This window comes from Pongo abelii, chromosome 6 (assembly GCF_028885655.2).
Source record: "Pongo abelii isolate AG06213 chromosome 6, NHGRI_mPonAbe1-v2.0_pri, whole genome shotgun sequence".
Taxonomy (NCBI): Eukaryota; Metazoa; Chordata; class Mammalia; order Primates; family Hominidae; genus Pongo; species Pongo abelii.
This window is the reverse complement of record NC_071991.2, coordinates 122,689,039-122,833,217: the sequence shown is the minus strand read 5'-3', so window position 1 is coordinate 122,833,217 and position 144,179 is coordinate 122,689,039.

Here is a 144,179-nt window from a genome sequence, read left to right as displayed (position 1 = left end):
TTCTTATAAAGCACATGTGTAAAAACACCATACACAATGAAAACACTATCTAGAGCAAAAGGAACACTAAATTTTGTATTTAGTATTCTGTTTCAAATACCTAATAACACACTGGTAGATCCCTTTTAAGATCTGTGATACAATATTATTCTTACTTGTAATTTTAATTGCCTTGTCTTGTTTTATATCTTGTGATTTTTAAAAGCATTTATGCAACAGTATTAAGATAGTATATTAACATTTAATTTTATATTATAAGCGTAACCAAAGAGTAAATAAATTAGTTTTTCTGCCAAGATCTTATAAATAATACTCACATTAGGAGAGTAAAGTAACATATGTTTGTTTCTGACATATGGTAGGCTTTCAAATAATATATTTAAATTAAATTTTATTTTCTGTAATAAAAGTAAAACTTGCAATGCTTGGAAGAATAGCAGAGTTATACTTTTTCCCCCAAAGACTCGCTCATTACCCTCCTAAAACCACTTCTTGATATCCCCTTTGTTTGGGAGTTTTGTTGTTCAATAACACAAATTGCCTCACTCTGAATCTTAGTCCTACTAAGAAGCCAATCACGAAGTGACAGTGTCACTCATGAAGTTGACATTTTTGATGCAGCTGCCAGTATTTTCTAAAGAAAAGTAATTCTGAAACCTTTTTGTCTATGAACAACATTTCCTTAGGTAAAAGCAATAGAATAGTCCCTTTAGAATTCCACTACTACATTTTTTTATACAAGGCAGCATCACATTCATTCCTTATTTAAATTATTTACTCATCTTTATTTTAATTAATTTACTCACTGTCTTTTTCCATTCTTTTTTCTTGTGATAGTTCACCAAGACAAACATATTTAGGGCATTCCACTCCATCAGCCTTCCACTATACAGTGGGCTGACTTGTCACTTCTCAGATGCTTGGGTACCAGGCAGGGGACCAAAAAGGCTGAATAACTATCAAGTACTAAGATTATGTTAATGTCCTGAATATTTCTTAGATGTGTTGTCGCCTTGAGTGTGTACAACACAACAGAAAGTAAGACCTAGACTAGTAAATGTTACTTTTTTTTCAAAATATATATTCTAAGTGGATTAATACTGAGAGTGTTCTAGAGCTCTACAAAATATGACTAATAATAGTATGTAAAAATGAGAATGAACAAATACTAGCCATATTAAAATAATTTAGATTAATCTAACTGTAATGTTTGAATAAAAAAGCATTTTAAGAGATAATGCTGTATATATGCATTTATGGAAAAGTAAAGCAAACAAATAAACAAATGAAAACGAAAAACTAACATGATCTTCAGTATTAAAAATGAGGAAACTGCCAAGGGAGGGGGTAAAACGGTAATGACCAAGAGAACGCATAAGGTAGTCTTTTAGGAAGCAGGTCATATTCTATTTCTTGATCTGGGTGCTGATTATATCATTGTATTTTCTTTGTGATTTAACCCATTGTAAAAGAATATAAGTCTCCGCTTACAACACAGAAAGCCTTCCGAACAAAGTTTCTTGGAAAGAAAATATTCAGACACAGTAAACATTAGATGGCAAATTTGAAAAGATTAATAAAAATGACGTAAAAATCTCTAAGATTTTTAAAAAAATACAAATTAGCACTAGCAGTAAAAAAAGTATATAACATATACCTTATATGGATTGAAAAATGACAAAAAACTTGATATATATAATTTTAACATTCTAATGAGATTATTAGCTTCTTTGTAAAACACTAAAACTTAAAGAAAAAATATAGAAAAATCTGAATAGTATCTATAAAATAAATCTGTGATTAAAATTTCACAAAGAATTAGTGTTTCTTTTGGCATTTATATTAACTAGAATGAGGCCAAAGGAAGGATTTGAAATGTTGGCATTACTTGACATGTTGTTCTGAGATGTGTATTTGCAAAAAATTAAAAAATTATGAAGAACTTTGCACTTTAATGTATGGTAATAGTATTTCACTACTATGTTTGCATTTAAAAAGTTACAGAGAGCTTATAGTCAAATTGTCTTTAAACATATGAACTACTAATTTTGAGACAAAAATAGGTTTGCTAGAGAAAAAATGAGTTACAAAAGTGGAAGAGGGAAGAAGAAGGACCTTAAAAAGACAGTGCCATAATAGAGATATTTGAAAGATTTGACAGATAGATAAGTAGAATTCAAAGAAATATAGGAAACAGAAAGAAAGGAAGGAAAGAAAGAAAGAAAGAAAGAAAGAAAGAAAGGAAGAAAGAAAGAAAGAAAGAAAGAAAGAAAGAAAGAAAGAAAAAAGAAAGAAAGAGAAAGAAAGAAAAGAAGGAAGAAAGGAAGGAAGAAAAAGAAAATAAATGAAAAGAAAGGAAAGGAAAAGAAAAGAGCGGGGAAGGGAGGGAGGGAAGGAAGGAAGGAAAGGAGGGAGGGAAAAAAGAAAAGAAAGAAGAGAAAAGAGGAGAAAACCAGTGAGAGGGTAGAAATAGATAGAGAATATAATGGAATTAAGTTATACATCTAGAGAAATAAATATGGTAAATTGCTATGAAAACAACACTGGACTAAAATAAAAAATAAAAAGCCATGTTGGATGGAGGAAAACAGGAAGCTTCAAATGCCAAAAACTTGACATGTTGTTCTGGGTTGTGATTATGGAGATGTGTGTTTGCAAAAAAATTAAAAACTTACAAAATGCTTTGCACTTTAATGTATGGTAACAGTATTTCACTACTATGTTTGCATTTAAAAAGTTACAAAGAGCTTATAGTATTTCACTAATATGTTTAAATTTAAAAAGTTACAGAGAGCTTATAGTCAAATTAGCTTTAAATATGTGAACCACTAATTTTGAGACAAAAATAGGAGCTTTAGCTCCCTGTTTGTTTTGTTTTGTTGTTAGTATTATTATTGCTATTCTGTCACTATTGCTTATTCAAAATAAAGTTAATGAAAGTATCGGTGACAGTGATACAGAAAACAACACCATAGGGTCTGCATACACATACAAGGGAATATGAGAGGATTTTACTCAATGATCCAGATGGAATGATTGACAGGAAATGACAAAGACTCTCAGAAAGCATGCTAACCTCCCAAATGGGGAAATGAAAATGTATTAGATTTATAATGCTTGGTAATACAATCTTATATCTAGGAATTATTTCTTCAAAACTATAAACATGATGTAAACATTTAGTATTACTTTCAAATGGCATTTATTTAAAGAAAGACTGTTTATGTTTTTAAACTTAGTTTCCAAGTTTCAGAGAGCATCTAGAGAAACATTCAGTATGCAATTACGCATTTCAGAAAGCTAAATTTATTTTTACAACATTAATTTTACAAAATTTAGTTTTACAACATTTATTTTTTATGAAAGATGTTATCATTTTGCAAAAGTTCCCAAATTCCTAAGAGCCAAATACTTAATTTGGGCTATTATTTAATTCTTGTATAAAAATGGTACATTCTCGGGTTATTATAAACGCTATGGCTCATAATTAAGAACACAAACCAGGACAACTTAAGCAAAGAAAAGTAATTGCATTTCCTCCATAGTCATTGATATTGGAATGACTATTTCTTGCTAAAATCTCTCAGTTTCTGTTACTTTAGTTGTCCTAATGGTTTTTATTCAGCAGTTGAATAGTTAGGTTGTTAACAGGAAAAGTACTAACAGAGGCTTTACATCTGAAAAGAAATAAGAGTAAATGACTAAGTTACACCAATTACAACTAATTCTAGATTTACAATAGAAAAAATATAATACAGACCACATTGTTATCAGTAATGGACAGAAATAGCTTGTGTATTTAGCTACACTTTTTCCTACTAAGAAAAGGCAGAAAAAGCATTTCTAATGTTTTCTATTTAACATAATAGGAATGCATTTAACATCAATTTTCTGTTCCTTACTGTAGGTGTCATTTTAACAGTGTAAGACATTACCTCTTACACAAAAAGGTAGGTAACGATTTACTCTTTGCAGAAAGCCAGAAGATTTTTTTTAAAGATACATTACTGCCAGAATGATATAGTCTTAGTGGTGGCAACTTGTGTTTAGTCCTTCTGTCTTAGGAAATAGAACTTTCCAGTGCCATTTACTCAAGGCTTTGTTACTAAACATTGCTTTGAACCTCTCCAATCCTTCTTTGAAGAATTGAGAGCCCTGAACATAAAAGTACCCTGCTGAATTCTTTATTAGAATCTTGTGTTCCATTTTATGGGATTACTCAGCTTTGACTCAGATTCACAGACTTTCTCCAGAGTCTTTGGTATCTTTCTGCTTCACTAACTGGAGCTCCTCTCCGTCTTTCCTACAGGACCTGAAATGTCCCTCTGCTTTTAAAACATGACTTAATGACAGATAACTAGCATCTACAATCTTTTTGAGAAAGTTTATTCTAGGGATGTCACTTCTGAAATGGTGGTGTGAGGATCTTCACGGACCCTTTCCCTAGTAAAACTACCATAACCAGTGAAAATTACAAAAATGCTCATTTGAAACTGCTAAAAATTGTCATAAAGGCACACAGAAAATGAATAAACATTTATTTAAGAAAATCTACCAAATCTCAGTAAGAACAGCAAAGGTACATGGTATTTCAGCTAGACTCATCCACCCTCTCCGTGTTCACCATGATAAAAGTTCTACTCTAAATTGATTCAGCCAAGAACATGGGGCTTCTTCTTTCCCAGCTCCTAACCTAAGGCTATGTCAGGATAAACAACCCTCCAACATTTCTCATCCCCTCAGCTCTATGTTGTAGATGATCTATTCTAGGCAAGTGGTCAGAAACTTCCTTAGTCTACTCAGCCCCCAATTATAGGGTAGTTGTAACTCAGACTTGGCAGCCTAAGAATACTGGGCCTCAATTATTCTCACACTACCTCAGTCACAGGGTGGATATTCCATGCCGAGAGAGGGAGACTGCAAATAGTAGAAATTACTACTCTTTCCTAGAACCCTGACTGTAGAGCTGGAATGTCACTTCAAGAGAAGCAGTTGACTCTTGTCTCCCAGCCCCAGAGCAATGACTCAGAGGCTCTGCCCAAAGGGAAAAGAAGTCCACAAGCAAACAAAACTCCAAAGTACGTACTAAGGTAAATAAACTTATTTAAAAGAGACTGTAGGAGAATTCAACCTAAAAGGCACATTGGAAAGCAATGAGACTTTGATCATGAACAATTAAGAGAAGAATGATAGCTAAATGGTGCAACAAATAAAATGGTGGATCAGTTGAAAGTTTAACACAGAAACCAGAAAATAAACAGCTAAAGAGAGCTCTCCCAAGGTCTGAATAACCCTCAAATACTGGTTTCATATGATACCGTTGCAAAAGATTCCAAATTTATGCTCAGAGCATGCTTGAAGGCAATAGTAGCAAGCAATGAGTAGAGTCTAACATCTAGGCATAATACCATAAAGGCAGACCAGCTAGAAACACAGCAAGGAAATCAGGAAAGGACAGTCAAATATAACTCATTGAAATCCACTCTAATTCCCATGGGATGAGGGAGAGGGAGAACTCTACTTAAGCTCACACTTAAGCATCAGAGGAGCAGTCTGTCACTGAAATAGTCAAACAAGTTAGGATGCAAATAAAGAAGCAAACAACAAGACTAGGGAGGGGGTGAAAATCAGTTTCCAGAGTTGCTACACTTTGTTATTTACAATATCTAGTTTCAAACAATAAATAAAAACCATGCAAAAAAGCAAGAAATTGTGATTCATGTACCTGAAAAAAAGCAGGTAAACAGAAATTGCCTTTAGGAAGCCCACATGACAGTCTTAGCAGACAAAGACTTCAAAACAGCTATTGTGAATATGTTCAAAGAAATTTAAAAGTGCTGAAAAATAAGAAACTTATGAGGATTATGACTCGAATAGAGAAAGTTAATAGAGAGACACAAATTATAAAGAAAAAAAAAATGACAGAAAATTCTGGAGTTGAAAGGTACAACAACCAAAATGAAAAGTTTACTAGGGGATCCCAGCAGACTTGAGCTGCAAGAGTAAAAAATTACTGACCTTTTAAATAAATCAATATAGATTGTGCAATCTAAAAAACAGAGAAAAATAAGAAAGGAGAGCAATAAACTGACACTCAGAGAAATGTGGACCACCATTAAGTTCATGAATAAATAGATAATAGTAGTTTCAGATCAAGGAAAGTAAAAAGCAGAACAATATTTGAAATATAGTGGCTGAAAACTTCCCAATTTTGCTGAAAAACATCAACCTATTCACCCAACAAGTTTAATAAACTCCAAATAGAATAAATGCAAAGAGAATCATACCCAGATATAGTATAGTCAAAATGTGGAAATACAATGAAAAAAAAAAGTCTTTAACTCATATTAAGCCATGAGGCAAATATTACTTCAACTTCTATTAATGTAACATACCATTTTTTTATGACCACTATGAACAAAGTAACTTATATATATACATTTTAATTCAGATGTTTAAAGAGTTTAAATAGTAATGATCAATACTCAATAATACTAAGAATTAATATTATACTTAAAAATGATAAAATTACTCAATATTGTGCTAAATAGTGTAACACATTATTTCACTAAGCTTAAAACAGCCATGAAGTGTGTCGTTATCTACAATTGTTATAATGCGTCCACAGAGCATTAGACAAGTTACTTTCCTCATGTTAACACAGCTGGTAGAATCAGAGCTAAATAAAGAACCAGAACTAAAAACAAGGTCCAAATTCCTGCAAATAATCATGGGTTTTTTGCCATAACAATCACCATTCAGTATCAGTAGATAGATAATACAAGTGTTAAAGCAAACTAAATATGGCCTGAGAAGGACTCCGTCCTTCTATACTTGAGTCCTTGTGGATGAACTGTAACCTAACTTAATAGACAGAAAAAATTCAAAAACTAACTTTGTAGTATACACCTGTAACAATAGCCAAGTCTTGGCCAATTCCAGTGGCCATACTTCAACCATTCATACATTGCTGAGTGTTCAGACTGTGTTCAAATAAAGCATACGCCAAGCTGTAACCAATTCAGCTGTACTGTACCTTAATTCCAATTTATGTATGTCATGACATTTTTTTTTCTATAAATCTTCTTCCACTACATGGCTATGCTGGATTCTCTGTGAATCTGCTGTGATTCTAGGGGCTGCCCAATTTGCAAGTCATTCATTGCTCAATTAAACTCCTTTAAATTTAATTCAGCTGAAGTTTTTCTTTTATCAGATGGTGTCAGAAGTGGGATCATAAGTGAAGCTTCTAGTGACCTCCAGGAGTGCTGAGTGAACATGCAAAGTACCTGCAGGACCCACTTGTGTATATTGACTTCTCAGAGTGGCTGGGGATTGTGGATAAGCTCCCTCTTTGATTTCGGAGCTACACAGAGTAGTGTTTTGAGCTCTCTGAGTTTCTGATCCAAATTGGGTTTGGAAGTCATGACAGAAACTGGGCTGGGTCCAGGAATGAAATTGATCTGGGAATTAACTGGTTTGGAAACAGTAAGAGGCCTCTTACATCTGACTGGGTCAGAAAGGAACTGGTGGGAAGCAGTAATATTGCAGTGGTTTTACAGTTTGGCTTTTAAAAATTCACAGGCATTTTTGTGGTTCTACCCCTTTGTTTTATTTTTCTTGCACTCCTGGGTAAGAAAAAAAATCATTGGCTAAGTTAATCAAGAGAACCTAAGAGTAAAGCCAATATTTTAGGTAAAAATGGAATCCTTAATTTCTGAAAAACTGAGTTCCTTCTTGCTTATACATTAGGCCTAGGAGGCAGCAAAGTCTTACAGAAATGGTGAAATCTTACTAAAGATAACTTACAGTATAAAGTTCTAAATGAACAACAACACACTGAAGTGCAATTAAAAAAAAAATTTCTTTTGTGTTGAAGCTTGGCCCCCAGGGTGATGGTGCAGCAAGTCAAGTCACTAGGGCCACTCAGGAAAAGGGAACCCAGGAGGCTGGCATGTTGGCAAAAGGGTAAGAATTTCTTACTGTCAGATTTCTAGTTTCTTTCTTGGTGTGCAAATTGGTTGCATGAATGGTAAAAATCACTGTTTATCTCCTCTGTAAAGTTTTAATTAATGCAAAAAGAATTCTGAGGCTAGTGGTAAGCTGTAGTCAATCTGGTGTATTTTGTGCTATGAATTCGTTTTTCTGCGTCGAGGGTACCTTAGGATAAAACATGGGCTCAGGCGCACATAAGCTCGCTGCTGAAGACAGCCCAGCAAGCTGATCAGTAACAAACTTTGTTGCAGGTCCCTGAAACAAACAAAAACCTGGATGAGGTCTTTGTTTATGGTTTATGGTTATGTGGCACAACTTTCTCTTGGTCTCCGCCTTCCAGGGAACAGGAATTTAGGTTTCATGTCATAGTTAGCTCTAAAAATTATCTTCACTAGTTAAAAGCCTCTGCAAGCTCAAAATTAACTACTTTAGACTTCTTGGAAGAGCACTGGAGATTTTCTTGTGCTGTAGCTCAGTAGTTAATGTTTTGCCATTTTGCAGTGTTGGTCCAAGTTTGATTCCCAGCTTAGGAAATAAGTCCTTTCTGGTTTAATATCTGTATGTCCTTGTCTATTCTCTTCTCCTCCAAAGACTAAGTTTTCCTTTCTCTGAGCACCTGGGAGGTTACCTTTGGTAAAGTTCAAAAGCCAGAAATATTGGCCATTTGGCCTGGCTAAAGTCAGGAAATAAGAAATTTTAAAAGGACTTTATTAAAGAGTGCTGTAGTTAAGTCACAAACCACTGCTCAATGAAATAAAAGAGGATACAAACAAATGGAAGAACATTCCGTGCTCAAGGGTAGGAAGAATCAATATCATGAAAATGGCCATACTGCCCAAGGTAATTTATAGATTCAATGCCATCCCCATCAAGCTACCAATGACTTTCTTCACAGAATTGGAAAAAACTACCTTAAACTTCATGTGGAATGAAAAAAGAGCCCGCATCACCAAGTCAATCCTAAGCCAAAGAACAAAGCTGGAGGCATCATGCTACCTGACTTCAAAGTATACTACAAGGCTACAGTAACCAAAACAGCATGGTACTGGTACCAAAACAGAGATATAGATCAATGGAACAGAACAGAGCCCTCAGAAATAACGCCGCATATCTACAACTATCTGATCTTTGACAAACTTGAGAGAAACAAGCAATGGGGAAAGGATCCCCTATTTAACAAATGGTGCTGGGAAAACTGGCTAGCCATATGGAGAAAGCTGAAACTGGATCCCTTCTTTACACCTTATACAAAAATTAATTCAAGGTGGATTAAAGACTTAAACGTTAGACCTAAAACCATAAAAACCCTAGAAGAAAACCTAAACATTACCATTCAGGACATAAGCATGGGCAAAGATTTCATGTCTAAAACACCAAAAGCAATGGCAACAAAAGCCAAAATTGACAAATGGGATCTAATTAAACTCAAGAGCTTCTGCACAGCAAAGGAAACTACCATCAGAGTGAACAGGCAATCTACAAAATGGGAGAAAATTTTTGCAACCTACTCATCTGACAAAGGGCTAGTATCCAGAATCTACAATGAACTCTAACAAATTTACAAGAAAAAAACAAACAACCCCATCAAAACGTGGGCGAAGGACATAAACAGACACTTCTCAAAAGAAGACATTTATACAGCCAAAAAACACATGAAAAAATGCTCACCATCACTGGCCATCAGAGACATGCAAATCAAAACCACAATGAGATACCATCTGACACCAGTTAGAATGGCAATCATTAAAAAGTCAGGAAACAACAGGTGCTGGAGAGGATGTGGAGAAATAGGAACACTTTTACACTGTCGGTGGGACTGTAAACTAGTTCAACCATTGTAGAAGTCAGTGTGGCGACTCCTCAGGGATCTAGAACTAGAAATACCATTTGACCCAGCCATCCCATTACTGGATATATACCCAAAGGACTATAAGTCATGCTGCTATAAAGACACATGCACATGTATGTTTATTGCAGCACTATTCACAATAGCAAAGACTTGGAACCAACCCAAATGTCCAACAATGATAGACTGGATTAAGAAAATGTGGCACATATACACCATGGAATACTATGCAGCCATAAAAAATGATGAGTTCATATCCTTTGTAGGGACATGGATGAAATTGGAAATCATCATCCTCAGTAAACTATCGCAAGAACAAAAAAACAAACACCGCATATTCTCACTCAGACGTGGGAACTGAACAATGAGAACACATGGACACAGGAAGGGGAACATCACACTCTGGGGACTGTTGTGGGGTGGGGGGAGGGGGGAGGGATAGCATTAGGAGATATACCTAATGCTAAATAACAAGTTAATGGGTGCAGCACACCAGCATGGCACATGTATACATCTGTAACTAACCCGCACATTGTGCACATGTACCCTAAAACTTAAAGTATAATAATAATAAAATTAAAAAAAGAAATAAAATAATTCTAAAAAATAAAATAAATTAAAAAAATAAAAGTCAGCTTAATTAAAAGTGGATATTCAAGCTTTAACAGCCTGGACTTCTTGGCAAAAACAGGAGGAACCAGAGACCTTTTTCTAGCCCTGTTCTTCTAAGGACGCCACCCTAAAGCCAAAAACCAATTAATAAACTTAAAAACTGTCAAATGAAAAATCTTGCAACTGAGAGACGCGAGTAGCTGGATTTCCTAGGCTGACTAAGAATCCCTAAGACTACCTGGGAAGGTGACTGCATCCACCTTTAAACACGGGGTTTGCAACTTAGCTCACACCTGACAATCACATAGTAAAGAGAGCTCGCTAACAAGCTAATTAGGCAAAAACAGGAGGTAAAGAAATAGCCAATCATCTATTGCCTAAGAGCATAGCAGGAGGGACAATGATCGGGATATAAACCCAGGCATTTGAGCTGGCAACGGCTACCCTCTTTGAGTCCCCTCCCTTTGTATGGGAGCTCTGTTTTCACTCTATTAAATCTTGCAACTGCACTCTCTTCTGGTCCGTGTTTATTAGGGCTCCAGCTGAGCTTTCCCTTGCCGTCCACCGCTGCTGTTTGCTGCCCTCATAGACCTGCTGATGACTTCCATCCCTCTGGATCTGGCAGGGTGTCCCCTGTGCTCCTGATCCAGCGAGACGCCCATTGCCGCTCCCGATCAGGCTAAAGGCTTGCCATTGTTTCTGCACGGCTAAGTGCCCAGGTTCATCTTAATTGAACTGAACACTAGTGACTGGGTTCCATGGTTCTCTTCCATGACCCATGGCTTCTAATAGAGCTATAACACTCACTGCATGGCCCAAGATTCCATTCTTTGGAATCTGTGAGGCCAAGAACCCCAGGTCAGAGAACAGGAGGCTTGCTACCATCTTGGAAGCAGCCCGCCACCATTTTGTAAGCTGCCCACCACCATTTTGTAAGCTGCCCACCACCATCTTGGGAGCTCTAGGAGCAAGGACCCCCCGGTAACACAACTACTATAGTAATCTTCTGTCTGTCTGTGTAGTTATATATGTGTTGTGTGTAATATTTACATAAAAGAGCTCTAATTAATTGGCTTAAACAAAAGTAAGCACTTAAGTCAAATGTTTAGAAAGAAAAAATAAAACTGTAATGCCTTTTAGTTCATGTAACTTTAGTAATCTTTGGAAAATAAAAACAACTTTAAAGATTATTGGCAAAATAAAACATTTGGTCTAAATTATGCAGGTCAGATATTAGGTTTGCTAAATGCTTTAAGGTCATAAACTGATTTGACTTTTAAAAATTGTTTAATTTATTTGGGAGCATTAGACAAGGCCTGGGGACATATGGAATTAGCCATGCTCCCTGTACAACTTCCCTGCTTTAGAGTTAGGTAAGGCCTGAGACACGTGGAGTGAGATACTGGAAAGAGTCAGACCTTATCTGCATTTCTGTCTGGGTCCTAGTGTAGCAGGACAAGCTGCAGACAAAACCTCTCAGACACCGAGTTGTAGAAGGAAGGGCTTTATTCAGCTGGGAGCATCAGCCAGCTACTGTCTCAAAATCCGAACTCCCCGAGTGCACAATTTCTGTCCCTTATAAGGGCTCACAACACTAAAGATTTCACATGAAAGGGTCGTGATTGATTTGAGCAAACAAGGGGTATGTGACAGGGGCTGCATGCACCGGTGGTCAGGGAGGAACAGAACAGGGCAGGGAGTTTCACAGTGTTCCTCTATACAATGTAAGGAATCTATGAATAACATCGGCTTCTAAATCATAAGTTGATTTTTAACTACTGGGTTTAGGCCAGGCGGGCCTAGGCCTGGTTTCGGGCCTGGCACCAGGCTCCCTGTCTTTGATTTTACTTCCTTGTTGTTTTTACTGAATATGAAACAATATAAAACAATGTGAGAGGGTCTTTCTCTCCTCTCACTAGGCTCCACACCTAGTAAATAATTAAAATCCAAAACTTGCCAAGGTGTTCACCAAAAGTAAAAGTCGCTAAAAGTTAACATTGTAACAAGTGGTATTATTTGGTTTTTCTGTAAATCGAACATCAAAATAAAAGCACAACAGATTTTCTTAGAGCCCTAATCTGCTCTTTAACAAAAATTGTAAAGGGTTATAAAAGTTTATAAAATTCTTACCTTATGATCAAAATGATTAAGATCATATACATTTGTCTATAAGGTTTTATTAAAATTGGGCTTAACATCAATAACGCTCTAATGGATCAGTGAAATTTGACTTATTTCGTTTAAAAATCATGGGAAGTACTGTAAAAATAAAAATAATGTTTAATCTTCAGGTTATATTTTAGTGAATGATATTAATATATGTTCCAAAATTGTGTGGGATTTCTAAAATTCTAATATGTTTCAGTATATGCTATCAAACATAATTAAGGTTATGATGTTACTTTATTGTAGCCCACAGAAATAACCAAATTTCCTTGTTAATTGTGTTTGTAACTATAAGTATTTAAAGTCATCTCCACAGTTAATTGCTTAATGCTAATGCAGTTTCTGAAAACTTTGCAAGCATGGAAAATCCTAGAATATGTTGTCTTTTAAAAGGTTCATGAAAGGATGGAAAGGACCCTGAAAAACACTCTTGAATACAATTTTCTAATAACTTTAAAATCATACAATGAGTAAAATTTCCCATGAATTCCCCAATTCCCCAAGAGTCGGACTGGGTAAAAATTCCTGAAGCTCTAATAAAAAGATTGGTTTATAAAACTGCTAACCCAAGTATGCCAGATTATCATGCCAAATCAGCCAACAATAAAATCATTTAGATATACAATTTAAATGTACTCCATGGTCTAAGTCAAGTTACCTATGATAACCCATCAGTTATCAGTGCTAAAGCATCTAAATTGGAGAAACATCTGGTATTCAAGAAGGACATAAGTCCAATATTAAGCATGGACTCATGGAGAACCAGAAAGTCCGCTTGTCCTTCCTGAGTCCTTAAAGCTTTTGTTATTAAAGGTTCTGCATTTCATGACTCATCATGAAAAAGATAAAATAATCCAAATTGAATATATTGATGTGGTGACTTATAAATTGTGGAAATAGTTTAAAACCAATGTTTGGTTCCATATTCCTGGGAAGACAATCAAATCCTCATGTACATTTGGCTACCTGATGGGCCATTTAAACATTTATAAAAAATTTTCATTCAATTGTCATTTTCAATGCATGTTTTCTGGTTGTATAAAAGCTTTCCCATGCAAAAGAACTGATGTTGTAACAGTAGATTATTATGCTACAGTGTATTTTCACCAGGTAAAGAAAGCTTTCTATGGTTCATTGAGGATCACCCCTTCACAGTCTAGAACCTGAAGATTGGATCTTCTGAGAACATCAGAGAAAGACTGTCTTTGCCGTCCACATTGCAGCAAAACTTTCGAAGCTTGAACTTCGGGTTCATAATCTTACAACTGGGAAGGGTTCCTCCACACTCTTGAAACTGTACACCCATGGAAACCCTTAAGGTAAAACTAACCAGGGAAGTCTCTCCCCAGAAGAAGATGGCATCCTTGATGTGAACAGCTTTTCCCAATATCACGGATCAAGACTTTTCTACTATCACAGGAGTCTTATCTTTGAATATTGCTTATGCCTCTATGAACAATAGAAGTGGAAAGGGGGTCTGTTATATATACTTATGGGTTATACTTTTATTTGTGAAGTTTTCAGCCAGCCTTACACATGGATAACCTTATACTTTGATAGATAAAAGAAGGTGGCCCAATGTAGGTGAAAAACTTTAATGGTTCATATGTTGCCTCATAATCAGTCAGAAACAGAACATTGGTTCACTCCTCTTAACACACATTACGGGTTAAAGAAAACATTGCCAGGAGGCCTTCACCCTTCTAGGAGGACACCATTTGTTAGGTCCTTTTTTCCATGATTTAGAGTAAAAGAGGCAATAATTAGAAATGTATCCCTCATAATGGCCTCTATGGTAGACTCTACTGTAAAGGCTATGGTTACACAACTGACTTCAAATTCTCCTGTGACAGTTATGCTAAATAATAGAATTAGTTAAAGAGAAAAGTACCTGTGCGGCTGCTGGCACTTGTGGCCTATGGAGAAATACATTAAATGTAGATTACGAAAGTTTAGTTGTAGGGGATTAATGAAAAGACTACTTAGTCAAGCAAGTAGACTCTTCATCTAGCTCCTTTTTTAATCTATTTAACATTAGGTAGTTTGGTTTACAGGGACCCTGTGTATGGGTAAGAAGCATACTCCAAATTCTTATTATCCTCCTAATAATCATCATAATAGTCTCCCTGGTGCATTGTGTCCTCTCAAAGGTTTTAAATGTTTGCATGCAGCCATCTCTAGAATGTCAATGGTCTCTCTTCAAATGGAATGACAAAAGCTGAAAGAAATTTGCGACCATGAGGACACTGTAACCTATGAATGACACGGTGAGACAGGAAACCCAAAATGATGGTAATTGAGAGTGGTGCTAGGGCCTTAAGTTTTGGTCACTCTCTCACCTAAGTGAGAACCTGGCCAAAAAGGAGGAATTTTTTAAACAAAATTATGGGAGGCCACTGTTTTGGACTGAGCTCTTGCACTAGGTCCCAACAGGCTAAACCAAACAAAATGGAGTCACTCTTGCTAAATATGACAATCAAACTAAGACTTTAAGGAAACACATAGATCCTAGAACAGACCAGGATTTATTTTTCTCCTGTAAACAGAACATTCCAGCATAAAGAGGTATCCTCTACTCAGTCCTCGTTCCCTCCTTACAAAACCCACTGTTCTACTGTTTCCCAGTGGGTTTCAAGACCATATAGGTACATTTACGATGGTGACAGTAACATCAATGACTAAGGTTTTGGTCAATCTCTCAAAATTGAGAAAATGACCAAAAAGGGGGAACTGTTCAAGCAAACTAAATATGGCTTGAGAAGAACTCTATACTTCTATATTTGAGTTCTTGAGGATGAACCTAGCTTAATAGACAGACAAAATTCAAAACCTAACTTAGAAGTATGCACTTGTAACAATAGCTAAGTCTTGGCCAATCCCAGCTGCCATATTTCAACCATTCATACACTGCTGAGTGTTCAGACTGTGTTCAAATAAGGTGTACGCTTAGCTGGTACCAATCCAGCCATTCTGCACCTCACTTCCAACTTCTATACATCATTCCTTATTTTTTTTTCTATAAATCTTCCACCACATGGCTCTGCTGGAGGCTCTGTGAATCTGCTGTGATTCTGGGGCTCCCCAATTTGCAAATCGTTCATTGCTCAATTAAACTCCTTTAAATGTAATTCAGCTGAAGTTTTTATTTTATCACAAGGCTTAGTGTTTCCCAATCCACAGATGTGTCTGTTGTTGTACTGCTGAAATTGCAGTTAAAGTTGAGAAAATTTGTTACTTTGTTCATAATGAACATGTTGGTGATCCCTGAAACAAAACAGACTCAGGTGTTTCCTCTTTCTTTGCTCCACCCTCCTCCATTTTAAAGTAGTTTTCTTCTTAAGGCAGATTCTTAAAAATCTACTAGTAGATATTCATCCCAGTATTATTCAGTTCCTTTCACTAAACCATTGTTAGTGAATGTTTGTCCTAACCACTAACATTAGTCACCAACTTCTCATATAGTTATTTACTTTATTCAAGTACCAATAAAACACCAATTTCTATTTCTCAATAAAGCGCAAAAAACACTAGGTCATAGTCTTGCTTCTCCCATACAAACAGGTATGGAAAAATCTATGCTTCTTTAACTTATACTGATCTTCCATATATTCCTTCCAGATCTAACATCTCTAATACTTTCTTAATTCACTAATTTTTTTATGCCTTCTTTTTATTATAAACTGAGAAACAGAGGAAATGACTTAAAAGTACCCAGTAAATCATAGAGCTGAATAGAGTATGATTCGTTTTCTTGAAATTTATAATTTTGATGCCTTTTCTCCCCTCTGAACTCACAAAAATATATGTGAATGTGAGTGAGTTGTTTATTTCATAAGTAGCAGTAGATTCCTCATCTTCCCTGAGAAGTTATGGATTCTAACTTTCATGATTCATTTTTATATCTGATCAGAAGCAACCTACATTTGACAGCAGTCCACTCAGGCCTAGAGAAAGAAAAACTGAAGAGGTTTGTAATCATTACCATGTAAAGAAATATTATGGAGGTAACTTATGCCATCTCAGTTTATAAACAGTGACTACATTTAAGGATTGAGTAAAATTTCATGATTGCTTACTCATCAGAAAACTTGCTTGGAGGAAGTTTCTTTCTAGTTGGCAGCTATTATGAGCTAGGATAAAACAACAATAAAACTGCAACAAATCTTGTCTCTGAGAGGTTTGGAGATTGACATAAAGATTATACAAATGAAATGGTTACACAGACATTTTCATCCATTGCATTTGAGCAAATTAAAAAATGACTGGAGTGTAACTCAAAGATTCCATTTGGAAACTCAAAACTTCATATACATGTTGAAGAATTTTAGAAAATCATGATATATTGGTGATAGAAATAAAGTATAAAAATTTAATTGTTACCATAAGATAATTGGGTGAGCAAAGATTCTTGAGTGAAAAAAACAATGTTTTGCAAAAGTCACAAGAAAACAGTAACTTCACAGCATTGGTTAAAAATGTTTATGTGCTCCAGTAAAACAGAGCATTACTTTTCTCTCCACTCTTTTTATTTCTCATCTTTTATAACATTATATTTCCATTTTTTGTTTGATTAATTTAACCATTCATTCATTTATTGATAATTATAGAACTATAAAAATCCAAGAGGCTACTAGTATTGTCTGTCACTGTATACCCAACAAAATGTCCTTCTAATAGGGTGTGCATGATTAGTATTTGATAAATGTGTCTATTACTTAACCAAATTGTACACTTCCAAGAAGTAGACATCTGTGTGACAATAAGAAATTTATATTAAATATAAGACAAAATGATTTCTATTATACATGTATTTCTAAGTAAGTGAATAATGTTCTAAGCCTGTAGTTTGTGTCCATTCATAAAAATACATCGTGAGTAGAGATAGTCATCCCCATATAAGAGGTAATTTTCTAATTATTCAGAAAGAATAATTAGCTATTTTTGGGTTGTTGAAAAAAATTCAGATTGGGATTACTGAAAACTCCACTCTATGTCAAAACAGACTTCTAGTCAAAACAATCAGATGGCAAAACAGATTACAAATAAATTAATACAATCTACAGCTGTAAAGGTAAACAATAATAAAGTAAGTCGATACGTTTGAAGTAAGTCAATACTACAGAATAGAAGAGTATACATATTTTTATATGAAATAGCATTCCAGCTCTAACAACTGACTTCTTGTTTATAGAGAGTTTCTCTAATGTATTTAATCACACAATGGAGGCAAGGAAATATTTTTATTTAATCCATTGGTTTTTAACATGAATAAAGTCATTTTAAAATTATTTCTTTAACATCTAAAAAAGCAAGAGATTAGTATGTCTTTTCACAAAAATGTCAGCAAGACAAAAATACTATTGATTCTCTAATTATTGACTGAATAATCCTTAAATTTTGAATGAAATCAAGAATTATAGTTGCAAGATCAGAGGCACTGCAATGCAATAGATTGTAAAAATGCGTTATTTTGGAGAAGACTTAATTCAAAGTTAAGTAAATCCCTGGATGAAAATGCTAGGATGAGGTATTTCCATGAGTTTAGTGAGGATACCAATTGCCAGGCTTAATTCTCTTATTATTTTTATAAGTCCCTATTCCTTTCTGCTGATAGACAATAAATTTCCTATTCTATAATCTTCTTATCTACAACATTAAAACCTATCTAATTCTCATTTGTTTTATTATCCCTATAGTAGCCATGCAAAAAGGGACTAAAGTCAATTTCTGTTTAATATAGCCTGCTGTAAAAAAAAAAAACCCTTGCTTGACAAGCAACCTAGACTGATATCTCTTGCAGACACTATAAAATCCCCATACTTAGCAGCTTGCAGGGACCAGAATAGAAATATCATACAAAAAATTACATGTTTATAGGAAGATGAAGTTCGATTACACTAAATGTAATGTCTACCACCTAAGACACAGCATATTAACAGAAAACTATGACTCAAGGGAACAATACATAGGAATCAGAGCATAACAACAGCCATAAAATATAATAAATATTGTTATGAAAAAGAACAAAGTGGCATCTTTTAAATTAAGGCTTTTACAATGCTATCAAATCAAGATATTCAGTTCTTGTTTTAGTTCTATGGTAGAGGAATTCCTTATTCTAACTGTTATAAATAATATTTAATGATAATTACTTACAAACAACAATTCTGCTTTATATGTATTTGTGTAATTATACATTAAGTGATTAGTAAATGTAATTATTAATTAAGTGATGAGTCACTTCTCTGATGAGGGCAATAAACAGACCACAACTGCCAAACTGTAGAACTATGAAATAGTATATATTTTCTTTAATGCCTTAATAACCAAGACTAGCTCATTTTTGGTGAGTTGTTTTCCTTCCAGTATGTTTTTATTTCCAATAATGCCTCATGGAACTCATGGGGGCAAAGGTAGGGGATGGGAAATAAAACTCTTGACCTAATAACAAAGTCTTAAATTAAGGAATAAACTACTAATTTGCTCATCAGACATGGCTGTGGGCATCAGACAGAAAGACCCTGGTTGCAACACATAGGTGAAATATTCATCCCCCTCGGTGACTCAAAAGCATGGTTTCAGAGGTTCTAGACAAAAAAATAAATCATCATGCATCACGAGATTTTGAAATTAAAAAGTGAAAGATATGTGCACTATTTCTTTTTTTTTTGTATTATACTTTAAGTTTTAGGGTACATGTGCACAACGCGCAGGTTAGTTACATATGTATACATGTGCCATGTTGGTGTGCTGCACCCAGTAACTCGTTATTTAACATTAGGTATATCTCCAAATGCTATCCCTCCCCCCAGCCCCAACCCCACAACAGGCCCTGGTGTGTGATGTTCCCCTTCCTGTTTAAAATGTTCACAGCTTCTTTGAGATTAAATTCTTATTACATTCATTATTAACATATCTAATAATGTATGAGAGTTGAATGCTTGTCCTTAGCTAAGTTATAATAAAAGGACATTTTAAAATTGTACATCAGACATGCTTTCTCTATACCATGTAAGTTAGTAAAGTTCATCTTAACTATATAAGGATAATATAATTTAAAGAGCTGAACTTTTGTTCTTCATGATCATTTCATTGATTTAGAAAAAATAGCTTACAACAAAACTGGGGATTCTATGATACACTGATGACTATGTGAAATTTAATGTTCTATATGGATTCCTTTGGGTGAAATTATCAATTAGATTATTTTAACAATTTAAGAAGCATTGATATTTCCCTAATATAATCTTTAGGAATTATGATTTTCTTATAATTAAATCCTACTTACAAAAGCATTTCCATCTTTCTCTGTTTCAGAGAGAGATATAAAATCAGCTATTTCTTACACACGTTTGTGTATGTCTGTGCATGTGTGCAAATAGGGAGGGATGAGGGAGGGAAGGATAGGGAGAGAGAGAGAGAGAAAAAAAAACATTGTATCACTCATGACATTTTGTTTTTACTCACTCTAAAGGGAATTCTTCATCTGTTCTAGTATTTGGACTCAATTGATGCTAAATAAGTGTTTGGTATATTATATATAATGTTATTTGACACTCAAATATACAACATGTATATGACACACACAGCTCTCTCACATCAGGTAACACTGGACTAATTAGTACTGGCTCCTCAATATTTCCTGAATGCAGCAGACATGCTTCCTTGGAGTTCTTGAGCTTTTGTGCCCATCCCTGTCTTTGTCATGCTCTTCCCCAGGTTCCCTACTTCGCTCTTTTACTCTTATTACTGACAATTGTCTCTGAAGAAATGTCATCTTATCAGTAAGACCTTGCCTGACTACCGTTTCAATGCACCTTCCCCAACCCTTTATTCACTAGCTCCTTCATTTGTTTTGTCTTTTTCTACAGAACTTTCATCACTACAACTGTTCATCAAGGATTTATGTGCTATCTTCTTCCTACTGCAACACTAGTGTGTAAGCTCCATAAAGGCAATGTTTTTTCAATGAAATATCTTCACAACTCACACTGAATTTTGCAAACTACATAAGTATGTTTGAATGAATGACTGAATAGTATTCAACTTATGCAATCAGTTTTATTATTTTATCATCTCAGTTCATATGTGAAGAGTTACTATAACCTTCTCTTTGTACCCTACATTTTACAAAACTCTTTATGCTTCAGCTTCAGCACATTTGTGTCATTTGCCTATTATCTCAATTACAGTCCTCTTCTTCATGGGCTCATTTCAGCAGTAGCATTTTCCTTTGAGCTTTCTTCTATTTTCCATGAGCTATAAGGCTTCATTTGCAGCTCTCTGCAAGCATTTCTGTTCTGTTTTCCTTGAAATGCTATCCTTTTCAACATCAATAAATTTACACTCAATTGTTGTCACAGTTCATTTGCTGCTGTCTCCCTGACATTTCAGCTATATTTCAAACTGCTTTGCTAATTTTCACTTTACACTGTTTTTGCAATCATATGTAGATGAGGTGAGAGAAGATAAAGTGGTAAGTACATGGCTCAAGTGAAATCCTAGGGAAGCAGCAATTTGAATTCACATTACCATTTGACCATGTCTGTCGTATTAGAGAACATTGGTTTCTAGAATTTTCATTCAATATTACAATCAATTTGGTTTTTCAGAAGCCAGTCTAGAACACTCCAAATGTATTTTTTAATGTTACAATATATTGTGCACAAGGTCAAGCTGAGCAAAACTCAATAAATTCAATGATCCTTTTTGTTTCTTCTCTTTCCCATTACATTCTGTTCAATAAACTCTTTTTCGACTTTAACTCTGAAACCTCCTCTAAAGAACAGCACATGATGTTTGGAGTAGTTTCAATACATTCTTTTGGTTAATTTTAGATTATTCTGTTTTCCTTAGCTTCTGGAATTTAGATTCAACTTTGACTAACATTGAAGATGACTGACAAGCTGGACCACATCCCAAAAGATTTCAAGACATTGCTTCAGAAATATCACCATTTGATGCTAGGATATTTTCATTTCACATTTTTCTCTTATTCAATTATTTTTCAAAGAGTTATTAAGTGGGTACCATGAGTCTACATCTACATATTTTTTAAAAGAGCAATATACCTGTAGCTCTCTCTTGTGCTATTAAGCAGTGGCCTTTAGCTTTGTAGCTGGCTGCTAACTTTAAACGTTACTACATTTTCAAGATGTTTCTAAGTCAATTACTCCCTCACATACGACAAGCAAAACATTGTCCAAGATTTGTAAAAATATCTTCTTGAGCAGTCCTTATTTTTACATTTCTTCCAACAACTTTTAAGTGAGAATCACCGTGAGTCTCAGGTATTTATTTTATGACTAACAGAATTATGACTATGAGTATTTGTTCAGTTCACTTGCAAGTATTTCAAGGGTCTCCCCAATGTAAAGCAATATGTTTAAACTGTAAGGATATAAAGAATTATTATACAGAATTTATGTTCCCAAAGAGCTTAAGGAATAATTGGGAAGATAAGAGATTTTCAAAGAAAGGAAAAAAAAAAACAGGAAAAATTAAAGGTAGAGTATGCAGAAGGTCCAATAATTGATAGTACTAATAAGTGCTTCAGGAGTTCACAGAGAGGGATCACAAAATGACTGAGAACTCAAAATAATTTTCAAGTTACACGAGGGGCCAAGCAGAGTGAGAAGGACATCTTCAGGAAAGGGAATGGCCTGGCATAATTGTAAGAGCCAAGCTAAGTGAGTAGACTTGAAGGAGAGTCTCATTTGAATAAGCAGAAAGTAGTGAAGCAAGCATTGCAGGCAGACTGGGGGAAATGCAGTAGGAAGACTGTTTATAGTTTATTCAGAGGGTAATAGTTAGAATAGAAGGTTTCTATTAAGATAGCCAAGGAGATAAATCTGTAGAGATAGCTAGAACTACACGTTTCTAGATTCTTATTGATTCTGTTTTACACCACCTGAAGTCTTTTTTAAATAGAAATTAAGCCATATATAATCACTGTTCCACAGTTTTAGAGTACTTATGAAACATACAAGGAGGATGTCTGTGTGAAGGGGCAGCCAGGCAATAGTGCCAATGCCCATTAGTATGAGAAGGATGTTCACAATGAGGGGTGACCTGATGTGAGATGTAAGAGCTTAAACAGGGTGAGGAGGGTGTCAGTGCTGTAAAGGCAGCACATTAAACAGTAAAGGGAGATTGTTTATATAGGATAGAATTCAAATAAATAACAATATATTAAGAGAATTAAAAGGCAAGATTTGTATGGTCAGAGAAGGGAGTTATAATTATGGAAATTTTTTCAATGAAATATTTATTGCAGGAAATTGATGCAAACTCATGGATTTCTTTTTCAGTCTTTCTTCCTCCTTTCCTCCCTTCCTCTTTCTCTCCCATCTTTTCTTTCTCTCTCATCCAACAGTAATGAGACACAGCTAATATATAGACCGGTCATTAAATATTATTTTCCACTAAAAGAAGATAACCTGTATGGATATATGGCTGATTTGATGGCCGGGGCAGTATAAGACGTATAAGAAGAGCTTGCATTGGGTTTGATCAGAATGCAAAAAAGTGCTCAAAAAACTGATGGAGGCATGCCAAAAGGTCATGGTAGCTGGACTGAAAGGATTTTCACTGGCCAAATTTGGTGCAATTTGAGTATTAATATATATAATGGTAGGAACATTATAAACCACTGAATAAAATAGAAAAACAAGTGTTTTCATAAAATTAATTAACTAGTTAAAAATTGATGAGCAATAGTCAGCTCTCCATATCCGTGGATTTCACATCCGTGGATTCAACAAACCAGTGATCAAAAATATTTGAAAAAAATGTTTTTCACCTGTATTGAATATGTACTGACTTTTGTTTGGCATTATTTTCTAAACAATATGGTATCACTACTATTTAAGTAGCATTTATATTGTATCAGGTATTATAAGTAGTATATTAATTGATATGATTTAAAGTATACAGTAGGAAGTTTGTAGATTATATGCAAATACTATGCCATTTTATATCAGGGACTTGTGCATCCATGGATTTTGGTGTCTGCAGGAGGTCCTGGAACCATTTTTCTTAGATATTGAGTGATGGTTTTATTTATATAGTTTCTAATACTGATTGATCACCAGGGCAAAATTAGTAACTTCACAGGAAAAGACCTGAAACATAACACCTTAATTAAATGATGAAAGTGGCCACCATCAGTAATGGAACATGTCAAATTCATGTGCCGATTGGATGCAATAAGAAGAAAACATCGCTTCTGTAATAATATTCCCTAGGATGCATAACTTGAATCTAATTATAAAGAACATCACATAAACCAAAAGTAAGTAAGGGACAGTCTATAAAATAACAGGCATATAACTCTCAAATGTGTCAAAGCCATGAATGTCAAAGAAATACTGAGTTCAAGAGAAAATCAGCCTAAAGACACATGACAACAAAAGACAACACAAAATTCTGAACTAGATTCTTTCCTTATACAATACATTATTGGAGAATCTGGCAAAACTTCAATGAGAGATGAAATTTAGGTGATAGTAATGTGTCAATGTTAATTTTCTTATTTCTATGCTTTGTATCGTGGTTATGTAGGAGAATGTCCTTGTGTGTGTGTGTGAAATGCATGCTAATGTGTCTGTGGTGAGAGGTCTTTGTGCTGCTACAGCAGAGTACCACAGACTGGGTAATTTATAAAGAACAGAAATTTAGGGCCGGGCGCGGTGGCTCATGCCTGTAATCCCAGCATGTTGGGAGGCCAAGATGGGTGGATCATGAAGTCAGGAGATCGAGACCATCCTGACTAACATGGCGAAATCCTGTCTCTATTAAAAATACGAAAAAAAATTAGCTGGGCATGGTGGTGGACACCTGTAGTCCCAGCTACTCGGGAGGCTGAGGCAGGAGAATGGAACCTGGGAGGCAGAGCTTGCAGTGAGCCGAGATCACACCACTGCACTCCAGCCTGGGCAAAAGCGCGAGATTCCGTCCGCCCACAAAAAAAACAAACAGAAATTTATTTTCTGACACTTCTGAAGACTAGGAAGTCCAAGATTAAGGTCCTAGCAGGTTTAGTTTTCTGGTGAGAACTGTTCTCTTCTTCCAAGATAGTTCCTGGATGCTGTGTCCTCTGGTGAGGAGAACACTGTGTCCTCGCATAGCAGAGAGTGAAAAAGCAACCAAGCCAAAAAGGGCCTGAAGTCTCTTTTGTGTGGGCTTTAACTACTCTCCATAATTCATGTGTTGCAATGTGATACTATTAAGAGATGAGGCCTTTAAATGATGGTTAGCCCATGAGGGTACCTAGATTTTGGAGAAGACATGTTTGAATCATAGCAAGTCGTAATAAGGTATCAGGACATAGGTAACAGCTAATCTTGAAAGTTGAGTCCCAGAACAATAAGCTCTATGATATCTAGTGATGTACCTGAATAGAATCATCTATTCATAGTATACAAGCATTTACGGGATTTTTTCTTTGTACAGTTTTTTACATTGTTTTTAGAAACTGCACTGAACTTCGTTCCCATACCTTTACAGTTTGGGCATGCATAAAATAAAACTTGTAGATTTTATTTTGGAACTAGAATGAGTTACTACTGTTATTTAGGCTGGTTGTGAATTGTTTAGACTAGACAAATTGACTGATACCAACGAAGTTTACCCTTTACTGATAGTTACACAAAAATCTGTAGTGGGATTACATGTACAGACTGTGTATATCCCATTTATTTCAGTGTATTGAGGAAGAGAGAAGATTATTCAATCAGGGCATTATTATGTGCAAGCCATTAACATTAAGAAATTTTAACACTTATCTTTGAGAGAATTTAAAGAGCTGGTTTTTCACAAACTGTTTGAAGAAGGGGTAATGTTATTTTGTTATTGGCTGTCACAAATCTAAGGTTTTCTGACTCACTACTCCTTCATAAGTCATGTTCTACCACAAATCAGGTGTCAATGAGTCTCATCATTGTATTTACCAAGCTGTTATGGTTTTGCATAATGGAGATTTGGAGAATATCATATATAGTAATGCATGGAGAAAAAAGAAAGTTCAGGAAGTTTAATGGCCCCTTCTTGTCTCAGTAGCTGCAGAGCCAATACAACTCAGCTGTCAGAATTCAGGCATTGATTCTCTATTGCTTATAATATGACTTTTCTCTCTTTCCCCATGAGTTTTTCTATTGATACACAAAAATCCATTTTTATATTTATTGAATGCTTACAAAATAAAAAATACTCTGTAATGAACTATAATGATGTAAAGTCCATCAGATAAATATAGATCTTGTTCTAAATACTTCGAGAGGAACAAAGTAGTTTTGTGAGTTTCAGCTAAGAATATATTATTTTCAAATGATAGAATTAACAATAGTTACATGGTATATAGGATGGATCTTAAAGAATAGCTAAGATATTAAATGTAGATTGACAGAGATTGTCATACTAAGAGATGAAAATGATAAGAATAAGAAAATCAATTTGAAAAAAAAAAATTGGTCAACCACCAAAATGTGGGAAGAGTTTGTATTTCACTTTGGTCGGTAGGGTTCCTGAGACACCAATAGGAACTATGTACAGAAAGCCATATTCTGAGCACTGTCTGGAAGGGATTGAATGCTAAATTGGGGAGTTTGAACTTATTCTAAAGACTTCTGGAATCTATTGATGTGACACAATCTATGTTCTATTTCAGAAGGATCAATTTGGCATCTATAAAATACTCAGGAAAAGGAATACAGTCAATGAGGAAAATGATTGGGATGCTATTGCAATAGTTTAAGTGTGAGACACTGAGGCTGAATTAAGTTATCAACACTGTCAATAAAGAGGATGGGTCAGCTAAAATGCATCAAAAATATAACATTGGCAGGACTTGGCAACAGCCTTGAGGTAAAACAGAAATATGAGGGACTCGTCAAAACCATACAATACTCTCGTAACCAAATGCCTGGGAAAATGGTGACACTACTAAAGAAAATTTGCTTTAAAGTAGAAAAATTTGGGGAAAGAAGACAGTGAATTCAGTTTTGAATATTAATACTGATTTAGTAGTCCTAAAATATAATGTTCTGACTGCTCTTCATATCTAACAATGATATTTTACAGCTACAACCCCTCTGCCCCTCCCAAGTTTGGAAAGATGTGAGTTTCAAGCTGATTTCCCTAAGAGATGATGGATTGCCCTGGACTAATCCAAACTTCTCAGTAAGTAAAGCTGATAGTGAGAATGCTAGCTGCAACTCAGGCATTCTCACTTTGGAACTGAGGAGAGCTACTGAAAATGCACATTTTTAAGCTACTGTATTGTATAACGATGTTATTTTAGATATTATGTAAAATACGCTGTCTCTCGAAAAAAAGTTAGCTTTTGGGATTAGAACTTAAAATTTTTCCATTAGCAGTATTAGTTTTTGCACTGGACTTTCATTATTAAGAGGCTTGCAGGAAAATTTTCACATTACTCATGACTTTTAATAATATTAGAGGTCAGTGAGGGTTTGCCTTTGGATTATAGGTATATATACAACTTTAATTGGAAAATATGGAAACACAGTAGTATATTTTATCATCCAATTAAAGACTATCCTATCATTTCACTAAATGAAAAATTAAATCAGTTTTGTTTCCAAGGCTATTTTCTCAGACATTGCTATTCAGTCTTAACTGCTGAATTTTCTGTTATGAAAACAGTCTTATTTTCTTCTTACCCATTGTTGTGGAGAGGAGGATACCCACTTTAAAAGAAAATCTAAGAAAATATTTAAAATTATTTCTCAAAACCTAAATATTTTCTTAATAGTTATTTTAGAATATATGAACATATCAAAACATAATAGAACAATAAAATTTTGTAATTGTAAGCTTCTTATAATAGCAGGTTAATTTTTTTTTTTGTTTCTTCCCTGCTACACATATGTATACAGCATATAATTAAGAACTTTATCATATTGGAAGTTAGTCGTTCAACTCTGGCTTATTCAAATGCTGGGTAAGTGAATGATTACAACATTAACTTTGGAAAGTTAATCATTTTGCATTTGTTTCTTCATTTAAAAAATAGAAATAATAATAGTAAATATTACAACTCCTCATGGAGTTGTAATAATTAAATTAGATTGTATAACACATATAATAATGCTAGATAAATAGTAAATTAGATTGTATAACACATATGATAATGCTAGATAAATAGGAAGTATACAGTTAATTCTAATTGTTGCACCCAATATTGTTGTCGTTGTTGATGTTAACATCATGTATTATTCTGGTACCATATTTCTGAGTCTTTATAAATTACTTACTCTATTTTTTCCATCAACATCTATTAGGATTTGATCTATTATGACTTACCTCTTAAATAATACTTGAATGTATACTCTCCTTCCCATCAATACTCTTGCTGTTATCGTACAGTCTATAACCTTTTACAGGTATTATGGAAATAGCCTTCTAACTCTAAGTTGCAATTATCCAAACTTGACATAGAGTTTTATATTTCCACATCTTTATCCAAAAAGAATATTTAAATATCATCATTTAAACCCTATTGTATTATCCTCTACTGATTCTGCCCAATCCAGAAGAATACATATAAAAGCAGAAAATATAGATATATTTTAACTCTCTTGTATACAACATGAAAATATCATGTTATTTTAAAAACTCAGCCATTTTCTTTGAAATAAAATGTATCGTTGTGAAATTCTGATACCAATGTTGATATCCAAAAACTTAATTTCAAATATTTTAGAATAAAAATGGTGGAATAAAAACTTTGATTGTATCAAAATGATAATATCAAAACAACATATGCAAATCACTGTATTCCTATCTTTATTTAATGTGTTAAGTTACCCTTCTCCATTGAAGAAAATTCTATTTATTCATCCAAGATTCGACTTTAATAACACTTTCTGCACAGGCATTTTCTGACTAACCTATTGACTGCGCCCTCCTTTTTGTCCTTGCCCCAAATTTTAATTTACCATTAATGTATTAAACAGTACATTATATTTGTAATTAAATCTTACACATTTGAAGTAGAGATAATTTACTGTATTTTTGCATTTTGAGTAATACCTGCCACAACATATATGCCTGATGAAATGAATATTGAATTGATAAATAAACTTACCAATTCTGGAAAAGATTTTTTCCCATAGTAGAAGAATCAGAATAGGCAGATTGTAATCCTGACCCTCTGTGGCATTTCAGAAAGGCTTTGAAGTCATTTGTCTTAGTTTTTCTTTCCTGCCTTCAGTCTCTGGTAGTTGAAACTCCGGAGTGCCTAGGTAGAAGGGTTTTCTCTCAGCTTTCATGTCCTATCATACCAAGAATTCCCTGGAATAGAAAGAACCTCAAATACATCTTATGGGTTTTTCTAATTTCCTTTACCCGGTCCTTTGCCTTTGTGGTAAGGGGGTGTTGCACTTGGATTAGTTCCCACAAGTCTCCTGGCACATCTTTCTCAGCTTTCTTTTCTGTTCCCCTACGGACATACTTTCACCTAAGTTATATAAAGGCCCATGAGTAAGAGGTTGTTGAGTAAATGAAAACTGGTTCTGCCAGAGGAGCCCTTCTAATACCTTCTAATAGCCAATCTGGCTATCTGGCGCGTGTGTGCATGCACACACACACACACGAAACTATCACGAGTTTATTAAATGTTAGCTAGTTTCTACTCCCCCTTCACCACTCCCCTATCTGATTTAATGGGTGAAATTCCTCTGAAGTTCTGTTAGAGCTGAGAGCCCAGTCTTTTATGACAGTTGTGTCACTTTTTTGGAGTTCAGTTCATTTAGGAATATTTGTGGCTTCAGCTCTCTGATATGTTTTGTTTTTAAACTATATGTTAATACCAATGACATTCTTAAATAGAAAAAAAAATCCTAAAATTTATATGGAAACACAAAAGACCCAGAATAGCCACAGCTATCCTAAGCAAGAGGAATAAAGCTGGAGGCATCACATTGCCTGACTTAAAATTATGCAACAGAGCTATAGTAACCAAAAATGCATGGTACTGGCATAAAAATAGATACATACGCCAATGAAACAGAATAGAGAACCTAGAAACAAATCCACACACCTACAATAAACTTATTTTTGACAAAGATGCAAAGAACATATACTGGGGAGAAGATTATCTCTTCAATAGGTGTTGCTAGGAAAACTGGATATTTATATGCAGAAGAATGAAACGAGACCTCTACCCCTCACCGTATACAAAAAATCAAATCAAAATAGATTAAAGACTTAAATCTATGCCCTCAAACTATAAAACCACTCCAAGAAAACATTGGGGAAAACCTCCAAGATAATGATCTGGGCAAAAATTTCTTGAACAATACCCCACAAGCACAGGCAATCAAAGCGAAAATGGACAAATGGGATCAAATCAAGTTAAAAAGCTTCTACATATAATAATGGAGTATTATTCAGCCATAAAAAATAAAGAGATCTAGTCTTTTGCAACAACATGGATAGAACTGGAGATTATTACATTAAATTATATTAAATAAAATAAGCCAGGAACAGAAAGACAATTATTGCGTGTTCTCACTTATTTGTGGGATCTACAAATCAAAAAAATGGAACTCATGGACATAGAGAGTACAAGGATGGTTACCAGAGGCTGAGAAGGGTAGTAGGGTTATGGGGCAGTGAGGAGGTGGGGATGGTTAATGTGTCCAAAAATAGTTAGAAAAGCTGAATAAGACCTACTATTGATAGCAAAGTAGGGTGACGATAGTCAATAATAACTTAATTGTATATTTCAAAATAACTTAAAGAATGTAATTGGATTGTTTGTAACTCAAGAGATAAACACTTGAGGGAATGGATACCCCATTCCCCATGATGTGCTTATTTCACATTGCATGCCTGTTTCAAAACATCTCAGGTACCCCATAAATACACTCACTGTATACCCACAATTTTTTAAATAACTTGAAAATTAAAAAAATAAGAATAAATGCACTTAATATATAAAAAAACTAGATGCTGTAGTTTATTAATCTTTTATTAATCATTTGGTTAAGACAGATGGTCTCTTGTTTCTATTATTAAACTTAGAATAAAACTGTTTTTTAAATTATTTTAAACATCAAAATATTTATTCTTTTGGCAGGGACTTAGTATTAAACAACCCTTCAAATTCTTCAAAAGAAGGTCTTATAGATACCATCCCTTCCTTCATGCCATTTCCTGAGGCTCCACTCAAGTAGTTGTCTTTCACTGGTGTTTATTTTCTCATTGCTACATATTTGATTTTTGCTTATTGGTCCCAGCTTCCTCTGCGCATACTTTGGTTGGATTGTTCACTTGAAACTGGAAGTATCACAGTGCAGCCTTCAGGGTTTCTTTCAGCTAGTTAATGAATAGTGTGTGTGTCACACACAAGACCAATGTTTGCTCCTTGAAAATTAACTCAGTTTTATAACCCTGTTAGGAAAACTTACAAGTGACTCCATTTCTTGAATCAGACAATAATAGTGCCCACAAGGTATTGCAGGGCCCACACTGGGAGCGAGATCAGTGATAGTTTCTTCCCTCTTTTTATGAGTGACACCCAACTGTAAGCAATGGTTATAGGTAATGAAGAAATAATTAAATCTCAGAACCCAGCATTCTCATTTACCAACAGCCAACAAGACAGATGCATCATCTTTTGACCGTATTCACTAGAGATACTGATAACCCAATCCTCTTTCTTCTACAAGTATTTTTGTACCAGAGTGTTCTAATTTCCAAGTTTCTACTCGAGTGGAGAGAAGGAATGTATGCCTCTCCTATTCCTTTATATTCTCTAGCTAGATGATAATCTGGATTTTTCAACAGCACGAACTCATGCAACAAAATACCTACCATGAAATTCAGAGGGTTTGACAGATGACAGCGAGTAACCAGCTGTAATACAGGTTAGCTCATTTCCAAAGAGCTATTCTGGAATAATGACACTCTGTAGACATCATTCTGTGAATAACTCTTAGGAAGCTACATAGTGTCCTGGTCTAATCTTCTGCATATTCCAACATTAGAATACATTTTATATGTATGATAGTTATGGCTGGCATTTCTTCAACTTCTTGAGGCTACTACTACTTGGTTTCCTAACACCCCCCAGGATTATGCATATTCCAGGAGCTGGTAGTGTATATGTATTTTCCATTGACACTTACAGAAACAATTTTTCTTTCAATTTAATAAAAATCTATCATAGAATTTCACTCTATAGTGGCAACACTCTACATAGATTCTGTCATAGATTCTCACTCTATAGTGCTCCATTATAGGTACTCCATTGTGGACATTATTGATCCTTACTTATGCTGCAACGGTCACAGTCACAGAAATGTGTACTGTCTCCAAGTTAAATTTCAGCATCAGGGAACTTCTTCAAACTTGAGACAGTGACCAACCGGGATACAATATTCTGGTCCTGGCTTGCCCTAATATACTCTGATTCATAAAATCCTTATGGATAGAGGCCCTCTATTAAAGAGAGGCAGTGATCAGCGAGACCAATTCTGTTGAACTGCACAGGAAAAAAATATTAACCCAATGCTTAATATTACACATATGCATCTCTGTCTGACACTTGGATTTTTCTAGTTGTCTTCTCATAATCATATTTTTAAGACTTACAATGAAACTCTACTTCACATTTCTATAATCATAAATTTCAAATTTTCCTGCTGGTTCTCACCTCACTGGCCATACCTATTCCAGCAATTCTGAAAAAAATACAATGTGTAGGGGTCCTAATTTGAGACAAGGAGACAGGAAAACTCTGCCACCCACCTTTTAAAATCATGCGTTTAATACTTTTTGTTCTTGTCAAATGTGCCCTTCCTCCCTAAACATGAGGATTAGGCATTCTGCAAGTGATTAACAGATTACATCTCCTGTACCTTATTATATTATCTACATTGTTTCCTAATGGCCTAAATCAGCTTCATGATGCTCATGTCTTTAGTAAGTTAGATCTTAAATGTAGTCTGAAGTTTCATTATTAGGGAAGAATGTGCTGAAAAATACCCAGTAGTATTCGATATCACTAGTCTCTTCCAGCCTATGTTTATGCACCTAGTCAACGACATGAAACCCATTTACATTGCAGTAGGAATGAGTTATTTTTCAGGAGGTTTCTTTGTTCCCCAATTAAATATTAATTTCATGAAGACAACCATAAACTGACCTAAGCTTTGGCTTAAACTAGGCCTCCTACAATACATTTATTATAAGCTGCTTCATCTGTTAATTATTTTATCATTCTCACTTGAGATTAAAAGCATGAAGGGAAACCTTCACTCATCCTTGTATATCAAATTTAAGGCCAATTTGTTGCCTATGTAGCAATGAAGGGGAAAAATAGAAGGAGAAAGGAAAGAAAATTTGAGAAGGAAGGTAGGAGAAAAAGGAAAGAGGAGAAAAACAGGGCAGAAAATAAGAAAAAGTAAGGTGTAGTATAAGATATAGTGCAAACTTTTTCAGTTGTTTCAAAAATTTTCATCATGAGTGTTAAGACGTAAGAAAACAACGTTACTATTAATGCTTACAACATAGCCCAGAAAATAATGGAACATTTATATAAAAGTAAAACCATTCTATTTGTAAACTAAATGTCATTGCTGGTAGAAAGCAATAGAGCTTAGGAATTAGGGCAAAAGAAAAATCTTTAAAGAGAGAATCAATGAGAAAAAAAAAAATGCCATGGTCTGTCAGATTCACATCATCCATTAAGAGATAAGTGAACAAAATCCTGACTTCCAATTCCTTTATATCATCAGTCTGTTAATGTTTAATAATTTAAGCCAGAAAACAGAGAAATAGTGTTTTATCTAACAGTTATTAAAGGTTAAAATAAAACAGATAGAAGCATTTGTATGGGCATGTTATGATTCTAACACACAATTTAAATGATTCTTGACTTTCTATAGTATTTACAGAACTGATTTTTTGAGCACCTGGACATAAAGTGAAATCAACTAGATTACATACTTCCCTTTTACCCATATTCAGCATTTTGTTTTGCTTAGACACAGAGAAACCTTGTTGTTTTGGCAATATAAATGGTTAAGGGTCATCTTTGCAAATCAAAGTTTTTTTTTCTTTTATAAGGATGATATGCTTAGCAAACATTCCATTCCTCTTAGCTCTCTAGACCACCCATTACATCTTCATTAAAATGAATATTCTATCTCTCTCTTCCATTGAGTTCATAAAAATCTTTTGGACTGAGGATAGGGAATCTTTGACACATTTCCAAATGATTTGAGTGCAATTATCCTGGCTCTTGTCCTCAGACTGACATTTAGAATCACTCCTCAGAGTTCTGTATTTCCCATGTTAGTCACTATTCCAAAAGCTGATTTCTGGAATCCCATTTCTGGTGTGTTTAGGCATCCTTATTGTCTACCCTACTTCCAGTTTCAAAGAGTTCACATTTTGGTGAGGCCCAACAATGCCCAAATTTAGCAATCACTGAACTCCACTTTCAACATAGTAATCAGTGGATTATTTTGAATCATATCTGCAATATGTGAGAACTTAATTCTTCATCCCCAATCAAGTACCCAAATGTGTGAAATGGCGAATCTGAAATCCATGTTGTGATATCTTTGTGAGTTGATTTACCATGGTTTCTGCTTAATAAAATTCACCTCCTCCTGTAGCAAAGCCTTGTAGATGGAGTATAGTGCTGACACTCAGCACATCCAGAGTCTGGTGCATGGGACTGTACTGCACTTCCGCATAATGAAGTCAACATGGTCAGGGAAGAGAAGTGATTACCCTTTCTCAACCTACTTGCTGCATAGTATGGGATACCTTTTCCCTGTATTATAAACTATTCCTGTAATATTCACATCTAGCAGCCACCATAAATAAGGTAGCATAATAGAAAGAGAGGAAAATAGATGTGTCTACAATGTTTTATATTTATCACGTGCAAGATAATTATTACATGAAAGATAGTGAGAATTACCACAATGAATCATTATGATCATCTTAATAATTGTATAGAATCTTCTGGGTGAAGATTTCAAAGAGCTTGGAACATTTTTAAGATGTCTGAAAACCTTAGGCTTCTGTCAATAAACAGAACTCAGAGCTTAGTGCCAGCTATTTTAAAGAGGAAAGATAATTCAAGTTTGTAAGACATTTTTAGCTGAAAATCAGGACTGTTATTGTATTAAAGGGAAAATGTCCTTAACAAATTCAAAATTTTATCAACTGGAAAGGCCAAATGGAAGACATCAAAATATATGAGATCAAATTTTTTAGATTCCACGTTTAAATAAGATCATGCCATGTTTGTCTTTCCATGCTTGACTGATTTCATTAACATGATGTTCATTCATGTTGTCACAAATTGTAGGATTTCCTTCTTTTTATGGCCGAATAACATTCGGTTGTGTGTATATACCGTGAGATAATACATTTTTTAATTAGCTAAGTTTATGCATTTACCACATATGTGTACTTCAAAACATTACGTGGTACGTGATAAAAACAAACAATTGTATATGTCAATTTAAAAATAAATAAATAAATGTGAAAAAATACATATGAGAGCAATATAGAAAACATGTGTATTTTATTTTGGTTTTTAACTAGAAGTTTTAAGAAACTTAAAGAGCTTCTACAATGTTTTTTGCAAATAGGAACAAAATGTGGGAGAGTTGAGGAATATATCGAGTATATGGTAGAGATTGCAGAATACTATGAAACAGAAGGCCGAACAGGGACACACACATCTTTTTTTCAGATAAAACCCCTAAGTGATTTAGAAGTACAATTCGTTGATCAAGTAACTTTTAAAGATATTGCACTTTATGTGGCAAGAACTGGAGTTAGCATCCCGTCACTTGAAAACATAGAAGAAAACAAGAACAAGATAAACTATAATGACTGTGAACTCCTTTCTTCACTGCTATTAAGCATTAAAATGTTGTTACATAACCACATGGAACAATGTTAAAAGGACTCAATAGTGACGCTTATGTTAGAAATTTATATGTTATGCATAACAATAGAAAATAGAGAATAAAAACATATACATATATTTCATCCCATTAAACATACAATAGAACTAATTAATTGAAATGATAGGAGTGTATTAGGCAGGGTAAGTAAATTTCTGTAACATTCACTCCAAAATTACGTGGCTACATGTGTATTTCACACTCACCAAGAATTCAATTTATGTAATTGGCAGATGACTTCACACACAATGATTCAGAGAATCAAGCTCCTCCATCTTGTGGTATTAACCTCCTTTGGGTCCTTGAAGTCCATTTTGCTCAGTCAACGAATGGGGAAAGATAATTTTAGAGGTGATTTGTATGGATTAATCCTGAGGGACAAGTGCATCAGTTTTGCTCAAATTCCATGGAAACACAAAACTAATGGTGGCAGGCAAATATGCTCTAGCTCTGTAATCAGGAAGAAGAGGAAAACAATTTGGTATGAATGTATTCAATCTTAGCCATCAGGAGAGAATTAAATTAAAAGTTTCTTTCTTATTAAGTGTCTTTATGACATAAATCATAAATTTTAGGAGTTAATTCAACAGATGATACATTGAAAATCACATGTATCCAAGATAAATTACCTCATATGCACACATAATTTGTTCCACTATGTAGTTTTTGCACTCTCTGTTGATGCCTAGTCCATGGTTAGCAAATAATATTTTTTCCTTGAAAAGTTCATTACCAGTAAATCTTACTCTTCATATGCATGAAAGGCTAACAAATACAATTTCAACAAGTCAATAAATATGGCCTTTAATAACTTGCCAGTGTTCTGCAATGGATATTTGAGTCAAAGCAAAGGATTTACTTTTTTTTTTTTTTTTTTTAGCTAGTATAAGTATTTAAAAATATGGAAATATGCTTAAGGGATATGGTGTGACTGAAAACCAAATAAAATAAAAAAATATTATTTACATTTCATAAAAAGGTTATCCTAATTTTTAGTTATCTGCAATTGGTTAGAGTAGAAAATTTAATGTATTAATAATAGTAGCTGTATTAGTTCACTCTCACACTGCTATAAAGAAGTACCTAGGCCGGGCGTGGTGGCTTACACCTGTAATCCCAGCACTTTGGGAGGCCAAGGCAGGCAGACTGCCTGAGCTCAGGAGTTTGAGAACATCCTGGCTAACATGGCGAAACCCTGTCTCTACTAAAGTTACAAAAAATTAGCTGGGCGTGGTGGCATGCACCTGTAGTCCCAGTTACTTGGGAGGCTGAGACAGAAGAATCACTTGAACCTGGGAGGCAGAGGTTGCAGTGAGTGGAGATCATGTGACTGCACTCCAGCCTGGGCAACAGAGAGAGACTCTGTCTCAAAAAAAGAAATACCTAAAACTTGGTAATTTATAAAGAAAAGAGATTTAATTGGCCATGGTTTTGCAGGCTGTACAGGAAAGAGGCCTCAGGAAACTTAAAATCACGGCTGAAGGTGAAGGAGAAGAAGACATGTCTTAACATAGCCACAGCAGGAGGGAGAGAGAGAAGCGGAAGGTGCGAAACACTTTTAAACAACCAGGTATCTTGAGAACTCACTTACTATCATGAGAAGAGCAAGAGGTAAATCTGCCCCCTTGATCCAATCACCTCCCACCAGACCCCTCCTCCAAAACTGAGGATTACAATTCAGCATGAGATTTAAGTGGGGACACAAATCCAAACCATATCAGTAGCTAACAGTTGCTCACTGTGATAGAATGGTCCTTTTGGACAATGTTTTTAAAACCCTAGCTATCAATTTTTTTTTTCCAATCCAAAGATATAGAAGTAGGCAAAGCACAGTGACATGTTTTACTTCCTTTTCTTTAACGATGGAGAGTTAGGTTACTATTTTTTAAAAAAATTAAAGTTTGAAAGGCAAAAAAAATAAAATAAAATAATAAAATACCAGGAATTTAGAGAAAGTAGAAAATATATAATTATCTTATGCATAATGTAATTTTGCTCTTAATATTCCTATTTTGTAGCTTTATTCTGGTGTCAGAGTAAAGGTGTTTTTGTTACTATCAGTAGTACTTTGTGTGACATTAAAGAATAATGAAAAGGGTCCAGGATCTGAGAGATGCAGGGCTACGTGTAAATAGTCGCTCAGGCTTATTGACTGGGAAAATGATCTTCCCTCTCTGAGTCTCATTTTCTTCACATGTAAAGTACTGTAGGTGGCATTGCATTCATAGAGATGCTGAGCAGGTTAAGTATGAAAACATGGAAGTGGATGATCAAGTGCCTGGAATCAAGCAAGTTAAAATTATGTAGGTAAAGCAAATCTAGCTTATTTAATAAGTGTGTCTCACTTTCATAGTTTTTTCAAATGGATAAAACAAACTTTGCCCTATTTATTTTATAAGTGTAAGACAAAATAATGATTACGAAAGAATTTTATGGAGATAAGAATGCTAGAAAATCTAGGATGTTATCAATTGTGAAATGCCCCTGTATTTCCTCCGATGAAATCCAAAATGACCTCATATCTGGGTTCCAGCAAGATACACTACAAAATGAGGCCTTGGCGTTCTTTATGAAATCATCTACACCTTAGTAGAATCCCTGTACAACAGTGGATTCGAACTGAAATGCTTTCTAATCATTCTGGTTCAGCAGAGGGTTAATCAAATTTCAATTCCTGACTATCTCACAACCTAAAGGAAGGCATTTTTTTAAGAGATCAGATGCGTTTTTGCTGGGTTAAGTACAGCAGCAAAGCGATGAATGTTGTCACCTGGGAAATAAAGAAAAGCAAGAGGTAATCAATTTCTTCCAGTTTTTATTTTGCTCACCCACTTGATTTGGAGCTACATATTGCTGCTCCCAAAATTAACAGTGAAGGCATCTTGTTGCAATTCAACAAGCATTACAATGTGCACTCCATTTTGAGTGTATTGAAAACCTCATCATAGAAGATCTTCTGAGACATCTATGTTTAAAATAACAGCATCTTGTGGTTACAGCAGCAAATTTAAACACATAGAAATAAAGAGGTTTCTGGTGAATTAGCTGTATATTATAAGCTATAGTTAACTATGTACATATTTATTCATTCATTTTACACAGTCTGCTCAGTTTTTTCAAAAGCAGACAGTCCAGTTTTGGTGTTCATTGTAAACTCAATTTGGTTTTAATTCCTTACTATACTTTCCTGGCATCTGCTTTTATGGAAATATAGCTGCTCATTAACACAACTTTGCATGCCTTATAACTGTGTTGTTTTTCATGCAAAGTAGACATTTGTAGAATAATTACAGATGGGAAAGTATGCCCCATGGAATTTTTTCTTCATTACAAAATTATCCTGTTCTGATCATTTTATATCCACTTCATTATAAAAGGAGAGCATGGGGATAATCAAATATGTTAGTTATGATAGTAATCTTTAGAGCACTTGTTCTTACAAAGTAAGAAGTGATGAATTATATATAAAAGGAATCATTGTGGAAAAATTACTTAAGTAAATTCTTTCTGATCCCTGCTCCTTTTTACCACCTTCTCCAGTCTGTGAGAACAGCCTCTCTCAGCCACATACGAAGTTCCTGCTAAAGCTTACAGTCATGGTGAACTTGGCTGCTAACATCCAGAAGAGGAGGATTTGCCAGAAAATACCATCTACTCATCACCGTGTCCAGATTTCTCTTCCATCTTTTAGTAGGATAACCCTGAGCTGAATTTTCTTTGTAAGTTACTCCAAATCTACTCTCCACCCCACTCAATGCCCCACAAAATTGACCTGTACAGACTGTATCAACTGGAATGCCTTGCCTTCTAATTCCTTTTAAGTTTAACCAATAGGACGAACTGACAGGAAATTTCAAACTGGGAGGAAAGAGAGGTAAGGAGGTATTTCCTCAACTGGTCTTCAGTTGGCAGTATCTGCAAACTTCCACTGAAGCCCATAGCTCCTGCTGAGCAGCCCTCTCCAAAGCTCTTTCTTTGCAGGCTCTGATAACTGTTCTTTCTCTTTACCTTAGTCTTTATCATTAGTCAAGCCTAAGTGTGATAATGGCTTCAAATTGGAGTTAGTTCTAGAATGCATCAACATCATTTTTTGGTTTTCTTTGCTCACCTATTTGTAAGTAGCCCCTTGAGGCTGTCTCATTATCTTTTTTGAGAGTGCCATCTATTTCCTGAATGATTCAGGGCCCTGTCAACATTTTTTTCTTATGGAAACAGAGAGAGGAGGACTGAGATATTTTGAGCTACAGAATGATAGATTTAGAACTGGAAAGAAGATTTATAGACCAAACCATGATGAAATGGGATCCATAAATAAAAAGTGTTCTTCCCAAGTCAAAGAGCTAATTTCTTGAGGCAATGAGGCCATAATCAGTTTTCCAACTCCTGGTCAATTCCTTTTTTTAAAAAAAAAAAGTTAACAACATCTGGATTTAATCATCCAGAATCTAAATATTGAGATGAGTCAATAGGAATATGAGTCTTGCTTCATTTATTTACCTTTTTGCTTTTTTAATGCAATTGCTTTTTGAGGAAGATTAATAAGTGGACTGGAAAAGAAGGAGATCAATGGAAATGAAACAGGATAAATGAAGAAAGACTAGCACAGATAAGGACTGCATTGTAGGGACAGTGGTAGTTGACTTTCTAAATAGCAGTTATTGAAAATACTTGCTGTAGCATTCCTGGCCAATGTTTTCAGTTTATGTTGTGGATAAATAGGCCCTGTACCCAGAGTACATTTTGTGTCTGAAACAATAAATACACAGCTGCCAACCTCACATAAAAAAAGGGTCACAATTTCACAAAAGCTCAATTGGGGCTTTGAATCTGTATTTCAGTGCTGGAAAATACATATTTCCATTATACAATTAACCTTCCCAGTATAAGCATAAACCACCCCAGAACTTATACTAATATAAAAATTTTACTTTTTATGTGTACCTGATGTATTATTTTATGTCTTGTAGAGATCTACACATACCACAAACACTCAGAAATAGCTTCTAAGAAGAGCCCTTAGTACCTTTTCTTATTCCCTCATTTAAGCATTTTAAATAATATAATTAAGATATATTTATTTTGTTCCTTTCTATGAGTAAGATAGTATTGGAAAAACAAAAATAAAATATTTCACAAGCTGGTTAAAGAAACCTACACTTTAATTTGCAAAGATGATTGCACATATAAAACTTGGTAATTCAAAAAAATCCCAGAAAGGACAATTTATAGCACAAACACAAATCTATTCATGGTAAGCCCACATTTATGTAGTCACAGTTTACTTTTCAAAGGTTTATATTAGTGACAAAACCAAAAGCAACTAATATAAAACACTGTACTATTTTCATTCAAATGGGATAATTCAATTGCTAAATGTTGGTTTTGTCTAAATCCATCATGCATCTGCCTTATATACTGATTGAGAAATCCTAGATATTTGTGTATCACAGAAAATGTCTTTGCCCTAGGCTGTGAGTCAGGGGATGATTTGAATAAAGGTGTCAGTTTATTTTATATTTGAAGAGAGTATAGCGGTAAAATAACCAATATTTATGACAGTATTGAACAACATTAGGCCATGAGCCTCATTAAAGCTTCATAGGTTTCTGTCTGACTTAGGACATAATTTCAAACAGCTGACACTCACATACACAGCAAAAATCAATTAGGTGGGAAAGCTATACAAGCCAGTCAATCCATTAATAATAAAATAGCTCAAGAAAAAACACTTGAGATCTAGAGGGAAGGTAAAAATCATAAGAATCATTAATCCAGCTTGAGCAACATGGCAAAATCCCTTCTCTTAAAAAAAAAAAAAAAAAAAAAAAGTAGCCAGGTGTGGTGGCACATTCCTGTAATCCCTGCTACTTGGGAGGATGAGGTGGGAGGATGGCTTGAGCCCGGGAAGTGGAGACTGCAATGAACTGAGATCATGCTACTGCACTCCAGCCTGGGCAACAGAGTGAGACCCTGTCAAAAAAAAAAAAAAAAAGAATCATGAGTGACCTGACAAATTTCTTCTAATAGAATGAGAACCACTATAATGGAGGCATCAGGAATGACTGAGTGTGATGCACCCATCACATGCCTCAGGCTGGCTCCCCAGATCCAGGATCTCCTTGATCATCACATACTGTGGTCCAGAGAAACCACAGTGTGATAGCATCTTGTGTTTCACTGAACTGTTATTTCCCCAAATCATATTGTTTGATCATGACTGCTCAGTCCAAGAAGAAAAGCAATACACATATTTAAAAAAAAAAAAATACCAACTAAGATTACATGAGACTAGAAATTCCATCTTATTTATGTTTGTATTTCCAGTGCCTAGAATGGTGCTATTAAATGCTAATACATATGGTCAAGTCATTAAATATTAGATTGCAGTAAATAAATTAACTAGAGTCTCATCACTGCTATTAACCTGTTGTATGAAGTTGAACAAATTATTTCAACTTCCTGAGCTTCTGTTTCACATCTGAAAATTAGGGATTATTATAGTACCACCTCTGAGTTCACCCTGTTCCCCACCAAGAATGAAGTAAGATAATGCACATGAACAAGCTTTTTGGATTCCAACATACAATAATCTGAATACATGTGTTTGTGTTGCTATTTCATATTTTATGGGTTAAAAAGGGGCACCAACTTTGTCATCGGTATTCTTCTGTTCAATACATGATCAGATTTATCAAACAATTGTTAGTGGGCTTTTTTTCTGGAGAATTTATTAAATGTTCCCATTTCAACAACAAAAAAAATGGCTTGCAAACACTTAGTCCATTTGGAGTTATTACAAAAAGATTTTGCTCATTATTTTTCCAAAATAATGAAAGGGAGTTTTCCAGAGTAAGGACCCAAACAATAGAAAGCTATGAACTCTGGCATTTCAGGACATGACACAGCAAGCCTTCCCCTAAGGTGGAAGGTTCTAGTCATAAGAGAATCATTGAATTTCAACAGAAAGAAAATGAATGATCATGCTTATTCTTACAGAGAAATGCCAGTGCCTGTAACAGCCAACGTGAAACAAGAACAAAAATAAAGTGGTTTATATAGCATAAAGCACTGCATTCTTAGCAACTTCAAGAGGCCTCTAAAACAGCTTAATAACAGAAACTTCTAGGTGTGTAAGCAAATATATGCCTGGAACAGAAAATCCTTTTGCTTCACCGTTGAAAACAGTGTTAGTGTCTTGTGGAAAGAGATCAATGTTAGTGATCACAGGAAAAAACTCAACCAATAGGCAAACAGAAAAGTAGCCAGGGATGAAAAGTAAGTTCAGTGATGATGGAAAATCAACAATTGAATGCTGTTTGTGAAAATGAAAGAAAAGGCACATTGAGGTAAGGTAGAGAAAACAGTAGGGATTACTTGAAATACATGTGAGTTTTGCCACACTCCCATCAGATATTAATCTTTGGGACTTGGGAATGAAAAATAAAAGAATTCCCTAAATTATAGGTTATTCATAAACTACTTCAAATATTCCTCATACTTTTTACTCAAAATATAGATCTTAATATGCCTACTAGTTTGAAAATATCTTTTAGTAATATTTAGAAAGATTTTCAGCCTATAGCAAAGTTTCAAAAACTAGAAAACAACAGTAAATATCATTGGCTAGTTTTCAAATATGAACAGTGAGATGTTTTGGCAAGGTTAAAATTATTTTACGCCCCAAGCATCTTACTTCTTGAAACACTGTTATAAGATTTGTATAAATTATAGTACGTACACAAACTAATATCCTTTTTATTGGTATGCATGTTCATGACCCTGTTTTCTGCCAAGGGTGAGTCATGAACATACATAGCACTGAAGCAGCAATAAGCAAGATTGATTGGTCAGATTGTGACAGATTCTAACCTAAGTGTTTCTATGCTGTTCTCAGAAATGTCTACTTAACCTTTGATTCTGGATGTCAACATTTCCTGCTCTTGCTTTCAATGTGTCGTAGTGGTTTCCTTCAAATCAGTAATTTCTCTATGTTGACTGTAAAGCTTTAATTATTTCAAGATAATTGTAATGTTTTTTCTCATGTTCGCAATTTTTTTGACAGAATTTTCTTAGGATTCTGGATTCAGAGAAACATAAGCTTGCTGAGAATCACTGGGAAGAAAGACTTGGATGAAAACTTTATGCAACACATACTTCTTGCTGCCCTGGTCTTTCTCACAGCCCCTTAACCTAAGGTGGCTCACCGTATTTTTTTTCTTTCTCCCAGTTTCTTGGTTACTCAGAGTCTTTTGTGATACCATATGAATTTTAACGTTTTTTTACTAGATTTTTTTTATTTCCATATGTTACTAGGGAACAGTTGATGTTGGGTTACATGAGTAAGTTCTTTAGTGGTGAGTTGTGAGATTTTGGTGGACCCATCACCCAAGCAGTATACACTGCATCCTAGTTGTAGTCTTTTAACCCTCCCACCCTTCCCCGCTGAGTCCCCAAAGTCCATTGTGTCATTCTTATATCTTTGCATCCTCATAGCTTAGCTCCCACTTATGAATGAGATCATACAATGTTTGATTTTCCATTCCTAAGCTACTTTGCTTAGAATAATAGTCTCCAATCTCATCCAGGTCACTGTGAATGCCATTAATTCATTCTTTTTTATGGCAGAGTAGTATTCAACTGTATCTATACACCACAGTTTCTTTATCCACTCGTTGATTGATGAGCATTTGGGTTGGTTCCACATTTTTGTAATTGCGAATTGTACTGCTATAAACATGCATGTACAAATATCTTTTTTGTATAATATCTTATTTTCCTCTGGGTAGATACCCAATAGTGGGATTGGTGGATCAAATGGTAGTTCCACTTTTCATTCTTTACAGAATCTCCATACTGTTTTCCACAGTGGTTTTACTAGCTTACATTCCCACCAGCAGTATAGAAGTGTTCCCTGTTCATCACATCCACGCCAACATCTATTTTTTTTTTTAGTTTTTTATTATGGACATTATGCAGGAGTAAGGTGGTATTGCATTGTGGTTTTGAATTGCATTTCCCTAATCATTAGTGATGTTGCATGTTTTTTCATATGTTTGTTGGCCATTTGTATATCTTCTTTTGAGAATTATGTATTCATGTCTTTAGCACATTTTTTGATGAGATTGTTTTTTTCTTGCTAATTTGTTTGAGTTTGTTGTAGATTCTTGATATTAGTCCTTAGTCAGATGTATATATTGTAAAGATTTTCTCCTACTCTGTGGGTTGTCGGTTTACTCTGCTGACTGTTCCTTTTGCTGTGCAAAAGCTCTTTCCTTTAAGTCCCAGCTATTATTTTTGTTTTTATTGCATTTGCTTTTGGGTTCTTAGTCATAAAATACTTGCCTAAGCCAACGTCTAGAGGGATTTTTCTAATGTTATCTTCCAGGATTTTTATAGTTTTATAGTTTTTATAGTTTCAGGTCTTAGATTTAAGTCCTTGATCCATCTTGAGCTGATTTTTGTATGAGGTGAGATATGAAGATCCAGTTTCATTCTCCTGCATGTGGCTTGCCAATTATCCCAGCACCCTTTGTTAAATAGGATGTCCTTTCCTCACTTTATGTTTTTGTTTGCTTTGTTGAGGATCAGTTGGCTGTAAGTATTTGGATTTATTTCTGGGTTCTCTATTCTGTTCCATTGATTTTTGGGCCTATTTTTATACAAGTACCATGCTGTTTTGGTGACTATGGCCTTATAGTATAGTTTGAAATTAGGTAATCCAGACTTGTTCTTTTTGCTTAGCCTTGCTTTAGCTATGTGGGCTCTTTTTTGGTCCCATATGAATTTTAGGATTGTTTTTTCTAATTCTCTGAAGAATGAAGGTGATATTTTGATGGGAATTGCATTGAATTTATAGATTGCTTTTGGTAGTATGGTCATTTTCACAATATTGATTCTACCCATCCATGAGCATGAGATGTGTTTGCATTTGTCTGTGTCATCTAGGATTTCTTTCAGCAAGGTTTTGTCATTTTACCTGTAGAGGTTTTTCACCTCCTTGGTTAGGTATATTCCAAGTATTTTAATTTTTTTGCAGCTATTATAAAAGGGGTTGAGTGCTTGATTTGATTCTCAGCTTGGTCACTGTTTGTGTATAGAAGAGCTACTGAATAGTGTACATTAATTTTGAATCTGGAAACTTTTCTGAATTCTTTTATCAATTCTAGGAGCTTTCTGAAGAAGTCTTTAGGGCTGTCTAGGTAAACAATCATGTCATCAGTGAACAGAGGAAGTTTGACTTCCTCTTTCTTGATTTGGATGCCCTTTATTTCTTTCTCTTGTTTTATTGCTCTGGCCAGGACTTCCAGTACTATGTTGAAGAGGAGTGGTGAGAGTGGGCATCCTTGTCTTGTTCCAGTTCTCAGAGGGAATGCTTTCAACTTTTCCCTATTCGGTATTATGTTGGCTGTGAGTTTGTCTTAGATGGCTTTTACTACATTGAGGCATATCCCTTCTATGCCAATTTTGCTGAGAGTTTTAATCATAAAAGGATGCCAGATTTTGTTGAATGTATGCTTTTTCTGCAGCTATTGAGATGATCATGTGATTTTTGTTTTTAATTCTGTTTGTGTGGTATATTACATTTATTGACTTGCATATGTTAAATCATCCCTCAATCCTGGTATGAAACCCATTTGATTATGGTGAATTATCTTTCTGATATGTTGCTGGATTTGGTTAGCTAGTATTTCGTTAAGGATGTTAGCATCTATGTTCACCAGGGATATTGGTCTGTAGGATTTTTGTTTGTTTGTGATGTCCTTTCTGGTTGTGGTATTAGGGTTATACTGGCTTCATAGAATGATTTAGAGAGGGTTCCCTCTTTCTCTATCATGTGGAATAGTGTCAATAGGATTGGTACCAATTATTCTTTAAACGTCTGGTAGAAATCTGCTGTGAATCCATCTGGACCTGGACTTTTTTGTTGGAAATTTTTAAATTACCATTTCAATCTTGCTGCTTGTTTTGGGTCTGTTCAGGGTATCTAACTCTTCCTGATTTAAGCTAGGAGGGATGTATTTTTCCAGGAATTTATTCATCTCCTCTAGGTTTTCTAGTTTATATATTTAAAAGTGTCCACAGTAGCCTTTAATGATCTTTTGTATTTCTGTGATGTCAGTTGTAATATCTCCCATTTTGTTTCCAATTGAGTTTATTTGGGTTTTCTCTCTTCTTTTCTTGGTTAATCTTGGTAATGGGCTATCAATTTTATTTATTTTTTCAAAGAATCAGCTTTTTGTTTCATTTATCTTGTATTTTTGTTTGTTTGTTTCAATTTCATTTAGTTCTGCTCTGATCTTGGTAATTTCCTTTCTTCTGCTGGGTTTGGGTTTGATTTGTTCTTGCTTATCTAGTTCCTTGAGGTATGACCTTAGATTGTCTGTTTGTACTCTTTCAGACTTTTTGATATAGGTGTTTAGAGCTATGAACTTTCCTCTTAGCAGCACCTTTGCTGTATCCCAGAAGTTATGATAGGTTTTGTCACTGTTGTCATTCAGTTCAAATAATTTTTTAATTTCCATCTTGATTTCATTTTGACCCAATGATCATTCAGGAGCAGATTCTTTAATTTCCATGTATTTGTATGGTTTTAAACGTTCCTTTTTGAGATGATTTCCAGATTTATTTCACTGTTGTCTGAGAGGGTGCTTGATATAATTTAAATTTTCTTAAATTTATTAGGACTCATTTTGTGGCCTATCATATGGTCTATCTTGGAGGAAGTACCATATGCTGTTGAACAGAATGCATATTCTGCGATTGTTTGGAAGAATGTTCTTTATATATCTGTTACATCCATTTGTCCCAGGCTACAGTTTAAATCCATTGTTTCTTTGTTGAGTTTCTGTTTTGATAACCTGTCTAGTGCTGTCAGTGGAGTATTGAATTCCCCCACTATTAATGTGTTGCTATCTCATTTCTTAGGTCTATTAGTAATTGCTTTATAAATTTGGGAGATATAGTGTTAGGTGCATATATATTTAGGATTGTGATATTTTTCTGTTAGACAAGGCCTTTTGTCGTTAGATAATAGCCCTCTTTGTCTTTTTTAACTGCTGTTCCTTTAGGGTTTGTTTTGTCTGGTATAAAAATAGCTACTCTTGCTTGCTTTTGGTGTTCACTTGCATGGAATGTGTTTTTCCACCCCTTTATCTTAAGTTTATGTGAGTCCTCATGTGTTAGGTGAGTCTCTTGAAGGCAGCAGATAGTTGGTGAATTCTTATCCATTCTGCAATTCAGTATCTTTTAAGTGGAGCATTTGGGCTATTTACATTAAGAGCTAATACTGAGATGTGAGGTACCCTTTCATTCATCATGCTATTTGTTGCCTGTATATCTTGGTTTTTTGTTTTTTAATTGTATTTTTGTTTTATAGGTCCTGTGAGATTTGTGCTTTAAAGAGGCTGTGTTTTGATGTGTTTCCAGCATTTGTTTCAAGATTTAGAGATCCTTTTAGCAGTTCTTGTAGTGTTGGCTTGGTAGTGGTGAATTCTCTCTGCCCATTTGTTTGTCTGAAAAAGGCTGTATCTTTCCCTCACTTATGAACTTAGTTTTGCTGGATACCAAACTTTTGGCGGATAATTGTTTTGTTTGAAGAGGCTGAGTATAGGGCCCCAATCCCTTCTAGTTTGTAGGGTTTCTGCTGATAAATCTGCTGTTAATCTGATAGGTTTTCCTTTATAGGTTACCTGGTGCTTTTGCCTCACAGCTCTTAAGATTCTTTCCTTCATCTTAACTTTAGATAACCCGATGATGAAGTGCCTAGGCGATGATCTCTTTGTGATGAATTTCCCAGGTGTTCTTTGTGCTTCTTGTATTTGGATGTCTAGGTCTCTAGCAAGCCCAGGGAAGTTTTCCTCAATTATTACCCCAAATATGTTTTCCAAACTTTTAGATTTCTCTTCTTCCTCAGGAATGCCAATTATTCTTAGGTTTAGTCATTTAACATAATCCCAGACTTCTTGGAGGCTTTGTTCATATTTAAAAATTTTTTTTGTTTGTCTTTATTAGAATGGGTTAATTCAAAGACCTTGTCTTTAAAGTTCTTTATTCTGCTTGTTTGGTTATATCGCTGAGACTTTCCAGAGCAATTTGCATTCTATAAGTGCATCCACTGTTTCCTGAAGTTTTGATTGTTTTTATTTATGCTATTTCATTGACTATTTCTCCCTTCACTTCTTGTATCATTTTTTTTATTTCCTTAAATTGGGCTTCACCTTTCTATGGTGCCTCCCTGAGTAGCTTGATAACTAACCTTCTGAATTCTTTTTAAGGTAAATCAGGGATTTCTTCTTGGTTCAGATCCATTGCTGGTGAGCTAGTGTGATTTTGGGGAGTGTTAAAGAACCTTGTTTTGTCATATTACCAGAGTTGGTTATCTGGTTCCTTCTCATTTGCGTAGGCTCTGTCAGAGGGAAGGTCTAGGGCTTAAGGCTGTTGTTCAGATTCTTTTGTCCTATGGGGTTTTCCCTTGATGTGGTACTCACCCCCTTTTCCTAGGGATGTGGCTTCCTGAGAGCTGATCTGTACTGACTGTTATCTCTCTTCTGGATCTATCCACCCAGCAAGTCTACCAGGCTCTGGGCTGGTACTGCGAGTTTTCTAAACAGAGTCCTGTGATGTGAACCGTCTGTGGGTCTCTCAGGTGTGGATACCAGCACTTGCTCTTGTGGAGGTGGCAGGGGGGTGAAATGGACTCTGTGAGTGTCCTTAGCTTTTGTTGTTTAGCGCACTGTTTGTGCTGGTCGGCCTCCTGCAGGGAGGTGGCACTTTCAAGAGAGCATCAGCTGTGGTAATATGGGGAGGAGCAGGCAATGGGCAGGGCCCTAGAACTCCCAAGAGTATATACCCTTTGTCTTCAGTTACCAGGGGGGTTAGGGAAGGACCATTAGGTGGGGGCAGGGCTAGGCATGTCTGAGCTGAAACTCTCATTGGGTGGGTCTTGCTGCAGCTGCTGTGGGGAATGGAGGTGAGGTTCCCAGGTCAATGGAGTTATGTTCATAGGAGGATTATGGCTGCATCTACTGTGTCATGCAGGTTGTCAGGGAAGTAGGGGAAAGCCAGCAGTCACAGGCCTCACCCAGCTCCCACTCAACCCAAAGGGCCAGTCTCACTCCCACTCTGCCCTCCTCACCCAACAGCATTAAGTCTGTTTCTAGGCAGTGGGTGAGCAGGGCTGAGAACTTGCCCCAAGCTACCTGCCTCCCAGCTGTGAAAGCAAATAGGGCTTTTGTTCTTCCCCCGCCTGTGGAGTCCCCACACCAGATTCACTCCCTCCTTCAAGTTGTGGCCAGGAGACTTCTCGATGGGTTCAAATGGTTACAAAGTTCATATAGAGGTTTCCTTCTCCCTGTGGCCTTTTTCCAGTGCCTCTAGCTTCCCTCCCCAAGGACCCCTGTAAGTCAAGCAGAATTGGCTTGCTAGGGGACCCAGAAATCCCACAGGGTTTTTCCTGCTGCTTCCTCTACCCCTGTATTTCACTTGGCTCTCTAAATTGACTCAGCTCCAAGTAAGGTCAGAATCTTCTCCCACGATCTAGACCTTCAGCTTCCCCAGTAGTGAGGGGGTGGTGTTCAGGGGCAGATGATCTCCCTTTCTTACTTTCACAGTTTGGCACTCATATTATTTGGGGTGTCTCCCGGGTCTTGCAGGAGTGATCTGCTTCCTTCAGAGGGTCTGTGGGTTCTGCTGGCTTTCATAATGTATTCCTGCAGTCATTCTGGAGCAAAAGTTTATGATGCAAGCCACCACACACTGCTCTGTTCATCCAAGCAGGAGCTGGAATCTAGTCCTGCCTCCTGTCCTGCATGATCTCACAAGTGGCTCTAACATTTTGTTTTCTGTTCTGTAAAAACTGCCATTGAGATTTTCATAGGGATTACATTAAACTTGTGGATCACTTTGAGTAGTATGAACATTTTAACCGTAATAGTTTTCTAAGCCATCAGCACAGAATGTCTTTCCATTTATTTCTGCCTTATTTAATTTGTTATCAATATTTTGTAGTTTTCAGTAAACATGGCTTTAACCTCCTTGGTTAAAGTAAATAATTTACTTTTTTTTAATGCTATAGGAAACAGAATTTCATTCTTAAATTCCATTCCTATGAGATGAAAAAAACACTATTTGCAAAACATAGTTTAGGGGTTAATCTTCAATATGTATAAGAAGCTTCTCCAAATCAATAGCAAAACAATACAAAAAAACCCCAAGTAACTCAATTTAAAACATGGATAAAGGACTTACATAGTCATTTCACTAAAAAAAAAAACCACAAATTGCCAAGAAATATAAAAACATGTCCAAAAAACTACCTATTGTGTACTAAACTCACTAACTGGGTGACAGTATCCCTACTCCAAACCTCAGCATCATGTAATATACCCATGTAACAAACTTATACAGGTACCCCCTGTATCTAAAATAAAAGTTGAAATTTTACAAAAGAAACACAATGTCAGTAATCATCAAGGAAATGCAAATCAAAACCACAATGAACAATCACCTGGTACCTGTCAGGATGGTTATTATTAAAAAAAGAAAGAAAGAAAGAAAGAAAACAAGATAAACATTGGTAAGAATGTGGAGAACTTAGAACATTGTACATGGCTGGTGGGAATGTGAAATGGGGCTGCTATAGGAAAAGTAATATAGAGGTCCTTCATAAAATTAAAAATAGAACTACCTTATGATTCAGAAATCCCATATCTGAGTATGTCTCCAAAAGAACTAAAATCAGAATACTGAAGAGATTTCCACATTTCTTTGTTTTTTCCAACACTGTTCACAATAGCCAAGCTATTGAAACAATTTAAATGTTCATTGACACTTCTGCCTCCCTCGTTCTTCCCTCTTTTCCTCCCTCCCTTCCTTTTTTTTTTTTAATTATACTTTAAGTTTTAGGGTACATGTGCACAACGTGCAGGTTTGTCACATATGTATACATGTGCCATGTTGGTGTGCTGCACCCATTAACTCGTCATTTAACATTAGGTATATCTCCTAATGCTATCCCTCCCCACTCCCCCCACTCCACAACAGGCCCCAGTGTGTGATGTTCCCCTTCCTGTGTCCATGTGTTCTCATTGTTCAATTCCCACTTACGAGTGAAAACATGTGGTGTTTGGTTTTTTATCCTTGTGATAGTTTGCTGAGAATGATGGTTTCCAGCTTCATCAATGTCCCTACAAAGGACATGAACTCATCATTTTTTATAGCTGCATAGTATTCCATGGTGTATATGTGCCACATTTTCTTAATCCAGTCTATCATTGTTGGACATTTGGGTTGGTTCCAAGTCTTTGCTATTGTGAATAGTGCCGCAATAAACATACATGTGCATGTGTCTTTATAGCAGCATGTTTTATAATCCCTTGGGTTTATACCCAGTAATGTGATGGCTGGGTCAAAAGGTATTTCTAGTTCTAGATCCCTGAGGCATTGCCACACTGACTTCCACAGTGGTTGAACTAGTTTACAGTCCCACCAACAGTGTAAAAGTGTTCCTATTTCTCCACATCCTCTCCAGCACCTGTTGTTTCCTGACTTTTTTTTTCTTTTTTTTTTGGTTTGCTAATTTTTTTTTCTTTTTATTATTATTATTATTATTATTATTATTATTATACTTTAGGCTCTATGGTACATGTGCGCAACGTGCAGGTAAGTTACATATGTATACATGTGCCATGCTGGTGCGCTGCACCCACCAACTCGTCATCTAGCATTAGGTATATCTCCCAATGCTATCCCTCCCCCCTCCCCCAACCCCACAACAGTCCCCGAAGTGTGATGTTCCCCTTCCTGTGTCCATGTGTTCTCATTGTTCAATTCCCACCTATGAGTGAGAATATGCGGTGTTTGGTTTTTTGTTCTTGCCATAGTTTACTGAGAATGATGATTTCCAATTTCATCCATGTCCCTACAAAGGACGTGAACTCATCATTTTTTATGGCTGCATAGTATTCCTACCATCTCACACCAGTTAGAATGGCAATCATTAAAAAGTCAGGAAACAACAGGTGCTGGAGAGGATGTGGAGAAATAGGAACACTTTTACACTGTTGGTGGGACTGTAAACTAGTTCAACCCTTGTGGAAGTCAGTGTGGCGATTCCTCAGGGATCTAGAACTAGAAATTCCATTTGACCCAGCCATCCCATTACTGGGTATATACCCAAAGGACTATAAATCATGCTGCTATAAAGACACATGCACACGTATGTTTATTGCGGCATTATTCACAATAGCAAAGACTTGGAACCAACCCAAATGTCCAACAATGATAGACTGGATTAAGAAAATTTGGCACATATACACCATGGAATACTATGCAGCCATAAAAAATGATGAGTTTCCTGACTTTTTAATGATCACCATTCTAACTGGTGTGAGATGGTATCTCATTGTGGTTTTGATTTTCATTTCTCTGATGGCCAGTGATGATGAGCATTTTTTCATGTGTCTTTTGGCTGCATAAATGTCTTCGAGAAGTGCCTGTTCATATCCTTCACCTACTTTTTGATGGGGTTGTTTGTTTTTTTCTTGTAAATTTGTTGGAGTTCATTGTAGATTCTGGATATTAGCCCTTTGTCAGATGAGTAGATAGCAAAAATTTTCTCCCATTTTGTAGGTTGCCTGTTCACTCTGATGGTAGTTCTTTTGCTGTGCAGAAGCTCTTTAGTTTAATTAGATCCCATTTGTCAATTTTGGCTTTTTTTACCATTGCTTTTGGTGTTTTAGACATGAAGTCCTTGCCCATGCCTATGTCCTGAATGGTATTGCCTAGGTTTTCTTCTAGGGTTTTTATGATTTTAGGTCTAACATGTAAGTCTTTAATTCATCTTGAGTTAATTTTTGTATAAGGTGTAAGGAAGGGATCCAGTTTCAGCTTTCTCCATATGGCTAGCCAGTTTTCCCAGCACCATTTATTAAATAGGGAATCCTTTCCCCATTTCTTCTTTTTGTCAGGTTTGTCAAAGATCAGATAGTTGTAGATGTGCAGCATTAATTCTGAGGGCTCTGTTGTGTTCCATTGGTCTATATCTCTGTTTTGGTACCAATACCATGCTGTTTTGGTTACTGTGGCCTTGTAGTATAGTTTGAAGTCAGGTAGCATGATGCCTCCAGCTTTGTTCTTTTGGCTTAGGATTGACTTGGCAATGCAGGCTCTTTTTTGGTTCCATATGAACTTTAAAGTAGTTTTTTCCAATTCTGTGAAGAAAGTCATTGGTAGCTTGATGGTGATGGCATTGAATCTATAAATTACCTTGGGCTCCCTCCCTTCCTTTCTCATTTTCTTGCTTGTTACTTTCTCCCTTTCTCTCTTTTGGTTCTTCCTCTTACTAAACCATAGATGGCATTAAAGCAAATGTTCACTGTGTTCACTGTTATATGCTTTAAAACAGTGCCTGGCACATACTAGGTGCTCAATAAATGCTCATTAGATGAGTGAATAAGTGACTGAGTGAATACATGAAAGAATAAAAAAAAACCTTGGGTCATTTATTTAAATGGAGCTCATTTTTGATGTGATGATATTGCTGTTTTCCTCCCAGAGTTGTTGTAAAAGGTACATGTGATGAGTTTAAGAAAATATTGATGCAAATTTATTTGAAAATGGAACATATTAAGATACTAAGCCTGTAGAATTTTTTTTAAAAAAGAGAATATAGACATGGTATAGCTGTATTTAAAACATTAGCCAAAAATATTTAAAAAGTACTCACAGGCAGATTTTTTTTTAATTAAAGTTCACTGTAGTTTTCTCAAGACGTAAAATATTGGTAGTTGCCAAAGTTGTTCACCAAGATTTAGAGATCTACACTTCAGTAAATAGAAAGGAAAAGTAAAAAATTACTTTGCATTGTTCAGTATTTAGAGTAGATCCTAGACCATATTAAGATTTTTACATATTATATATCACTGAGACAGTACTGTTATTTTAATTTATAAATTTATAAATAAAGAATTCAGCCCCAGATACACGAGATCTGCCTGTCTTTAAATCAAGTGCTTTACCTACTACATCATCTTTCTCCCATCAATGACTAAGAAAGTGGTGCAACAGATAAGTCTGTGACAATTTTTTATCCTATGTAAACCAAAAAAAGTATCAGACAGTTCTCAATCAATTAAAAAATTTACTTTGCAAAGGTTAAGGAAGCACATGCGGGAAACAGGCCTGTGCCTTTCTCCAATGATGATTTTGAGGACTTCAATATTTAAAGGGGAAAGGGTTAATACTGGGGACAGAGCAAGAAATTTTTAAAAGATGTAGGTAGATGAGGCAAACGGTTGCATTCTTTTGAGTCTCTGATCAGCCATTCATGTGTGAGGGAAAGATAGAGAAATAATCACTTATGCATTCATCTGCCTCAGTGAATCTGCATTTTTACATATGATAGAATAAATGTAGGGCAGAGGAAGCAATCAGATAGGCATCTGTCTCAGGTGATCAGAGGGACGACTATGAGTTCTGACCTTTCTTCCATACCCGTGAAGATAAGGTATCAATTTACATTGCCGGGGTGAAATTCAACAGAACTGTTTTAGGGTAAAGATCTTGAACCTCACATGGAATTTCCTAATGGGCAAATTGTGAGGGAAATATGTAGTGTTTTGTTGTTGTTGTTGTTATTTTTTAAGTATAGCTATCTTATTTGGGAATGAAATGGGAGACAGGTTTGCCTGACTCAGTTTATTTTCCTTTCATACCTATGTTTTATTATTGGGTGCCAGTTCTGTCCACTCCCTTTTCAGAGAAATCCCACGTACTGTCCTGGCTGAGGTGTTGTCAGGTCACAGAACTCAATGTTACCTTAACTCACCTCAGGTGATTGGGCCAGGAGAAATCTTCTATGCTACAGCTTTAAAAAACAAAAAAGATAAATTGCCTAGATTGCTTTATTGGGAATTTGAATTGAGAAACCAGAGGTAAATGCCAGTTATCTTGGGGTTTTGACACAGTTAATTTATGAGGTCACACCTTGGAGAAAAAAATAGAAAGTGTATGAAGCAGTCAGGGTGAGGCTGGTGTGGTAGCAAGCCAAAGCCACCTGCAAGCAGAAGTTATTAAAGAGTAGGAAAATAAGTCAGTAGTAAGGAAAGGCAAGAGCAAGAATCACACATGCTGAGATTAGGGAGATCATGCAGCCCCTAAGAGATGACAAGAGAACCCTTGTTTTTCTAGTTCTTAGTTTCAGTCCCTATAAGACTATATCTCTTATCATTTGGTAACTGTACAATTGTCTGTTATATCTTTATTTTAAAAAATAAATCTTCCCTTTTCTTTTGCCAGAACTAGTTGGAGAGGTCTCTCTTGAAATTAAAATGATTGTAAGTAGAACAGATTATACTGCTCCAAAAAAACCATTATTTTGTGTGATGTGTGTGTATGTGTGTGTGTGTGTGTGTGTCTGTATTTAGAGAAAGAGTCTGTTTTCTCCTCAAGCTATGAGTTTCAGTTTTATTTTAAGACACACTTTTATCTGTTACCACAGTGGGAGAACAGAGAATTTTTTTTTTTGCGTGTGATTTCTTTCTTTTAGGAACGAAAGTGTTTCAAAATTTAAATAAGAAATAATACATAGAAATCATCTTTGTTTGTTATAGCCTCCCAATCTTATTCACATAGTCTGAAAATTCAGCTTTACATAATGAGGCTACATCCACCTCATAGCTACAATAATTACTGAAGAAGTTTAATTTTGCAGGAAATATAACTAAGAATAATAGCAAATGAAGATTTCTTAAGCTTATCTTAAATATTACACTTAATACTACATCAATTAATGAAAGTTTTATTTCAATGATTAATGTTTGATTGACTTAAGCTAGCATTTTTATTCAAAATAAAATCTTCACCAATGTGCATTTATAACTTACAGTCCTGATAGTTAAACTGAAGTTTGGGCTGAAAATATCTTTGTGCAATAGAAATGCACATATAAGACTAACATGAACTATGGTTGACATTAAACAGAAAGGTATTACAAGTATCAGACCTAACTCAAAAAATGTCTGCTAATTGCATGCAAATAGTCTAAAGGAATAAGATAAATATCTTTATGTGACTTAATAAGCCCAATTGCATTATCTTATAGTTATACCACTATAACTTCAGTATAAAGTGTAAATTGGTGTCTTTCTAGTTAATAAAAAGTAAAGACAGGTTTTCTAGGGGCATAAATGTTTTTAGACATAAATGTAGAAGTGATAGTTGTTTTCCTGATATAAACAGAGCAGATAAAATACGCAAAACAGGTTTAAATCGTTAAGCAAGAGGAGAAAAAATTAAGGAACTAATTAGCTCAGCCCTCATTCAGGCTTAAGGTCACTTCAATAGGTTATTCTTAGAGACACTTAAAGTCACCCATTGGCCGAGCATAGAAATTCATTTCTCTTGTTAGGACTTTCTGTAAATACAGAAAGTGGGCTGTGTTTCCACAGACTCTTTATTCCAGCACTTCTCCTGTGGCTCTTCTCTGTTATCTACTACTGCTCCATTAATTTCTCCATAAACCTTGATTATTTCCTACAGGCAATTACCCAAAGGCCATTGCCAAGACTGATGATAATCCTTCCTACAGTTCACATACTTTGGCTGATAGAGCCTACACAGAGGCTGTAGCTCTATTCTCTCTGCCATCATGATCTCCTCTCCATTTGCCCCCAACCTCCTGCATTGGCGTCTATCTCTAGCCCATCAGAAGCATTTTCACATTCTTGTCAAAGTGAGGGATGAGAGAACTGGGCCAGGATTATTAGTCACAACTTCACTTACTAAAAAGAAGCATCATTCACTCTGCCCCTGGAACCGTCTTCATTCTCTACTATCATTTTTCTTTATCACTTACGGCAATATTCTTTCAGAAGTTTCATGGACTCTTCTTTGACTTTTTTCATAAAATCTTGAATTAAACCTGTCTCCATGCAATGATTCTCCCCAGCATGAGTAACTTTAGGTCCTTTCCCTTGGGGCTGCCAGACTCCATACAAATAATGGGCCTTATGATGATTAAGGAATTCTTCCAAGTGACAGTTAAAGAGGCTGCCTGCCTAGAGCAAATGAAAGGCATGTGGAATGGAGATGGGTGTTATAAAGAGAATGAGTTTGGATGTTGCAAATTTCACACAATACCCTCTCTGAAAATCAAATTCTAATGCAGGTAAGAGACTGGAATTAGGTAGAAATTCTAGTTATAAAATCTGTGAATAACTTCTTATTTCTGAATATAATATTGCCAGTTATTTTATTCTAGAGTTGATGAAATGTGAATTTAAATACTCGAGGTTTAAAAATCAAGAGAAAAGTATTAGAGATGACTTTATTGTTGCAAATTAAACATAAGAGCTAGATTTCTTCTTAAGTTTTTCATTTTTGTTTTTCTTCACCTGTACTCTTCTCAAAACCTGTATTTATGCTGACAAGATTATTTTGGCTCTGGTAGTAGATTTGGGTTTGCAACAGGAAGTAATTGTAATTAGCAATTTATGCAAAATAATTATTCTTTTTTTATTACTTGGATGTTGACCTTAGTATGTGTCTGTGTGTGTGTGTGTGCATGTGCGTGCATGTGCATATATGTATAAGTGTACATATTACTAGAAATTATTAGAAATGTTTTAAGGAGTATTATTAAAGTTTATAAGTGAAATAATCTTCATGATATAAAAAACATGTATAGACATAAATGAATAAAATATTTCACAATATATTTTTGAGTCAGTAATTTCAGATGTCCTTTTAGTATTTTCCTATAATTCTGCCTTTCCCAAAATATAAAAATGTATTCATTACCTTCTCTCCAAAAATGCTTCCCTCTCCAGAGCTCCTTTCCATCCTTATTACCACCATCATTTCACCAGTCATAGTTTCACACATCCTTGTCATCTTTCATTGCTCTTCCATCTTATTCAATTGAGGCATCATACAAACTTTAGAATTCACTTCAAAACATGCCTTATATTTATCTCTTTCTTTTCATTATCTCTGTCCCCATTTTAATTGTGAATCTTATTATTTCAAATTTAGAGTGTTTCTACAGGTATCTCTACAGTTATACTGATACGCTACAGGTATGCTGATATCTCCACAGGTATACTGTACTGGCACCTCCTGCTATGTATAATACAATGTTTTACATTCACCAGACCTGTAAGAAAATTTTTGTTTAACTGTTTTTTTCTTCACTTCCATTTTCTTCCTCTTTTTCTTCCCTCCTACAAATTTAGATCTGTAGGTTATTGTCAGGCTTTCTTTATTGTTTTCATATTATTCCTTTCTTAAACAATTTTCAATAGCTTCCTACTGGTTATGGAAGTAAATCTAGATTTCTCTGCTCTTATTTCATACCTGACAAATTCCGGCTCTGCCATGCCAGTCAAAACTTGTATTTCACAGCTTCACGGTGTGGACTGTGCTTTAGACAAGGCATCTTGAACACAATCCTTTCACAATGATATGCTTATGCTGACTTCATTCTTCTCTTTTGCCTAAGGAGTATTTAATGCTTCAAGCTTATCATTCAAGATGAGGTTAAGTTTAGTTTTCCAAATATCTGCTATAACACCTAATTCAAATGTTGCTGTTGTAGGTGTTACACTTCATCATGTGCTACTTTCTGGCATTTGCTTTCCCAGGGTGAAGGAAAAATGCCTCCATGGCAAGGATTAGGCTGCATAGTCTAAGTATGACAGAGTCTCCTGGCAGTAAACTGCCCTAGAGACCAACTAGGTCAGCCCCTTCATTTTAAAGCTGATAAAACTGAGGCTTAAGTGATCAACTGGCTTTCAAAAAGCCATAGAACCCTTAGCAACAGCATTAGAAATCACACTCCATTTTCGCCTAGTACATAGCATAGCATATACATAGGAAAGCATGTATTAATTCCACTTAATTCTAGATTTGCATGTAACTAATTCTCTGTAGACAGGAAAAGATGTTTATTTTCACAATATTATGGCTTTCAAAGCTGGCTGATTTCAAAGTATCCTGTTGTGACCAGAAATGAACAAAACATTTACTGAGGGAGAATATATGTCTTATTTTTAAATAGCTTCTAGTTTCTTCTTCTTCTTCTTTTTTTTTTTTTTTTTTTTTTTTTTTTTGAGACGGAGCCTCTCTTTGTCGCCCAGGCTGGAGTGCAGTGGCACGATCTCGGCTCACTGCAAGCTCTGCCTCCTGGGTTCATGCCATTTTCTTGCCTCAGCCTCGAGTAGCTGGGACTACAGGCTGGCTAATTTTTTGTATTTTTAGTAGAGAGGGGGTTTCACCGTGTTATCCAGGATGGTCTCGATCTCCTGACCTTGTGATCCACCCGCCTCGGCCTCCCAAAGTGCTGGGATTACAGGCGTAAGCCAATGCGCCCAGCCATAGTTTCTATTTTCTAAACAGAATGGGAACCCAGTTATCTTTTATTTACCTAGTAGGGTAATGTACATAAAGAATCCAATGTGAAAATTGCAGAGAAAACTATAGAGGAAAAGAGTTAGAAGGAAAGAAGAGATGGCTGGAAGCATGGAGAGAAAACAACATGAGGATTTTTGTAGTGAATTGCTAAATGCTTTGCATTGTAATGTCATTTCTTCCCTAATCACTACACAAAATATTTAATAAATTAATCTTACAACTCATTATTTCAAAAGGCAACACAAAGTACTTCTGCACTGGTTCAATGTGGGTAAAAAAGGAAATGAGATTCAGCATAAAGTTTCAGATACATCTGTATTACTTTGAGTCATCAGCAATAGTTTAAAATTTTAAATTATTTGTCTTCTTTTTAATACTGACAAAATCCTACTTCAATTAAAATAATGTAATTTATAAAAATTAAATATTTTAGGTATTTCATGGAATATCTTAATTATATAGGAAAGATATATTTCAATGATTAAAGAAAATTTCTCATTAAACTACAAAATTGGAAATAAAAATGACATTTTCTGAATAAAGCTGAATGGGGAAATTTTTTAAATAAAAGCTTTGATTTTAGCACAATGTTTTTACAGAGTTTTGACACATTATCATATGGTCCATTCGTTGATGAGTACAATTTATATGTAGTAGAAACATTTGAAAATATTAGTTATAGATGGAAATTTTTTGCTTAGTTAGTTGTAATATATTACTCACCTACTAGGTACAAAATATAAAAGTATCCACTGATTTTACATTCGTGCTTGATTAGTGATTAATATAGTTTTGTGTAGTTTATGTAAAACTGTAACTAAATAAAATTTTTTTGGCATGATTCATATTCTTTTCAACATACCAGAAATGTTTATAGTGATGTTTTCTTTCTTAAAAGTGTGTCATACATGTTCACCATTTAAATTTTTATTATGCTTGTAATCCCAGATAAAACAATGCCATCGTGTTCTGTTCTGTGAAATAGTCTTACTTTAATTCACTTGTTTATTTGGAAAAAAATAAGCTCTTAAAAGTTTGAATTTTTTTTAAAGTTGGGGTTACTTTAGTCAACATGCAAACTCAGTATGTTAGTTCCATATTGTTGGTTTAACCGAGTACCACAAATTTAATGGCTTAAAACAACTAAAATTTGTTATCTTACAGTTCTAGAGGTCAGAAATCCAAAATGGGTCTTGGTAGGCTAAAATCGAAGTGTCAGAAGAGCTGAATTCCCTTGCAAGTTCTAGGGGAGAATTGTTTCCTTGCCATTTCCAGCTTCTAAAGGCTGTCTGCGTCCCTTGATTTGTGGCCCCTTCTTCCATTTGCAACACCAGCAGCATAGCGTCTTTAGATCTTTCTCTGACGCTTCTGCCTTCCTCTTCCACTTATAAGAACACTTGTGTTTACACTGAGCCCACTAAAATAATCCAGGTTGAGATCAGTTGACTAGTAGCCTAACTCCACCTGAAATCTTAATTTCCCATTGTCGTGTAGTCTAGCGTATTCCCAGATTCCAGGGAATAAGATATGAACATCTTTGGAGGACTACCCCCAGCCATTAAAATAAAAATTGCTTCATTTTATTATAATCTCCATATCTCTGATTTTCAAGCATTCATAATTCATGTTTAGATTCATTTCTCACAATGAACTTCTATGCTTAGAGGACTACATGATAAATTTTATGTTTAAATAGAATTAAGTTATTTTGTTATTAAAAATTATCCAGTACCTTTCAAAATTTAGGTAGAGAGTACATGATATTCAAAATCTTGGATTTGCATGCGTTGCTCATTTTGTGAAGAAGACTGGCCAGAAACTTATTATACAATTCCACAGCAAGTGAATGCCCAGCAGGAAGAAGCTTTTTCCTACTTCCTCCACTACACGTTTGCCTACACAAATCACGCGTAAATGTCAGAATCTACTTCTACAATTCATTTTTAAAAGTTTCCCTTCCATAGTGCTGAAATTTAACTACCAGTGAGCCAAACAATAAACATAAATCTTACAGCCAAAAGTAGCTTTCAGAATAATGAAATTTTAGGATTGACTTAATAAAACACCACTATACTGTAAAAAGTTTTATGATACTTTTTGTAATATTGTATTTTATATTTGGCATTTACAACTTATAACTAGGACAAATAATTTCTTGTTTCAATCCTCATTGAATTTATATGGTTCAATTATGCCTCAAATCAGACATTAGTCTCTAAGCACTCAACTGACAAAATAATTTTGATAATCATTTATAAAATCTAGAAGGAATAAAAATATTTTATTTCAATATTTTGTGTGGCTTTAGTTTGTATAATTTCTATATAGCCTTTTCTACTGTGTCTCTTCTGTCAAGCTCACCAACTGAACAATTTTTATTTCAAGTATTGTGTTTTGCATTTCTGTTTGCATTTCATTATTTTAGAGGTTCTATAGCTTTTCTAAAATATTCCATATGCTTTTTTATATACTCCTTTAACCGTAGAAACATAAACATATTTGAATAGTTAATATAGCATCTTTCTGATAATTCCAACATCTGTGTCATTTGTTTTTCTTTTATTCTTATTCTTAACCCTCTTGTTTGTGTGTTTATTTTTCTGCTTATATACAGTATTTTTTATTCTATACTGGACATTGCAAAGTTACATTTTAAGTATTCTGATTTTTTAAAAAATTTCAATGGAAAATTATTGTTTTTCTAGTAGGCAGTTAAATTACTGGTGTTTGCTGTCATCACATGAAGACTTTGTTTTACACTTTGCTTGGGTCTGTTTATTTTGGCTTTGCATTTAGTTCTAGGGCAAATTCCTTCATCTTGGAGCATGGTCTTTATTCCTAAAATGGAATCTGAGGTTTTGATGGAAGTCTGAAGTGTTATAATATCTCCTCTAGTATGACAAGACTTCAACTCGAACATCTGTATTCTCAATGCCTAGAAGCTTCTGAACAATCTACTCAGCTTCTTAGACTTCTTTCTTTTTCTCTTTTCTGTGTTCCTTATAGCTTTAACCTTTTGCTTCCCCTTTATTCAAATTTTGTATCCAAATTTTGTATCATCTCCAAACTATGAGCAAATGTTTATAGTAATTTTATTTTAATCACCAAAAAAGGAAAGTAACTAAGATGATCTTCAGTAGGTAAATAAACACACTTAGTAAATCCACACAAGTGAATATTATTCAGTGAAAAAAAAAGATATGAAATGTCATGCTATGAAAATACATGGATGAATCTTTTTTTTTTCTTTTTTTTTTTTCTTTTATTGTAATTATTATTATTATTATTATTATTATACTTTAGGTTTTATGGTACATGTGCCCAATGTGCAGGTAAGTTACATATGTATACATGTGCCATGCTGGTGCACTGCACCCACCAACTCGTCATCTAGCATTAGGTATATTTCCCAATGTTATCCCTCCCCCCCCCCACCAACCCACAACAGTCCCTGAAGTGTGATGTTCCCCTTCCTGTGTCCATGTGTTCTCATTGTTCAATTCCCACCTATGAGTGAGAATATGCGGTGTTTGGTTTTTTGTTCTTGCGATAGTTTACTGAGAATGATGATTTCCAATTTCATCCATGTCCCTACAAAGGACATGAACTCATCATTTTTTATGGCTGCATAGTATTCCATGGTGTAGATGTGCCACATTTTCTTAATCCAGTCTATCATTGTTGGACATTTGGGTTGGTTCAACCCTTGTGGAAGTCAGTGTGGCGATTCCTCAGGGATCTAGAACTAGAAATTCCATTCGACCCAGCCATCCCATTACTGGGTATATACCCAAAGGACTATAAATCATGCTGCTATAAAGACACATGCACACGTATGTTTATTGCCGCATTATTCACATGGATGAATCTTAAGTGAAGATTGCTAGTGAAAGAAGAGAGTTGGTAAAGGCTGAAAACTGTATGATTCTAATATACAGCATTCTCAAAAAGCAAAATTGAGGTGATATTAAAAAGATCAGTGATTTTCAGGAGCTTGTCATGGGAAGGGGTAGAGGGTTTAATAGGTGAAACACAAGAGATACTGTGGGTTGTGAAACTATTCTACATGAGACTGTAATGATGAATTCAAGACACAATGCAAGTGTCAAAATTCATAGAGCTTTATTCCACAAACAGTTAACCTTAGTGTATGTAAATTTAAAAACATGTAGGAGGTCAGAAGATCTCAGGACAGAAAGCAATGTGTAACAAAATTATCTAACTTTATTAAGAATATATGAAAAGCGTCCACTAAAGAGGGTGAGAAAGACATGGCGACGCAAAAAAGTTTGGAAATGGAGTATGTAAGACAAAGGACAAAAAAAGAAGTGTATATAGGCATTGCACTTTAGTTGATAAAGTTGATTCTCACTGGAATATGTATGAGCAATTCTTACAGGGCTACATGTTTATACTGGAGTTGAACAGTTAGGTAAATGTTTGGTAAACCCAGGAGCCAGGTTTCTCACTGTTGGAGATCAGGGTTATAGATAAGTAAGCGAAGGAGTTTAAAATGATCCATGTGATAATGGTTCAGAGTTGGAGATATCAGTATGAACTCCATGTTTGGCCTAATACAGATAAAGATGGTTACATATAGAAATATTGTAGATACATGTATATAAGTGAGTTCATATATGCACATATATATCACAACCCCATGACAATGGGCACACCTAGCATCCAATTCTGGGTCTCTTTTTTTTTCTTCAGTTCTTAGTTTCTAATACTATTCTCAAATTTTAAAAATTGGGTTCTTTGGAAAAGTCCATTATATACAACCACTGGAGCATTTTTTTTAGTGTCAGGAAATAAGCAAGTGGTAAAACAAAACAAAACACAAACACAAACAAACAAAAGCAGAAATTAAAAAAAATATAACGAGGCTATGTCAAAGGGGTATAGAAACCAACTGAAAGAGCTACCAAGGGCCAAAGCCGGAACCATTTAGCAAAAGTCAAAAATTAAATAAATATTAGATTATACTACAAAGTATAAAATTAATATATGAGTCCATATAATATAGATAACAATTGAATACACAAATAAATGAAGAATGGACAAATCTCCTATGCAGAAGAATTCTAAATAATTTAGATATTCCATCTTCAAAATGGTAGAGTTTAATTCCTGACTCCTTAAGTGCAGGCTCCACATAGTTACTTCCTTCTAAAGCGTATAATATGGAAATGGAAGAAAAAGGTAACTACAATGCACAAATCTGACAAACACTACCTCAAGCCAGGTAATCAAGTTTAATAGGGATAAGTCACGTATTTTTAATATGATGTAATAAGAACAGTACCTCATCTCTGAGATCTTCCTCCCCCTAATCCATAAAACCAGTGCGGTCATTTAAAAAAAATTCAGAATGAAGGACATTCTATACAGCATGTGACCAATAATCCTCAAAACCATGAAAGTCATAAAAAAGAAGAAAAGCCTTAGAAACAGTAAGAGCCAAGAGGTGCCCAAGGAGACACAACTATTAAATATAGTAGTCGTGGTCTAGAAAAGAAAAAAAATAACTAGGAAAAAACTAAGCAATTCTGAATACTATGTGCACTATAGTTAATAATAATGATTCAATACTGGTTTACTAGTTATTGCAAATATACCAGGCTAATGTTAGGTGTTAATAATTGGGGAAGCTTAGTATACAGCATATGGAAATTCTGTGTATTATCTTCTCAACATTTTTTGTAAATATAAAACTTTTCAAAAATAAATATTTTTAAAATCTTACATTAATAGTATTTATAAAGCTGATATTTTTTCTTTAAAATATAATTTGTTATTATTATCTTAGCAATAAATATTCATCTAATTGTCAAAATATGTAATTTTCTTAATACTTTCTCTTATGTATGTGATTGATATGTATATATGAATATGCAAATTTATTTATTTAAAAGAAATTTTAATTGTTTAATTTTGTCCTATGTTCCTCATATGACCTACGCCACAATATCACATATCTCTGGGAACCACGTATCAGAACAAAAAGAGAAAGAAAAAAATTAATGTTTGGCATTACTGGGAAATAATGTTTTATTATGCAGGAAACTATTAGAGTCATGCTGACAAAGAAGAAATAATTGACAAGCTAATTTTTTTCTCTTAGGAAAATGCTACCTTTGCTTACTTCCTCCACACACTTCAAAGCAGTGGCTGTCTTCAACATTGGCAGCAGAACAATGCTCAAACGTTTATTGCACTTGGTACACTCACTTCTCCGCTTTCTGGGACTTGAGTCCATAGATGAGAAGAAGCATTGGTTTTCCTTGGGCTTGAATGGTATCCATTCTGAGAGCAGATGTTTAGAATTAGGAGTCGTATGGTGCCTGCACTGACTGCCAAACCTAATGACAGAAGTGTCAATTTACTTTTTACTAAAGTTATTGTCTTTCTGTTTTGTTTATGAGATGTAGAGCCCTCATAAGTAGTGCTACTTAAAATAAGTTCTGACCTTGATGTCAGTGAACATGCCCTTGGGAACCGTCTGTCAAAAGGAAAGTGTAGATATGGAGAATAAGCATTGAAAGACTTTTATTGCACTTTGGAATGGCCATAATATCATTACATTTTATGAAAATATTTAACCTCAAAGAATTAGAAATGCAAATTTAGTATTTGATCAAGATATGTTGAGGATCACTGCTCTCAAGCATGGGGTCTAGGGCAAGGTATCTCCTTCCCCAAGTCTAAAAGTGGTATTGAAAATGGAAGAGTAGCACAAATGAAGAAAGTTTACCTTCGCCTTTTCCAAAATCTTGCTTAAGGTGACCTCTATCTTTAGTCTTTAATGGCAGAAGTTAGTTGTTTAGATTCCTCTTTATTCTGGTATGGGATTTTAATTAGTATTCTTATAATCATATAAGCACATTCATAAATCTCTAACAATAAACTGTCAGAAATATAAAGGGAACTAGTCATATTTTATCCTGTGAACTTTAAGGAATGGAAAAGAAACCTTTAAAGAAAGAGAAAAATAAAAAACAAGAAAATACAAGGTTAGGCTGGGCGTGATGGCTCACACCTGTAATCCCAGCACTTGGGGAGGCCAAGACAGGTGGATCACCTTAGGTCAGGATTTGAGACTAGCCTGGCCCACATGGTGAAACCCCATCTCTACTAAAAACACAAAAATTAGCCAGGTGTGGTGGAGGGCGCTGAGGCAGGTGAATCGCTTGGACCTGCGAGGCAGAGGTTGCAGTGATTGCATTCCAGCCTGGGCGACAGAGTGAGACTCCATCTCAAAAAAAAAGAAAGAAAAGAAAAGAAATAAAGAAAAAGGAAATACAAGGTTGTACCGTGTGATTGCAAGATCAGTCATGCTTATTTTTCATGAATTCATCTTTGGATTATTGTGTAATGGTAATCACAATGCCCTAAGAAAAGTACTGATGTCTTTACATCTCCTGTGAACTGAACTATAAAGAAAAACATTGATTTTTTAAGGACTCTGGTATATTGAAAATGTTATTATGTTTTCTCCCTTTAAAAAGTCTATCTAACTCAGCTACTCAACACCATCAGTACATTTCTATTGTCCTCCCATATTAAAAACATCTGTTTTATTTTTGAAATGTGTATCATAGCATATGTTCATTTCCTTATCTTCTTTAACTCAGAGCAACTGGTTTCATGTAAATTAGTAACTAAATATATGATTATATTTATGCACAAAATTCCAGTTTCATTGTGATGCCATAAAACTGCCTTGCATGTATGAAGATAGCTACTCACCTGCTTGGCCACTGTGGATTCCCACTTTTGTGCTGATGAGTTTGTAGTTTTTCACCTCCAGGTCTCACATTTGCTTTTCTCATAGCCTTATAATAGGCATTACATCACTATGTCCATCCAGGAATAAAAGTTTGTTCAATATACATTAAAAAAAGTTAAATATTACTTTGGGTTAACTATATGTTCAAAGCAGCTGAACTAATTGACTAGATCTGGGGATGAAACAAAATATGTACCTCAAATTTCTCAGCAAAGCCAGTATTACTATACTAATATGCATTTTAAAAATTATTTTGTTTTTTTCTGTGTATTTTTATAGTCAGTTGCAGGTCATTAGTGGTAAAGATTTGACTATAGAGATTTTACCAGATAGAGATGATTATATCTTTGAATCTAACTGCTGCTATCAGCACTTCATGGGATGATAATCATCCTCAGCATTGATATAAATCAAAATCCAAAGGAAAACTGGACAATTGTATGTGATATTTCATTAGGACCCCTGGCCATGCTGTGAAGGAATTAGGTCAAGCAAGAACTGGCTCTACCTAAAATTGTACACGGGTTTCACATCAACTCTTTCCAGTAATATTTGTTATCTTCTGCTGAAATACTTCAGAGAGATTACTCTTTTTCTCTCCCTTCTTCTTCCTCATAGTAAGGTCCACTCTTGAGTCCTTTACTCATTCTAGGGCAAGGATGGCTAATAAAACAAAAACAGAGCACTCATCTTCTTAATACGGACAAATGACATAGACTCTACTATATAAATTTTAGATTTTATCTTATATGTTGAATCAGAATTTTCCATGTTTCATGTGAGTGAGAGAGGTGCAATCAGTTTTTCTCATAGTACTTAAAATCATGTATTACCCTGCATTATATGTTAGCAACATATTTTGCAGGGAATTAAGACCACTTTTAAAACAATGTCTTGTTTTTACAGCTTTAAGGCATGTCATAGAGGGCTCAACCTGTCCAAGTTTGTTTGAGTGTGTCTGAAAAGTGAGAGAGGCTATCTAAGCAAAGGAAGGACAGGTAGATGACATGGCAAGGGCAGAAATCCCCTCTCTGCTCTACAGTCTCATAACATACCACTTGCTCCCTCCCTTGGCACACTCTAGATCCAGATGATGATTCTTTTAGATGCTTAAGCATTGGAAACCCTTTCTTGCCTCAGGGTTTCCATATGTACTTCTCTGTTTTTGCTCCAGGTAAAGGGATATATATATTTTGCTTCCACAAAAATTTATCTTTTCTCTTATGATACATAGTTTATTCTAGATGATGAGAAACTATTTAATAAGATTTTGATCTCATTTATTTATTTATTCTAAATTAATCCATGCCACAGTGGCTTGCCAAGCATAAGAATTTGTAAGAAGATTGATTTGGGCATTTTAGGGTCACTTTTCTTTGTTTGCTAGCTCTTCATCATGGCAAACAATGCCAAAAATATAGACAATGTCGAAGAGCCATAATAGTGCAAGAGAATGTCCCTCCCTGTGTGAATCCTTTGGTCCTCAAAGAGGTGCACAGACTTCAGTATCTATGGAATAAAGGGTCTGCCAATTTCAGGAGCCCACCATCATGGAGCTGCTGTCCTTTTTTCACTTATTGGGCTGAGGATGAGAAGAAATAAGTTGTCAAATACCTATTTTTTATTACCACCACTAAATGAATTTTTAGGCAGGAGCTTGACTCAAATCCAATTTTCACCATCAATGATGAAGAGTTTCATGAAATATAGACAGCCCAGTTTCTGCTCCCCCAGAGGATAAAATCTAGTTGGGACTAACATCAAATATGAAGATCTATTCCTGCCATTTGTTATTTTAGTTATAAAAGTAAAAAGCCAACCTCAGCTGTTTGGAAACACCCAAGTGCGAAAGGGAATTGTTAGAGGGATGGGAGGCAGCTGAGTTGGGCTTAGTCTGGGAAGGCTTGGCTTTGCTAATTCCCTGAAGGGTTTATCCTTTCCGTGATGATCCTTGAGTCTTTTTTCCAACAGTTTGACATTAACCCTTAGTATTTTTATTCCCTTGGATCTACACAAACACACACACACACACACACACGCACACACCCCCCACATAAAATGCTTGGGGGGGAAAACAATTGGTCTTAAGCTGTTAGATAACAACTTTAGAACAATTTCTAAACAACGTTCAGGGGAAAAAAATTTATCTAAAGTTGTTAGAGATTTCAATTATTTTGTCTTGTTTTTCTGATTCACAGGGGTTAGTCGAACTTACTGATTACCCTTTTTACAATTTACTGATTACCTATTTTTTTCTGTTTCTCTTTGAAATTGGGCCTATTTGAATGTCAGTGATCTAGGGCAGAGAGAAAGTACTTTCTGAAGAGGAAAATAAAAGTAGGAAAGATCAAGCATCAAATCTAGAGTTTAGTTGTTGCCACGGCAACACCAATGGCTTGTTCTGGATGTGCCTGTGAAAGAAACCCTGAAGGCATCAGAAACAGTGGAGAATAAAAACTGCACTGGAGAGAAAAGAAGAAGGGAAAACACAGTGTCAGGGTCTGCATGTGGTGTGGTAAGAAGCCGTCTCACGGTTTTTGCCAAGCCTGACTCTAAAAGGACTAAATTATACCATCCCTTGGTATATTGATTCCAAACAATATTAACTCACTTTCATGTGTGAGACACAATGCTAAATTTAAGAGTACAAAAATACTTTAAAAGTACATTTTCTTTCAAAGTAGTAATAACTTAGCCAAAAAATGTGACATTTATATAACTCATATCAAGTTATCAATTTGCTACCAACTGCTACTCTTGACTTAAAAGCATCTTTTGCTTAAGTTGCTTACTGTGTATTTCTCATTTATTGTTTTCCCTGCTGGCAGTAATTTACCCAACCAGATCTATTACCATATCCATTCATTTATTAACAAATGTATTTAATTTCTATTCATGTATTTATTGATGTCACCTATGTACCAGCCAGTGGAGATTTAGTAGTGAATAAAATAGGCATAGTGTCTACATTTTACATCATCCCTATGCAATCCCATAATGAGTTTACAATTAAGTAGATAAAACAGACATTTCTAAAAGAGTCACATGAGTAAGTAATATAATCACCAGTTAATGATCAAGGCTATCGTAAATAATGTCTTCTTTCTTTTCTCTTTTTTTTTTTTTTTTTTTTTTTGAGAGGGAGTCTCGCTCTGTCGCCCAGGCTGGAGTGCAGTGGCACGACTTGGCCTCACTGCAAGCTCTGCCTCCCAGGTTCACTCCAGTCTCCTGCCTCAGCCTCTCAAGTAGCTGGGACTACAGGCGACCACCACCACACCTAGCTAATTTCTTTTGTATTTTTAGCAGAGATGGGGTTTCACCGTGTTAGCCAGGATGGTCTCGATCTCCTGACCTCGTGATCCACCTGTCTCAGCCTCCCAAAGTGCTGGGATTACAGGCGTGAGGCACTGCGCCCAGCCCTTCTTTCTGTTCTTTAGGTGACTATCCCTCTCTACCCCCTGAGATGGTTGTAGCAGTAGTATGTGTGTATGCATGTGTGCCTGTGTGTTCTGTATTTTTGTGTGTGTGATAGGGAGTCTGGGTCTATCAGGTTTGAGGAGACTGGTGTCTATGACAGAGACAGCCTTCTCAAGAACCATTGGTGGAAAATCGGTTGGTGTTCAGTGCCATCCCAGTATTTTCTAAGTGTCTTGCAATCTGTCTTAGACATTTTCTTTTTACTATCCCCAAATAATATCATTCAGACATAACTTCATGCAGATATCTTTATCTGCAAGTCAAATTTACTTTAGGCCATTCACTTCTATATTTATTCTTTCATTCAATCAATACGCATTGAGTGCCTGCCCTACATAATTATACCACTTATGCAAGGTGTTTGGAAAGAGGGCAATAATCGACAAAGACTAAGCTCTTATACTCTAGAACTTGTATTATTGTTGCAGAAGGAGGAGTGAGAAAGACATTAAATTATGAATAACTATTGATTATTTAAATAAAATTATGATAAATGATACAAAGTAGAAATACAGAAGGCCAGTAAATATTATCATCGAGGGAACTGACTCAGTCTGGAAAGGAGGGTAACAGAAACTTTCCTTGAGAAAATAGCTTTTAAGTGAAGACCATAAAGTAGTTAAGAGGTAAGAACCAGAGAGATAATGATTCATTCAAGCTTTGAGGTAGAAAGGAGCAAGTGATGTGCACATCAAGCTTAGGCTGTAAATTTAGATGAGGAAGAAATGCTACTTTCTATTTTCCCTTGAAGCAAATTAAAAATGATTCCAATACTCCAATTCTGCAAGACAATGGGAGATTCAATCTCTGTTATTATCCTGGCTTCCCGTCACATTTCTCTGCGCCACATGACAGCAGTGATCTTAACCTGAACCTTAACTAGGAAAGCCTTTTCAGTTCAGTTCATTATAGTCACAAAAAGGATGTGTGTAGTCCAGCCTTTGTCATACCTTGAAGTCCAGCTACTCTGCTGATTCTGTACATTTTTAAGCATAGAGAACACTTCACGGAAAAGAACCCTGGATCCCAAGTTACAGCATTCTTACATTTTTTATACATCCTCCATAGGGCCTTACGAGGAAGCCAGCCATGGGCCCCTTCCATTGGCAGAGCTCACTAACAGCCATCAAATCCTTATCCTTACAGATGCTTCCCCTCCCTACTCACCTTGCACAAAATCTTTAAATAACTCAGGCTATGGAAGAAAGCAAGTGGCTTGCAAATTTTGTTTTTGCTACTCCCAAAGCAAGAGAACAGAAAGTCTTGACAACTTGGTGAGTTTAAAAATAATCAAGAAAAACTAATCAAAATTTAACGTCTCAAGAAATTTTGATGCAGCATATAACATGTTTAAAAATTTAAAATGTTTCACGGTGGCCAGAGAGCAAGGAATTGAGAGACTTTCATTCGTTAGAGAGGAATAAAATTATGCCCCGTCTTGAGTACCACCTAAAATTCATGTCTATTAACATTTTGGAGTAAAATTATATCACTCCATTCTATGTACAGTGTAAAAATATTTCTGCTGTTTTTATCTCTACTTGCCAGCATTAGCTACAAGATGACAAAGGAAGTTTATCTTTTTTCAAAGTTCCTCTTTTTAGCCATTATGCATCCATGGGTTTCCCAGTCCTGTATATGCATGCATTGAGGAGAGAATCCAGATCTGAAAAGTTTAATTTTGTGAACTGACTGGGTCAGAATTGTCAGAAATCCAGTGGTAACTAGGACATGGAAAGCTAGAGCCAGAATTCTAGAGCTGGATGAAGTCAGACATTCCCAATAATCCTAGCCCCCCTGCAGTGGCTTAATTTTAGTGATTGAGCTGCATATGCTTCTATGTTTTCTGGTGAACAGGCTTCTAGTCAGCCTGTTCTGGGCCATCTGGGCATTCCTCATTAAAGATGTTCTTCTCCTTGACACTTTGCAGATATGAGACACGGGAAGTCTTTTCAGGGAACAAGTATTTCTTGGATTGAGGCGCATTTCATCAGCCATGGAAGAATTGGGCTGTGAGGTAGTGAAGCACTGCTCATGTCAGCCAGGCTGTGCCAGAGGAGGAGGAGTCCAAACCAGTTGCATAGGTGAACTCTTCTTTCTCAGTTGCTATGGGAAGTGCTAACATGGAGCCCTTTATCGTAGCTATTTGGGGAAAGGTGATTCTCAGTGTGAAATTCAGAAATAGGACTCTCTTCCCTGGCAACTTGAGCCCAAAACTTTGTACTTTATTATAGACTTCAGCTCTTTCAGTTTCCATATACACCACCACCCTAATATATTCCAACCTCTACTTAGGTTAGGACTAGCTTAGGGTCTGCCTGTCTTTCTGCCAGAACCACTTTTATTTTTATTTTCCTAACTTTTATTTTAAGTTCAGGGCTATATGAGCAGGTTTGTTACAGAGGTAAACTTGTGTCATGGAAGGTTGTTGTACACATTATTTCATCACCCAAGTATTAAGCTAAGTATCCATTAGTTATTTTTCCTGATCCTCCCCTTCCTCCCACCCTCTGCCTTCCAATAGGCCCCACTGTGTGCTGTTCCACCCTATGTGTCCATGCGTTCTCATCATTTAACTCCCACTTATAAGTGAGAACATATGGTATTTGGTTTTCTGTTCCTGTGTTAGCTCCCTAAGGATAATGACCTCCAGCTCCATCTTTGTCTCTGCAAAGACATGATATCATTCTTCTTTATGGCTGCATAGTATTCCACAGTGTATATGTACAACATTTTCCATATCCAATCTGTCATTGATGGGCATTTAGGCTGATGCCATATTCTTCACTATTTTGAACATTACTGCAATAAACATACATGTGCATGGGTCTTTACAATATAATCATATACCTTTGGGTATATAACCAGTAATGGCATTCCTGGGGCAAATTCTATCTTTAGTTCTTTGAGGAATTGCCACACTGTCTTCCACAATGGTTGAGCTAATTTATACTCCCACCAACAGTCTATAAGCATTCCTTTTTCTTCACCACCTTGACAGCATCTGTTATTTTTGACTTTTTTGTAATAGCCATTCTGAATGGTATGAGATGGTATCTCATTGTCGTTTTGATTTTCATTTCTCTAATGATCAGTGATGTTGAGCTTTTTTTTAGTACGCTTGCTGGCTGTGTGTATATCTTCTTTTGAGAAGTGCCTTTTCATGTCCTTTGCCCACTTTTTAATGTTTTTGTAAATTTAAGTCCCTTATAGATGCTGGATATTAGACCTTTGTCAGATAGATAGTTTGCAAAAATTTTCTCCCATTCTGTAGGTTGTCTCTTTTCTCTGTTGATAGTTTCTTTTTGCTAAGCAGAAGCTCTTTAGCTTAATTAGATCTTATTTGTCAATTTTTGCTTTTGTTGCAATTGCTTTTGGCATCTTCATCATGAAATCTTTGCCTGTGCCTATGTCCTGAGTAGTATTACCTAGGTTGTCTCCCACGGTTTTTATAGTTTTTGGTTCTACATTTAAGCCTTTAATCCATCTTGAGTTAATTTTTGTATAAGGTATAAGGAAGGGGTCCAGTTTTAATCAACTGCATGTGGCTACCCAGTTAACCCAGCACCATTTATTTAATAGGGAATCCTTTCCCCATTGCTTGTTTTTGTCAGTTTTGTCAATGATCAGATGGTTGTAGGTGTACGATCTTATTTCTGGGTTCTCAATTTTGTTTTATTGGTCTACATTTCTGGTTTTGTACCAGTACCATGCTGTTTTGGTTACTGTAGCCCTGTAATGGAGTTTGAAATCAGGTAGTGTGATGCCTCCAGCTTTGTTCTTTTTGCGCAGGATTGCCTTGGCTATTCAGGCTCTTTTTTGGTTTCATATGAATTTTAAAATAGTTTTCTCTAGTTCTGTGAAGAATGCCAATGGTAGTTTAATAGCCATAGCATTTAATCCATATGTTGCTTTCGGCAGTATGGCCATTTTAACAATATTGATTCTTCCTATCTATGAACATGGAATGTTTTTTCACTTGTTTATGTCATCTCTGATTTCTTTGAGCAGTGGTTTGCAGCTATCTTTGTAGAGATCTTTTACCTCCCTCATTAGCTGTATTCCTAGGTATTTTATTCTTTTTATGTCAATTGTGAATTGTTCCTGTTTTGGCTCTTGGCTTTACTTTTTTTTTTTTTTTTTTTTGGTGTATAAGAATGCTAGTGATTTTTGCACATTTATTTTGTATCCTGAGACTTTGCTGAAGATATTTATCAGCTTAAGAAGCTTTTGTACTGAAACTATCAATTTTCCTAGATATAGCATCATGTTGTCTGGAAATAGAGATAGTTTGATATCCTCCCTTCATTTTTCTCTTGCCTGATTGCCCTGAATAGAACTTCCAAAACTATGTTGACTAGGAATGGTTGAGAGAGGGCATCCTTCTCTTCTGCCAGTTTTCAACGGGAATGCTTCCAATTTTTGCCCATTCAGTATGATGTTGGCTGTGGGTTTGTCATATATGGCCCTTATTATTTTGAGATATGTTCCTTCAACACCTAGTTTGTTGAGAGTTTTTAACATGAATTGATATTGAATTTCATTGAAAGGCTTTTATGCATGTACTGGGAAAATCATGGTTTTTGTCTTTAGTTCTCCTTATGTGATAAATCACGTTATTGATTTGCGTATGTTGAACCAAACTTTCATGCCAGGAATAAATCCCCCTTAATTGTGGTGGATAAACTGTTCAATGTGTTGCTGGATTCAGTTTGACAGTATTTTGTTGGGGATTTTTGCATTGATGTTCATCAAGGATATTGGCCTAAAGTTTTCTTTTTTTGTTGAATCTCTGCCAAGCATTGGTATCAGGATGATGCTGCACTCATAGAATGAGTTAGGAAGGAGTTCCTCCTCCTCACTTTTTTGGAATACTTTCAGTAGGAATGGTACCAGCTCTTCTTTTTTCAGTAATCTCTAAAAATCAGATGTCCGTGTCAAAGATAAAGTGAAATAATAAATTTGAAGCATTTAACATGGTACTTGTTACATGAAAATAATTGTTTTTGTCATATAAAATATGATGGCATACCTGTCATATGAAACATAGTATTTGTAACATAAAATATTCTGTTAACAATATTAACATATATTAACGTTGATATAAATATTAATAATATAAATGACCAATTTAAAAAAAATATGTATTTTGTGTATGTATAAACACACATACAAAAATATAGGTGTTTAATTCTTGATTTTCTAAAGAGAATTGGTGTGTATATTATTACACTAATTAAAGAAAATAAAAGTCAATGTTAAAATGAAGTTTAAGTATAAATCAGAAAAATCTAATTATTTATATTATTATCTCATTATCTAAAATCTAATTATTAGAAGGGCATTGCCATAGACTGTATGTTTATGTCCTAAACCCCAGTGTGATAGTATTTGGAGGTGAGACTTTTGGGGGGTAAGACTTTTAGGGGGTGGAATTGGTTTCCTTATAAAAGAGGCCCCAGAAAGCTCCCTCATCTTTTCTTCTAGATGAGGTTACAGGGAAAAGACAGCAATCTGTGCAAAAAAAAGGTGGATTCTTACCAGACACCACATATGCTGGCACCTTAATCTTAGACTTTTCCAGCCTCCAAAACTGTGAGAAATAATTTTCTATTGTTCCTAAGCCATCCATCAGTTTATAGTATTTTGTCACAACGGTCCAAATGGATAAGACAGCCATCTACCCTTTAGAACTACATAGTAACCACAAGAAATTATACAATGTTAAATCTCTTGTTTTGTGAGATGCCTCACCCTCTTTGCTTTTCAGAGTGAATTTTGTCTCTTCTTAGCTACCTATCAGGGAGTAAAAGAAGTGGGCAAAATTTAATGTCACATATATTTGGGAGTAATATTGTAGTTCAAAATTCTGATTATATTCTATGCAATTGAGAAAATAAAGGTTTTTTCCTATATTCTTCTCTTCTTGCCTCTAAGAAACTTTATATATATATAGAATATATAATATATGTGAATATACATGTATGTGTGTATATATGTGTGTGTATACATATATGTATATATAAATGTTTCTTTTTTGTCATGACTAAGGGATGGGGAAGAAAGTGTCATAGTACATGGTATATCAATCCCAGGACTTGTCTAAAAGGACCACTGCAACTGAAAATGTTAGGTCTTGCTCTGAAATATTTTAATTTCACACAGATATACACCAGGACTCTGATGAAAAAATAAGTACATACTCTGAAAAAAGAGAGAAAGACATTTGAGGAGGCTAACAATAGAGAAGTAGATAAGTTAAACTGATACTATGTGGCTTGGCTGTGATAGATGTGAACCAGACATTGAGTCATTGGGCATGAGGGCATTAGGGTTGTTTGGAGAAGAGAATAATGCTAATTAGTGAGAGGGAGAGCCAGCCAGGGAAACAGAACCATAAAGCACATGAGGTTTAGTCACTTAGGCAGTATCTGCTCAGCTACTTACAAAGATCGGCATAATGACAAATCATACACTATTTATACAACAGATGTTTATTTAGTTCCTACCATAAACCAGAATAAGCAATGAGGTTAGGACAGTGGGCAAAAACACAGATTAACAGATAGTAGCATTTGACTATTCTCAGTCAAGCAACTAATGTGGTGGTTTTGCTCATAATCAACTGAATTTCTACTGGAATTGTTATACTTTTAGATGCTATCGTTATGATGATAATTTTGTCTCTAAATTATATTTATCATTATAATTAAAAACATTATATGTTTCCAACCAAGCAGTGATTTATCTTTTAGTAAATATTATTCAGTGTTAATGAGCTCGATCACAATTCTACTCTCCAATATTTTCTTTAAGAAAAAATTGAATGTATATTTATAATGATAGCTAAGCCCCAAAAGAATGACAATTTATTCACAAAATAATCACAGGGAATATAAATTTTGAAAGTAATAATGATAAAGCCCTGCTAACATGAGACATATCCTTACTTTAAATGAAATTGGATTCCATTGTTTCCAATAAAAATCAGTGCTTCCTTTGAAACAGTTTCTTTGCATGAGACTGAACAAGGGGTTTGAAAGAAGGATTGAGGCATAAATTTGTAGGGATACAGGGGCTAAAGAAACACTCTTTTTGAGAGCACTGCTACTTAAGTCATCCACTAATGTGGTACAAAAGAATGACTTAGAAAATATATGACATATCAATTCAATTAGCAATTATTCTCAACTCATAGCCCTTCTTTAAGATCTATTTGTCACTATAACAAAGACTCTCATGCATCTACAATCTATTCTGGCACATGCTTTTGGCTGGCAAGGAAGAAGTGTTCTGGAAAGTTATTGTTGCCTTCCTACATCATCTTACAGAAGCTCCTAATAAGCCAGAGCTGGAGAAGCATCTGACCACTCCAGTTACTCTGCAGGATCAAGTCTAGGTATCTGCAATGCTAGAAAGATTCATGAGCCAGCAGCAGCTGCAGCAGCCACAACAGCCCAGAAAATACCCTCACAAATCCACATCGCCCGAGCTGTTAAGACTTCACTTTCCTGGTTAGGCAACACAGAAAATAAGAACAGAAATAAGCAACGATTGCCAAATAATACAGTTTTCTAAAAATACCATATCACATTAGCTGATTCCCTTCAATGTTTTCTGCCATAATTTTTTTACTTAAGGCAGAAAAATTTAAATCTTTGAATATCTCAAAGTGAGTGTTTAGGTGAAAAGTCAATCTTAACATTTAAAATTTTTAAAAGATGATTGAACAAAGAAGTACCATTTTACAAAGTATGCATATATCTTAGTTACCCAAATACAGTTGAGGACCTGATGCTGAGTTTTTGCTGGTATTACGGAACATTATTTAAGCCAAACATCATATAATGCAAGTTTTGTGTTTAGTAAAGTAGTTTTGATTTGGCCTGTGATTAAATGGGCCCTAATAATGAGTCAAAGAATTCCACAATTGACATTTTCTTTTATTTAATATTTATTTTAAGTTTGGGGGTGTATGTGCAGGTTTGTTACACAGGCAAACTTTTGTCATGGGAGTTTGTTGTACAGATTGTTTCATCACCCAGGTATTAAGCTTAGTACCCATTAGTTGTTTTTCCTGATTCGCTCTCTCCTCCCACTCTCCACCCACTGACAGGCCTCACTGTATATTTCACTCCATGAATCCATGTGTTGTCATCATTTATCTTGCACCTATAACTGAGAACATGCAGTATTTGGTTTTCTGTTCCTGCATTAGTTTGCTAAGGATAACGACCTCCAGCTCCATCTGTGTACCTACAAAGGACGTGATTTCTTTCTTTTTTATCACTGCATAGTATTCCGTGGTGTATATGTACCACATTTCCTCAATGGTTTGGCATTCACAATATATTTTCTTTTAAAAAATACTGCATGAAATGGTTGCCTTCCTAAGTGACATCGTAAATTTAGCTCAGCTCAAAATAGAACTGACCAGGTGAAATACTAACTCAACCAATGTTAGGCCCCATGAAATACACTTCAATACTATATTGATGTATTCCTTTTGTTACTATTATCACACTTGTAGTTATTATAAAAACCAGCTCTAACAAAATAACTGATGTCCAAAAGTCATATAAGATGTGTAGTTGTATCTTATGAGATTAATAAAACGAAGACAGCAGGTTATACATGTAGCTAGTTATTAGTTCTGGAAGTGCAGCTTTGTGATACACTGCTGTGATTTAAATATTAAAGGGGATGACTCCACATCTTGTGGCTGATTAGGACTTCTAAGACAGTAGCACTGATTTCAGCATTCCTCTGGTTAATTGGCACCCCTTTTATTGGCCAGCCATGGTGTAAAACTTGGGCTGGGAAATACTGAGAGATCCAGACATCAACCTTAAGTGTCTTTCCTTCTTTTCAAATTGGCGTTGCATTATTTCCCCACATCACCTTACCCTCCCACAAAATCCTCTATTTTATCTCTGAAAAGCCAATGACTATGAACATTTTTTTGTGAATGCATGGACTGACCCTTTTTAAGATTCCTTTTTCTCATTTGTATTGAGTCTTACATATAAATATGCTTAAGGGATTATGGTATGCTATGTGCTTCATTTACTTTGTTGACAAAAGCTATAATGCCCTTTTGTTCTATGGTATGTCATGGTAGTGAGAATTCCAAGCCAAAAGCAAAAGTGGCAACATGTCAAGAAAGAACTAACATGACATTCCCAGAACTCAGTTTAGGAATAAGAAGAAACCAGAGAATTGTCTTTCAGTAAAATATTAATAATACATTAATAAATTATCCTAGGAAAATGGAGAAAAATTAAGCAAACTCATGATTCCTCACATCCGTGAAGTTCCATTGCTGCCCATTAGGTCCCTGCTCTTCTGTTCTCCTTATTTTAGACTTCGATGCCACTCGCTACACATAGCTTAGGGCAAATGATGATTTCCCCCTATGCTTGAGTCAGATGCAAGGAGAAGGGAGAGAGAGGGATACACTCTTTAGCGAGTGGTAGGTGTGGTATCAATATGTATGCATGTAGATAGATGTGGAAAAGTGGGGAGTGGGAGGTGGGAAAACTCTGACTGAAAAAGAAGTGTTTATTTTATAAAATGTTCCTCCAGTCATGAAAACATGCTTGGATAACTATTATTTACTAGGCCCTCAGCTAGTTTCAAACAACTCATTAGGAAATAAAATATGGATTCAGGTCTCACAGAGCTTATGTTTGAATCTCAAATTGGATATTAAACAAATATAGAGACAATCTGCAATAAAGTGCTCTACAATAAAGCAATAAATTAAATCAGATGTAACACGAAAGATGGCTAGCTTCTGCCCAAATCCCATTCACATGCCCTTCACACAGATACTAAGACCTTATTCCTCCCTACATACGAGATTTAGATAAAACATACCAATACATCAAAGAAATGTCTAGATTCAGACTCCTCCTGATTGTGAAACTTTCATTTCAGAAACTAGAGCCACAGGGGAGATCTGGGATGAGAAACATGATCACTAGGTAGTACAAAAAATAGAATCAGACCAGACACATCGGAAAAAAAAATGACCAGACATGAGAGCCCTCCTGAGCGAGGTAAAGTGAGCAAAGTCATGTGTATTTACTTTTATGTCCAACTTCCCAACCTGCCCTTTTTCCTCCCTCCATCTTTCACCTCTGTCTCTGAGGACACCAGAGTTTCCCTCCTTTATTCAGACTAGATCTTGGGCAATGAGACCAAGGGACTGAATAGACAGCCCTGGTAGCAACGAGCTAAAGAAACAGAAGAGAAGATTCGAGAGTATTTCCAAGTTCGATGCAGTGCTGGTGGAAAGCCTGAGATATTCTGTGTAATCACTGGCTTTTAAAAATAACTCTGTATAAGAGCCTACACACACAACAATCACAACATTCTACAACAGCTCAGTCCACCGGTAGGTGAGGAATTTTAGGGACTATACGTTATAAATTAACACTCTGTCAAAATGAAAAGTAATGGTATCAAATATTAGAAAACTCTCACATGTATACTATCAACTTTGTTTTTTCTTTTTCAAATCTAAGCTGTCTTGCAGTAATTGAAACCAAGCTATAGAAAATATTCTCCCCCAAAAAACTAATGTTGCTATTTTTTACTATCTGCCCCTGTCTTGACTAGGGAAATTGTTTCTAAGAATGTGTGAAGCAGTTTGAGACTAAGTTTAAAATGTTAATAATACCTCTGAGGAGTTCAAAAAAACTCAGCAAATGTTAACTCATTAATTCTCAATACCCATTAGTGATGGTAGGAAAGAAGTGTTATTAGCCTTAATTTACAGAGGCAGAAACTAAAGCACATCTTGAATAATCAGCTTTTCTAATGTCAATAATCACAGATGACTTTATATCCATGGAGATTCACAGAATTGGTGATCCCTTCAATGTGACTTCAATCGCAAGCCATTCATCCAATCCATTGTGCTTGAAAAAAATATATACTTGTTTTTATGTACTAGAAATAAACTATAAATATATATATATAACCACTTATTAATTCTGTTCCTGAACCAATTTTTGTGAAATATCCAGTTAATTATCAGATTTGTTACCCAGCGAACATTAGCATGAATATCGTTATTGAATTGAAGTAGAAGTAATCTGGAGTACTAAATATAAAGTTAATAAAGTTACAAAAATGACATGTATGTATGTAAGACATACAGCTAATGGCTAAAGCCTGTTAAAGATAAATTATACACAAAAACACACAGAAATACTATACATGTTAGCCTCGCTGCAGTCGGCTGTCCTACAAAAAGACTTTTAGTTTAATAAGGTCATTAATTTTTCAAGTCTTTATTCATTTCTTCACTAGACAAATTATATATCACCATTAGAGCATGATTGCTCCCTGAAGAAAAAAATGAAAGAACAATAAAATAAGCAAATTTGTAAAAAAATACATTAATACAGTCTAATGAGTTTATTGACTTTAGCTATTAAGGCATATATAGAGTCAAAAAAGGTATTATCAATATAAAATTTTTTCTATGACTTTGCAAAGTGGTCTCGACAGAGGAACCAATAGGATAACTATATCACAGCCCACTAACACAGAAGTTTTAGGAGAAATAGTAATCATGTATTTTATGCTATTAAAGAAAATAAATAGTAATCATAAGTAATGGGAAATATGATTGTATTCAACAGAAAATGCCTCAAAAGGGTTTTAGGTTCTAGTAATTGCAGGAAGGTCATATAATGGATGCTCCTCCTGTATGAACTCCGGCCTAATGTTATATATGTTTGTGTGTGTTTATCACATATATATATATTATATATCACATATATATTATATATCACATATATATTACATATTATATTTATAAAATGCATATACTCTCCCTCCCCACAGGGACTCCTTGAAAGAATACTGCATGATGTGTGTATATATCTCTCACCTGGGGGTCTGTCCTAAGATGACTCCTGATGATTCATGTCATTGTATAGTCCTCGCTCCTTCAATATGGGCTAGACCCAGTGACACTCTCTTCTAACAAACAAAATACAGCAAAAATAGCAAGGTGTTGATTCGGAGATTAGATTACAGAAAGACTGGATTCCATCTGGCTCACTCTCCCCTAGAGCCTTCACTCTGGAGGAAGATAGCTGCCTTGTTTTGAGTAAACTTACTTAGAGACTATGTGGCAAAGCACTGATATCTCCAACCAAATACACTGAGAACCTCAGATTGTCGGCATCCCTGTGAGTGAGCACAGGAGTAGCTCTTGTAAGGCTATCCAATATCCACATGAGTGAACTCAGATTGATTTCTCCCAGTCAAGCCTTGAGATGACTGCACCTGGTCTACACCTTGATTGCAGCTTTGTGGGAGATCCTGAGTCAGAGGACACAAATTAAGTTGCACCTGAATTTCTGACCCTCAGAAACTGTGAGATAATAAATCCTTGGTGTTTTAAGCAGCTACATTTTGGAGGAATTTGTTATGCATAACAAATATACATTTGTAATGAGAAATATCATATAATATTATTCAACAGAGATTCCTCAAAGAAGGTCTCAGATTCTGGAAATTTCAGGAATCTGTACTGACTTACTTTCCCACAGATATTAATTTTAAATTCTGTTCAAGATACATGTTAAAAAAATTATTCAATTTTTGAAGGAATGATTAAAGTAGGCAGAGACTGGCACGTTTTGATTCTTGAAAGAAAGGAACCCTTGAAGATATATGTTTACATGTCTCCTTCTCTGAGGGCCCTCTATAGATCACATGGAAGAACACCCTTAGAACTCAATCAGAAGTTGAAGATTCAGGCTGCCAGAATAACTGTAAAGCAGGGGTGGAAAATGCAGATGGAAGGAAATCACAGAGAAGTAAGGTTATGTATATGTATATACACAAATGCACAATATGTATATATCCTTCTCAAATTCGTGGCTGATTCATGATCTTTACATTTATGAGACAGACAGAGAAATCCAGTTGAAAACAACAGAAGACTAAAACCTGAGCATAGATTTTAGTTGCTGTGCACAACATAGAACATGGAGTTTAGTGTTTGAATTCTACTACTTAGGGGGTATCAGTAGACAATCCGAGCTTTACATTGAACCCCCAGCTGGGTAAATACCATATGCCAGGAATAAGAATTATCCCTAAGACTGGAAAAAATGAGACATATCTACAGTAACCAAATTTTAAGCCAACATTCTACTAGTTTCACAGTGTTTTTAAGACAACCAAGTACATAATAGCAAATGTCAAAAGTGTTTGGAGGAGAGAATAGATGCCAGATTCTGTATATGTCATCACTGAAAATTCTTAGTATGCAATCAAATGTAGAGGATTATTGCTCTACATAATAATACTAAGTTTGTAAGTTAGTAATTACTAAAAATATGAAGGCACAGAAAAATGTGACCCAAATAAAAACCAAAATCAGTCACGAAAAATGGACCTCAAGATGACTCAGCATTTGGAATTAGCAGAAAAAAAAAAAAAAAAACTTTTTAAAAGGGCAATTTGAAATATGTGCAATGACATAAAATTAAAGATGGCTGCAATGAGTGAACAATTTAAGAAACTCAGAATCTTTTTTAAAATTGGAATTTCTGATTGCAGTAGGAAATATATGAAATTATAAATAAACTGGAATTATATTAATATAACAGATTAGATATAGAAGAAGAAAGGATCAGAGAAATTGACGACAGATAAACAGAAATTACCCATTCTAAAAAACAAACAAAAAAGACCAAAGATTGAAAAAAAAGACTGAAAAAATTCAAAAATACATCAGGAAATTTTGGACAAACATTAAGCAGTCTAACATACATAACACTGGAATAACAAAAGAAGAGGAGATCTAGAAGAAGTAGAATAATTATTTAAAACAGCAATGATCCCTAAAAATGCCAAATAGTGTAAAAATTAACTTACTGAATGAAGAATCTCAAAATCCTCAAGAAGGTAAATAAAAGGAAAACTATACATAGAAAAATCATTAAAAAATTAATGAAGAATAACTTGGTTGAGGGCAGTGCCTCACGCCTGTAATCCCAGCACTTTGGGGGGCTAAGGTGGGTGGATCGATTGAGCCCAGGAGTTTGAGACCAGCCTGGGGAACATGGAAAATCCCCTAATCTACAAAGAATGCAAAAATTACCTGAGCGTGGTAGTGCGTGCCTGTAGTCCCAGCTACTCGGGAGGCTGAGGTAGGAAGATCACTTGAGCCCGGGAGGCAGAGGTTGCAGTAAGCCAAGATGGCACCACTGCACTTCTGCCTGGGCAACAGGGCCAGACACTGTATCCAAAACATAAAAAAGGAAAACTTAAAAATATCCAGAGGCGGGGCACGGTGGCTCACGCCTGTAATTCCAACACTTTGGGAGGCGGAGGCGGGCGGATCACAAGGTCAGGAGATCAAGACCATCCTGGCTAACACAGTGAAACCCCATCTCTGCTAAAAATACAAAAAATTAGCCAGGCATGGTGGCAGGCGCCTGTAGTCCCAGCTACTTGGGAGGCAGAGGCAGGAGAATGGCGTGAACCCAGGAGGCGGAACTTGCAGTGAGCGGAGATGGCGCCACTGCACTCCAGCCTGGGCGACAGAGCAAGACTCCGTCTCAAAAAAAAAAAAAAATCCAGAGAAGGGGACAAAGACACACACTGTCAATCCATAATTCTGTATCCTGAAATATATTCTGAAAAAAAGACAAAATACATTTTTAAATAAATTGTTCAAGATGTATAAAGCTGCAGTAATTAAGGCACGGTAATATAAGTAGAAGACAGATAGAGTAAAATATAATAATGATCCCCAAATTGCATCACCACTTGGAAAGAGTTAGTCAGTTTTGTTAAAATTAAACCTCCATTCACCATAAAATAGAGCAATCAATTCTTTTTCTGGGTATTTACCCAATGGAAATGAAAATATATGTTCAAATGAAGATCGGTATGTGGATTTTTATAGCAACTTTGTAGCCCAGAACAAGAAACAATCCACATGTTCAAAACATGCATAGGTTACACATAAAATGATGATAAAATAATAATAATAATAAAAGACACTGCTAACTACTGGCCGTGGGTGGGTGGATGAGTTTTACTGCAAAGCAGCAAGAGGAAATATTTTATGTTGATGAAATGCTCCTTGTCTTGATTGGCATGGTGGTTGTATGACTGAAATCATTTGTTAAAATCCATTGAATTGTATTTTGTGAGTGAGTGAGTGAATTTTAATTGTATGTAAATTATACCACAATTAAACCTGATTTGGAAAATAGGGGCCTTTTAATTCATCAAATGAGCATTCTATTGAAGTAATTTATGATTATGTAAAATAATTTAGGATTATAAGTTAGTTTAGAAAAGATATTTGAGGATTTACTTGCCTTAAAATAATTGGCTGACAACTTAGGGAAATTGAACACTCACTACTTAGCTCCAAATTAATAAACTAAAACCAGTAAGTAGCAATTGCAAAAAGAGAGATTTTATTTCTGTACAAGGAAAGCATCCCAACAATAACAGAATAGCTTATTCTATGAGTTAGTGAGTGCCTTACCAGTCAACTAAGAAGCAGCTGGAGGTCCATCTATTTGAGATGAAGTAGATGGGTTTATTACATTGTTTGGATAGGTTTTCTTAAGTATTCTTTGTAATTAGCGTCTCTGGTTTTATGCTATGAATCTATATGACTGGAATAGAAAACATGAGATAGTATTTCAATCTTTGTGAAATCAGAGTTTTATCTCCATCTTGAATTTTGTAGGTTCTGTCAGTTTTGACACAATGTCAATTAAAACTATATCCTTTATAACTTACACAAAATGAAGAAAGTAGATCAATAAATTATTAAGTGCCACTTTGGTACTACAACAAATTTAGAATTTAGAATATTTTCATAAAACCTGTTAGTATTCTACTTTCTTTCTTCTCTAATACCATAAGTATCAACCCCAAGTAAATGTGTATATTTTCAAACATAAATTTAATTATTTGCATCTGTTTTAAAGGTTGTTGATTCTACCATGTAAAAATTTTGTTTATCTGAAATATCATCATTGTAGTTTTTAAATTGATTAATGTATTTATGTACTAAATATAAGTAAATCTTTTTGGTTGTGTAATTTTTTTGTCTCTTAGATTTTGATAATGGAATCACATTCCAGACATGCATTTTCCTTAAAGTTAGAATGAAAAATATACCATCATTATTATGAGATTTTTCTCTTCAAGTTTAAGAGACAAACAATACAAACTGATATTTGCTTAGAAAATATGAGACGTTTGCTTGTGAACAGCTGCCACATCACACTATTTAGAATAGAATTACAAAATTGATTGGAAAATCTGTCTTATAAAAACTTTTCTATCAAAAATACACAAAGGCTAAAATAAAACAAAGATATGAAAAATAAACTATGCAGAAATGGAGGGGTTTTTTAACCAAAAATGCATGAAAATATATATGCTCAGATGTTAAATGGGAAAAAAATATGCTGTTTATTTTCATCTCTGGCAACACTTTAAAGTTTTGAATCAGTATGCTAGTTTTAAAAATTATTAAAATACTTATCATTTAGTTATGAAAAAGTTTGTGTTTGGATACCTCAAACAACATGGGGTTTTAGAAACAGTGATCAAGAAGCTAGAGTTGACAGCAAGGCATGAAATGATATATTTAAGCTATCAAAAGACGGGGCAGGAAAACAAAGTTCGTAACACAGAAAGTCAAAATACAACACTCTTTGAAGACGTAGAAAGTTAAAGTGGCAATTGGTCATGTCTGAAAAAGAAATGAACTAATGAAGACCAATGGGTTGAAGGTACAGAAAGGGCTGCATGTTCTGAAGATAAATAGGCATGGAAGTGAGGTGAGAGGAGACAAGGTAAAGCACACTGAATGAATGATAATGCCTGAATAGGTAGCACATTGATTAGTGAAGTAGTTCACAGCGCTATAGATAAAACCAAAAGGATATTAAATCATTTAATGGCTTTCTATGAACTATAGAAGAAGGCCCATTACTGTGGTATGTTGTTACATAAAACTACATGTTCCAGAAAAGACATCCACAGCCTTCTGCAGCCTTCCTCAGGGATTTCTTTATCCATTTAGAATTATCTCATGTGAATCAGATCAAATATTAAATGTCTCTCGGAGGAGTGACAAATCTTGTATTCTTCAGAATGGTGCAATAAAATTTAGCCACTCACAGACATATTGATTAATCACTGGATCTGTTAAATGTAAAAATCAAATTTGTAAGACCCAAATTTAGATGACCTAGACCTTTTTTGCAAAATAAGAAAAGAAGAGCATTGAAGAATTCAACATAACTGCTGAATCAGAGGAAAGTTTTCAAAACTTATCTTTTATATTTTTAATATCTAAAATAAAGCACATATAACAGGAATTATACCTTCACATTTTTGAAATAAGCATTCATATATGAGTATATTGAATAGTACTAAATAGCAACTGAATTTATGCAAAAGAAATAGAAACTAGCTACATATTGATTATGCATTAATTTCATTAGAAATGGTAATTCAGCTGAAATAACACTATATCATAGATTTAAGGTTTTGAATTTAAATTTAGGGCTTGCAAAGAAAATAATACAAAGTCATATATTTTACTTACTTGAGACCAAGAAGAGAAAATTAAATTTTGATAAACATACTTATTGTTATCTACATACTTGTTTTAAATTAATTAATTAAATGACTGGTTTAATTAATATGACTGGTTTTAAAATAGAAAATAATTTTGTGCTGATAAACATTGAGAATTAATTACTGAGATCAAATGACATAGACACTGGAACAGTTGTCATTTTATATTTGTAAATTGATCAGTAAACCAAAAAATGTTAATTGACCAATGAGTTTTCTGAGAGCATACTAAGTAATGAAAGAAATACAAAAGAAGAAAAATTTGCAATTCATATAATTAAAACCTCAATTGCTGGGTGACCACCATAACTTATAATTCCTAAATTTTATCACACAGGTAAGAATTAAGCTCTATTACAGTTTAATTTTGTGAGTTTTTCTTCTAAAAAAAGCAAAATAGCTGGTATGCATTCATATGAGCTTAATTTTTGAAATAATCAGAAGATAAATTTAAATCATATTAATTTTGGCTAATTTTGGTGAACTGGGATTTTCATTGAATTTAGTTAACTTTCGCAGAAAATCATTCATATTTATAGAACCAGAAGGAGATGCCCAAGTGAAAATCTCTAGCCATTAATTTACTATACTTCAAAATATGTTTAAAAAAGCTATTCAGCATAAGACAAGAAATAGGACCCTGATATTTGTATTTCTGACAGAATTTTTAAATGCCTACATAGACTATTATGAAATATATTTTTGATTATTTTTCTTTTCCATTATTTTTCTTGTATATTTAATGCATACATACACTCATACATACATACATTATTAAAAAAACATTTCATGGGTTTTAAAGAAACCTATAAATGGAATGTTTTTGGCATTCTAGCTAAGCTATTTTAAGTAATTGAACCACATTTTTAAAAATATTCTGGAGTAGTGTATACACTCATAGTTAACTCTATCCAAATGTGATGCCACTATAAAAAACCAGATATGAAAAGAGAGACATGATTTCTTGGAAATCTTAATTTTTGTCATATAGAACTTCAGATTTGTTTTAAATAAGATATCACTGATCTATCTAAGCCCCTTGATAAACCCTTCTCAATATTTACCTCTCTCATCAGCGTAAGCCAGCATATGGTTTTAGATGTATCATTCAATAATTAGCTTCTCTAAATTTTCACAGTCTATAAACAATTTTAAATTTCTGTAATAATATATATTTGTAAATCTAGAAATAATTTCAGTCATAACTTTTTTGAAATTAAACCAAAAATTGTCAAAAAAGATTTTCTTTAAAAGTGTTTCACAATTGAGAATAATTTCTTCAGATATAGTTTCAAAGAAATTTAATTTTATGATTTTCAGGCCTCAGAACTTAATTCCTAAATATATTTTGGAAGTAAAGATAAATGAGTTTTTCAAACATGCAACAGCACCACTTATTTTAATGTTGATATCCTATTATAACAGTAGATAGCAGAATTTTGTTCTTGCTGTAATTTTAAACACTTCACTTTAAAACGCATAAGCCATTATTTTAATCTAATCTTTCATAGATTTTTTTTTTATCTGAGAAAAGTTTTTTTCTGCACTTTCTTATGCATGGTTTACTCTGCACAAGCTAGGTGTACCCTTTAACAATACCCACTAGACCTATTAAATAGAAAGAAAAGAGGATTTTTCTACCCATCAAGGTGAAGTAATAGTAATGAAGTAACAGTGACCTTTATTCTCTGAAACAACAACAAAAGTACAATCAAAACAAAATAGCATCAACTGCATATCTATTAAAGAAACTGCATTTATTGTTTAAAAAAACACTTTTTTATAAACTCCAGACTCATATAATTTTAGTACTAAATTCTATACACATTTAAAGAAAAATACTAAACACACACAAATTTTTCCAGATAATTAAAAAGAGGAGATTTCCTAATTTATTTCAAGATATTAGAATTATTCTGGACATTAAAAGAAATAAAACTACAAATCCATGTTCCTCATGGATATAGGTGCAAAAATTCTAAACAAAATATTAACAAATCATATCTCAAATTATATATAAAAATGTATCATTACCCAATATATTTTATTGGGAGTGCAAGTTTGGTTTATTATTTGAAAGTCACTCAATCTAATTTACTATATAACAATTTAAAAAGAAAAACCATATGGTACTCTAAATAGACACAGAAAATCACCTATTTATCATTAAAAGACAAAACAAAGAAAGCCAATAGAAATGACAATACATCTTTCAGCAAACAAGAAATGCGAGGGTACTTCCTGAACCTGATAAAGGACATTTAAGAAAAACCTACAGCTAACCTCAAACTTAATTGTAAAAAATTAAACACTCTTCCCCTAAGATCAGGAACAAAACAAGGAAGTCCATTATCATCATTTATATTCAACATTGGACTATAGTTCCAGCCAGTTCAAAAGACAAGAAAAAGAGAAGACAGAAACTGAAAAAAGTAAACTCATCTTTATTCACAGAAAACATGATTGCCTATGTAGAAAATGTGATGGAATCTATAAAAATGCTTTTAGAGTTAATGTGAGTTTAGGTTGCAGAATACAAGATTCATACAAAAAAAAACCAATTATAGTCTTTATACTAGCAACAACCAGAAACAGAAATTAAGGAAACAATATCATTATCAATAGAAACAAAAAATATAAAAGTAGAAAAAACGTGGTGTGGGAACTATACACTGAAAATTGTGGTAACTTTGCTTACAGAAATGAAAGACCTTAATAAAAAGAGAGTTGTTTTGTGTCATGAGTCCAAAGATTCATCATTTTTAGACATAAACTATCCCAAATTGACCTATAGATTCAACATAATCTCAATAAAAATTCCAGCTGGATCTTTAAATTAGAAATTGGCATGGGTATTCTAAAATTAGAAATGGAAAGGATTTACTATAGCCAGAACAACTTTGAAAAAGAAAACAAAGTTCAAAAACTAACATTACCTGATTTTAATACTACTTTAAAGCTACAGTAATTAGGATGTAGTAGTACTGGCATAAAGATAGACAGAAACATTAATGACATAGGGGGTCCTGAAACAGATCTATACACACACAGATAACCAATTTTTAACACAGATTCAAAGGCAATTCAGAGAAGAAAGGATAACCTTTTGAGTAAATGGTGCTGAAGCAATACAGAACGCATAGGCTGAAAAAAGTGAAAGGAAGGAAGAAGGAAAGGAAAAAGGAAGGAAGGAAAAAGAATGAAATTTCATCCCAAGTGAATTCAAATTGTTTGAAACCGGGAGGCCGAGGTTGCAGTGAGCCGAGATCGCGCCATTGCACTCCAGCCAGGATGACAAGAGCGAGACTCTGTCTCAAAACAACAACAACAACAAAACTACCCAAGTCTAAAAATTAACTAAATAAACAACAAGCAAAAGCTTTGAAAAGACATTTTACCATAGGAACACGCTGATGGCAAATAAGCATGTGAAATGATGTTCAATTGTATTTATGGTTAGAGAAATGCAAACTAATCTCTAGCATCAAAAGCAGATCATCTTTGCCTGATTACAGGTAAGTGGGGTGAGGGTGGCTAAACTGGGGGGATTATGAAGGGGTGTGAGGAATTTATTGGGTTGAACTATATGTCCCTTGTGCTTATTGTGAGAATAAAATAGATTCATGAGTATGCATATATGCCAAGCCTTATCAAATTTAAATTTCCATATATGCAGTTTATATAACTTGTACTCCAATAAAACCATTAAAAAATATATACTGTCATCAATTTCCATTTGTCTGAACCTGTTGATCCTTTATTCTCCCATTTATAATGTATTTTTAAACTTCATTTTATGTGGTCTCCATATTTTTCTTCAAAGTACATAAAATGGACTATTACTTCGAAGAGAAATATTGACTACCTAAAATATTTTGTGCTACATTATTATTGAAGGGCTTTGCTATCTTGTTCGGTTTTAACACTTTATTTTCTAATCTTAACCAAAATTTGAATGTGGAGTTGAAGCTCATTTTGAAAATGTTTAGCACTTCATATTTTATTCACTCCCTTCAGTGACTGCATGCTAGTATTTCTGCCAAATAAAAATAAAATTAAGGAATTTTAAGCACATAGAATTTTATTTTAATTACGGTCAAATTATGTCTTCTATGCTAAGGTTAATGGTAATTAGTCTTTTAACTTTTTTCTATTTAGATGCTATTGTTTTGCACAGTAAACTCACTACTTCTTTTTCCCTGTTATTAACATTGAAGAGATAAAGGGACTTTATTGTTGACTGAGAAATATCGAAATGTACAATTTTGTATGAGCCATTGTTTATGTGCCAGGCCCATGTTGACATCAAAACACTCCTTGTGATGGATAAAACTGCTCAAATATTATGTTTGATTTCTCAATTTAGTCATGCTTGATCCCTCAATCTTTTGCTAGTTTAATCATTCCTTCGTATTTATCCCAAGCTAATTAGGTATCAAAATATATTGAATTGTAAATGTAGTAACAGCTCATCTTCTTTCTGAAAGCTTCTCTGGAATATTCCTATACATTATTCTTTCAAACTCTAAAACAAAGCTTAAAGTTTTATTTTCCCATGAACTCTCGGAATTCCTAAATTATCAAACTACTCGTTCATGTCTGAACAATAATGTTATAAATCTCTTTTAGTATGAGGCATGTTAAAATAGCTTTGAAAGATACTTTAATATTTAAAATGGTAACATAGATATTTAAGTTTCTGAGAAGTAAGGCACAATTAAATTGAATACAAAAATGAAATTATAAACTTCAGTATTTTTGTCATTACCTGAGATTTTACCATACTCATCTTGATCTATGAGACACACTGTGAGTGACAGGATAAAAATCACCTTTAGTGGATGTAACTACTCTAGAAAGAGTATTCCTTCACTCAACAATCTTCCTTGTATAACTCTCATGGCAAAGGCTATTGTGAAAATAAAGACAAATAAGTCACAAAGGCAATTATAAAACACTGTCTTTATAAAGGAATTCCTCATTATCCATGAATAAATTCTGTAGGAAACCCAGAGGAAGTAGCCTTGTTTCTCCCTAGTCCTCTCCCTTAAAACTGAAAATTCACTGGACTAAACAAAGGAAGGTCCTAAAAGTCAGAGGAAGGAAGATCTGACTAGGGGCCTCAATACCTGAGACATATCAAAGAAAAATTGCATGGGACTGCAGCTAGCTCTTCAGTATGTTGATTTATTTTCATTGGGCTATATACCCAGCAGTGGGATTGCTAAAGTATATGATAGTTCTGTTTTTAGGTTTTGAGGAACCTCTCTACCGTTCTTTGTAGTGGTTGTACTGATTTACATTCCCATCAATAGGATATAAGTGTTTCCCTTTCTCCACATTCTTGCCAGCATTTATTATTTTTTGTCTTTTTCATAATAGCCATTTTAACTTGTGTGAGATAATATCTCATTGTGGTTTTGATTTGCATTTCCCTGATGATTAGTGATGCTGAGCATTTTTTCATATGCCTGTGGGCTATTTGTATGTCTTCTTTTGAGAAATGTCTGTCTAGATCTCTTTCCCAGTTTTAAATTAGGTTATTTGTTGTTTTGCTATAGAATTGTTTGAGTTCTTTATATATTCTAGTTATTAATCGATGAATTAAAAATGTTCTACACACAATGGAATGTTATTTAGTCATAAAAAAGAATGGAATCTTGTTATTTTCAGCAACATGGGTGGAACTGATTAAGTGAAATAAGCCAGGTTTGCTAGCAAGAACCAAACTATAGGAGAATTGTGCTTTTGTTGCCTTGTGACAAATTTCATTAGTATGCTAAGAATTATTCTGTCAACTGTTTTTCGTAGACATTTAATTAGATTTGTTTTAAAAAGCCTTAAGTGACAGGAAGACAGCTGCATACTTACCTTGAAAATGACATTCTACGTTTCCCTGTGAGCTAAACTACTGCGGCTGTCTGATAATTTTTACTCTTTTAAGGAAATGATTTGTAAGAACGAGACAAATGATCAGCTTTGAGCCTATACTGACTTCAACAGGATTTTGGAAAGGCTGGGCAAGAGAACAAAGGGAAATTTATATCAGTGCTGAAAACTGGTCATGTGCTTGTGATTTCTGCTGGTCTGTTGGACTTCTTTGTTATAATATTTATCAGTTTTTTTCAAGAAAAAATAAGTTTAGAAAAGCAAATACTACAGAGAAAGAAATAGCTGTGGTCCTGCCCATGTAGTTATTTAAAATTGGCACACTATATTTGTGAATATTTTTTTCTGATTCAAGTCAATGAGTTACTCTGGATACACTGGAATATTCACTTATTTATATTGGGTTACATTTGTACAGTCTATTATTTTAAAGGAAATGCACTGATGCTCTGGGAAATATATTGCTAGAGAGATAGTAAGAGAGAAATGAAATATTTCAAAAAATTCCAGTGGTAAATGAAAACTTTATTATTTGCTAGGATGCCTTGGTACTAAAAATTCCAATGTTAAGCCTGCAAATTTTATTCAAAATATTTAAATCGTATGTATGATAATTGTAATAAATCATGAACTCTAGCAGACTCAAAGGAGGATATAAGACACTGGTAGTATTGGTACCTGGGAAGCATAATATGTGTGGGGACAATGATTTAGAAGACACCTATGGTAGGTTGAAATAGACAAAGCTTTGATTTGCTGAGACCACATTGCAGAGGTGAAGGTCAAAGTTAACCAACCTGCTAGATTAAACATAGGAGGAGAAAAATTCATGTTGATGTAAAGACTTAAAAAAAAATCAAAACCCCAAAAACTGTATCTAAGCTCTTTAGAACCAGGAGACAGGTATATGGCCCTAAACAGCCCATCAAACAGTATACTGAATGGGAGCTTGTTTGTGACCACTGTTTCCTGCCCCCTGGTGACTGCTTATATTGGTCCCAAGCCAGAAAGATCTTTTGTTGCTGAATTGCCTGGTTTAATTCAGCGTATTTCGAGGGCTAGCAACAAAACATCCCTGGGGATGTCTTAAAACTTTACGTTTTAAACACATCCTTATTTGCAGTCAATTGTACTTCTTATAACCTCCTCTCTGAATTCAAAGCAGTTTCAACAGCTGTTTAAACAGCAGGGGAAATGAAGCTGCCTCAGTGATCTTACTACATGGATGAGAAGAGAACTGGGCAATTTCAGAACAGCAGCCTCAGGAAATAAAGCCAGAGCTGAGTTGGATATTCTTGCTCAGTTCCCTGTTGTACTCTTCCCAGTTAAATCGATGGCTCCTTTAGGAACTACTCCTCTTTGGGTAAGAGTCAGGCCTAGAGGTTTTGATACGGGGGCAAGGCAAATATGCTCCTCTCATGTTTCTTTTTTTTCCTCCCTGGAGATGAGTTTAGGGATTCATTCCCCCAACTTTCTCTATCTTCTTGCTTTCTTAACCCATTGGGCTTAACAATTGATCCTATAGTCAACCAGAGGTGAAGCTGTTTAGCAATATATAATAAAAGTAAGATTTTCACCTTCATGAAGTGGTTCTCCTCATCTCTAGTCATAGGATTTTATTGTGAATGCTCCCAGTACTACTGATGGGAAGCTCAGCTTTTGTCCCAAAGCCTCAATGCATTACACACGAAAGTAATCACACCCTAATCTAAATCTTACAGCAAATATATCCAGCCATGTGTTCTGAGCTGGCTCTGGGTGTTATGTGATGAATCCAAATGCGTACAAAAATTACTCCAAATGGTAAAATGTCAGCATTATTAAAATATGCTAAATTTAAATACTATTTATTTCCTCACATTATCACATTCCAGTTAAATTTAAAATCCATAAATAAGATCATTGTTCCCTTAAATATAATTGTAAAAATAACAACTAAAAGTGAGTCTAAAGACATTAAAATCCAAAAAAATTATATTGTTAACTTTTTATTATGCAAGTCTTAGCCAGATAAATCTCTTTCTGATGCCTGGATAATATTGGAATTCCTTCAGCAACTGCAACCTAGGCTGTGATACAGTGAAATTGGTATAGCCAACTCTAGAAATTGAATTATTTCAGTAAAAATCTTCTTAAACTAAAGGTATCACTTAAACAAAGCCCCAAATTTCCCATCTAGTATTTCAAGTACAAACTGATATTTGTACTTATTTCTTGGAGTTTCTAAATAACAAAATAATATTGAGATTTTAAGGGTTCATTCAAAATTTAGAAATGAGAACTAGGCATCAGATAAATAGAGATAAAAGATGAACATCACTATTGATAAAAGTTGGATATAAGAATAAAACCTAATTTGAAGCTTAATGGGTTTCTATTATCTTCATCCTATATTGAAATTTAAAAACATTAAACTGCTGATCCCAGTAAGCCTGCCACATGCAAAATAGAGAAAATCTTGGCACCTTCCACAGAAAGCAATAAGTGAATCCTATCTTGAGGAGGTGTTCTCATTCTTTTTCTTTTCTGGTGAGTGAAGTTGAGCATTCTTTTCCTCTATGGACATTTGAAGACAGAAATAGCATTTCCCAATTTCAATGGCTATATGAGAAAAATTCTAACTAAAAAAAGAGATGGGTTTATGATATTAATGGACATGATTTAAAGGCTTAACTTTTAAGTGTATTATTAAAAATGAACATGTAACTGCTGTAATAGACATACATAGAGTTTTTCTTCATAGCATCTTTTTCCTTGTGAGGGAAGTAGAATTTTTCTCTTCTGTCTCAGCAGAGCCCAACACCAGCTGCCAACCCCATGTAAGATCAGGCATAAACCCAGGTCTAATCTCATGACCTTGTACACCAAGAACAGCTCAACAATAGGCTGAAAAATTAAATAAGGCAATCAGAACCCTCTGCAGTTTTTCTCCTTGAATTATTTGGAAATAATGTCTGTTTCCAGTAGAAAATACCTAGTAAGATGTCCCACAGTGTTTAAACTAATAGTGCATTCACTGCATGGAGACATCTTGTGCCAGAACTAATGTGATAGGATTTACTTAATGGCACATTTAATTACCTAATGGAGCTATTCCTAAAATCTTGTATAATAACAATTCTGAGCTGATGCAACATTTATCCTAGCAGAATACTTAGTGAAATTTAGCCAAGAAACACATTAAAAGATGTTTGTCACAGCCAATCTGAAAAACACACAAACTGCTGAAATTTTGATAAACTAATACAAGGGGAAAGTATATGTTTGAAATAGGACAACCTTTAAGTCATATTGTTAAGTAGAAAAAATGGATACAAAACTATGCATACAGTATAACTAATTTTGTGTAAATTTAAATAATATATATCACTTTATGAGTAAATATATGTATGTTACCAGATAAATATAAATTCTAGAATTACAAACATGACTTTTAATAACAGTTGCATTTTATGGCAGAAATAGTACAAATTTAGAAAAGAGATAAGATTTTGCTAATAATTTATAATTTTTCTTACCTTGGAATTTTTGTATTATGTGCATATATTATTTTTTAATATAGTTATTACCTTTTGGTGGAATCATGGCCAGTTTTATTCTTTTTTATAATTCTAACTTGAAATTACTAATAAATATTATTTATTTAAAAATTATTTATGTTACTGAAGGCAGCACAGACCTATGTGTGATTATCTATCTATCTATCTATATATATATATAAAATTTCCACAGTAAGATTGTAGATTCTTGAAGACAGAGACCATGGTTTCTTTTTCTTTTCTCCCTGATGGTAGCATGTAAGTTCTACCTAAATTGATTTGATATAGAATTGAGCAATATGGTTGCATGAGATATGTTAATTGACAAATTATTCTCTCTTAGAAAAGCAGATAGCCTTGTGTGAAAATACAAGATTCTTCCATAAAATTACCCCCAAATTTATAAAATCAAAAATGAAATAATCATTTTATCTATTGTATGGTTAACTTCACTCAGGAAAATGAACTGAAAAGCAATAGGCATTATGTGATTTTTGTAAAATGTCAAAGACTTTTCTTTTTATGATTGTTTTCTGGTGAATGAATTTCTTAGGCTTTTGGACAAATTGTAGGGTTCATCCAACCTGAACATTCAGTACATTTTCAATTTTTTTTTAAAGTACTTGTATGCTGCTTAAGTAGTTTATGTAGTCACATAGAAATATGGGGCACATAACTTCAGTGGCAAATCCCAAATTCTATTATATTGCTACATCTGTAGTTAATGAATAATGTAAATGAAAAATTCAGAGTTTTCTATATAGCACATACATTTTTATCTCTACTCTTTTATTCATGAATATTTACACCAGCTTGCGATTTTGTATCACTGCAAGTAAAAATGAAAGGCAATTGTAACATGGTTATAAAATATACCATAGTAACATTTAGACGATCATCCACTTTTCCAAGTACAAATTATGTTCTTTATTTCCCCAAAGCTTTTTGTTAAAGTTCAGTTTTTCTATGAGACTTATAATTGATCTCTAGTTTAATAGCAATATTGGCTCAATGGTTTGTTTTTACTATGTACTTCTAAGCACAAAAATATATCAGACGAATACTTATACAACAAATATGACTTGAAATACTTGAAATCAAGTTCCTCATACTAGTGCACTTAGGAATGTGAATATCTAAAAAAATACAGGATTTAGAACTCTTCCAAAAACAATATCTAGTGTATCTCTCAGTGCTCTGACGAGAACTATGTCACCTCAATGGTGACTCTTATGTACTGTAAACGTCATTACCTTTGGACTCATCTCCTAATGACACGGAGAAAAAAGTATTCTACAATAACAAAATATACTTTTGTATTCTTTAAATTAGTCCCTATTTATTTGAGCTGTCTAATGGAGTCTATTATCCTGAAATGCACCAACATACCACAGTAATTCAAGGAAACTTGCAAAAAAAAGCAAATAATACTTCAATGCATTCAAAGCTCACTTTTCTTAATTTAAAAAATATAATGTCTTAAGAAGAATGCTTTTAAGGCAGCTTTGTAACAACAGTGTAACTAGATGATGTTCAGGGATATAAAATTGAGCCATATATTTCCCAGGGATATATTCAGATAAACAACCCTGAAATTTCAGGAAACACTACTAATTTTTAAAGAACTTTTGAAAACAAGGCAAATGTCAGGGCTATGGAGCACCAAATTGTTTGGACAAATAATCAAATGAGTTTTCTTTGTCTCTTGATTAATAGCAACAAAGGCTACAATTTGTTTCTAATTTTAAAAACCAGAAGCTGATGATCACTGAATAATTATAAGATTAACCGTAAGAACTTGCATTTGCATAACTAATTTTAATCTTCAAATATATTTGCACAGATTACTTATTTTCTTACAGTTTTCTTACCCTTTTGATTTTTACAAGTAATATTGACAAAACAACTATATTGGCATTATTTATTAATCAGGTTAACATTTGTATGTTCTGGGTATTTAAACTTTCTACAACATGTTAAAATTAAGCCTTTAGCCCAAGGATTAACTATTTTTACCAGAGCAGAATTCTAAATCCAGGCTTACTTATACCCAGAACAAGATTTGTCTCATTACTTAATACAGCTTAAATTGAGAAGGTTGCCATTCAGTATTTTTCACAATCTAGAATATGGTAACCTCCAGATGACAAGTGATAATAAAGACTATATTTTGAAAATTCTTTTATAGACTAACTTGTAGTGACAAACCTTAGCGATGCAGGATAAGATCCAGCCCATTGCAACAAGGTAAATACCACTATAAAGTGAATCAGATAATTGTTTTGGTTTCTCAGTGCATATAAAAGTTATGTCTACACTATAATGTAGTGTATTATGTATGCAATACAATTGTGTCTAAAAAACTGTATGTATCTTATTTAAAACATACTTATTACTAGAAAATGGTAAGAATCAGCTAAGCCTTCAATAAGCTGTTATCTCTTTGCTAATGGAAGGTCCTGCCTCAGTGTTGATGGCTGTTTTTTTTTTTTTTTAGATGGAGTCTTGCTCTGTCACCCAGGCTGTATGGAGTGCAGTGGCGCAATCTCAGCTCACTGCAAGCTCCGCCTCGCAGGTTCATGCTGTTCTCCTGCCTCAGCCTCCCAAGTAGCTGGGACTACAGGCACCCACCACCACACCCGACTAAATTTTTGTATTTTTAGTAGAGACAGGGTTTCACAATGTTAGCCAGGATGGTCTCGATCTCATGACTTCGTGATCCACCCACCTCAGCCTGCCAAAGTGCTGGGATTACAGGTGTAAGTCACTGCGCCTGGCCGATGGCTGCTTATTAATCAGGGTGGTGATTGCTACAAATTCGGCTGTCTGTAGCCCTTTATTAAAATAATACAACAATGAACCTTGCCACATTGATTGACTCTTCCTTTCATGATTTATCTGAACCATGTAATGTTATTCCATAGCATTTCACCCACAGTACAACTTCTTTCAAAACTAGAGTCAATTCTCTCAAAGTGTGCAACTGCTTTATCAACTTTGTTCACGCAATATCCTAAGTTCTCTGTTGTAAGCTCAACAGTTTTCACATCTTTATTGGAAATCTTCACTGGGAGTAGATATCATCTCAAGAATCTTCTATCTTTACTCATCCATAAAAAACAACTCCTCATTTATTAAAATATTATTATGAGATTGCAACAATTCTGCCACATTTTCAGAATTTCTAATTCTAATTCTAGTTATCTTGCTAGTTCTGTCACATTTGCAGTTTCTTCTTCCACTATGGTCTTGAATGCTTCAAAATCAACAAGAAGGGTTGGAGTCAACTTCTTACAACTGTCTGTTAATGTTGATATTTTTACCTCTTCCCATGAATCACAAATGTCCTTAATGGCACCTAAATGGTGAATCCTTTTCAGAAGGCTTTCAGTTTACTTTGTACAGATCCATCAGAGGAAGCACTATCTATGGACACTGTAGCCTTACAAATTGTAGTCCTTAATTAATAAGACTTGAAAATCAAAATTACTCTTTAATCATGGGGATGCAAATGCATGTTGTGTTAGCAGAAATAAAAAGAACATTAATCTCTTCATACATCTCCATCAGAGTACTTGTATGACTAAGTGCATTGTCAATGAGTAGTAATATTTTGAAAGGTACCTTTTTTTCTGAGCAGTAGGTTCAACAGTGGACTTAAAATATCCGGTAAATTATGCTTTAAACAAATTTTCTTTTGCCTTTATTTAGAAAAAGTTACTCCTCAAATAATTTTTGAAATTTAATGACCAATATGAATCACATTTTATTGTTTGTTTTAAATGATAACAAGACATAATTCTTGTTATCATTTAACAGTTGTTTATTAAATTAGATATCACTTAAGTTAGAACTTCATTATTAAAACTACCTTTAAAAGCACTCCAAAGTTAATAGTTCATAATACTGATAACAAAGTTTAAAAGTGTCAGACAATGAAGGGTATAGTATTTATAATTCTATTTATAACAACCATATAAATATTATCTCTATATTATACGTATATTTATTTTTACTTATAAATACACATCCATATATGTATAAATTTATATACGTATGCTTATATAAAGAAACATATAAATGTTTACATCATTTGTGTACATGTTTATATGCATATAGAGATTGAGCTTCCTTAACTCAAATATCAGAAATCTGAAATGTTCCAAATTCCAAATATTTTGAGCATCAACTTCATGCTCAAAGGAAATGCTCATTGGATTATTTCAGAATTTTGAATTTTCAGATTAGGGATGCTCAACTGGTATGTATATGAAAATATTCCAGGATCTGAAAATCTGAAATCCTAAGACAATTCTTGTCCCAAGCATTTTAGATAAGTGATACTCAACCTGTGCTACATACATGGGAAATAAACATACACATACACATGCATATTACACATACACATATTTGTAAGTTGATGCATTGCTATGGTATGAATATGGTTTGCTCCCATTAAAACTCGTGTTGAGACTTGGTGTTCACTGTGGCCATGGGGAATGTTGAAAGATCGGACCTAGTGAGAGGTGTTTGATATATGGAGGTAGATCCCTCATGAATACATTGATGCTATCTCAGTGAAGTCAGTGAGCATTTATTCTCACAGAACTGCATTAGTTACAGAAAGAGCCAGTTGTCATAAATCAAGGTTCTTCCTCATGTTTGCCTCTTTCACATGCCAGCTTTCTCTTCTTTCTGCTAGGAGTTGAAGTAGCATGTGGCCCTCCCCAGATAAGCCACCCAATCTTGAACTTCACAACCTGCAAAACCATGAGGTAAGTAAACCTCTTTTCTTTATACATTACCCAGTTTCAGGTACTCTGTTATAGCAACACTAAACGGACTAGAACATGCAAAGAATACAAAATCTAGGAAAACATATGCCAAACAGTTATATATGGAGAAGTACATTGAGCTTGGGGTATGGTAACATGTCACTATCAATATTTGCTTCATATCCATTGGAATTTTAAGGAAAATTTGCAAGGAGCATGTCTTTGTGGATGATTTGTTATTTAAAAATATCTTAAAATGTGAAAATAATAAAAATCTTATCATATCTTTTCATTACCTCATTCTATTCTAGCATTCTGGAATTCTGGGCAATATCAGCAAAATGTTTTCAGTTACAGTATTCATTCTTTACAAAGTGTCTTTGTAGTATTTCTTTAAAGAGATTTTGTTGTACATTTATAATTTGTTAAAACACAGATTGCCTAATAATTTTGCAAAGTATTTTCACATGTCAATGGGTATATATGAGTTTCTTTTTTGCTGAAAAAAAGTGCTCATTCAATTATTTATTTTCATTGCTGTTGCATACCTTCTTCTATTAGTCCCAGTGTCACTAAGCTAAGAGAATGTGAACATCTTCCTGAAACAAATACACATATATTTTCATTTTACAAGTAAGATTTTTCTGAAATGGAGAACAAAGACTAAAAAAAGAGAGAATCTAAGTGTATAATAATGTTGACTCCAGTCTTTAATTTCCATTAAACCTGTCCTCATTTCTTTTTGACTCTGGGCATATTTCCTTTTTTAGCTAGTACAGCAATAGTAAATAATGTTTTAACATTGTGAATGCACTTTTTAATTCAATGAATAAAGGGAAAATGTTATTTTTCATTCTCATTCCAATGTGCATTGTAAGAATTATTCAAGGGAAAGAAACCCACAGTAGAAATGATATTCTATAAAAGTTATAATTTAATATTTTCCTGGCTTTACTAATTTACTTTTTCCTCTGCTTTCTGTGATATTTTCTGCTGATAAAAGTTACATATTTCAAATAGGGTCTTAAAAAATCTATTAGATTTTTACAGAGCTAAACCAATTTCTTAAGGACATAAAATGCATTCAAAATGCTCTGATTATGGATAAACCTGTAGGAGGTAAAATTTTAAATTACATATTTGATCAAAATATTAATGATGATAAATAATAACTGACAAGAAGAATGACAAGAAGAAGACTATTTGTTTTACTATCTTATATTATTTTTCAGATAATATACATTCTTAACAACTAGCTAGTAGCTTTACTTTTAACAAGAATATTGCTGGTAATTTGCTAACAAAGATACACTGTCAATGTTTAAATATTAAGAAAAGTTAATGATTTTGAGTACACACAAATTAGAACTAAATTGCAGTTTTAGAATATTGAGTGGAAAAACTTACCAAGTATAAAATGACAAGAAACAGAGAATTGTGAAGCAACAGAATACTCATTTTAAAAAGTATAATACAGCTGGGAGCACTTTCTCACTTCTGTAATCCCAAAACTTTGGGAGTCCAAGGTGGGTGGATCATCTGAGGACAGGGTTTGAGGTTAGCCTGGGCAATACAGCAAGATCCCATCTCTGAAAAAAAAATGCAGGATGTGGTGTCACATGATTATAGTCTTAGCTACTTGGAAGGCTGACACAGTAGGATCACATGAGCCCAGATGTTTCAGGCTGCATTTAGTACTACACTACAGTCTCAGCAACAAAGCAAGACCCTGTCTCATAAATAAATAAATAAATAAACTATAAGTTATCTGACAAAGAAATAAAATTAAAAAATGGTGATGTCATATAATGACAAAAAATGACAATACATGATGGAACATGAACTGATTTATGTTTTCTAGCAAGAAGTAGTGAAATAAGTTTTTTGATAAGTAAAATAAATGTACAAATTTCTTAGATGCAAGTGATGTGATTCTAGCATAGCCGATAGGCTAGAAAATCTTATATGACTAAGCAGTTTAACCCAGTGTTTATACCATTCTTAAGCTTATAAAAAAATCTTTAAGTGGCAAAGACCACAATCCAGTTTACTTTGAAAATGATGTTTACTAAAGATCCTTATAAAATTCTGCAAATTATGAAAAGTTATTTAGAAAAAGTAAAGAATTAATTAGTTCAATCTATAGAAAATGATATACATGGGTATATTAGTTGATATACACCCAACTAATAACAAATCCTTAGATCTATTCAACTCAAAAGTCTGCTGAAATAGATTAATTATTAAGCCTGCTATTCATTTGGATGTGTTTTCCCTCAGTTTTCTATTTAGTTTCCTACTTACCAAGGATCATTTTAGCTGTTGAAGGGAACATTAATAACCATGTCAAAAAGAAAGTACCGATAAGCCACTATATTTATTTACACTTTTGTTAAGGTGAAAAACTATAGATACAGATGTAGATAGAGATATAGATGCATGTGTATATGTGTATATGTATGTATGTATATATTTATATATGTTTACCTACACATACTCTAGTTTGTTTTGCAAATTGACATTTGATAATAACATGTACTTATTTCATACCCACATTAATTCATTTAGCTTATGCAAATCATGAAAGAAGAAACACAACTTCTAAAGTTTTAAACATCTAAATTACCATCCTGACAAAAAAAACTTTTTTCTTTAAATTAAAACAAAAAAAATAAGGTGGTGTGAATGATCACAGCAATACTGAGAATGTTTAAAATGGCTATTTCCTTACATTTTAAAACAACATATGAATGGAAAAATTTTATTTTGGGACAATTATTATATAGTATTTTATTAATACTTTCAAATAAAAGGATGTTCACCCTTTCACCTCTTTCACCATGTGAGGATGCAGTAACAATGTGCCCCTTTGAAGCTGACAATGAGCCCTCAGCAGACAGCAAATCTGCTGGCATGTTGATCTTGGACTTCCCAGCCTCCTCAATTGTTATGAACTCATTTTCTGGTATAGCTAACTTAAGAAACATCTGGGCTGGTGCAGATACACGCAAGGATGCCACTGCCCTACTCCCACCAGTGCCTCAGCCTAGCTGATACATGTGTACCCCGCTGTGAGTGAGCATAGATCCAACTGCCACCACCCTGATGAAGCGCTTTGGCCAGCATCTTCCACTGGAGTCTTGTGGCCAGTGAACTGGGTATACCTTTGCCTCTCTAGTGCAGCAGTTTCTAACCTCAAGGGGCCAGAAAATGAAACTAGAGGCCCAATACAAGCCCCCTAGGGTTAGAGCATGAGAGCAGGAGTGCTAAGCTGAACTTTGGCCCCCTGAAATCTTCAAGAAATGAAGCCAGTTGACTGACCCCACTTTATGCCACAGTAAAACCCTCAAATGCATCAGAGAGGATAAAAAGCAAAAAGTCCAATCCAAACAACCACAACTTCAAAGTTTAAAGGAATGTCAGCCCATACAGACGAGAAAGAAGAAGCTCAAGAACTCTGGCAACTCAAAAAACCAATGTCTTCTTGTCTTCAAATAACTGCACTAGTTCCCCAGCAATGCTTCTTAACCAAGCTGAAATGGCTGAAATGATAGTCTTAAAATTCAGAATATGGATAGGAACAAAAATTATAAAGATTCAGAAGAAGTGGAAACCCAATCCAAACAATCTAAGAAATAAAGTAAAACAATATAGCAGCTAAAGGAGAAAGTGGCCATTTTAAGAAAAAAAAAAACTGATCTGATAGAGCTGAAAAAGCCACTACAAGAATTTCATAATACAGTTGCAAGTATGAACAACAGGACAGACCAAACTGAGAAAAGATTCTCCAAGCTCGAAGACTGATTCTCCAAATTAACTCAGACAAAAATGAGTAAAAAAGAAAGAACAAAATCTATGAGAAATATGAGATTGGGTCAAGAGACCAAATATATGACTCTTTGGCATCCCTGAAGGAGAGAGAGAGAGAGAGAGAAAGCAAGCAATGTGGAAAACATATTTGAGGATGGCATTCATGAAAATTTCCTCAATCTTGCTAGGCAAGCTAACATTTAAATTCAGGAAATGCAGAGAACACCTGTGAGATACTATATAAGGTGACCATCACCAAGATACATAGTTATCAGATTCTCTAAGGTTGACATGAAAGAAAAAATTATTGAAGGCAGTTATAGAGAATGGGCAGGTCATTTACAAAGTGAACCCCATCAGGCTAACAGTGGACCTTTCACCAGAAATCCTACAAGCCAGAAAAGATCAGGGGCCTATATTCAGCATTTTTAAAGAAACTCCAAACAGGAATTTCATGTCCAGCTATACTATGCTTCATCAGCGAATGAGAAATAAAATCCTTTTTAGATAGGAAACTGCTATGGGAATACATTACCACCAGATCTACTTTACAAGAGGTCCTTAAGGGAGTGTTAAATATAGAAACAGAAGACTGTTACCAACAATCACAAAACACACTTATGTGCATAGACCTTTGATACTATAGAGCAACTACCCAATCAAGTCTGCATAATATCCAGCTAACAAAAAAATGATAGGATCAGATCCATACATATGAATATTAAACTCAAATGTAAATGGGTTAAATGTCCCCAATTAAAAGGCACAGAGTGGCAAGATGAATTAAGTAGCAAGACCCAACTGTATGTTGTCTTCAAGTGAGCCATCTCACATGCAATGACATTCATAAGCTCAAAGTAAATGAATGGAGAAACTAAATAAAATTGAGAGGTGGAAACCATACAAAAGATCAATGAAACCAGAATTTGTCTTTTTGAAAGAGTAAATAAGATTAATAGATTGCTAGTTAGACAAAAAAGAAAGAAAGAAGATCCAAATAAACACAGACATGACAAAGAGGACATTACCAGCAATCCAACAGAAATACAAAAAGCCCTCAGAGACTATTATAATCAACTCTGTGCACACAAACTAGAAAACCTACAACAACTGGATAAATTCCTGGAAACATACAACATCCCAAGATTAAATGAGGAAGAAATTGAAACCCTGAAGAGACCAATAACGAGTTCTGAAATTTAATAGGTAATAAAAAGCCTACCACCCAGAAAAAGCCCTAGACCAGCCAGATTAACAGTCTAATTCTACCAGACGTATAAAGAAGAGCTGGTACCATTCCTCCTGAAACTTCCAAAAAACTAAGGAGGACCTCCTCCCTAACTCCTTCTACGAGACCAGTATCATTCTGATACCAAAACCTGGCAGAGACACAGCTAAGAAAGAAAACTTCAGGCCAGTATCCTTGGTGAACATAGATGCAATAATCCTCAATAAAATACTAGGAAACTAAATCCAGCAGCATATCAAAAAGTTAATCCACCATGATAAATTCATTATCCCACAGGTGCAAGTTCGGTTCAATATATGCAAATCAATAAATGTGATTCACCACATAAACAAAACTAAAAACAAAAACCACATGATCACCTCAATAGATTCAAGAAAGGCTGTCAATAAAATTCAACATCCCTTCTTGTTAAAAGCTGTCAACAAACTAGGCATTGAAGGAATATGACTAAAAAAATTAAGAGAAATCTATGACAAACCCACAACTAATGTCATACTGAATGGACAAAAGCCGAAATCATTCTCCTTGAGAACCAGAATTAGACATGAATGCCCACTGTCACCACTCCCATTCAACATAATACTAGATGTCATAGCCAGAAAAAAATCGATCAAGAGAAAGAAATAAAAGGCATCCAAATATGAAGAGGAAGACAAACTATCTCCGTTTGCAGATGCTATGATTTAATACCTAGAAAACCACATAGTCTCTCCCCAAAAGCATCTAGATCTGATAAACAACTTCAGCAAAGTTTCAAAATACAAAATCAATGTACAAAAATCGGTAGCATTTCTATACACCAACAATGTCCAAGCCAAATCAAGGACACAATTGCATTCACAATAGCCACACACACACACACACAAACCTAAAGTACCTATTAATAGAGCTAACCTGGGAGGTGAAACAGTAACTTGAGAGTTACAAAATGCTGCTGAAAGAAATGAGAGATGACACCAACAAATAAACATTCTATGCTAATGGATAGGAAGAATTAATATTGTTAAAATGGCAATATTCAGCCAGGCATGGTGGCTCATGCCTGTAATCCCAGTACTGAGGAGGCTGAGGAGGGAGGATCACTTATGACCAGGAGTTCGACCAGCCTGGGCAACACACAAAACCCCATCTCTACTAAAAATACAAAAATTTGCCTGACCTCGTGGCACGTGCCTGTAATCCCAACTACTCAGGTGGCTGAAACATGAGAATCACTTGAACCCAGAAGGCGGAGGTTTTAGTGAGCCAAGACTGTGCCACTGCACTGCAGCCTGGGTGATAGAGTGAGACTCTGTCTCAAAAACAAAAACAAACAAACAAACAAACAAACAGACAAAAACAGGCGATGTTGCCCAAAGCAATTTACATATTCAATGCTATTCCTATCAAACTGCCAATGATATTTTTCACAGAATTAGAAAAAGCTATTGTAAAATTCATATGGAAGCCAAGAAGAGCCTGAATAGCCAAACCAATCTTAAGCAAAAAGATCAATGCTGGAGGCATCATACTACTTAACTTCAAACTATACTACAAGGATTCAGTAACCAAAACAGCTAGATACTGGTACAAAAACAGACTCATACCAATAGAACACAATAGAGAGCACAGAACTAAAACTACACACCTACAACCATCTGGTCTTCAATAAAGTTGACAGAAATAAGCAATGGGGAAAGGACTTCCTGTTCAATAAATAGTGCTGGAGTAACTGGTTGGCTATTTGCAGAAGATTGAAATTGGACCCCTTCTTTGTACCAGATACAAAAAAAATCAACTCAAGATGGATTAAAGCATTAGATGTAAAACCTAAAACTATAAAAACCCTTGAAGAAAACCTAGGAAATACCAATTATGGGATATCATTCTGGACATAGACCCTGGCAAGGATTTCATGATGAAAACACCAAAAGCAATTCCAACAAAAACAAAAATTGACAAATGTGATCTAATTAAATTAAAGAGCTTCTGCACAGAAAAATAACTATCAAGAGAGTTAACAGACAACCTAGAGTTAACAGACAACCTATAGAATGGGAATGGAGAAAATTTTTGCAAACTATGCATCTGACAAAAGTCTAATAATCCAGAACCTATAAAAAACAGAAACAAATTTACAAGAAAGAAAATGGTAAAAAGTGGGCAAAGGACATGAACAGACACCTTTAAAAGGAAGATATACAAGTTTCCAACAAGTATATGAAAAAATACTTAAGATGACTAATCATTAGAGAAATACAAATCAAAACTACAATGAAATACCATCTGACATAATTCAGAATGGCTATTAATAAAAAATCAAAAACTAACAGATGCTGGCAAGGTTGCAGAGAAAATGGAACACTTATGCACTGCTGGAAGGAATGTAAATCAGCTCAGCCATCGTGGAAAGCAGTTGGCAATTTTTCAAGGAACTTAAAACAGAACTACCATTTGACCAAGCAATCCCATAATTGAATATATTTCCAAACTAATATAAATTATTCTACCATAAAGACACACGCACACATATATTCATCTCAATACTTCTCACAAGTGCAAAGATATGGAACCAACTTAAATGTCCATCAGTGGTACACTGGATAAAGAAATTTGGTACATATATACCGTAGAGTACTATGTAACCATAAAAAAGAATATAATGTCTTTTGCAGCAACATGGGTGGAACTGGAGGCCATTATCCTTAGCAAACTATTGAAGGAGCAGAAAGCCACATACCACATATTATCACTTATAAGTGGGAGCTACACATTGAGTACACATGGACACAAAGAAGGAAACAATAGATGCTGGAGCCTAATTCAGAGTGGAGGGTGAGAGGAAGGTGAAGATCAAATAATCACCTATCACGTACTATGCTACTTACCTAGGAGATGAAATAGTATTTACATCAAACCTTCCTGTCATGCCATTTACCTATGTAACAAACCTCCACACATACCCTGAACCTAAAATAAAAGTTAAAAAAAGTTTTTATATGAATTTTCCTGATGATAAAAATAATTAGATATGATTAAATGCCCATCACACAACTAGAAGTTATTTAAAAAAAAAAAAAGGTTATGTAAAGTAGTAGGAACTCTTGAACAGTGCTGGTGGGTGTACAAATTGATACACCCACGTTGGAAAACTCTTAGGCCTTATCTAACTATAGGGTAATATTTTTACACCTATGAATCAAAAAAACAGTACCATTTATATACTCAAAAATGCATACCTACATTTTATAAAGGCATGTGCTCCAGGTTTATAGAATAATATCTAAATTAATATCCCCAAATTAAACAACCTAAATACCTATGAACTGTAGAATAAATTGGTTATTTTGTGGTATAATCATATAATGGAATAAGATAAATTAATGAGAATTAAACTACATCTACAACCAAAACTTTAAAAAATTTTACAAATATATCATGGAGTAAAAGAATTCAGACTTTAAAAAGTATTAATGCATAATGATATTTAAATTAAGTTTGTAAACAAGCACACTCCTTTCATACTGTTGGGATGGCTATTATCCCTGGAATGGGAAGAAAATGTCTGATTCAAAGGTGGTTTCTTGGTATGGTCATTGATCTGCAAACTGGATTACACATTCTTAAGATATATACTCATTCATATGTTGCACTTTAATTTAAAAAAAGTTTATCTGAAAAACTATAATGATGCTTGAAATAAGAAGTAAAAAATAAAGTCTTTATTTCGTTTCTTAATGCTTTAAATAATCATGATTTAATACTGACAGGACCAAACTATCAGTAATGATAAAAGTCAGATTTACAAGGTCATTTACCAATTGAAGTGAGTAGTTCCACAATGTATTTACCATGGATCTAGCCCAAAGAACTGCCACATTTGTGGTTCTTAAATGCTCATCAATAGTGATAACCTAGGGAACCCCAGTTGGAGAACTGGAAATTGCTCTCATCAATGTCTATGGGCTTTCCTAAGCCCACCCATAGGGAAGATTTCTTGAGCTAGACTAAGATAATCCTCTTATTTTAATTATGATTATAACTGCCTCCTCCACTCCCAATACCTGTAAACTATTTTTAATTAAAATGAGAAGGATATTGAAAAAGTTCAAAGTGTAAAGTTAAAAATCAGTGAAAATACTAGTTCTATTAAATATATAAAGATACTACTAAAGAGTCAGTTCAATTTCACAGAACATTTGCATTTCATTGCCCTGGATCATCTACTGAGTGCCTGGTAGCTGAATGTGTCTTGATTCTTAATAAATTTTCAAATAAGTTTTCTTCATAATATTGCTTTACTTTCCCCAGAGGAACTTTTTCTTCTCCCTAACTTTTTAAAAATTTCACTATGTTTTGAAATCATAGTTAATATTTACAATATTGGCTAGGTGTAGTGGCTTACCCCTGGAATCCCAGCACTTTGGTAAGCCAAACAGGTGGATGGCTTGATGCCAGGAGTTTGAGACCAGCCTGGGAAACATAGCAAAATCCCATCTCTACAAAAAGTACAAAAATTAGCCAGGCCTGGTGGGGTGTACCTGTAGTCTCAGCTACTCTGGAGGCTGAGGCAGGAGGATAGTTTAAGCCCAGGAGGTGGAGGTTACAATGAGCTGAGATCATGCCTCTTCACTCTAGTCTAAGTAAAAGAGCGAGACCCTGTCTCAAAATAAACACATTTTTGAGATATATTATGGAATTGAATTTAGTAACTGATAGTTATATGCTTATGCTTACGGTGATTTGCCATCCGTATCTAAAAGTTTTCTTCTGTGTGTCATCATTTCTCAAAAAAGGCCCAAAATTGAAGAGCTATGAAATGACTTCAGTTTCAGGAAAAGCCAATAATCATTTGCATAACACTCAAATAAGGAAAAAAATGTTATACAGGGAACTGAATCTCTACACACTTTCAGTGAATATTGTGACTTTGTTAATCCTCAGTTCATGACAAACAATTTGCCAAAAACTTGGTGAGCTCCTGTTGAGCACAAAATGATTCAATAATTGTTTTGAATAGTAAACCGTAACATGATAAACCTTTCCCATATCTTTTCTTCATAAACATTCTGGTTATATTGAGATGCTTTCATAGATATTTCTCATAGTTTATTACCTTATCAATTTAGATATTTGCTGTTGTTATTAGACACAGGCATACATCATTTTATTGTAGTGTGCTTTCATGTACTTCTCAGACACTGAGTTTTTACAAGTTGAAGTTTTGTGGCAATGCTGCATCAAGCAAGTCTATCAGTGTCATTTTTCCAAGAATTTGTGTTCACTTTGTGTCTCTGTGTCACATTTCGGTAACTCTCCAATATTTCAAACTTTTTCATTATTATCTGTTACGGTGATCTGTGCTCAGTAATCTTTGATGTTACTATTATAATTGGGGGCAGGAGACACAAGAAACGCACCATATAAGATGGCAAAATTAGTCAATAAATATGGTCTGAGTTCTGACAGTTTCACCAACTATCTGTTCCACGTCTCTCTCCCTTTTTTCGGGCCTCCCTATTTTCTGACACATAACACTATTTAAATTAGACCAGTTAATAACCTTACAATGCCCTTTAAGTGATCAAGTGAAAGGAAGAGTCACATGTCTCTCACTTTAAATCATAAGCTAAAAATGATTGAGCTTGGTGAGGAAGGTATGTTGATAGCCTAGACTGGCTTCTCTTACCAGTCAAGTTGTGAATGCAAAGCAATAATTCTTGAATAAAATTAGAAGTGTACACCAGTGAACACATGAAAGGTAATAAAGTAAAACAGCCTTATTACTGACATGGAGAAAGTTTTAGTGGTCCAGATAGAAGATCAAACCAGCCACACCATTACCTTATGCCAAAGCCTAATCCTGGGCAAAGCGCTAACTCTCTTCAATTCTGTAAAAGCTCATGGGGGTGGAGAGGCTGCATAACTAAAGAAGTTATGTCTATAAGAAAAAAGTGCAATTTGAATCAGCAAGTGCTGATGTATAAGCTGCAAATTATCCAGAAGATTTAGCTATGATCATTAATGAAGGTGGCTGCACTAAACAACAGATATTCATTGTAGATAAAACAAGCTTCTGCTGGAAAGAGATGCGATCTAGGACCTTCATAGCTAGAGAGGAGAAGTCAATGCCTGGATTCAAAGCTTCAACTGACAGGTTGACTCTTGTATTAAGGAATGATGCATCTGGTGACTTTAAATGGAAGCCAATGCTTATTGAAAACTCTGAACATCATAGGACTTTTAAGAATCATGCTAAATCTACTCTGCTAGTGCTCTACAAATGGAACAACAAAGCCTGGATGACAGTACATGTGTTTACAGGATAATTTAACTGAATATTTTAAGTCCACTGTTGAAACTTACTGCTCAGAAAAAAAATACCTTTCAAAATACTACTGCTCACTGACAATGCACCTAGTCACCCAAGTACTCTGATGGATATGTATAATGAGATTAATGTTGCTTGTCTGCCTGCTAACACGAGATTCATTTGCAGCTTATGAATCAAAGAGTAATTTTGACTTTCAAGTCTTATTATTTAAGGAAAACATTTTGTAAGGCTATAGCTGTCATAGATAGTGATTTCTCTGATACATCTGTGCAAAGTAATTTGAAAGCCTTCTGTAAAGAATTTACTATTCTAGGTGTCATTGAAAATATTTGTAATTCATGGGGAGGGGTCAAAATGTCAATATTAATTGGAGTTTGGAATAAGTTGGTTTCAAACCACATGGAAAACTTTATACGTTCATGACTTCAGTGCTGAAAGGAACTGCAGATATGGTAGAAATAGCAGGAGCAGTAGAATTAGCAGCAGAGCCTGAGGATGTGACTGCATTGCTGCAACCTCATAATAATACATGAACAGATGCAGAATTGCTTTTTAGGAATAAGCAAAGAGTGGTTTCTTGAGATTATACTTACTAGGGAAGATTCCTGATAAAGGTATGAAAACTGTTGAACTGATAACAAAGGATTTAAATATTAGATGATCTTAGTAGATAAAGCAGCTGCATGGTGTGAGAAGATTGACTCCAATTTTGAAAGAAGTTCTACAGTGGGTGAAATACTATCAAACAGCATTGCATCCTACATAGAAATATTTATCGAAAGGAAGAGTCAATCAATATATCAAACTTCATTGTTGCCTTATTTTAAGATATTGCTACAGCCACCCCAACCTTCAGCACCCACCACCCTGATCTGTCAGCAGCAATCTACATTGAGGCAAGACCCTCCACTGGCAGAAGATTATAGTTTCCTGAAGGATTAGATGATCATTAGCATTTTGGGCATTAATGTTTATTTTAAATAACATATGTACAATAATTTTTAGTCCATGTGCCATTGCACACTTAATAGACTACAGTATGGTGTAAACATAACTGTTATACACACTGGTAAACCAAAATATTTGTGTGACTCATTTACTGTGATATTCACTTTATCTGGGTGGTCTGGAACTGAACCCACAATATCTTCAAAGCATGTGTGTAGCAAGAAAATATAGGAAAACTCAGAAATAGGAGAGATAATTGGATTATCTTTCTGTAACTATCCGTGTCACTTACTTAAATCTCCACTTTGGCAATGAACATTGTGTCTACACCTGTATGTTCTTGTTCCAGATTACCCCTGATGAAGCCACACAGGAAAACAAGTATTTAAAATACTTGAGTTAATATCTACTGGTGAAGATGACCAAAAAAGATTTGAAAATTGTTGAACTCATAACAAAGGATTTAGAATATTAGATGAACTTAATGGATAAAGCAGGTACACGGTTTGAGAAGACTGACTCCAATTTTGCAATAAGCTCTTCAGTGGTTGGGATACTATCAAACCATACATTTTTAAAGCCTGTTTAAAAAAATACTACAAGGCAAATAAATGCGAATTACATTCTACATATATATACTACAGGCAGTGATACATTAAATAAGAGTAATATAACAGAGAGCTTTACAAATAGCTTGGAATTTAAAAACTAGATGCAGTAGAGCATATCTTAAAAGGAAATGAGTTTCAAATGGCTAAGAAAGGGCAAAAAAACACTGGAATGTACTTGTCTAATTAGAGCAGAAGTAAATTTACAAGAGGAAGAGAACTTTGTAACTAGGGGAAAGCTAAAGGTTTATAAGGGTGTAAGTAGTAAGCAGATTACTCAGGTCATGGGTTGTCAACTTTTTGACATCAGTGGACAAACATATATGTACTCTAATCTATTTGTCTAAACATTTTCCTTGAAGGGGATGTGTTTGCCAATCGAATAAAACAAATTATTTACCCACATACCTGAATATGTCTTGTAATTTTTTTAAAACAAAAATAATATTAACATAGCTTCAAATTTCCTTTTCTTTCTCTGTTTCAAAAGGACATGATCCTCCTACATTTAACGAACAGATCCATGAATTAGAGTAGTGGGACAGAAGAGAATCGCTGAAGGCCCTCCAGTGAGAATCCCTCAGGAATGCAGCAATATAGAGAATATTTCAAAGTCTGCCTATGAGCAAGAAGAGCAGCACACAGTAGTTTTAACATCCTGCCTTTCTATACAGTCATAAGTTTGAAATCTGCTTATTTTGGTGTCTGCTAGTTGCTAGAATTGGTTGAGCTAGATTTTTCATTTTTCTGAATTCAGCTCTGTAGCAAAAATGCTCAGATATTTCTCTGAAATAGTTTTTTTGTTGCTGCTGTTTCTTGGAAGAAATATTTTAAAATAATTTTGGAAACATTCTTTTTTTACATGATTCTTTTGGCATGAGATTATAGAGGGAGAGACACCCTTAGAAACCTTTTATATCTTAGGTGCCAGGGTTCAACGGAGCCAAATATCTTATGTCCACCTGATGCAAGGTCACCACACTGAGGAGGTATCAAGGAAGATGCGACAAAACGCTAACTTACTACTTTTATAAGTATATTTTGGTGTGTTTGCAAAAGAAAAATATTCTTTTCTGAATAAACACCATGGTCATTCTCATAACAATAACATACAAATCTTGCAACTTATTTTATCCGTCCCTCTTCATCTTGATATTTTTTCTACTCTTACTTTCTGATTTCAATTTCAAGGCAAATATTTTTATCTAACATTATAAATTTCCCATGCAGTTTTTTGAGTAGCTTGTCTGATCCATTACCTATGACTTTATCTTTTTTTTCTTTAAAGAAAGATACGATCTTTAGAATTATGATTGATCTTATAAAGATCAAAGAGAATATATGCAAATATGTTTTATTGTTCTAATTCTGAATGAAACATGAAAATCCTATTAGGACATAAATAAGGGAAAGTATACAAAATGAGAAGAAAATATCAAACATTAAATGCAAGCAAATTTAATCTGCATTAATTGTACATCTCTAGCCAGAGGATGCAAAATGTCATAGCTGTTATCTCACTTAAAGGGGACACTAAGCTTCAAAAAACATATAGGCCAATGGGCAGCAGAGAAGTCTTGGTTTTATCTTTTCACCTAATTATACTTTTATAGCATTCAAACTATCATTTAAATTTTTCTTTTATGCAATGTCTCATAATAACTAATTCTTAGTTAGAAGCCAGGCATGGTAAAATTGACATTTATTTTTCATTTTATTGCTATTATTATTGCTATAGCTACTATTTTATCATGGTAGGACATTGGTTTTCTATATCCTTTAGAAGGCAAAGATTTAGATAGTCAGCTGAGTGGGAAGAAATGAAGTGTAACTTTAAGTCAATGCTGGTGAATTATAAGTGAATACCCACAGCAAATTATTAAATTCAAGTTATTAAATTTTGGAATTTCAATTACATTATTTTAATGTTTAAAACAAACATTCAAATTATTTTAATGTTTAAAACAAACCTTCAAATAAATATCTACTTAAAATTTTTGACTTATAATAATAAACTCCCACATTTGTGTATTTACTATTAAGATAATTTTGCTTATCACAAAAATATAGTGAAATCTGGGTTTGTTCAACAAATAGACTTTTACAGAGTAATGATAACATAGCAAAAGATTACTATAATAGACAATGTACATGTGTATTAGTTCATTCTCATGCTGCTAATAAAAACATACCCAAGACTGGGTAATTTATGAAGGAAAGAGGCTTAATTGACTCGCAGTTCAACATTCCTGGGGAGGCCTCAGGAAACTTACAATAATCGTGGAAGGGGAAGCAAACACATCCTTCTTCACATGTGGCAGGAAGAAGAATGAAAGCCAAGCAAAGGGGGACGTTCCTTTTAAAACCATCAGATCTCATGAGAATTTACTCACTATCTACTCACATGCTATTCTTGTGAATAGCATGAGGGAAACCACCCCCATGATTCAATTACCTCCCACTGGGTCCCTCTCACAACACATGAGTATTATAGGAACTACAATTCAAAATGAGATTTGGGTGGAAACACAGCCAAACGATACCAATAAGGTACTAATCTAAGCATTTTGTGTAAATTATGTTCTTTCATCTTTACCACTATTAAGACTTACAGTATACAAATGAGTAATATGTGGCTATAAGGGTTTAAATATTTTTCTCCTACATGTTAAGTTAATAAGTGCACTTTCCTGATTCAAAACCAGTTGTTTATTCATCCCTCTAAAATTTGTGAAGCAATGCCATTGCTACCCATATTTCACAAATGTGGATAACAAAGTTAAGAGAGTTTTCTTTATGTGATTATTGATATAAAGTGGTAGAACTAATGTCTGAGCTCAGAATAATATATTAAAAGAGAAAATCAAAGTAAACATCATGGAGCTAAGGGTCATGGAATAAAAATCTAGCTGTGCAACATCAACATGATCAGCTAGCTATATGTTGATATTGAGCATACGTATTAACTATAATAACACATTTACTGGTTTATATATTTTAATAATTATATAATTAAAACATATCAGTTTGGTTTTTAAAAGTCCAATAAATTGTACTGTTAACTAGGCAATGTGAAAGCAAAAAAAAAACATTAAATGGAGTAGTGTATTTGTAAATAGTTTTTGAAGTGGAGATGCTAAACTACACAACAAATTCCACAAATAAAAATATATAATACTAGTTGAAGGATATATTATACATGAGCTGGACAAACCTTTCAATTTACTTCTCTGTTATTTATATTATCAAACCTTTTCTCTCCACTGGATACATGACTAACAAAAATGCATGAGGCTTCTCATTTAAAGAATCAAAAATACCCTAGGTTCTATATATTCTAACTCACACAGGGGTCTGTACATCATTGCCATTTCCTCCAGAAATTTTAATCTATAGCAAACCTCAAGAAGTATAGACATTTGTATGAAAAGAGTTATTTCTGCCAGTGATCTAGAGATACCTATAAACTTGTTCAAGTGAAATTTTACAAATTCTCTAATTTAGATCATCAAATTATATTGCAAATATTTGTAGGAATAATTTTTGAGGGAACTAAATAAAGACAGTGATTAGATCACATGTAATATTGGAAGTGAAGGATAAACTATTATAAGAAGAAGATCCCAAAGTACAATTGTTTAAGCAAAAGACATGTGTGAATCTCTCTTGCATAGCAGTCCCTAGTTAAGCAGTCAATTTAACAAGCCATCTCTTGTTGCATCTCCATCCACTAGCATGCTTTTATAATCTGTAAGATGAAGCTAGACTTCATCAATTTGTGCTCCAGAAAAGGCAGAGGAAATTCAATGCAGTCCTTATTCTTTGAAGCAAGTGAGACAGAAAGTTCACACATTACTTCAGGTCATGTTCCACTTGTGATGTTTTAGTTACATGGCCATAGTTTTCTGAAAGGGAAGCCAAGAAGGATAGTCTAGCTAGGTGACTAGTTATTCATTTGAGCACCATGCACTGTGCTATCTGCTGGCTTTACAGAAATGAGGTAAATGCACACAAACTTTTGTCTTCATGGATTTTATAGAATATAATACATAAAAATACCTTGTAGTATTATATATTAAAAAGAGGAAAATTGTTTGGAAAATAATAAACGAAAAAAGGATAAGTGGTGTTGAAATGCATTGAGACATGTTGCTCTTTTTAATAGAGGGGTTGTTGTAGACCAAGCTTGTCTAACAGGTGGCCCATGGTGGCTCTGAGGATGGCCCAACACAAATTTGTAAACTTTCTTAAAACATTGAGTTATTTTTGTGATTTTTTTTTCTTTTTTTTTAGCGCATCAGCTATCGTTAGTGTTTTTTATGTGTGGCTCAAGACAATTCTTCCAGTGTGGCTCAGGGAAGCCAAGATTGGATACCCCAGTTGTAGACCATGCCGAGAAGGACTATTAGAGCAAAAACTCTAAACCCTACGCACTTCTGGGGGAAAAATCATTCCAGGCATAGATTAAGCAATCGGAAATATGGTGCGATAGGAAAACACTCAGTGTGAGTCAGGACCAGCTAGTAGGTCTGGTGTTTGGCGCTGAGTGAGTAAAGGAGAAGAATGGTAAAATCTGAGGTTAGAGCAGTGACAGAGAACAGATCATTTAGGTCCTCATGGGGTTGTTATGAGACATCGGATTTTGCTCTGAGTGACTTGGAATGTTTTTGGAGGTTGTTGGACAGAGACTATTTGTCTGAGAAAAGTAGAGAATGGGTCATTGAGGAAACTAGAAACTGATCTTAGGCCCCGAGCTAGACTTCAGTGTTACTATAAGCATTCATGTACAAAATATTCTTATATCTCTCTAAATAAGTGACTTTGGTTTCTTTACCAACCGAGTTTTATTTTTACTCCACCTACTCTGTCTTCCACACAGGTAAGCTTTATTGAGCTACCCAGTCACAGAATGCCCTGCTTTCTGACAGCACCCAGTGTGGATCAAAACCCTGCTTCCTTAGACCCTCTCCAAAATTGCCTACGAAAACCCAAATTCAATAAAAACTTTTCTATCATCTTTCTGAGATGCCTCATGGTTATCTATGCTGTGCATTCTCTTTTCTTTAATTAATAATAAATTTAATTGTTCAACTATTGATATGCTTATGGCAAAGGCAAAACCATAAGGATAGAGAGAATTATAGTAGTTGCCAAGATTTAAAGTTGGAGGAGAGTGGGTTTAGTTACAGAAGGACAGCATGAATAGTATCTCTCGCATGATGGCATTCTTCTGTATCTTCATTGTGGTGGAATTTGCATGATTATGCATTTGTAAAAACACATAATATATACCTATGACTAAATTTTAATATGTGGAAGTTAGAAATTCACTATATCTAAGTTAGAATAAATTTTTATTTCAATTTTTATATTAGATTCAAGGGGCATACGGACAGATTTGTTACACTGGCATATTGTGTGATACTGAGGTTTGGAGAGCACTTGATCCCATCACCCAGGTATTGAGCACAGTTTCCAGTAGGTAGTTTTCCAGCACTTTCTCCCTCCCCTCTTTCCCCTTTTTGAGTTCCCAATGTCTATTATTCCCATGTTTGTATCCATAGTTACCCAATGTTTAGCTCCCACTTATAAGTGAAAAAGTGGTGTTTGGTTAACTTTTCTTGCATTAATTCGCTTAGGATAATGGCCTCCAGCTGCATCCATGTTGCTGCAAATGGCATGGTTTCATTCTTCATGGCTGCATTGTATTTCGTGGTATACATATACCACATTTTTTTAAATCCAATCCACCAGGGATGGGTGCCTAGGTTGATTCCATGTCTTTGCTATTATGAATAGAGCTGCAGTGAACATACAATTGCATGTGTCTTTTTGGTAGAACAATTTATTTTCCTTTTGGTATATACCCAGTAATAGGATAGCTAGGTTGGATGGTATTTCTTTTGTAAGTTCTTTAAGAAATCTTCAAGCTTCTCGCCACAGTGGTTGAACTAATTTACAAGGAATCATTTTTTATGAATTAATAATTAAAAATTCAGGATTCTTTCCAATTGTGGCTTATTCCTGTAATGGTGATTACTGCACTTAATTAAATAAATAGAATTTTAAGCTACCAATAATATTAGGTTAGAGAATGTCAACACTTAAATTCCTTTTCAATTCAGCATTTCTTAAATTGGTGGATCATCAGAGAATAAAGCAAACTAGTCCTGCTTCTCTGTAATGATCCTCTTTTAATTATTTCTACTATTTTCTACATGGCACTATTTCCTAACATCTAAAAGATCACCAATATTTTTTGAACTGGAGACATTAAAAAGGAGAATTGTCTTTATAGCTCAGCTTTTATTCCTTTATGTTCTTGCTTTCTTCTCAGAATTCCTTTAATACCTAGCCAATTTTCTACTTCTAATTAACCAATTATCACTACTTGTTTTTAAGGTAACTTCATGTTCTGCTTTTTAAAACTTCTAAATGTCTTTATAGACACTCTCTGTTCCTATTTGTAAGCTTTTGCTATTTTAACCCTCTATAAACTTCAAGACAGGAAATAGGGACTCCACATTCCTCCCAAATCACTACCATGGATCACAGCACTTGAATCTTGACTCTGTCCAGCACCCTTGATAAGTTTCTGGGGTATGACATGAAAATTTTAAAACCTTAAAGAGAAAAGGCTACAGAAAAAGAAAAGATACTGAAAAGATAATGTATAATAAATATTCAAAAAAGTTATTTTTTCCTGTTCAAGTAAAGTCACTTAATAAAGAATCAGAGATTGATTTGACTTTGACTCCTGTTGCCTGAAGGAAATTACTTAAACACACACACACACGCACACACACACACACACAATCTTTATTCTATTCTCTAAACTATACCTAGGGAGAATGTTCTGTTTGTAGATAACAGTTCCAGGAAACAAACTGCTTCTTTGTAAAATAAGTGTATAGTATATGATACCCTGTGCAAGTGAACATAAAATACTAAGACTCACGTACACGGATGAGTATGCCTTTATTTATAGAGAAGTTGGGGAATTTGGTTTTCTTTTTTTTTTTTCTTTTTTTTTTTTGAAACAGAGTCTCACTCTGTCACCTAGGTTAGAGTGCAGTGGCCTGACCTCAACTCAGTGCAACCTCTGCCCCAGGGGTTCAAGTTATTCTCATGCTTCAGCCTCCTGGGTAGCTGGGATTACAGGCACCTGCCACCACGTCTGGCTAATTTTTGTATTTTTAGTAGAGATAAGGTTTCACCATGTTGGCCAGGCTGGTCTTGAGCTCCTGACCTCAGGCAATCTGCCCGCCTCGGCCTCCCAAAGTGCTGGGATTACAAGCGTGATCCACTGTGCCCGGCCTGGTTTTCTTTTTGACATGCTTTGGCTTTAGGAACACAGCCATAGTTTGTCAGTCTTTTTTCACTGAATTCCAAGAGAAAATTACTGAAATAGTAACTTCACACTCAGTCTTCAGATCCATCCTAACAATAGCCCAATCTCAACAGGTATTTTTGACCCACCTGATGATTTTGGAAAGAATGAACGTGAAAAAGAGTCACAGGATAAAAATATGTGAAGGACTAAAGACTGAAAAATCACTGCATTGTAGCCTACGCCGATGAAGGTGGGAGCCTGGGCTGAAATAATTATAAGTAATACTTATTTTCATAATACCTCTTATTTTTGAAAGTATACTTACATTAATTATTTTGATGCTCAGGAAGTCTTATGCAGCAGACAGATAAAGTAATATTACTAACTTCTGTTGGTTGTGATAAAAATGAGTCTCAGGGGAAAAAGCTCATTTGGTGGAACGGTCACTATGGGAATCTATAGCTCACTATTTGAACCCAGATCCCTCTTCACAATACTCGGTAGCCAATAAACAAATATGAACAAAGCCCAAATTCACCCTTTTATCACTGTCTACCTATATTTCATTGTTTCTTATTTCCCCCTTTATTCTTAAAATAATCCCAATACACTTAAGAATAGCAATCATCTGCTAGTGTGAATTATCCTAGGGTGGGAGGTTCCCTTCAGGGTCTCTTCTACAGCACCTATTTCTGATATCAAAGCCAAACTGTAATATCTGTCATTATATATTCTCTTCCTTTTTTCATTTTGTCTATTCTTACCCTTCTTAAATCTTTATTATTGAAATTTCTGATATTTATTTTGATGCCACATTCAGCAATTTTGGGTAAGATCAGGACTGATCGTTGTAATTATTCTTGATGTTTTTCCTGAATCTTATTGGTAAAGTCAGTATTGACTTTCTTTTCTGATGATGTAAGGAGAATTTAATGGAATAAAGCAATAATGATAAAAGCTGGAACTCCTTACTCTGCCAAAAGTAATCAGCCCCTATTTTGAGATGAACAATTAGGATTCATCATGATCAGGCTTCTATGTAGTTAGGATTCTATTCATTTAGTTTTATAAAGCCTTTTTTCAAGGCTTGTGTGGTCTTGATTCCTGAATGTCATGTTGAACCTTTATGTGAGATAATGAAAAAGAAGTTTGGCTACCTGGGTCAATGGAAATGTACAAAGTTTCCATTGCATCATTTTTCTGAGGCAATATCACTATTGATTACTGTGAAACTTTTCTTTGACGAGCACTAAAAATGATTAATGGTTTTACCTTGGTTACGTCCAAGAAGTCTTGACATTGCCAGATTCAACTTGCAGATTTGGCTTAGTAATATCATTTACTTCAACAGTTTTAAGCAAAATACATTTTTGACAAAAAGGAGGCTTTCCCATGACATATCTGGATTTAGTTTGTCTTACTGAACAGACTGCCCACGAAATTAGTGTGTGTAATTTTCTGTAACAAAGAACTCTTACCGAACCAAGATATATTTGGAAATTGGAATCTTTCTATAATTCAAATTTCAGCCCAACCACCAAACGATTAAACCTCTCCCCAAAGCACTCACTTCAATTAGTGTGTCTCTGGTCTTTCCCCCATAGCTCCTGGTATGTATTTTTATTTAGATATATGTATCTCCAAATGCATATATATATATATATATATATATATATATATATATATATATATCCCCAAACATATGGAATCTGAACTCCTGGGAAGTAGGGGTTATGCTTTATTATGATTTTAGTAGTAGTAACAGGTAATAGGGACCTAAAACACAATGGCACTCAATAAATTACTTCAAAAAAAATTTATGAACAAGTGCAAATTATAAATAGTCTGCTTGTAAAGAATTCAATGAATTAATGTAGGATCAATAGGGTCCTGTAAAAACTTTCTTTCCATATTTCCAGCATAAACAGTAGAGATGACTAAGAGAAAAACAACTCTTAGTTTCAGAGCCAAAGGAAAGTATGTCTCAGCCTACCTGTGAGTCAATCTAACTATCTACACACACACACACATATGTATATACATACATGTATTATGCATTTGGAAAAAAATGTGATATTTTTAAGCAGGAGTCTTTTTGTTCCAATTTGGGTTCATATTTTATTAATTTGTTAAATATTTTATTAATGTGTTAAATGCATTTACATACTGCTCTCAATAAAGTAATCCATGTTGATAATCTCTGTGCTTCTATGTCTATAGACACTAATGACAGAAGAATAGAAGGATAATGATAGGACAGATGAAATGGAATAAATTAATTTCTTAATATCACAAAGCCCATCTAAATCATTTCTTAAGTCCCTATTTTAGGTAATAACTGCTTATATCAAAAGATAGGAATCTGTAATTTCAGATATAAAAATGAAAGCCTCAAAAATAACTGTAATCGAGTTACATCTTGTACAATATTTAATGTGACAACTTTTTTTCAACACTCTTATTCTGGTAAAATAATGTTTCAAATATGTGACCCTTAATACTAAAAATGAACACGAAGTTTTAGCATGCTTCCCGAAATGTAGTAAAATTGCACAGATGTATCAGAAATAATTTTCTAATTCTGCTCACTAAAAAGCCTCTGAAACATATTCATGGTAAAATTTCATGTCGTCGTTGAAACCAGTGGAAGTTCATCTCATAAGAGATTCATAAACAAGCCAGGATTGGGGGTTGTTTTGACTTAAAAAATGTGTATTTTAAAAAATTAGCGGGGCATGGTGGCAGACGCATGTAATCTGAGCTACTCGGGAGGCTGAGGCAAGTGAATCGCTTGAACCCGGGAGGTAGAGTTTGCAGTGAGCCGAGATTGCGCCATTACACTCCAGCCTGGGTGACAAGAGCGAACTCCACCTCAAAAAAAAATAAATAAATAAAATAGTATTTTTCTCTAAATAATATTGTTTTTTAGGTAATTATTCCCATGTTGAAATGTGTCAGTGCTTAAATCTACAAAATGCAACATACTATGAATTTAATTATTTAACAGGACAGTTTGGCCTCATACTTCATCACAAGGAGTTAGATCCCTTCTCTCAGCTATGCTCCCTCCCCACATACAACCATTGTAATTAGTGACTGGGAAACTACATGGTAGGATATCATTGTTTTTCCTCCTGTAAAGGACTAAATGTAAGGCAAAAAATAAACATATTCAAATATTCCCTTATTTAAATTTATCTCATATGGTCTCAATCAGCTATAGGTAGGAATTAAGTTAGCATTTTTTTTCCTAAGGGGAATCTCATCATACAGAAAATGAGAGTCTCCTAGAGTAATCAAATTCAATTTTAGAGTCTAGGATATAAAACTAAGGTGTTGGTTCTCTACAAAGAGTGCAGCTAATGCAGAAAAAGTTCCTCCCACCCCACCCCTGAGAAAAAATATAAATACCATTTGAGCATTAGTAACACACCAAAGACTTGAGGATGATTAATTATAAAAAGTTATACCACAAGGGATGTCTCTGTCGCCCTCCCTGAGTATTATACCGAAAAGAGTATTATTATTGATTCCTCAAGGAACCATGTTTATCCACATAAATAAACAAGTATCAGAAGTGGCCGTCATGTGGGAACCACTGGGTTTCAGGGTTAATGGCTTGTCTTGTTCTGTCCTGAGAATGAGGCCAGAAGGATGAAGGGAAATGAGATCAGTCCGCCACTGTTTTGAGAATCTAGTCTAATCAGGACACTTAATTTCCTGGCAGATTATCCCAGGAGACCATGAGAAAACTGATTCAATTACAAATATAAGTAACCCTGGAGATCCTCAGAACTATATTTGGAATAAAACTCGTGAAAAAGACTGAATACCATGCTAATTTAATAGGTAGAGTTTTATAGATTTTTATTTAATAAAAAATATAATTAATCTTAGCAGTTTAAGTCTAATTATATGCTACTTACTATGTGCCAGCCATTCTTTGGAATCCATTACATTTAATCAGCCTTTTGATCCACTCCATTTAACAGCTAGAATAACTGGGGTCCTGAAATACTAAGTAATTTGCTCTAGTACACACGTTTTAAACTGTTAAATAGTTTATTTAAAGCTCAACAAAATGTATAAATTGTTTCATATATGTGGACATAAATAGATGAGACATACTACAAAATAGTTGAACAAGAAGCCACTAGTTGTAAAAATTTAAAATAGAAAATTACAGTATATTCAAAAAAGGTATATCATCTTAAATTTTGCTATAGAATGTAATATCTTGAAATACCTCAATATAACATCCATATTATTAAATAACAACCATATGCAACAGTAAGAAAAATACTGTTCATTATCTGTGTGTCCAAAAACATCAAGAAATATTATGAGTGAGTCTCTCAGATTGACGTATTTTATAATTTCTATGTTTCCTGGAGTTAGGGTACTTCATGAATTAATACTATAGCTATTCACCCAATATTCAAGTCAATTAAAAAGTAATAAGTTGGATTTCTGAAAACGCTCATGGGAGATAAAATTATTTTAAACCCAATAATGCACATCATTCCCATCATCAAAATGATACTGCAGACTGTGTTGATTTAAAGATTTTCATATGTACAACAATCATTCTGAAAAGATATTTATGATTTAAGTTTTAATTTACATAAGGATGCATACCACTTATTTATTCACTATAACTATTTTGGCAGCAAAGCATTTGACAGCAAACTGGATTTTAGTGACAAAATTTTAACTACTGTGACTTGGCTTTAGAAACCTGAAGAACTGCAGTGAGAGCACAAAGATTATAGTGAACAAATGAGGTGGATGGGTGACCTCCTGAGCTACAGAAGAAATGGTTTGGTGTTTGACACAAAACAAAAGTCAAATTTATGAGAGTTGTTCACAGTGTACAATGGTGATCTTCTTGCTGATCTTGTCATTCCATGACATCCACAACAGTCATACCCTTATGCCCTCTTTCACATTGTCCAGGCCCACATGGTTGCCATCCAACCATTCAGCCTTGGCACTGCAGATTAAATATTGGAAACCATTTTTATTGGGTCCAGCATTTGCCATGGACAAGATGCCAGGACCTGCATGCTTCTGGATGAAATTTTCATAACTAAATTTCTCCTCGCATATGGATTTGCCACCAGTGCCATTATGGCATGAAGTTACCATCCTGGCACATAAACCTTGGAATAATTTTGTGAAAGCAGAATCTCTTATAACCAAATTCTTTCTCTACAGTTCCCAAAGCACAAAAGTTTTCTGCTGTCTTTGGAACTTTGCCTGCAAACAGTTTGAAGAAGACGTGGCCCAAGGGCTCACCCTCTGCAGCTATGCCAAACAGAGTGGGGTTGGCCACGGCTGGTGGCGGGCACCTCCAGGAAGCAGGAGTGTCTTAGAAAAAACACTGTTTATTCCACATGTGTAAAATTCAGTGAGCAACTTTCAGAAAGATCAAAAGAAAGTAAATGTAACATCCATGCTGTTGTTTAAATTTTATTTGTATACGCATGCATGTATCAAGGAAACAAAACTTTCGAGATATAGAATACAACATATCAAGTGAAATAATTCAGAATTATCTTAATGTATACACAAATAACAATATAAAGTACATATATAGGATACATTGTATAATTTCTTTTGAGGTTTCAAAAAGCAGTTATTCGGTTTTAAAATTCTGATACCAATATCTAATATAACATTCAACTAAAACATATTTCAAAAGTTAAACTTTTGAAAATAATAACAAAATTAACACATAATTTTAAGGCAATCTGCCTTTATCACAATCGTCAAAATAGTGCCTTTCAATTCTTCTGCAGAGAGCAAGAAGGTTGCTGTAGTTTTTCACCTCAGAAAGTTTATCATTCATCAATCGTGTGGTAAGAATGTTGTACAAATGGCCATATAGCAGTGTATCAAATTCAGGAAGCTGCTTATTAAAAAAACATGGTTGTGTTCCCAGACTTTTAGAGAGAGCTTGACAGCACTGGTCTATATCTTCTAAGACCTGGTCCAGAGTTTTCTTACCCCATCTGATAGCTTTCATCTTACATTTGACTTTTCACTATTTCTGATAGGCCAAAATATGATGCAGAGGCCAAGGGTAAGGAGATCCATACCTAGCATGAGTGATCTCCCCGATTTAGCTTCATCAAACCGCTGAAGGTACAACTAGTAACAAAAGAATAGTCACTAAAATCTGGGAAAATGGAAATTTACTGTGGAAATAAGGCTAACAATACTTGGGATATTTGAATTTCAACTGAACTTATTTACTTGAGCTTGTTGGAAGATTATTTAACTTACCAAGACAATTTCTTGTATCTTCCCAACTAAAAATATAGTCATTTTTACCAATGGAGCTTGAAAAACAAATCTTTTTTTGATAAATAATCATCTTGCTTTCAGCATCTAAAACTTATTACCAGAAACATACCTTCTGCCAGACAAATGGCATTATTTCTTATCCGAATGCCTAAGGGTATGTATGATAGGCATTTTGATTGTCATTATTTTTTATTGTGTTTATTTCTGGAATTTTCTACTTTGAAGTTACCATCCTTGTCATTAGCTAGAAGCTACAATATAAATTTTGCATTCAAGTCTCTGTGTTTTTTCGTTTGCATGCAAATATTATACTGCTTTCAAATGATAATATAATCAGTTCACATTTTTATTGGAAAGACTAAAATATTAACACTTAGTTCTCTTTGAAGACGATGATCTAAGTTTTATGTAGTAAACACTTCAATTAAATTATTGGTTCAAAAGATACTATTTTAAATTTTGATGTAACATACTTGACAATGCTTTTGTCAGATTAATGAAGCATAGCTTTGTTTTTCAAATTTTATTTTGGTACATGGGCTCATAGCTTTGGTCCAATTCATTGATAATTGTGTTTAAGAATAGAAACAGTTCCAAATTTTGGATTTATACTTAAGATGAATATAAACATGCTTAGATTGTTCCAGTACATTCAATATCTTTAACTTAAAATTAGATATAAAAGCTGCTCTATTCCTGTTGATGTTCCTAAAATTTCACAGAATGTATTATGCAGAACACCTTCACAAAAAATTAAAAACAATATCATAAATAAAATAAAATCCTATGTTCCCTGTGTATTTATGAAAGTAAATTACCTATTCTTAAGAAGATGTAAAGTGACTTTTGTAGAGCAGTTACAATCAATTATTATTATAAAAAAGAACATTCACTCAACCAGGTGTAAGAAAATTAAATAAAATCCTTACAAACACTGCCTCTTCATTAACAAACCAGCTGCAAGATTAACAAATTTGCTGCCTGTCTGGAAGTATTTAAACTATTCCAATGTGATGGTTCAGGAATTATGAGAGGATTTTTAAAAACAAAATATTTTGAAAACTTCCATAAAGTGTGCCTCTGAAGTCTGAAACTTGTATTTGACCAGGATTTGATATTCTCCGTTGCCCTTCATGATTAGATAAGGGGAGAGCACCCGGCATTGAATCAGACACTTTCTTATATGATATACTCTAGGATAGTCAACAAAGGAATACCACTTTCATTTATATCCCCCTTTATATTTTCTATGAATTTATCTCTCATCCTTAAGAAGAATTTATTAAGGAATATCAGACTTTGTCTCAGTAAAGGCAGGCTATGGTTTAAACTAAACCTCTTGCTGAAAACATTTAGAAAATCTAGACAAAAACACCATCTTGGAAGCATAAAACATGTAAGATTGTGAAGAAGACTTAGGCCAGGATCCATGGGAAGATGAAGGGCCAGAGAGGCAAGTTCAGGGCTTCTTCTAAGTATTTTCAACAACAACAACAACAACACCACCAACAACGAACACTTTTTTAACAGTTCTGCCCGTTAGGAAGTAGAAATCAGAGTTCAGAGATGGCAATCTGGTGAGACCATCTCGATTTGAGATAAATATGATCAATGAGTAGTTGAAACTCAAAAGAGCTGAGGCTCAGCTTTGAATATATGCAATCCCTGAAATTTGATTAAGTTGCTACTGGATTGCTAGTCTCTCGAAGTACCTGCCAGATACAAGCGTACTATTTTAAGAGAGGATAATTTCATATGAGACCTTACTATTTCTATAATTTTGCTAATATGTATAACACACAATGTAAAATAAATAAACAAATACACTTAAAGAGGAAGACAATTATACAAACCAAAAGAATCAACGTAATCTGCAGATATAAATATAAATTTATGGATCAGTTTGTCATATATGCCAAATAAAATAGAAGACAGAAGGCCAAGCGCGGTGGCTCACACCTTTGTAATCCCAGCACTTTGGGAGGCCGAGGCGGGCGGATTACGAGGTCAGGAGATCGAGACCATCTTGGCTAACACAGTGAAACTCTGTCTCTACTAAAAATACAAAAAATTAGCTGGGCGTGGTGGCAGGCGCCTGTAGTCCCAGCTGCTCGGGAGGCTGAGGCAGGAGAATGGCGTGAACTCCAGGGGGGCGGAGCTTGCAGTGAGCCGAGATCGCGCCACTGCACTCCAGCCTGGGCAACAGAGCAAGACTCTGTTTCAAAAAGAAGAAAAAAAAAAAAGAAGACAGAAGACACCCTGTTAAATTTGAATTTCAGAAAAACATGGACTATCCCATGCAATATGTGGAACATACTTATACTAAAAAAATTATTCATTGTTAATCTAGAATTTTATTCAGCCCTTATCTGAAATTCAAATTCAACTGGACATTCTGTATTTTATCTGGAAACATCACTTATGAGAAACCCAAATATGAGACTTCCCAGAACTAGATTTTAAAATAACTACACGAACAATGTTCAAGAAGTTAAAAGACAAAGAAGAAAGAAAGGGCTTCACAAGGTCACCAGCTACAGGTTTCAGCTGCAGTTGCCAGAAGAACAAGCAATGATTAGACAGACACCATTGCCAATGCCTATGAACAGCACAATGACAGCTCCTTCAATTTTAAAGTAGATTGAATATAGAAAGTGAAATGAAACTATTTAAAACTGAAGAAGAGATTTGAACAAACGGAAATGTCTCTACTCCTCAGCAGGGTGGCAAATAGTGAGTAAGATCAGATGAACCATAGAAGCAATTTTGTCTCCAAGCAGCATTTTTTTGAAAATTTATTGCTAATTCTACTCTTATTTCTCATAATTTTTTTTCTCTTCTTGTAATTTACCTCTGTGAAGACTTTTTTTTTTGTTTCATCTACATTTTCAGAATGGTAGGAAGCTGATCTGTGAGCTGATTTGTGAAATATCATGGCTGTACTTAAATAACTTGTGTAATTAAATGAGTATACTCTTTTTATATTCTTTTTCTTTTTATCATAATAGACATCTACATTGAGGTCAGCTTAACATTTTTCAAATAATTTCTTTCAAATGGATAAATAACATTCTCTTTTGGCTAGGATTCCTGGCATTTCCTTTGAAAAAGGTAGAGGATCTGCTTAGAAAGTTTTTATCTTAGAATTACTTGAATATTTTATCCATTTTCTAATTTAATCATCTATAGAATTCAGAGGGAGAATTAGGTAAATCTAAATCAAGTAAAAGTTATATTATTCTAAGCACTGCCACTAACATTTTATAGATAGTGTTTGACATTATCTATAAACCTTTTCAAGAAGCTACAAACAGAATTAAAAATACATAAGAAGAGTGTTATTTGTCCCACATATTTTCCTTTTAAATAGTTCCAGCTTTCCTCAACTGGAGCACTTTTGGTTTTTCTGGAGGATCAACATTTTGTTATGTGTCACTAATTACAGAAGTATTAGCCTTCTTGGCTTCAGTGCACTTAATTTGAGCATCCTCTATTGGCAATAATAGAAATCCTAAATATTTGAAGGTATAATCAGAAAATCAATAAAATTTCAATAGAAATAAAATTATAAAGCACCATGTAAATGAAATATACAGATATATAATATAACATATACATATATAAGTAAAAGGATATTTTCTTGTAGCATTCTTCAGTAATCTTTATTCAATGTAACATTTTAAGCAGTTAATCTTTATTAATCTAGCAATTCACTTGCCATCCCCACTTCTCAGGAGAAATAATAAGAAAAAATACAGTTTTCAATTTCTTAATAATGATAATAATGCTGTTACATTTACTTATTTATAAGTATATTTAATAAATACATCTTTACAGTTTACAAGGCTCATGTGCTCTAAGGGTCCTTTAGGACGTACAGAAGTATGTGATAATTGCCACCTCATAGATGAGGATGCTTAAGCCAGAAGAATTCAACTTACTAGCTCAAGATCATGCTGAAATTTGGAAGTGGATGCAAGATTAAAATGGAAGTCTCTTTACAGTAAGTATGGAGCTCTTTTTGGTACAATATTTCTCTGATTCTTCTGAAAAGTTTATATTTCATTGGTTTGTGGTTTCCTGGTGGTATATGACAGGGTCATTTGATATATTTTACATTGATCTTATTTAAAAGAAAATAAGGAACAGAAAATGGAAACAAGCTCTTTTTTTGACTGCTTACAATATTCCAGCACAGTTTTAAGTGCTTTACATACATTAACTCATTTAATCATCCCAAAATGCTATAAAAATAATCCAAATGGAGACTTTTCAGAGTCTTAACTTGGTTGAAACCACTGGTCTTCAACTGAGACCTCACTCCTGTGGGCTCTTTTAGTACACCCCCAGCTGCCACAGGACCATCTGTGACAAATGCCTGTGGATCAGGGAAAGTGTGTGGTTCCATTTCTAACCAAAGCACATTTTTTTTCAAGGCTTCAAACATATCCTGTAAAGTTCACATGGCCACTATAATCCCAAAGAATGTTGGGGAGAAAATTGACCACATTGGTCAATATGCCTGTTTCTATTGATCAATGCCTGAAGAACAAGTCCCTGCAATATGCTGCCATTATCACAGAGCTATGGGCTTTCTTGTCGTTAATTCAGAGATCAGCACTTCTATTGCCTACAAAAATCTATACACTGTGGCCTTCGTAATACCACATCATTATAAAGGAACTCCCCCATCCTTTCCCACATATCTTCATATATTCAGCATGATTTCTCAATATTCCTGAAACCTCGAGTTTCATGAGAACACAATTTCCTGTGCACCCAATTACGTGAAGACGGTTTATATTCTCAAAAAAAAAAAAAAAAAAAAAACAAAACAAACAAACAAAAAAAAACACTTAATCCAGGGTCAGTATTCTTCTATACCTTCAAAATTAAGCATCCAAAGCGTCTTAAGAATACTAATAGTTAACTTTTTTTTTTTTTTTTTGAGATGGAGTCTCTCTCTGTCCCCCAGGCTGGAGTGCAGTGGCGCGATCTCTGCTCACTGCAAGCTACGCCTCCCGGGTTCACACCATTCTTCTGCCTCAGCCTCCCCAGTAGCTGGGACTACAGGCGCCCGCCTCCGTGCCCGGCTACTTTTTTGTACTTTTAGTAGAGACGGGGTTTCACCATGTTAGCCAAGATGATCTCGATCTCCTGACCTCGTGATCCGCCCACCTCGGCCACCCAAAGTGCTGGGATTACAGGCGTGAGCCACCGTGCCCGGCCAAAGAATACTAATAGTTAACTTTTAATGAGCACGTACCACATGCCCAATCTGTTTTAAGCATTTCACATGTAATTATAAAGTAAATCTTCAAAATATCTATGGGACAGGATTATTCATATAACTGTTTGACAGATTCTTCATGTCTTAAGTCACATTCAGTAGGAGGTGGTCATTTCAACTTTGATTATTAACCTTTATGCTGTGGTACTTCACTTATTTGCTTTTTTAAATTTAAAAAATTCACAATTTTTAATAATAGTTTACTATTCTTATCTTTATTAAGTAAATATTTTATTTTTTCTTCCTTTCATTATTTTCTACCGTGCATCACTTGCATTTTGAATGAGGAAGAATCTTCTTTCCATCCTTGCCATTTATTATTATAAAGTAACATTCAAGCCAAATCTGAGTAAGAGCAATGCTGCTATATCTTTTGTTTTGTGTTGGTATTTAGTTTATTTTTGTTGAGGTACAGAAGAGCTGTCTGATGAAATCCTATTTCATAAACCTTATTAAATAACAGCCTAAAAAAAAGAAAAGATTTCTTTAAGTCTAGTTGTAACAAATCTCCATTTTCTGACTACAGCAAGGGTGGTATGACTGCTCACTGGGTATGTGCATCAACTGACTCGAAAATAAAATCTACGTGTCATTCCCTGGCTCCATACGGCTGCAGTAATTGCTGCACTGCAGCTATTGAACCTACTTTAAATGTCAGAGATAATTTTTAATACACATGTTTAGGTTTTGTCATTTTCTTTAATACAAGCTAAATAATTTGTGGGAGTGTATTAATACTGTATACATAAACAATGACTCTGCAGCTAGCCTTCAGAAACATATGTTAGAATGTCAACATGCTATGAAATTTATGTATGAAGTGAGTATGGAAAATATGCACATAAACTTATAGCAAACATTTAGTGAGAAAAAACACTTGTAAGTTTTCTATCAGAATTTCAATAAAAAATATTAAGCACTTGACAGCAAATCCATATGCACATGTCATCTGATAGCAGCAACTAATTAAATTATAAAAGGTAGAGCACATCGCATAAAGAAAGTGCTACGGAACCTCATGCCACTTTCATGTTGACCCCTGGATATGTACTTTATTTGCTAAATTCTGTTGTATTGTAACATTCTTTTAAAAATTTATGTCGTTCCCACTAGCAACACACCTTAGCTGAAAATTAAAGAGAGGCTGGAAAAGTCATTCATATAATAGGAAAATTAGTGAAAGGAACTTCTAATTGACATTATAGAGATCAGTGTTTATAAGTGAAGAAAATGAGTAAAATAATTAGGTTGATGATATGTAATAGTACTTATAAGATACTTTTTAAATTAACAAATATGCTACTGGGTTGACCTATTTTGCTCTTTTGTTGTTGGTTTATTTTTTGTTTGTTTTCTGTTGCACAATTTTTGAAAAATTGTTTCATTGCAATTTTAAAGGAAGTTTTTAAGTATCAGTACTCTGAAAATTATATTTTGTAATATCTGAAGTCTTTTGATCCATATTTATGAATATTATTCCCTCATGATTAGCCATTGCCATCGACTTAATATTTATTTATTGAGAACCTATTATACACCAGACATTTTCTATATCCAGGAAAGACAACTTCAGTCCTATATGGTTACACTTTTATGAGGTATCTAAAGTAGTCACCTTCATAGAAATAGAAAGTATAGTGGTGGTTGCCAGCGGCTGGGTAGAGGAGGGAATCAGAAGTTTGTTTAATGGGTACAGAGTATCAGTTTTATAAGATGAAAAAGTTCTTGAGACCCATTGCACAGCAACATGAATCTACTTAATGCTACTAAACTGTACACTAAAAAGCTGTTAACACGGTAAACAGAAACTTACCAAATTGTATATTTGACACGTGTGTAGTTTATTTTACGCCAATTCTACCTCAATAGCACTGCTTTTTTTTTTTTTTAAGATATGGGGGAACCTTAAATATGCATTGCTAAATCAAAGAAGCCTATCCGAAATGATTACATACTGTATAATTACAACTATAGGACATTTTGGAAAAGGCAAAACTATAGGGACAATTCAAAGATCAGTGATTAACAGGGTTTCAGGGGGAAGAAGAAAGGGAAGAATATGTGGATTACATGGGATTTTTAGGGCAGTCAAATTAGTGTATGATATTGTCATAGTTGACACTTTTTAGAACCCATAGGACTTTAGAACATAAATCTAAGTTATGGATTGTATTTCATAATAATTTATCATTTTGTCAGCATTTTTACAAATATACCATACTAATGCAAGATGACAATATGGGGGAATCTGTCAGGATGTGGAGAGAGAATATATTGATAATGTTTGTATTTTCTGCTCATCTTTTAGTATAAAAATACTCCAAAACAAATCTAACTATTAAAAAGAAATACATTCAAAAAGCAAACATAATCCAATCAATTCTCACCAACTCTACCGCTTTCACCTTAATTTTAGACCATCATCATTTTTCACATTTTTTGCCCTGCTCCTGTAGAGGGTGTTCTAAGTGTAGAGGCAAGACAGAGTCATTTAAAACATTTCACTCTTCTTTGCAAAATCCTGCTTTGGATTTTAAATTGGAATCAGATAGCTTAAAGTCATCACAGCGACCTATATGACTACCTAATTTTGTACCACATAATTCAGTATCCTTTAACTAACTTTTTGGCATCATCTGCCCGGCTCACTTCACTCTAGCTTCATTGACTAGTTCTGTCTCTTTCTTGAACACATCAACCATTCTGTAACTCAAACATTTTCTTTATTGCTCCCTCTTTCTAGTATGATCTTCTGCCAGACAGCCTGATAAACCTTATGCCTTAATTCTTTTGAGTCTGCTCACTTGTCATTTTCTTAATAAGCAAAAATTTCCTTGATCACCTAGTGTAAAATAGCAAACATTTCTTCTCAGCACTTTCAATCTCTTTCCTTGCTATATTTTTCCCCATAGCACTTATCATTATCAGATACACCATCTATTTTACTGTGCAACTCTCTGCAATATAATACACAAGGAAGGAGAGAGAGAGGAAAGAAGGTGGGGAAGAGAAAAGCAGAGGAAGACAATAAAAATGAGAAAACAAATCTTAGAGATAACTAGGCTTTCTGAAGTTATCACACCAAGTAGGTGAAATCCAAGATTCAGACATTCTTCCAGACCAGTCCCAAATCCAGATAAATATGAATAATCCAAGATTCATGCATAACCATTTATATGATTTTGACACACATATTTAAAGGTTTTTGCCTAATTGCCTTATCATAACTCATCTCCGAACATACTTATTTGTTTGCCTTCATGTTATTCTATGGAGTAACTGTAAATTTGAAAGAAGTATATTAATTGAGAACACTTAGGTACTGTATTTAAGTAGAGGAAGATTATTTCTTAAATAAAAAGACTGAAGTTTAGTTAAGACTGATTATTTGTCAGAGTTGGATCAAATGCAAAAATAGCCTTTTACCTTAACATGATTGGCTTAACAAAAACCCTTGCAGTTATTCATTAGGGTTATTCTTAAATGGTTCTGTCTTAAAAGCGTTTTTCAACAATAGATTAATCCCTAAAGCATTTTAAATCTTTGGGTAAGCAGCTTCAGGTTAGAAATTAAAACATTCCATTATACATCTAGCAAATAGAGTTCAGTGCTTCAGGCTGTGAACTTGTCTAAAACTCTTGCAAAGAGTATCTGTTTTGTAAATGTCTTTTATAGTAAAGTATGAAGGACTCAGTTTAAATGTTAAGAAAAAAGAAAAAAAGGCATATGGAGAATAGTAAAACCATAAATTGAAGGTCATGACAAATGTCATGGTTCTTAACAAAGTAACTAACTTGAATTTTGAAGGATCAAGAAAAGTTATAATTTAATTTAGGAATATGTTACTTTGTGCATTTCTTGTTTAGAACTAAAACATTTCTATACAATTTAGTCTTTCATACCATTACACTGCAGTGTTATGGTTTTTATTTTGCAATGTTTAATTCCTTTTCTTGGATGGACAAATTATCCTTGTTTTCCCTGCAGCCAACTCTAATGATTTCCACTAACTGTGATAATGAGGCCAAAGCTGATTAACTTTAGGCCTTTGTTCTACTAAAATTAACAAGCAAGCTATGCTGCAATACATGTAACTCTCTCTCTCTCTATATATATATATATGTATATGTATATATATATCAGATATATTATATATATGTATATATATCTCAAATATATCAGATATATATATAACTATATATATAGGGTGTGTGTGTGTGTGTGTTTGTGTGTCTAAGAATATTCTTATCTTCCCTTCTAGCAAAAGGAAAAAAAAAATCAGTGAATCTGCAAACATGGCCATTGCCAGTTGGCCAGAGGATCAGGTCACTTGCATGTCCTCTCTCAGCATGAGAGAATACTTGCATACTTGGCTGCATTCTAGTTTTGAAGGACACCTGCACTGCTGGTTCTGGTCTTAGTGGGATACAGAGGCACTGTCTTGAACAGCTTTATTTTAACGCATTTAAACAAAGAGTTAAACTAGAATTTAGAACTTTTTCAAGGAAGGATTGTATAAATCAGTATAAAACTTAAGTAAATTTCATTTTACCCAAATATTAATAATAAAACACATATCTTTTTACTTAGCTTTTTATCATTAGTCATTTACCTTGTTTTCTAGATGGAGGAACTGTGTTTAATGGTACCAACTGTTTTGTGGTGCTTTTCCTGAAGAGGAGGCCATTCTTCTCCAGATGATTATTTTGGACTTTGCAAAAGAACAAGGAAGCACTTACAAAGAAGTTTATACTCAGAATTTGCTCTTTACATAGCTATTGGAAAGCATACATTGGTTATTAAATGAATATACAACTCTAGACTTCCAAACTTCTGTATTTTGGACTATCATTATATGTCTTGCAGTTTTTCCTTGGTACTGTGAGGGCAACAAGGAAGTGAAAAAAAATGACCTTCCCTAAAGAAGTTTCCAGTTTAAATCTCAAACAAAAGACATTTAACAATTATGCCGTTACTATGTCAGGTATTCATAAGTCCTTATATATGCTTTTTAAGGAACATCTATTACAGTTCAAGATAGCTATTTACATAAATATCTCTTAGGTTTATGAGTCCTTTCTAGGAAGGAGCTCTATCTCATATATGTATTTAATCCCTAATCAGTGACACAAAATCAAACTTATAATAGGTGTTTAGTAACAGCTTTTTTTGTATGCTCAAAATGTTTGAATTCCATAAGCAAAGGTTTCATTTATTTCACACTAGATACATATATTTATATAATATTTATATACTCTTCTATCTAAACACTTGAGTGTTTTTAGTTAAAAGGCCAAACAAAGAACTAAAGAGTTATTATTTATTCTTCTCTTTCTTTAACTCATATATCCAACTCACTTTCAAGTCTCATAGATCCAGCAAAATGCATATCAAATTTTTAATTTTGTTCTTCTCCACTGTTACTTTTTTTTCTTTTCTACCGTGAAAAAATGTGGAAAAATGCTTTGATAACTTTAAGGCCATACATAACACACTAATTATTACCACCACTGCTTCTACCTCTAGCACTGCCATTGCCACAAACACCATCAGTATCACCATCACAACCATTACTACCACCATTACCATAACCACCACCACCATCAGCACCTGTACCATAACTACCATCTCCACCATCATCAGCACCATTATCATCAGTATGCCACCACCACCACTGCCATTGCCAATGCCTGAGTGGAAGAGGAGTGGAGCAGCGAGGTGCTTGAGACAGAATTTTCTCCCCCAAATCCCCCATTATCAGCATTGCTGCTAACACCATCAAAGCTAAAACTTGAGGCTGTTTCTATACCTGAAGCCTCAATACTCTTTTTGTTTTATTGTTATTATATTTTAAGTTCTAGGGTACATGTGCACAATGTGCAGGTTTGATACATAGGTATACATGTGTCATTTTGGTTTGCTGCACCCATCAACTCATCATTTACATTAGGTATTTCTCCTAATGCTATCCCTCCCCCAGACCCCCACCTCACAGGCCCTGACAGGGCCTGGTTTGTGATGTTCCCCGCCCTGTATCCAAGTGATCTCATTGTTCAATTCCCACCAATGAGTGAGAACATGTGGTGTTTGGTTTTCTGTCCTTGTGATAGTTTGCTGAGAAAGATGGTTTCCAGCTTCATCCATGTCCCTGCAAAGGACATGAACTCATCCTTTTTTATGGTTGCATAGTGTTCCATGGTGTATATGTGCCACATTTTCTTAATCCGGTCTATCATTGATGGACATTTGGGTTGGTTCCAAGTCTTTGCTATTGTGAATAGTGCCACAATAAACATACGTGTGCATGTGTCTTTATAGTAGCATGATTTATAATCCTTTGAGTATATATGCAGTAATGGGATTGCTGGGTCAAATGGTAATTCTAGTTCTAGATCCTTGAGGAATTGCCACACTGTCTTCCACAATGGTTGAACTAATTTACACTCCCACCAACCATGTAAAAGCATTCCTATTTCTCCATATTATATCCAGCATCTGTTGTTTCCTGACTTTTTAATGATTGCCGTTCTAACTGGCATGAGATGGTATCTCATTGTGGTTTTGATTTGCATTTCTCTCATGACCAGTGATGATAAGCATTTTTTCATGTGTCTATTGGCTGCATAGATGTCTTCTTTTGAGAAGTCTCTGTTCATATCCTTAGCCCACTTTTTGATGGGGGTGTTTGTTTTTTTCTTGTAAATTTGTTTGAGATCTTTGTAGATTCTGGATATTAGTCCTTTGTCAGATAGGTAGATTGCAAAAATTTTCTCCCATTCTGTAGGTTGCCTGTTCAATCTGATGGTAGTTTCCTTTCCCATGCAGAAGCTCTTTAGTTTAATTAGATCCCATTTGTCTATTTTGGCTTTTGTTGCCATTGCTTTTGGTGTTTTAGTCATGAAGTCCTTGCCCATGCCTATGTCCTGAATGGTATTGCCTAGGTTTTCTTCTAGGGTTTTTATGGTTTTACGTCTAACATTTAGGTCTAACATCTTTAATCCATCTTGAATTAATTTTTGTATAAGGTGTAAGGAATGGATCAAGTTTCAGCTTTCTACTTATGGCTAGCCAGTTTTCCCAGCACCATTTATTAAATAGGGCATCCTATCCCTATTGCTAATTTTTGTCAGGTTTGTCAAAGATCAGATGGTTATAGATGTGTGGTGTTATTTCTGAGGCCTCTGTTCTGTTCCATTGGTCTACATCTCTGTTTTGGTACCAGTACCATGCTGCTATGGTTACTGTAGCCTTGTAGCATAGTTTGAAGTTAGGTAGCATGATGCCTCCAACTTTGTTCTTTTTGCTTAGGATTGTCTTGGCAATGCAGGCTCTTTTTTGGTTCCATATGAAATTTAAAGTAGATGTTTCCAATTCTGTGAAGAAAGTCATTGGTAGCTTGACGGGGATGGCATTGAATCTATAAATTACTTTGGGCAGTATGACCATTTTCACAATATTGATTCTTCCTATCCATGAGCATGGAATATTTTTCCATTTGTTTGTGTCCTTTTTTATTTCATTGAGCAGTGGTTTGTAGTTCTCCTTGAAGAGGTCCTTCACATCCCTTGTAAGTTGGATTCCTAGGTATTTTATTCTCTTTGTAGCAATTGTGAAAGATAGTTCGCTCATGATTAGGATCTCTGTTTGTCTGTTAATGGTGTATAGGAATGCTTGTGATTTTTGCACATTGACTTTGTATCCTGAGACTTTGCTGAAGTTGCTTATCAGCTTAAGGAGATTTTGGGCCGAGATGATGGGGTTTTCTAAATATACAATCATGTCATCTGCAAACAGAGGCAATTTGACTTCCTCTTTTCCTAATTGAATACCCTTTATTTCTTTCTCTTGCCTGATTGCCCTGGCCAGAACTTCCAACACTATGTTGAATATGAGTGGTGAGAGAGGGCATCCTTGTCTTGTACCCATTTTCAAAGGGAATGCTTCCAGTTTTTGCCCATTCAGTAATGATATTGGCTGTGGGTTTGTCATAAATAGCTCACATTATTTTGAGATACATTCCATCAGTACCTAGTTTATTGAGAGTTTTTAGCATGAAGGGCTGTTGAATTTTGTTGAAGGCCTTTTCTGCATCTTTTTGTCATTGGTTCTGTTTATGTGACTGATTACATTTATTGATTTGTGTGTGTTGAACCAGTCTTGCATCCCAGGGATGAAGCCGACTTGATTGTGGTGGATAAGCTTTTTGATGTGCTGCTGGATTCGGTTTGCCAGTATTTTATTGAGGATTTTCACATCAATGTTCATTAAGGATATTGGCCTGAAATTTTCTTTTTTTGTTGTGTTTCTGCCAGGTTTTGGTATCAGGATGATGCTGACCTCATAAAATGACTTAGGGAGGATTCCCTCTTTTTCTATTGATTGGAATAGTTTCTCTTTCCATTTGTCTTGGAACTCTTTTACTTCTTTGGCTTCCTTAGCACTCCTCCTATTTGCTGACTACTTTTAAGTCTTTTTAACTCCCTTCTCTACCAGCTGACCTTTAAGAATTGTTTTTCCTTTCCCTCAGCCATTGTCACTTCACTCCATATTATGCAATCTCATTACTTCAGATGTTAATGAAACTCAAATCTCTATGTCCAGTAAAAATCTTCTTTTCAAGTTTCTTTGAAAACAACAAACCAAATAGCTCATGGTAACTTCAAAATAAAGCATTTCTAAAATAATTTCTCTTCTCACATTCCAAGGTGATTTCTTCTGAACATCTCATTTTTGCCACTTTTTAATCATTGAACTAAGTGGATCAAATTAGAAAGTGAAAAGTTATTTTCTTTATTATTAAATAAATAAATTTATTAAATTTACTTAAAATTTAATGAAGATATTAAGACTATTGGTAAATTAATTGTGGAGGAAATAAAGGAAAGAAAGCACACAAATGACTTTTAGCTTTCTAGTTTGATCCATATACATTATAGAATACTATGTAGCCATGAAAAGAACAAGAGCATGTCCTTTGCAGTGACATGAATGGAACTGGAGGCCATTATCCCTAGAAAACTAACATAGGGATGGAAAACCAAATACCACATGTTCTCACTTACATGTGGGGGCTAGATGATGAGAACACATGGACACATAGAAGGGAAAACACACAATGGGGCCTTTTTAAGGTGGAGGGTGGGAGGAGGGAGAGGATCATAAAAATAACTAATGGCTACTACCCTTAATACCTGAATGATGAAATAA